General features: G+C 53.3%; 11 protein-coding genes across 15 annotated transcripts in view; 9 read left to right on the plus strand and 2 right to left on the minus strand.

Moving 5' to 3' along the window:
• The window catches only part of LAG3 (lymphocyte activating 3), a 6,185-nt gene extending 1,177 nt beyond the window's left edge, over positions 1-5,008 (plus strand). Inside the window, exons 4-8 of the mRNA XM_055566085.1 lie at positions 584-847; positions 1,261-1,536; positions 3,844-4,086; positions 4,385-4,512; positions 4,796-5,008. Of these exons, the coding sequence (XP_055422060.1) occupies positions 584-847; positions 1,261-1,536; positions 3,844-4,086; positions 4,385-4,512; positions 4,796-4,966 (1,082 nt within the window). The 3' untranslated portion in view covers positions 4,967-5,008. The remainder of the gene's footprint in view (positions 1-583; positions 848-1,260; positions 1,537-3,843; positions 4,087-4,384; positions 4,513-4,795) is intronic.
• Positions 5,009-19,240: 14,232 nt separating this feature from the next.
• Positions 19,241-37,863, plus strand: CD4 (CD4 molecule). Its single transcript, XM_055566086.1, has 10 exons — positions 19,241-19,349; positions 23,398-23,503; positions 23,627-23,791; positions 31,420-31,578; positions 32,221-32,454; positions 33,450-33,788; positions 36,095-36,295; positions 37,021-37,142; positions 37,480-37,547; positions 37,833-37,863. The coding sequence occupies exons 2-10, from the start codon at positions 23,455-23,457 to the stop codon at positions 37,861-37,863; spliced, it is 1,368 nt and encodes a 455-aa protein (XP_055422061.1). The 5' UTR covers positions 19,241-19,349; positions 23,398-23,454.
• Positions 37,864-42,676: 4,813 nt separating this feature from the next.
• GPR162 (G protein-coupled receptor 162) lies at positions 42,677-46,370 on the plus strand. The gene is made up of 4 exons (XM_055566087.1): positions 42,677-43,543; positions 44,502-44,691; positions 45,275-45,432; positions 45,739-46,370. Exons 1-4 carry the CDS (start codon positions 42,677-42,679, stop codon positions 46,288-46,290), a joined length of 1,767 nt encoding a protein of 588 aa, XP_055422062.1. The 3' UTR covers positions 46,291-46,370.
• Positions 46,371-47,448: 1,078 nt separating this feature from the next.
• P3H3 (prolyl 3-hydroxylase 3) lies at positions 47,449-61,722 on the plus strand. 2 transcript variants are annotated; one of them, XM_055569291.1, is made up of 15 exons: positions 47,449-47,970; positions 48,810-48,962; positions 49,317-49,518; positions 49,593-49,724; positions 50,188-50,324; positions 52,083-52,172; positions 53,340-53,392; positions 53,543-53,610; positions 53,705-53,829; positions 57,915-58,016; positions 58,292-58,442; positions 58,629-58,746; positions 58,825-58,900; positions 59,969-60,109; positions 60,239-61,722. In XM_055569291.1, the coding sequence occupies exons 1-15, from the start codon at positions 47,497-47,499 to the stop codon at positions 60,392-60,394; spliced, it is 2,178 nt and encodes a 725-aa protein (XP_055425266.1). In that variant the 5' UTR covers positions 47,449-47,496; the 3' UTR covers positions 60,395-61,722. The 2 variants fall into 2 exon arrangements, with proteins under 2 accessions (XP_055425266.1, XP_055425269.1); XM_055569294.1 differs by lacking the exons at positions 59,969-60,109; positions 60,239-61,722 and adding an exon at positions 59,170-59,684.
• A 156-nt stretch (positions 61,723-61,878) lies between these two features.
• Positions 61,879-68,302, plus strand: GNB3 (G protein subunit beta 3). Its single transcript, XM_055569342.1, has 10 exons — positions 61,879-61,988; positions 62,222-62,311; positions 62,573-62,611; positions 64,381-64,487; positions 64,590-64,653; positions 64,769-64,931; positions 65,013-65,079; positions 65,175-65,376; positions 66,704-66,920; positions 67,705-68,302. Exons 2-10 carry the CDS (start codon positions 62,255-62,257, stop codon positions 67,809-67,811), a joined length of 1,023 nt encoding a protein of 340 aa, XP_055425317.1. The 5' UTR covers positions 61,879-61,988; positions 62,222-62,254; the 3' UTR covers positions 67,812-68,302.
• A 1,590-nt stretch (positions 68,303-69,892) lies between these two features.
• On the minus strand, positions 69,893-72,228 carry CDCA3 (cell division cycle associated 3). Of its 2 annotated transcripts, none has more exons than XM_055569349.1 (6): positions 72,086-72,228; positions 71,697-71,871; positions 71,311-71,437; positions 70,813-71,106; positions 70,371-70,474; positions 69,893-70,242 (listed from the first exon to the last, which is right to left on the minus strand). In XM_055569349.1, the coding sequence occupies exons 2-6, from the start codon at positions 71,814-71,816 to the stop codon at positions 70,090-70,092; spliced, it is 798 nt and encodes a 265-aa protein (XP_055425324.1). In that variant the 5' UTR covers positions 71,817-71,871; positions 72,086-72,228; the 3' UTR covers positions 69,893-70,089. The 2 variants fall into 2 exon arrangements, with proteins under 2 accessions (XP_055425324.1, XP_055425325.1); XM_055569350.1 differs by having other exon boundaries at positions 72,102-72,224.
• A 348-nt stretch (positions 72,229-72,576) lies between these two features.
• Positions 72,577-86,435, plus strand: USP5 (ubiquitin specific peptidase 5). Of its 3 annotated transcripts, none has more exons than XM_055569305.1 (20): positions 72,577-73,139; positions 75,882-76,007; positions 76,264-76,330; positions 76,557-76,690; positions 76,838-76,983; positions 77,254-77,438; positions 77,905-77,999; positions 78,793-78,986; positions 79,703-79,774; positions 80,040-80,127; positions 80,260-80,385; positions 81,243-81,396; positions 81,708-81,882; positions 82,516-82,604; positions 83,375-83,566; positions 84,067-84,210; positions 84,300-84,445; positions 84,660-84,813; positions 85,067-85,151; positions 85,773-86,435. In XM_055569305.1, exons 1-20 carry the CDS (start codon positions 73,029-73,031, stop codon positions 85,864-85,866), a joined length of 2,577 nt encoding a protein of 858 aa, XP_055425280.1. In that variant the 5' UTR covers positions 72,577-73,028; the 3' UTR covers positions 85,867-86,435. The 3 variants fall into 3 exon arrangements, with proteins under 3 accessions (XP_055425280.1, XP_055425303.1, XP_055425291.1); XM_055569328.1 differs by having other exon boundaries at positions 83,375-83,497; XM_055569316.1 differs by having other exon boundaries at positions 80,040-80,112.
• A 900-nt stretch (positions 86,436-87,335) lies between these two features.
• TPI1 (triosephosphate isomerase 1) lies at positions 87,336-90,775 on the plus strand. The gene is made up of 7 exons (XM_055569362.1): positions 87,336-87,561; positions 88,688-88,811; positions 88,927-89,011; positions 89,090-89,222; positions 89,496-89,581; positions 89,966-90,053; positions 90,186-90,775. Exons 1-7 carry the CDS (start codon positions 87,336-87,338, stop codon positions 90,302-90,304), a joined length of 861 nt encoding a protein of 286 aa, XP_055425337.1. The 3' UTR covers positions 90,305-90,775.
• Positions 90,776-90,879: 104 nt separating this feature from the next.
• On the minus strand, positions 90,880-93,335 carry SPSB2 (splA/ryanodine receptor domain and SOCS box containing 2). The gene is made up of 3 exons (XM_055569375.1): positions 93,137-93,335; positions 92,223-92,970; positions 90,880-91,259 (listed from the first exon to the last, which is right to left on the minus strand). Exons 2-3 carry the CDS (start codon positions 92,884-92,886, stop codon positions 91,132-91,134), a joined length of 792 nt encoding a protein of 263 aa, XP_055425350.1. The 5' UTR covers positions 92,887-92,970; positions 93,137-93,335; the 3' UTR covers positions 90,880-91,131.
• A 21,448-nt stretch (positions 93,336-114,783) lies between these two features.
• LRRC23 (leucine rich repeat containing 23) lies at positions 114,784-121,481 on the plus strand. Its single transcript, XM_055566088.1, has 7 exons — positions 114,784-114,951; positions 115,036-115,145; positions 115,596-115,849; positions 116,668-116,798; positions 118,352-118,488; positions 120,439-120,736; positions 121,279-121,481. Exons 1-6 carry the CDS (start codon positions 114,829-114,831, stop codon positions 120,710-120,712), a joined length of 1,029 nt encoding a protein of 342 aa, XP_055422063.1. The 5' UTR covers positions 114,784-114,828; the 3' UTR covers positions 120,713-120,736; positions 121,279-121,481.
• Positions 121,482-123,196: 1,715 nt separating this feature from the next.
• ENO2 (enolase 2) lies at positions 123,197-129,316 on the plus strand. Its single transcript, XM_055566089.1, has 11 exons — positions 123,197-123,281; positions 123,819-123,914; positions 124,043-124,101; positions 124,397-124,466; positions 124,926-125,059; positions 125,284-125,506; positions 126,370-126,567; positions 128,158-128,359; positions 128,613-128,721; positions 128,883-128,941; positions 129,247-129,316. Exons 1-11 carry the CDS (start codon positions 123,197-123,199, stop codon positions 129,314-129,316), a joined length of 1,305 nt encoding a protein of 434 aa, XP_055422064.1.
• The last annotated feature ends 5,644 nt before the right edge of the window (positions 129,317-134,960 follow it).

Consider the following 134,960-nt stretch of genomic DNA (forward strand, 5'->3'; position numbering starts at 1 on the left):
GCAGCCCAGGAGGCAGGAAGGGCAGGGCAGAGGCTGCTTGTGCTTCTAAGGATGCGCCCCTGGCCCTGCCGGAGAGCTTCCAGCCCAGGGGCGGAAGGGGGTGGTGAGCCTGTCTGCAGGATGGGAGGTGCCCCCAGAGAAGCACGTTGGGGGGTGGGGAGGGCACGGTGGAGAGATCGTATCACCCCTTGAGCTCTCCTTCCCCCACCCACAGCTGGAGTGCCAGGGTGGAGGAGGGGAGGCACCCCTTGGAGGGGAGACTGAGGGGCTGGAGTGACTCAATTTAGATACCTGTAACTCAGAGAGTGGGCTTAAAGAGATCCTCAAGGAAGATCTGGAGAAAGGGAGGGTAGGCCAAGCCAAGTGAACTGGAGGCAGGGGGTGGGGGAAGTAGGCACCTGACTCTTGGGCTTGTATTTGAAGCACCTCCAGGGGCCAGGCTCTGGGCTGAGTAGGTGGTCTGGAGGAGGGTTGGGAGGGAGAAGACAAGGTCTACAACCAGGTGCCTGTTTCCAGGAGCTTCCAGCTTAGCTGACCTGATGTGTTGGGCAAGCAGGCTGATCAACCTTCTCTGTCTGTCCAGTGACCGCCAGCCCCCCAGGGCCTCTGTGGACCTCCAGTTGGGTCGTCTTGAACTGCTCCTTCAGCCGCCCTGACCTCCCAGCCTCCGTGCACTGGTTCCGAGGCCCAGGCAGAGTCCCTGTTCAGGAGTCCCCACATCACCACTTAGTTGGAAACTTCCTCTTTCTGCCCCAAGTCAGCTCCTTGGACTCTGGGACCTGGGGCTGCAGTCTCACCTACAGAGATGGCTTCAATGTCTCCATCACGTACAACCTGGCTGTTCTGGGTAACTCCTCCAGTCTGCCTTCACACTTGACCACAACCCCTTCCTGCCCCCCCCCGACACCTTCTGCTGACTTCTGAGCCCCCAGATCAAGTCTCCGGCAGTGGATGAAACCTGTGATTACTCTGGGCCTCGCTGTCCCACCCCTTTCTTTTTCCCTTTATGGCCTTTCCTTAGCTTTTCCCCTTCGAGCTTTTCTCTGGGCCATCCAGCCTCCCTTGCCAGCCTTTGGTCTTCCGCTTGCCAGCCCGCCTTGGGCATTCTTGGCATCCTTTGTTCATCCACCTTGTTCTGCTCCTTAGCACCCTTTAAACCGGACCACTTCCTTCATGTTTCTGCCCGCCTCCCCCGCAGACCTAGTGCTCCAGCCCCTCTGTACTCCTCAGCTTTAACTCGGGGTTCCCTTTTCTCCGCAGGCCTGGAGCCCCGAGCCCCTCTGACAGTGTACGCTGGAGCCGGTTCCAAGGTGGAGCTGCCCTGCCGCCTGCCTCCCGGTGTGGGGATCCAGTCTTCTCTCACTGCCCTGTGGACCCCGCCCGGGGGAGGCCCTGATCTCCTGGTGGCTGGAGACCGGGACAACTTTACCCTTCGACTGGAGGCTGTGGGTCAGGCTCAGGCCGGGACCTACACCTGCCGCATCCACTTGCAAGGGCGGCAGCTCAGTGCCACTGTCACTTTGGCAGTCATCACAGGTTAGCAGGTGGGACAAGACAGGAAGAGCAGGTTGGTTGGGCAAAGACTGGGCAAGTCCACCTCATGATGCCAGCCCCCTGGGCACACTTGTGCGGGCTGCCCCCTTGGCCTCTTCTTTTCTCGCCCCCATATAATGAACAGAAACTGAAAATCTCCCCTGAGTCACTGGATGAATGTTCCACTCTTCTGTAAGGGACTCCCCGGCTCTGAATTGGGGGGAGGGTCAGAGAAGTTAGAAGGAGAGGTCACAGAAGTTTGAATGGTTCCAAAGAGGTGGAATATTTATTTTCAGAATCCTTGCCCACTTTGGAGCCAGGGATTGAGTTAAAGTTGCAGGAGGCAGTCTGGACTGGGGGGGAGTTGATAAATCAGTCCCATAGTCAGTAAATAGGGCTTCCCTGATAGCTCAGTTGATAAAGAATCCACCTGCAATGGAGGAGACCCAGTTCGATTCCTGGGTCTGGAAGATCCGCTGGAGAAGGGATAGGCTACCAATTCCAGTATTCTTGGGCTTCCCTGTGGCTCAGCTGGTAAAGAATCTGCCTGTAAGGCAAGAGACGTGGGTTTGATCCCTGGGTTGGAAAGATCCCCTGGAGAAGGGAAAAGCTACCCACTTCAGTATTCTGGCCTGGAGAATTTTCCATGGACTGTATGGTCCATGGGTTTGCAAAGAGTCAGACACGGCTAAACGACTTTCACAGTCAGCAAATATTTACTGAATGAGGGCTTTTCAAGACAGTGTAAAAGAAACATAGGAGAAAACACCAGACTCAGAAAGTATGTGTTGATTGATCGGTAACTATCACAGCTTGTCTGTGTCTGCAGTGCTCATCTGTGGCCACTAAATAGTAGTGCCACATAGGTGGTGCTAGTAGTAAAGAAGCCACCTGCCACCGCAGGAGACATAAGAGATGCTGGTTCGATCCCTGGATCAGGAAGATCCCTTGGAGGAGGACATAGAAACCCAGTATTCTTGCCTGGAGAATCCCATGGACAAAGGAGCCTGGCAGACTATCATCCGTAGGGTTGCAAAGAGTCAGACATGACTGAAGCAACTTAGCATGTATGTGTGCACATAGTAGGTGCTTAATAATGTATATTGGTTGAATGAATAAATGAATCTACTAGTAAATAACCCATATCTCAAAGACCAGGGCTGAATTTCCACTTGTTTCCCACGTATCTCTACCTAGATATGGTACCCACACTTAGCCTCACTCTGAACCCCATCTTTTCCTCATATCCAGTCCTCTTGCTAAGTCACTTCTGCATCAGTAACTCCAATCATGTTCTACTCATCCTGAAACCTGGCCTCCTTCCTCCTAATCAGTTGCCACAGTCTACCAGTTCTTTCTGTCCAAGGTCATCTTCTTTTTTATTATCATGAATTTTAAAAATATCTACTCACGTCATTGTGGGTTGTGGGGTCTTCATTGTGGCATGCCAGCTTCTCTCTAGTTGTAGCATCAGAGCTCAGTAGTTGTGGTGCAAAGGCTTAGTTGCCATGTGGGATCTTAGTTCCCTGACCAGGGATCGAAACTGTGTCCCCTGCATTAGAAGGATGATTCTTAACCACCGGACCACCAGGGAGAAATACTGTTGTCTGTGTTTTACAGAGAAGGAACTTTCTCAAAGTCACATAGCTGGAAAGAGCCAGGTTGGGGCTAAACTCGGGTATCTATGCCATCAAGTCTTCAGGGGCCTGTACACCACGGTCAGCTCAAGGTCCTTCATCGGTTGTCTCCTCCTACCCCCATCCCTCACCACATGGCTTCCAGTGCTCTGTCTCTAGACCTAGGGATCGAACCCAGGTCTCCTGCATTGCAGGTGGATTCTTTCCCATCTGAGCCACCAGGGAAGTCCCATCTCTAGATCAGTTGGTCTGCTTTCTAGACATTCAGAAATGGGAACAGGGTTCATTTAGGGGACACAGATGTAAGCCATAGCATGGAGGCAGAAAAAGTGCAAAGTCTTCTGGGGACCAACTCACGTGACTGATATTGGGGGTGCTGAGTCTTTGAATAAAAGTCACAAAAAAGAATCTGAAAAGATACCTGTTTATGTGATCCCTCCGGGCCAGTTTGAGTTTGAACATTCCCCCCAAGGCAGTAGGGAGCCTGGAAAGTTTGGGGGTAGCAGAGTGACCTGATCAGAACTTTGTCTTGAGATTAATTTGGCCTTGACCCTGATCTCCTCTCCTCAAGTTCACCCAGTCAGAGCCCAGGTGAATAAAGACTTGGGCAGAACCTATGCTTTCAAGGAAGGGGATCAGGTCCCCCAAAGATCTCTTCCCTCTATTTTTTCAGTCACTCCCAAGCCCTATGGATCATCTGGCAGCCTGAGAAAACCCTTCTGTGCGGTGACTCCAGCATCTGGACAAGAGCGCTTTGTGTGGAGCCCCCTGGACAAGCAGTCTCAGAGGAGTTCCCCAGGCCCCTGGCTGCTGACACCGGACGCCAGACCCCTCTCTCAGCCCTGGCAGTGCCGTCTGTACCAGGGGCAGAGGCTTCTCGGGACCGCGGTATATCTCACTGAGCTGTCTCATCCAGGTCCGAGACCCACAGCGCCACAACCCCAGCTCCAGACCAGCCCCCTCCATCCCACTTCCAGACCGAATCCCACCCCCACTCTTCCCTTTCCAACCAGGGAGCTGACTATGAGCTCTTGTCAAGGCCCGACCCACTTCCACCACGAATTAGCTGAGTGACCCTGGACAAGTCCCTTAAACTCTCCGGGTTTCATTGTCTGTAAAATATGGGAGTGTGGCTAGATGTCCTTCCAGCCGAGACCCTGTGTGTGGTGTGTGTGTGTGTGTGTCTCTGTTCCAATCCTGTCCTCTCTCAGTAGGTGCCCAGCGCTCTGGGAGAGCCCTGGGGGCGGGGAGAACAGCTCACCTCCCTCTCCTCATCCTTGGTCTCCTGTTCCTGCTTCTGTTGGTGACTGGAGCCTTTAGCTTTCACCTTTGGAGAAGACAGGTAAGCCGGGAACCTCCCTCCCCAGTCCTCAGCATGCTGTCTGGCACCCCTTTCTGAGGAAGATGAGCAAAGTGGACCCTGAACTTGCTTCAGAGTCCCTCTTCATGAGCCTCTGCACTCCAGGGATGCCTTGTGTCCAAAGGACCCAGGGAAGGCTCACAGGGTGGGGTGGGGTAGGGGTGCTGAATGGCCTGGGATCAGATAGGCAGGGAGGGAGCTGGGAAGAATAGCTTCTTCCCTTTCCCCTCTTCCTCCTCCTACCCTCCATGTCTTCTTCCCGCAGTGGCGACCCAGAAGATTCTCTGCCTTAGAGCATGGGACTCACCCCTCTCAGGCTTCGAGCAAGACAGGGGAGCTGGAGCCAGAGCTGGAGCCAGAACCAGATCCGGAGGTAGAACCGGAACCGGAACCTGAGCTGGAGTCTCAGCCACAGCTGCAGCCAGAGCATCCCTGACCTGCAGCAGGAAGCCACCCTCATCTCCGCAGCTCAATCCAAATAAACTCCCCGTCAGCAGCAAGCCTGAGTCTGGCCCCTTCTTGCATAGGGGATGTTCTGTCTCTGCCCAACCTCTGGGGCTCCCTTCTCACACTGGCCTTCTGACCTACTTTCCCCAGCCAGGCTCACCTCTTCCCCTTTTCTGTTCCTGGTTTCTTGGAAAGTGTGTCATCCTGGTCTCTCTCTCTCTGTCTTGCTCTTTCTCTCTCCTGGGTAGTCCTTTTCCTGAACGTCTGAGAAGCCCTCACTCCTCTAGCCCGTTCCTCCATCCTTCAGCTCACATTGTGCTGGCTGCCCTGGTCCCCTTTATTTTTGCTGTTTTGGCCCCCCTATGCACGCCTGACCCTCAGCACTGTCCTTGGCCCTTTGGCTGCAACACACACACACACACACACACACACACACACACTCTTGGAGCAGCCCTGCCGGTCGAGTCCTCTCCGAGAGGGGGGCGTCGCTTAACCTTTCTGAGTGGCAGCCTCCACCCCACCCCCATGTTCCGCAGCCATGGGTGACCTGTCTGTTCCCAGGCACGAGAACACACTGCCACCCAGCGGTCACTGTGTGTCACACACCACCGGAGGTCACAGAGCTGGGGCAGATTGGCAGTGCAGGGACCTGGGACCAGGGGGCTCAGCAGCTGGTGGGCTGGCTCTGTCTCTGTGGCTGCACTGTCCACGGTCTGCACATGAGCGTGACCCGGCAGCGGTCTCCTGCCTTGTGCACCCTCAGGACACGTCACCGGGTCCCCAGGGGAGTCCTGGGAACAAGTCCCCAAGTGGGGAACAAAAGCAGACACTGGCTGCCGCTAAAGCTTCAGAGGTCAGGAGACCTGGCTTCTGATCCTGGATGAGCTGATGTGACCAGAGCTAGTCTCTGAGTCTCAGTTTCTTCACCTGTTAAATGGGATGATGATGCACCCAAAGGGGTTGTTGCAAACATCAGATGATAAAAGGGCCAAGCATCCATTTGTGAAGGAGGAAAGCAGCAAGCCCACCTGTCCCCCTCCCTCTGTCTGTGTTTGTCTGTCTAAGAGGGGAATGTTCCTCTGGGGCTTGAGAGACAGTGCTTTAGCAGAGCACACGCGCGCACACACACACACACACACACACACACACACACACAGCGGGACTCAGCCCAACCGCACCCAGAGGGACCCAACCCTCTGCCTACAGTGTGTGGGCACCCAGCCTGGACTCAGGCTGAAGGGTCTGTCACCCTGGCTGAAGGAGAAACACAGGGCAAGTGGGCAGGAGTGGTTGTGCACCGGTGCACAGATGTGGGTTGTTGCAAAGGGACAGCCTGCTGCTGTCCCCTGCCCCCACCCCCTGCCACTTCCCGACCTGGTGTGCCCTGCTCAGCAACACAGACACAAACCACGCAGCTGAAGACCTGCCCTGTGGAGGCACAATGGTCAGAGACTTGGGGACAGAACCGGGAGAGGGGCCTCTTCATGGCTGCAGAGCCCTGGTGGGGAGGGGCATCGGTTTGAGGGCACCTGAGGTCCCCAACCTTAGGATGGTGGTGACCCTTGTCTTGTCACAGGCAGAAGTGCACAAAAGAGGCTCTGGGCTGGCCAGGGATGGTGGCACTGTAAGGAGAGGCCCAAGGACTCTTTGAGCATCCTGTTAAACACCATCCCCACCCCTTGCTGGGGGGCTGCCAGAAGACCCAATACCCGCTCTTTGGGCAGGTTTTAAAGGGGCAGGGGTTTCCTGGAAAGTTCTGTGGGTGGCATTTTCCTCTCTACGGGGTGACACCCTCTTGCCCTTTGGGCTTCTGAGAGGAGTCACTGAGGATTCATGGGCTTCGTGCAGGGACTTCCCCGAGTTCCTGCACAAAGGGGACAGGGAGGGGACAAGAGGCCACCTGCTCCTCCACCCACTGAGGAAGAGAAGAGCAGAGGGAGGGAGGAAGAGCAGGCAGGGGGTGGGGGCAGGGAACAGCAGCTCTCCTTTGATTAATTCTCCCCTCCCACTGTCTCTGTGGGGTCTCTCCTAGGGGGGGTCTCACATTCCTCCTCCTGCCCCTCTGGCCCCCAGCCCCACTCCCCATCCAGCAAGATAAGCTTGGACCCTTTTTGTGTCCTCTTGGGGCCTTCCAGGGAGCCAGGCAAATCCACCCTGTATTAGCAAGTTTATCTCCAAACCGATGTTCCAGGCTGGAGGGAGGGGAAGGGGCGACCAGGAGGCAGGGAGCCCATGGGGGCTGTGAGAGGAATCAGCTTCAGTTCAGTTCAGTTTAGTCGCTCAGTCATGTCGGACTCTTTGCAACCCCATGAATCGCAGCACGCCAGGCCTCCCTGTCCATCACCAACTCCCGGAGTTCACTCAGACTCACGTCCATCAAGTCAGTGATGCCATCCAGCCATCTCATCCTCTGTCGTCCCCTTCTCCTCCTGCCCCTAATCCCTCCCAGCATCAGAGTCTTTTCCGTTGAGTCAACTCTTCGCGTGAGGTGGCCAAAGTATTGGAGTTTCAGCTTTAGAATCATTCCCTCCAAAGAAATCCCAGGGCTGATCTCCTTCAGAATGGACTGTTTGGATCTCCTTGCAGTCCAAGGGACTCTCAGCTTAGGTTCTTGTTAAAAAGGAAGGGAGAGGAATTCCCTGGTGACCTAGTGGTTAGGATTCCAGGGTTTCACTGCTGGGGCCGGAGTTCAAGCCCTGGTCTGGGAACTGAGATCCCACAAGCTGCGTGACACAGCCAAAAAACAGAAGGAAGGGAGTGTATTAGTTGTCTACTGCCGTGTCACAGGGGTTTCAGAGGTAAAGAATCCACCTGCAATGCAGGAGTCGCAGGAGATGCAGTTTCCATTCCTCGGTCGGGAAGATTCCCTGGAGGAGGGCATGGCAACCCATTCCAGTATTCTTGCCTGGAGACTCCCATGGACAGAGGAGCCCGGTGGGATACAGTCCATAGCATTGCAACAAAGAGTCGGACACAACTGAAGCAACTTAGCACGCGCACCCTAGAGTCCGTGCTCTGCAATAAGAGAAGCTATTGCCGTGAGAAGCCTGTGCTCTGTGACTAGAGAGTAGCCCTGGCTCTCCGAAACTAGAGAAAAGCCATGCAGCAATGAAGACCCAGCACAGCCATAAATAAATAAAAAAAAAAAATGTTTTTTTAATGGTCCACATAAAAAAAAATCTTAAAAACAAAAAGGAGGCAGGAATTGTAGGGGCTTTCTTGCACCCTGCCATCCTGGTGGGGAACAGTGCCTGAAGGAGAAATAGGCCAAGACGGGGAAGAGGCCTCTCTGAGTTCCCCATCCCCAGTGCTGCAGGGACCTGTCGGCCCCCTCCAGGTTTGCCATCCAGAGTTCTGCCAAACAAGGTTCAGGGCTTGGCCGAGTGAAGTGTGTCAGCCGAGAGGCCACCCGGTGCTCCTTCGGGTCTGCCAGAGTGTCCCCCACCCTGACCTGGTCTTCTTATCTCCTCCGGACAGGACAGTTCCAGAAAGTTCTCTGCCCCATCTATCTCACCCGCCAGAGGTATTGGGGTTCAGGCGCACACAAAGGAGGTGACTTAGGTTTCCCTGGGAGGCCCCACCCCATGACAGGGCTCGGCCTTTGAAGGGAGGGAGGTTGGGGTGGGGGCTGGGCTCTGCCTGCTCCACTCTGCGACTGACAGTTTCTTCAGGGCCTGCAGCTGCCAGCTGGCTGGGCCCAGGCTGGGCTCAGAAATGTGCCTGTTCACACTGCCTGTGGGGCGGGAGGCCTGGGAGCCACCCTCCCAGAGTTGCATAAAGTCGGGAGGAATGTGGCCTGGGCGGAGGAGGCTCAGCCTTGCCAGACTCTGCCTCCCTAGGAACAGCTTCGGTGGTGACCCCTCCCCATCTCCCCCCAGCCCCCAGCCCTGCCCCACCGCCTTGCAGATGTTGTGAGTGCAGCTGCAGAGTAACTGGTGAGGAGGTCACCGCAGGGCCCCACCTGGGACTTCCGACCTCTGGGCTCTGAGAGCAGCCCAGCACTCTGTCAGCGGCTTGGCCTCCATGTCTTGTTCCCCCACCCCGACTTGGCCTTCCCTACCACCTGGAGGGACACAAAACACACGCAGTAAAAATAGCTTCGTATCAAGAACTGTATCAGGAGATTTCTGGAAATCCCCATGCTCCATTCCTACAGTTATGTGAGGGGGCAGAGAGCTTAACTGTGGCTTCTTCTTCTGTAGAGTGAGGATAGTCGCATTTGCTAACAAATGTGAAAGAGCTGTGAAAACGGAAAATCTCTCTCTAGGTGTGAGGGATCCTGGTGAGGCTGCCTCAGAAGCCCCACATGACCTGGTGGCCTCACACCCCCTCCACTCCCCTGGCCTCGTCCTGGCCTTTTTTCTTTCTTTCTTTTTAAATATTTATTTGTTTATTTATTTGGCTGCACTGGGTCTTTAGTTGTGCACTTGGGATCTTCAATCATCATTGTGGCAACCAGAATCTTAAGTTTAGCATAGGGGGTCTAGTTCCCTGACCAGGGATCGAACCTGGGCGCCCTGCACTGGGAGCAAGGAGTCTTAGCTACTGGACCACCTTTCTTTTTTCATTTGAAGTACTGTTGATTTACAATATTATATTCATCTCAACAACATTGTGATGCAATATTTTTATAGATTATACTTCATTTAAAGTTATTACAACCTACTGTATAGCTCAGGGGAGAAGGCACTGGCACCCCACTCCAGTACTGTTGCCTGGAAAATCCCATGGATGGAGGAGCCTGGTAGGCTGCAGTCCATGGGGTCGCTAAGAGTTGGACACAACCGAGCGACTTCACTTTCACTTTCCACTTTCATGCATTGGAGAAGGAAATGGCAACCCACTCCAGTGTTCTTGCCTGGAGAATCCCTTGGACGGAGAAGCCTGGTAGGCTGCAGTCCACTGAAGCGACTTAGCAGTATAGCTCAGGGCACCCCACTCAGTACCCTGTGATGACCTAAATAGGAAGGAAATTCAAAAAAGAGGGAATACATATATATGTATGGGTTCGATCCCTAATCAGGAAGATCCTCTGGAGGAGAGCATGGCAATCCACTCCAGCATTCTTTCCTGGAGAATCCCATGGCCAGAGGTGCCTGGTGGGCTACAATCCATGGGGTCGCATAGAGTCACACAGAGTCGGACACAACTAAAGTGACTTAGCATGCGTGCACGCATGTATAGGTACAGCTGATGCACTTTGCTGTGCAGTAGAAACTAACAACATTGTAAAGCAACCATATTCCAATAAAAAATAATTTAAAAAATAGTTATTACAAAATGTTGGCTATATTCCCTGTGCTGTATGATATGTTCTTGCTCCTTATTTATTTTATACATAGTAGTTTGTGTCTTTTAACCCCACATCCGTATCTTGGAGGCCTCCCCAACTCTGCACTTTCTTACTGCAGAGGAGAGCCAGTAGAGTGAGGCGGGGACCATCCAGGGAGGTAAGTTCAAATCCATCAGCTGTGATTATTAGCTTTGTGACTGCTAGTTCCCTGGTGGCTCAGCAGTAAAGAATCTACCTGCAATGCAGGAGACACTGGAGATCTGGGTTTGATACTTGAGTCAGGAAGATCCCTTGGAGGAGGAAGTGGCAACCCATTCCAGTATTCTTGCCAGGAAAATCCCAAGGACAGAGGAGCCTGGCAGGCTACAGTCCATGGGGTCGCAAAGAATCAAACATGACTGAGCAACTGGGTATGAGCAAGTCTCTTAAAATTTTCAAGCCTCAGTTTCCTTATCTGTATGGTCTGGAAAATAATACTTATGCCCGACCACTGATATAACAGTTAAATAAAATACACAACTATGGAAATGTTCTAAATGTTCAATACATTTAGAAAAAACTTGCTGTCTCTTCCCCTTTTCTTTTCCCGTTTGAAAACCCCAAGGACCAATGCCTCAAGAGCCAGGTTCTTTGGGCATCGCTTCCTGGGAATGCATCTTCACAGGCAGTCACGGGCCACAGACCAAGAGCTGGGTGGCATCACACAATCTGTCTGGTCCGTCGGTTGCAAACTGGTGGGCCTTGAGCTCCATCCAGCCCTTAGAAGGCTTTGGGTGATTTATTCAGTGTTAGAACAAAACATAAAATTAGTTGCCAACATCAAAATGAGGAGATATTACATAAATGTCTGGTTTTCCACCTTCTCTTGAAATTTTGGCAGAGGCTGGAGACTCTGGGATCACATTCCGGCACAACCTCCACTGTCAGCTCAGCTGGAGCTGTGCGGTTGGTGGCTGCCCTCCTTAGCTGAGGCAGGGCCTCTGTTTACCTCGGTCCTCACCCCTCTCTGCTGTTACTACCAGCCTGTTTTTCTCAGCTATAATACCAGTAGGCTCCTACAGACCTTTAAGTCTGTGACCCTTATTTCAGCCCCTCCACATTCATTCAGAAAGTATTTAACAGCCCAGGGCTGGGGGAGGGGGAAGCAGAGAGTTAGGTTTAAGGGGGACAGAGTTTCAGTAGGGGGAGATAAAAAAGTTTTGGAGATGGATGCCAGTGATGGTTGTATAACAGCATGAAGGTACTTAATGTCCACAGAAGTTAACATGTAAAAATGGTAAATTTAATGGGATGTGTATTTACCCTCATAAATTTAATATTGATCAATATCAATAAAATTTAATATCTAAGAAAGTATTCAAATGGTGGTCCAGTGGTTAGGACTCCGTGCAGGGGATATGGGTTTGATTCCTGGTCAGGGAACTAAGACTCTACATGATGTGTGGAGTGGCAAATATATATATATATATTCGACAAGAATTAACAGTCTACCAGGCCCAAGACACTCTACTGGGTGCTAAGACAGACAAGGTCCTCCTGCAGCCCCTGAAGTGAACTGAAATGAAGTGAAGTGAGTCGCTCAGTCGTGTGTCTGACTCTTTGCAACCCAATGGGCTGTAGCCCTCCAGGCTCCTCTGTCCATAGAATTCTACAGGCAAGAATACTGGAGTGGGTCGCCATGTCCTTCTCCAGGGGATCTTCCCCACCCAGGGATCGAAGCTGGGTCTCCTGCATTGCAGGCGTCTTTACCGTCTGAGCCACCAGGGAGGAAGCCGGTGCAACAGATACTAAACAAGAATTTCATAATTATTTCACTTGGACAATTGCTTTCATGGGAGTAGCTACACAGTGTTCTGGGAGATCTTACCATAAAGGGACCTTCATTCAACTGGGGCGCCTTGGCATCCTTCTCAGACTATGAGGAGGGGTCATGTGGAGGATGAGGGTGTGAAGCAAGATACAAACAGCTGATCCTGCTGCTGGGGTCGGTTTGCTGCTCCCCACCCTTACCCTTCACCTGTGGATCACCCACCTCCAGGCTTCTTTCAGAGGAGAAATTAATTTCAGTCTCATTTCGGCCTCTGTCGTATTGAATTTTCTTTCACTTTTCAGTTCAGTTCAGTTCAGTCACTCAGTCGTGTCCGACTCTTTGCAACCCAGGCCTCCCTGTCCATCACCAACTCCTGGAGTTCACTCAAACTCATGTCCATCGAGTCGGTGATGCCATCCAGCTATCTCATCCTCTGTCGTCCCCTTCTCCTCCTGCCCCCAATCCCTCTCAGTATCAGAGTCTTTTCCAATGAGTCAACTCTTCGCATGAGGTGGCCAAAGTATTGGAGTTTCAGCTTTAGCATCAGTCTTTCTAAAGTACACCCAGTACTGATCTCCTTTAGAATGATTACAAGGATATGCCTTCTGGAAGCTTTTCTCAACGCCCCGGTTGAAATAAAGCTCCCTGGGACTTCTCTGGTGGTCCAGTGGTTAAGAATCTGCCTTCCAATGCAGGAGTTCTGGGGAACTAGGACCCCGCATACGTACGGCAACTCCTGAGCCTGCGGGCTCTGGAGCCCCCGTGCCGAAAGAGCCCACACACTGCATCTAAGACCCAACACAGTCGAATAAAGATTTTTTTAAAAAAGAAAGAAAGGTTCCCTATGATAAGCTGCCCTAGCACCCTGTGTGTCTCCCTTTGTAGCCCTTCTCCAGTTGTGATGGAATTATTAAATACGTAGGGTCCATGCCACAGGCTTGAGAGTAATCATGTTTGGTTTATTTAGCATAACATCCCGGGGTTCCTTGGACTTCCCCTGTGGCTCAGTGGTAAAGAATCTGCCTGCAATGCAAGAGAGGGAGGAGACGTAGAAGACACGAGTTTGATCCCTGGGTGGAGAAGATCCCCTGGAGGAGGGCGTGGCAACTCACTCCAGTATTCTTGCCTGGAGAATTCCATGGACAGAGGACCTGGTGAGCTGCAGTACAAGGGGTCACAAAGAGTCTGATAGGACTGAAGTGACTAAGCACAACAGCATACCCTGGGTTCCAGCAGATGCCTTGGGCTGGTAAACATGGCATGCTTATTGAATACACAAATGAATGGAGAGAATTGGGCCGGGTCAGGGGTCACAATCTTGAATGCTTACTGGAGCCTGCGAGGCCACATAAATGAGAAAAGCAGACAGGTGGTGTGTAAGATGGATGTTTACATTCTTGCCCAAAGGAGGACACCCACACTCCCTTGAGGGACACTCCCTAGAGCTTGCACCTAACACCTGCACTTACAAACTTATATCCATTAACCAAAACGGAGTCATCCAGGGACTTCCCTGGTGGTCCAGTGGCTAAGACTCCTCGCTCTCAATGTAGCGGACCCAGATTCCACCCCTGGTCAGGGAACTAGATCCCACGTGAAGCAACTAAGAGTTCGCACGCCTCAACTGAAGACCTTGAGTATTGCAACAAAGACTGGCCCAGGCAAATAAAAAAATATTAAAAAAAAAAAAAAAAGCCCTGAGTCATTTAGCCATACCTAGCTGCAAAGGAGGTTGGGAAATATAACTTAAATATTACGTAAATCTAGGCAACCATGAGCTCAGCTAAAAATTGAGGCTTGTATTATCAGGAAGAAGGATAAAATAGGTTTGGGGGATAACTAAAGGTCTGTGCAGAGAGATAACTAAGACCTGAAGAGTGGATACAAAATTTCCAGATTAGTGGGGTTCTCACTGTATGATCCATGGGGACCCTGAGACCCTTTCAGGGAGTCTGCCAGATCAAGCCATTTTCATAAAAATAATAGGACATTATTTGTCCTTGTCACTACGTTGACATTGCAGAGATGTTGCAAAAACAATCTAGGTTAGACTGCTGCCTTAGCACAAACCAAGGCGGTGGTGCCAAACCGTGCTAAGATCATTGTACTTTCCACTGTCAGGCACTTGTAGCAAAAAAAAAAAAAAAGAAAAAAAAAGTTAATGCCAGTTTCGATTTAGAATGCTGGTGATGAAGCAGTATATATACTAATGTTATTAACGCTCAACCTTTGGGTGTACTGTGTTATGAAAGGAGAAGTAGCAGAAAGCGCTTCAGCTGCAACAAAGCACAATGGTTGTCTCAACAGAAACACTTGTATTAGTTGTTGGAGTTGAAAACTAAACTAGCCACTTTTGTTGTCAGTAGGGGAATGCCATGATGACAGGTGCGTACTGGGATGATCACTCAGGCTGTTGAGCAGATGATGGTCTGCAGGAAGGCAGGAGGGAGACACCAGGAGACCAGGGGAAGGCAGGAGCTGTTGACCAAGTGAAGGGTGAAGATGGCACCTTGCACTCGAACGGTGGCGGTGGGACAGAGTGACTCCGACAGACTTCAGAGCTACTTAGAAGGTGATGTCCCAGGGAACTGGGAAGCAAATACTCGGGAGGTGCTGGCTGAGGAACGAGTCAGAGATTACACACAGGGACTTCCCTAGGGGTCTAGGGGTGAAGAATCTGCCTTGCAATGCAGGGGACATGGGTTCAATCCCTAGTTGGGGAATTTAGATTCCACATGTTGCCTGGAGAAGACCCTTGAGAGTCCCTTGGATAGCAAGGAGATCAAACCAGTCAATCTAAAGGAAATCCACCCTGAACAGTCATTGGAAGGACTGATGTTGAAGCTAAAGATCCAATCCTCTGGCCACCTGATGCAAAGAACTGACTCACTGAAAGAGACCCTGATGCTGGGAAAGATCGAACACAAAAGAAGAAGAGGGCAGCAGAGGATGAGATGGTTGGATGGATCACTAACTCAATGGACACGAGTCTGAGCAAACTCCGGAGATAGTTAAGGACCAGGAAGCCTAGCGTACTTAATCCATGGGGTCGCAGAGTTGGACATGACTTAGCGACTGAACACCAATGTCATGTGGTATGGTAAAAAAAACAACAAGAACAACAACACAAAAACTCAACCAAACAAACAAAAAAAATCAAATTAAAAAAAGAGAGAGGGGGCGGGGCTTTCCTGGTGGTCCTGTGGTTAAGAATCTGCCTTGCCATGCAGGGGCAGCGGGTTTGATCCCTGGTTGGGGAACTAGGATCCCACAGGCCATGAGGAAACTAGGCCCTCAGGCTACAACTACTGAGCCCGAGGACCATATGAAAGATCCTGCATACCCCAACTAAGACCTGATGCAGCCAAATAAATAAATATTTAAAAAGAGATTCCACCCAATTCCTTGGGTTTGAGCAGCTGAGTGGATGGTGGGTCCCTCACTGAGTGGGGAAGTTGAACAAGGAGTAGGTTTGGAGGGTAGTAGCGTGGAGGTGATGGGTTTGGTTTGGGAAGCTATTTGTTGGGTTTGAGTTTGCTATGTCTGCTGAACATCCAAACGGAGAGACCCCCATCTGGTGCTCTTGAGAGATCTGAACCAGAGAGAAACATTTGCGGACTGGCCAGAAATGAAGGCTCACAGGAAAGAAGCCCGGTCCATGGTCACTCTGATTGTCTCAGGTGCCCCTTCTTAGCCCCGGCCCTTTCTGCCACGCAGGCCCAACTATGATGCCTTTGGTGAGGGAGCCCTGGAAGCACTTGCTGAACAGATATCCTCTGGCCCTGGAGTTCGATGCTGCGTGCGGCTGACCACAGCAGTTATTGTGGTTCCTCCATCTGCCTCCCACTTCTTGTTTCCCTGAAGCCCTGGCCAGACTGTAGTATCACTGGTCCATCAATGTTTTTCTTGCTAGCCACCAAAAGCACATTGACGCTTTTTCTTGCCATCCACCGAGAAGTGGGACCACATTCTGGGCTCTGGCCGGGTTCTGTGGAATTTTTTCCCTTGACTTTGCCATTTTCATTCTGACATCTTCCCCAAAAGGCAGGGGGTGGGGACCCCAGTCCTAGGTGGTGACGTTGGGGGCTGGCCCAGGCCTGGGGAGTGGAGGAGACTCGCTACCAGGCTTCCTGTCTCTCCGTCTAAGCGTATCTCTGTCTGCAGAAGTAACAGGCGCCCTCCCCAGTGGGCTTCTGCTCCCAACCCTCACAGAGACACACCTGCGCTAGAAGCAGAAGGGAAGAGGGACCCAGGCTGGGAGGTAAGAGGCACAGACCAGGCTTCGTTCCTTTCTGAGGGTTGGGGACGGGAGGGGAGCAAGGCAAGAGATGTGTTGGAGTCACAGGTCTTGCCCAGAGCTCCGTCCACCTACTCTGGCATTTCCCGAGCCACACTCTCCCCCTGGAAATGTGAGCTTGCAGAAGCCAAGGGACTCTGCCATGCTTCTCTTCACAGCCCCACTGCACACAGCTCAGCTCCCGGGGCGGAAGGGTGTTGACTCGGACTTGGAGATCAGAGAAGAAATGGGCGTTTGAGGGCCCCGGGCTGAAAAAGGCCACTGGTCATGGGGAGTAGAGGAGATAAAGACAGGGAGAGGGGAAAAGAGGGGGAAAAAAGAGGAAAGAAGAAATGGGAGAGACATAGAAAGAACCCACAAATATTAAAGAGGGAGGAGGTCTAGGAAAAAGAAAGGAAAAGAGAAAACAATATAAAAGCAAGAGAAAGAGAAGTAGAACCTGGTCTAGAGACATTTCTCCCATCAAATTAATTTTCCCAATGACTTACTCACCAAAACTCACACCAGAAATCATATTTGCCGCATTTCATAGGCCATATGACTGATGTAGCCTCCTTCGACTCAGTTTATGTTCCTACACTTTTGTTTGTTTTCGTGCCTTTTTAGTATTTTTGAACAGTATTATCTAAAGACACTTCCACTTTAGCTTAAAAATGATTAATGAGATGATTGAAAGCTAAAATTCTGAGAAAGGGGTGAAGCCGAGCTCCTGGGTATGACATGTGGTAAAAGGGAGAGATACGTATTTTTAGGCCACTACATCATTAGAAAAATTGGTTCTAAGAAATCAGTGTTAGGGTCTCAGCTGCTCTAGAAAAGGAGGCTGGTGGGGGGGGGGGGTGGTTAGAGAAGGACTTGCAGACCCTCCCTGGGCTTGGTGGGGGGTGTGTGGGGGACACAGAGGAGGTGACGCCTCTCAAGCAGAACGCTCGGAAGGACCCCAGCCTCCCACCTCCACGTCCTCAGTCCTCCCCTCTCTCCTGAGGCCTCCTTGGCCTCCAGCCCTGTTCCCCAGGGTGTCCACTGTCCTCCCATCCTGGCCGGATTCTGTGTATGTGTGGATGGGGGCCTCCTCCCTACAGTCAGATCCCTCAGAATAGAAAGGCCCCATTGTCACTCACTCAAAGACACTGCGCTCTGGGTGGGACAGCTCTTCCTGAATGTCCTGCCCTTTCGGGGTGGGCTTTTCGGGGTGCAGGGCTGAGGGTAGAGCCTGATGCCGGGGAGGTCCGCGCACTGCGTGTTTGACAGTTTCTTGCGCTGTGTAGAGTCTGGGCTGGAACAAAATGGCCGCCCTCCTCACCTCAGAAGAAGGGGTTCCCAGAGGACCGTGGGATGTCTCCCTCCTTCAGTGTGGGGTCCCTCAGGCAGAAGAGGTCCACCTCAGATAAGACTCCCTCCCATCAGCCGGTTCTGGGCAGAAGCCCCATCGCCCTTGGACCCTGATCCTGGCCCTGGCATGGCATCAAGGAGTTGGGTAAACAAGGGCCTGGCCGCTTTAGAGCTTCAGTGAGTCTTGGTTGAGTGAAATGCCTTTGATGAGGGTGGGTGTGCGGAGGGGCCAGGCAAGGGGCTGGGGTTTGTGGGCTCCTTGGCTGAGGTCGGCTCTGCACCTCTCTGGGGATCGTGGAAGGAGAGGGGGCGCTCCGTTCCCCTCCATGTGGGCGGCGGAGGCAAAGGAGAGGATGGTGGAGGTTTGCAGCCACCGAACCACAAGGGTCCCTTCGAGGGACCATGTCTCTAGGAAGTTACATTCGCACAAAGCTGGAGCGCAGCAGAGGGGGCGCGTGCAGTAGGGGGCACATCCGCGGCGGGCTGATGGGGGCCATGCGGAGGAGATAAAAGTGCCTGCGGGACCACAGACTGTTATTGCGGTGGGGCTGTGCCCTCTTCCCCCCAGCCTCGAGCCTCGCTTCTCAGCCCTGCCCGGGGTAGGGGGCGCTGGGGCCCCGAGGGCGAGCAGTGCGTTGCCTTCTTGGCTTCTCCTTGCCTCTCAGTGTCCTGCTCCAGGCCTGTGTCTTGTGTCTCAGAATCTCCTTCTTTCCCTCTGCCCTACCTCGTTTGTGCTACCCTGGGCCTTGTGTGTGAGGATTGTGTAAATGTAGCTGCTGCTTTAATGAGTTAATCTGGGTCCCTCCCCGCCTTTCTCTTTCCCTCCCATCCTCCCGTCATCCTCCCTTGGGACTTCTGTGTGTTCCTCCGAGGAATCTGTCCTTTTTCCTTTGTCCACCCCACAGCCATCTCCCGGGCATCTATCCTGGGTCCCAGGCTGTAGTCTGCAGGCTCCCTTCACACAGAAGCTTGTGGAGACTGCAACCCTCCACCCAGAGGCCAGGATGCTGGTTTCCAGGCCAGAAGGGACTTGGGCTTAGTGGCTGCTGGAGAGAGAAGGGATTCTGAGGGAGAAGAAGCAAGGGGCCCCGCAGGCAAGCCAGGAGAGCTAGAACTGCCTCCTAGCAGAGGAGGAGAGACAGACACAGGGAGCTGAAGGTAGAGGTGAGGGGAAGCACAGATGCGAGCAGAGAAACAGGGAGAGAGAGAGGAGTCAAGGCCCGGGGAACAGTGGGCCCTCCCGACAGCCTCAGGAGCCTGCGGTGTACACTGTACAGGATGCTACTGTACCGGGGCAGAGCGCTTCTGGGGAGGCTGAGGATGTGGGGATCAAAGGCCAGCTCTCTGGGGCGGCAGCGGAAGCCCCAGGCATCAAAGCAAACAGCAGCTGGAAACCCAGAACCTCCTCCACCGACAAAGTTGAGCCCTGGGGTGGTGGGTTGGGGCAACACAGGGAACTTGGGGGTGGGAAGTGGGCCTTGCACTGAGGCCAGGATCACGGAGTGGGGAGGAAAAATTGACCACACCTGGGAAAGAACAAGAACGTCCCTAGTCTTGCTCAGGCGTCAAAGCTGACTCTGAACCTCAGGGAAGGGCATCTCACATGGACACTCCCTCACTCTCTGCTCACCCAGGACACGGTGAGTCTAGGATGGGCGGACAGTGGGACCTCCTTTCAGATGTAAGAGTGCTCCGCCCTACTCTCTCACCCCAGCCTCCTCCTGTGTGCCTTGTGGTCCCAGGCCAACTAGTAAACAACTTCACCCGTGACCTAGCCTCCCTCTTCCTTTCCTGGAAACCTCCTCCTCCTCCTTCTTTTTTTTTTTTTTTTAGATTTATTTATTTATTTTTTGGCTGTGGTGGGTCTTTGTTGCCACATGCAGGCTTTCTCTAGCTGGGATGAGCGGGGACTACTCTCGAGTTGCGGTGCGTGGGTTTCTTACTGCGGAGGCTTCTCTTGTTGCAGAGCTTGGGCTCTAGACGTAGGCTCAGAAGTTGTTGCGCACAGGCTTAGTTGCTCTGCGGCACATGCAATCTTTCCGCACCAGGGACCAAACTGTGTCCTTTGCATTGCAAGGCAGATTTTTAACCACTGGACCACCAGGGAAACCCCCCAAACCTCCTTCTTGACCACTTATCTTCCTAGTTATCTTGTTTAAAAAAAAAATTCGAGCAAGTTCCTACCAGGCGTTAGGCCCTGAGTAGTTCCTCTTTCAGGCAGATGAAGCAACATCAAGTTGGCCCTTTCCCCTTCAGGAGTCTGCCTGCTGCTTTGCCGTCTGGTGCCTCAACACCTCTTGAAGAGAAGGCTTCCCCTGCTCAAACCTCACTAGGAGGGTCAAGCCCTTAGCACGCATTCAAGTGCTGCCTCCTTATCATGGATCAGTGGACAGCAGAAAACAGAATCCATCTCAGACGGTTCAAGACCACCCCAGAAAGAGCGGTTCCTAACTGAAACCCAGTTAGGGCTTGAGTTGCTATTAGGGGGCCACCTGGCAGGAGCTGTTGTCACCATGGGAAGGAAAGGGCAAGGGAGGGAATACAGCTGATGCCGGAAAATATGCCCTGAGCCAGGAGAGAACAAGGATAGAACACCCTAACCTCTCTTCTCTCCCCGGCCTGCTCATCTCTTGTGGGTGCTTCTCATTGGCCAACCCCAACCAGGAGCTGAAGGGCGAAGGAGCCTGGGTGACACAGCGTATAAGGTGTGCAGTGGTCAGCCTCCATGTGGAGAGCAGGGCAGAGAGCATGGAGAATGCCTGGGAGTCGGGGGTGTGGGCTTCCCTTGCTGGTCAAGTGATTAAGACTCTGTGCTTCCAATGCAGGGGGCGCAGGTTTGATCCTTGACGGGAACTAAGGTCCTACATGCTTTGTGATGTGGTCAAAAAATTAAAAAAATGAAAGAAGGTGGAGGAAGTGGGTGGGAGGTTCAAGAGGGAGGGGACATATGTATACCTATGGCTGATTCATGTTGATGTATGGTAGAAACCAACACAACATTGTAAAGCTATATCCTCCAATTAAAAATAATTTTAAAAGAAAAGAGAATACTTTAGAGGACCGGCACAAGAGTAGGCTGTGTGGATGGGGATGACTTGGCTTCATCCAGGCCAGGTTTGGGTGTGTACAGACACTTTTTAGTAACAGAATTACCATGTTGAGTCCAGAAAAAAGTAATCAGTAATTTCCCCTCTCTGTTCAATTCAATTTGGTTTAAGTTAACCAAATACATCCCAAGACCCTTCTCTGTGCTCCAGATGGGGCCAGCGGTGGCCTTGCTGGCTGGACCATCATTTCCAGCCTAGAGATCAAGTTGGTGGGGGAGAGTTGTTATTGTTCAGTTGCCCAGTTGTGTCTAACTCTTTGCAACCCCTTGGACTGCAGCACGCCAGGTTTCCCTGTCTCTCACCATCTCCTGGAGTTTGCCCAAGTTCATGTCCATTGGATCAGTGATGCCATCCAGCCATCTCATCCTCTGACACCCTCTTCTCCTCCTGCCCTCAATCTTTCCCAGCATCAGGGTCTTTTCCAATGCGTTGGCTGTTCGCATCAGGTGGCCAAAGTATTGGAGCTTCAGCTTCAACATCAGTCCTTCCAATGAATATTCAGGGTTGATTTCCCTTAAGATTGACTGTTGGTGGAGGAAGGGCAGGAACTGAAACTATGGTAGAAGGTGGGATGTGCCCATAAAGGGATCAGAGTTGGAGACTCTGGGAGTTCAGAACAAACAGCTCACTGAAAGGTGGGCCCCAGCAGAAAGACCAGGCTGGGGGTGGAGCTGAGGGGAGAAAAGTAGGTCTGGATACACAAGCTGCGTGCCAGGTGTGTGCTGACAGCCCCCAAGGCTGTCACTGCTCTGAGGCCCGCCCTCAATCTGGGGCCAAATTCAGACACTTAAAAAAAAAAATTGAAGTACAGTTGATTTACAATGTTGTGTTAGTTCCTGGTGTACAGCAAAGTGATTCAGTTATATATACTATACTCTTTTTCATATTCTTTTCCATTACGATTTATTGCAGGATATTGAATATAGTTCCCTGTGCTATACAGTGGGACCTTGTTGTTTATCCAGCCTCTATGTAATAGTTTGCCTCTGCTAGTCTCCCAGACTTCTAGTCCAACCCTCCACCACCACCTCAAAGACACTTGAGCCTGGTCCCGCCTGCCTGCGAGGCACTGTCTGGTGGCCTTCCTTTTGGCTCTACTTCCTCCGTGTCATCTGGTCCCCTTACCATCTGATTGAGCTTCCTAAAGCTTTCAAAGACCTTGTCACATCTCTGCTCCAAAACGAGCAGCGGCTCCCAGCGGCCTGCAGAGCCCAGCCTTAACTCTCTGGCCTGCCCAGCAAGATGCGAGATCAGGCTCCACTCCCCAAGACTTCACTCCACAGCCACATGCCCCGCCCCATCGCCCCTGATTCCGCAGACTGTGGTGGGGTGCCCTCCCCTTTCTTTTCCAGCTGACTCAGGGTTGTCAGACTTGAGCGTGCACCAGTCCCCCAGAGGGCTGTGAACACAGACAGCCGCACCCAACCCCAGCTCCTGATCCCGGAGGTCTAGGGTGGGCCCCAGAGGTTGCCTGTCTCACAAGTTCTCGGGTGATCACACATGGGGAGTCACTGCTCCAACCCAGTGCCGCCCATTCCTCCAGGTCCATGAAGAGCCCTTCTGCGACCCCTTCTCCCACGGCCCTGTCTGTCTTCCAAGCCCACAGAAACTCCGGAGTATCACCTTTTTGCTTGTCCCACTCAGAGGCCTTCTAGGGAATCACCCTCTGCCCTTTCCCTGACCGCATCCCTCATGCTGAATCAGACCGCAGGTCCTGGGGGTTTTCTTTCAGAACTCCTCCCTTAAGTCTGTCTCTCTGAGTTCAGGCCTCATCTTTTCCCACCAGGATTCTTACAATCCTGCCTCCCATGCTTGACCTCCTCCAGGTCCTCTTCTGCTCAGCAGCTGGAGGGAGCCATCCTGTAAGTCTACTCCTGTCCTTCTCTAAGTAAAGCTCCCTCGAGCGCCCAGGGTCACGGCGTTCCGGGACCTTCATGACCTGGCCTGACTCCTTAGTCCCAGTTCCTACCAATTTGCTACCTTCTCTGAGAATTCTTTTCTTATTTTTTAAAAACTTTAGTTCACACCAAAGTCCATTCACTCATTTTATTTTGTAATTCATTGATTGAGTAATTAATTTTTGGCTGTGCTGGGTCTTTGTTGTTGGGCACAGACTTTCTCTAGTTGCACCGAGTGGGGGCTACTCTCTAGCTGCGTTGTGAGGGCTTCTCATTCTGGTGGCTTCTCTTGTTGTGGGGCACAGGCTGTAGGACACGTGGGCTTCAGTTGCTGTAGCATGGGGGCTCACTGGTTGCAGCTCCCAGGCTCAATAATTGTGGCGCAAGGGCTTAGCTGCTCCATGGCATGTGGAATCTTCCTGGACCAGGGATTGAAACCATGTCTCTTGCCTTGGCAGGTGGATTTTTAACCATTGGACCATGAGGGAAGTCTTTTGAGAATCCTTTTCTGATTCCCCCTGGCAAAGAACCCATCCCTGGCCCAGGCATAGCATGCGTGGCATGTAACCCATGGGTATCTTGTTCAGGGGCCTGCACGTCTAGGTTCCCACCTGGCTGTCTGGGTCATGAAGGGGACCCAGCCAGATGAACGCCTGCTAACTGCTGACTGGTGTCTCCCCCAGGCTCTGCCCTTTCTTCGGGGGAAGGCTCAGGTCCTTGTCTGCCTCAGCAAAGCCACAATGGGCCTGGGGACCTCTCTTAGGCACCTGTTCTTGGTGCTGCAACTGGGTGAGTGCTCAGACTTGGGGTCCGGGTGCAGGTGGCTTGGGAGGAGGGGCTGGTTGGGGAATGCCAGGTGGGGGATGGGGCAACCACAGCCTCAAGGCCTGACCCCCCTGTTTTTCCACCTAGCGATGCTCCCGGCTGGCACTCAGGGAAAAACAGTGGTGCTGGGTGAGGCAGGAGACCAGGCAGAGCTACCCTGCCAGGCTTCCCAGAAGAGGAGCATGGTCTTCAGCTGGAAAGATTTTTCCCAGTCCAATATTCTGGGGAGTCATGGCTTCTTCTTGCACAAAGGTAGGTGGGTCCTGCTCCCTGTTTACAGAAGAGAGCCCTGGGGAATGAACACCCCTGTGGCAGGGCCTAGCTCCTAGTAAACTCTGGGGTTCTGGAGGGTTCTGCCATCAGCCAGAGTCTCAGGGACTCCCCAAGTCCGGAACCTCCCTCTGCCAGCTATTGGTGGGCTGGGGAATGGCTTCTGGTGGTCTATTATAATTTCATTATTTTAATATTGATGACCTTATTTTAATGGATATTAGAAAAATAGCTGTCATATGAAACCCATGATTTCATGAATATTGTTGTTACAGACCAATGATGATACTTTGTTTACTTCCATTAAGAGCAACAGAATGTTTTCCCCTAGCTTTTTAAAAATATAATTTATTTATTTTTGGCTATACTGGGTCTTCATTGCTGCTTGGGCTTTTCTCTAGTTGTGGCGAGCGGGGGGCTACTCTCTAGTTTATGTGTGTGGGCTTCTCATTTCACAGGCTTCTCTTGTTGTGGAGCACAGTCTCTAGGCAAGGGCTTCATTAGTTGAGGCATGTGGGCTCCAGAGCTCAGGCTCAGTGGTTGAGGCACATGGGCTTAGTTGCTTCTCGGCATGTGGGATCTTTCCCCACCAGGAATTGAGCCCATGTCCCCCGCACTGGCAGGCAGATTCTTATCCACTGTGCCACCAGGGAAGTCTTTTTCTAGCTTTCAAAGTGGAAAGAATTAAGATTTCAAAACTTCTTAGGAACATTATTTTGCAATCTTATTTTTTCACGTAAATTTTACCCTCATGCTCCTGTTTAAGTAACGCTTCTTTCTTCTGGGTATGGCTTCTAATATTCAATACATTATTGAATGGGAGAAAGTCATAGAGTCAAAAGTAGAAAAATGCCACCAGTGTGAAATGTATTTATTCTTTATAAGTTTATTTGATTTATTATTGTTTGCATTTTTTTAACATTTTCTCTTAATTCAAATGTATATAGAAGTTGAATAAGTATATAATGAACCCCTGTGTATCTCGCTCAGCTTTAACAATGATCACTTCATGACCAATGTTTGTTCATATAACTGAATCACTTTGCTGTACACCTGAAACATTGTAAATCAACTATATTTTGATTTAAAAACACATCTATAATATCATCATCAAGGCTTTAAAATTAATTCTTTTATGACCAAAATTATCCAGTGTTCAAATTTTCCCAAATGCCTCATAATATTATTTTTACATCTGGTCTATTTGATTCAGAATTCAAATAAAAAATCATGCATGGTATTTGCTTGATATGGCCCTTGAATCTCTTTGAATTTATACATTTACTTTTCTTTTTCTGCCCCCTATTGCAACTGATATTTGAAGAAACCAGGCAATTGCCCTCTAAGTTTTACATTGTGGTAGCATTTAACATGTTCCTCTGTCCCTTAAATCTCCTAGAAATGGTGATTAGATCTAGAGACATGATCAAGTTTACATTCATTTTTTTCTCTCAGTGACTTATTTAATAACTGTACTCCATATTACAAAGCATTATAGCCCCATCTTTTTTTAAAATTGAAGTATAGCTTCAATTGCGGTGTTGTGTTAGTTGCTGGTGTATAGCAAAGTGATTCAGTTATATCTATACACTATTCCTCCCCCTTTGGCAACCATAAGTTTGTTTTCTTTGCCTGTGAATCTGTTTCAGTTTTGTAAATAGGTTTATTTGTATCATATTTTAGATTTCACATGTATGTGATATATGATAGTTGTCTCTCTCTTTCTGACTTACTTAGTATGACAATCTCTAAGTCCATCCATGTCGCTGCAAATAGCATTAGTTCATTCTTTTTCATGGCTGAGTAGTATTCCATTATATATACCTTCTTTATCCATTCCTCTGTTGATGGACATTTAGGTTGCTTCCATGTGTTGGTCATTGCAAATAGTGCTGCTATGGACACTGAGGTACACACGTTTAATCTTTTGACAAGACCATTTTATAGATGGTGTTTTTATATTACCATTTCATCACATTAGGAGGCATGCAATATTTATTGCTTCTTTTGTACTATTAATACAAAACAATCAGTGGCTCAAGTTTAGTTTATTTATTTGTGCTTCCTAGGTGGCGCTAGTGGTAAAGAATCCACCTGCTAATGCAGGAGACTTGGGTTCAATTCCTGGGTTGGGAAGACCCCCTGAAGTAAGAAATGCCAACCCACTCCAGTATTCTTGCCTAGAGAATCCCATGAACAGAGGAGCCTGGCGGGTTACAGTCTATGGGGTTGCAAAGGATTGGACACAACTGAGCAACCAAGTCATTAAGAGATATTAATAAACTGAAAGATTAAGAAGCATATCCAACAAAGACTAGTATCTAGAATATGAACACCACTCTCAAAATTCAATACCAAAAAACCCAAACAATCCAATTAGAAAATAAGCAAAAGACATGAAGAGATATTTCACCAAAGAGGACATTGAGACGGCAAACAAACACATGAAAATGTGTTCATCATCATTAGTTATCAGGGAAATGCCAATTAAAAGCACAAGGAGATATCACCACACACGTATCAGAATGGCCAAAATTAAAAAAAAAAAAAGTAACATCCAGTGCTGGTGAGGGTGCAGACACCAGTTACTCTTACATTGCTGGTGGGAGTATAAAATGGTACAGCTGCTCTAGAGAACAGTTCAGCAATTAAAAAAAAAATTATTTACTTATTTTTGACTGTGCTGGGTCTTCATTCCTGCTCAGGCTTTTCTTTAGTTTCAGGGAGCGGGGGCTGCTCTCTAGCTGCAGTGCCTAGGCTTCTCATGGTGGTGGCCTCTCCTGTTGGGTAGCAAGGGTTCTAGGCCTTGAGGACTTCAGTAGTTGCGGTTCCTGGGCTCTAGAGCACAGGCTCAGTAGTGGTGGCACACGAGCTTAGTTGCTCCATGGACTGTGGGATCTTCCCGGACCAGGGATCAGACCTGTGTCTCTTGTATTGGCAGGCATATTCTTTACCACTGAGCTACCAGGGAAGCCCTGGAAATTTCTTTAGAAAGCTAAACTTGCAACAACCTAGCAATTGTACTCCTAGACATTTACCCCTTAGAGAAATAAAGACTTATGATCACACAGAAATCTGTGTAAAATTGTTGACAGCAGCTTTATCAGTAGTAGCCAACAACTAGAAATAACCTGCTGCTGCTACTGCTACTAAGTCGCATCAGTCGTGTCCGACTCTGTGCAACCCCATACACGGCAGCCCAACAGGCTCCCCCATCCCTGGGATTCTCCAGGCAAGAACACTGGAGTGGGTTGCCATTTCCTTCTCCAGTGCATGAAAGTGAAAAGTGAAAGTGAAGTCGCTCAGTCGTGTCCAACTCTTAGCAACCCCATGGACTGTAGCCCACCAGGCTCCTCCATCCATGGGATTTTCCAGGCAAGAGTACCGGAGTGGGGTGCCATTGCCTTCTTCAAGAAATAACCTAGATGTCCTTTAATGGGTGAATGGTTGTATGCATGCTATGGATTATTTTTCAGCAGCAAAAAGAATGAACTATAGTTTCAGACCACAACCTAGATGACTCTCCAGAGGAATATGCTATATGGGAAAAAAAGCCAATCCCACAGAGTAACATACTATATAATTTCATTTATATAACATTCTCAGAATGACAAATTATAGAAATGGAGAACAGATTAGTGTTTGCCAGAAGTCAGGGCAAAGGGGTCTGGGAGGGAAGAGGATTTGGCTAGAAAAGGGTAACATCTTTATAGTGCTAGAAATGTTCTGCATCTTGAATTGTGTCAATGCCAATATTCTGGCAACAATACTGTGCTTTATAGTTTTGCAAGCTGTTACTTTTGGGGTGAGCTGGGTCAAGGGTATTCCAGATATTTCTGCGCTATTTCTTATGGTTGCATGATTTTCTCAGAAGAAAACGTTTAAAGAATCACCAGAGTAAAATGATTAGCTTTCATAATGTCAAAACAAAACAAACAGAATGAAGAAGCTCCACACACACACACACTTAGAAGGATGTCAAGCACATTTTGTTAAGTGGAAAGTAAGCTATGTATGTATCAATAGTAGAGTCCCATTTTAATTTAAAAATTCAATGTGGGGGCTTCCCTGATGGTCCAATGGCTAAGACTCAGTGTTCCCAATGCAAGGGCGCTGGGTTTGATCTCTGGTCAGGGAACTAGATCCCCCATGTGGCAACTAAGACCCAGTGTAGCCAAATTAATATTAAATAAAAATAGATACTAAAAAAAAAAAAGGAAAATTCAATGTGTGTAAATATATAGCTACACAAACAGAAAAAAGCATGAAGAAATCCACAGTAAGTTGTTTGCAGTAGTATTGAGGGTGGGCAAGGAAGGAGAGAAATGTTGAGTCTGTGAGTCTGTATAATTTTTGTGGTTCAAATAACTAACTGAAAAAGATGATCTTAACACAACTTTAAAAATGTATATTATGAATGTTTTCCATTTCATTGAAAATTATTTATAAATGTCATTTTTAGTGCTCACCTAATAGTCCATCAAGTTAGTATGCTCTAACATGCAGCCATTATCTTTTCATCTAATCTTGCACCCTATTAAGAACACTGTAATTATTATTTTTGTACCTACATTTTGGCTTGAATTTTAAACTTATTAAGGATAAAGTTCTAGAAATGAAATTAAGGATATGAGCTTAAAAAAAAAAAAAAAGTTGGTGTATACAGCCAGATTGCTTCCAGAAAGGTTCTATCCATTTACAGTAAGTCTAGATAATACTGTCACTGTATGTGTCTCTCTCTCAGTGGAGCCCTTGCTGGCACTGAATACTAATATTTAAAACCTTCTCTCTTTTATTTTTTTGCTAATTTTGATAGTTGAAAAACATATCATCATTGTTTTAATTTGCATTTCTATGATCGCCTGTGAGCTTGAAACACTGTGCTCCTTTCTAAAAATTCTCACCTCTTTTGTGTTGATGTTTTTGTTCTGTTCCTAAGATCTGAACTTCTTCCAGAATGGCTTCCCTTCCCAAACTTCCTGATCTCTGACAACAGCAGGATCACTCTCCTGACTGCTCCGTTTCTGAACCAGAGTCGATTTTTTTGCCCTACTTCAATCCCTGATTTCCCCTCAGTCCCTGCCTAGGGCCGTTCCTTCCTGTGGAAGTGTTCTTCCGTTTCACCTTCTTTGTTCTCATGGGAACATCTCATTAGCCAAGGCCACCTACCCCTCCCCTGGGTTACAGTAGGAGCTTCCTGGCAATTCCCTTTGCTACTGGTCTCTCCTACTTTGCTTCTCTTCTTCCTACTGCAGCGCTGACTCCCAACACAGTACCAGCCACTCCCTATTCCACTAGGCTAAGCCTGGAAGAGCCTCTGCCAGACGTTCATTCCCTCAGTATGGGTTCCCGCAGCTCCTCAGCCGGACACCTCACACCCAGATATTGTCCTGACTGCTTTGAGGTGGCTGCCTGTATGACTTTCCTGGAACTTTATCCCCTTCCTAGACATTCTTGCTGCAACAGTTTCCTCTAGCTTACTTCTTTTTTTTTTAAAGAAAAATATTTATTTATTTGGCTGTACCAGGTCTTAGTTGCAGCATGCAGGATCTTCAGTCTTTGGCCTGCGGGATCTTGAGTTGAGGCAGGCAGAATCTTACTTTAGTTGAGGCAGGGTCTTTAGTTGAGTCATGTGAACTCATAGCTCTGTCATGTGGGACCTAGTCCCCCCACCAGGGATCTAACCCAGGCCCCAGCACTAGGAGTGTGGAGTCTTAGCCACCAGATCACCAGGGAAGTCCCCTGCCTACCCTTCTTTTAAGGCTTTGTTCTGTACTGGTCTCCTCCAAGAATTGATCCCAGACTCTCTCACACTCTTAGAACTTTCACAAAGTAAAATCGCTTTTACAAAGTATAGAACAGTCTGGACAAGGGGGTCTTGATGAGACCCAGAAGAGCTTTTAACAGGGAAGCAAGGAGGACAAGTTATTTTAGGGAAAGGGTGTTAGATTTCATTTGTAACCAGCTGAGTTTTAGGGTGATGGCAGAACATCCAGATGAAGTCATTCCTTGGGCCATTGGAAACGTGGGCCCAGGAGGAAGGCGAGAGGTTGGGGCTGGGAGTTATCTGCTGAGCGGACATGGGATGCAGTGGAAGTTTTTTTTTTTAATATTCATTTTTATTTATTTGTCTGTGCCAGGTCTTAACTGTGGCATGTTGGATCTAGTTCCCTGACCAGGGATTGAACTTCCTGCGTTGGGAGCTCAGAGTCTTAGCCACTGGACCACCAGGGAAGTCCCGCAACAGACTGAATTTTAATCCTGGCTCCACCACATACTGGAGTTAAAATTCAATCAGTAGCAAAAGGCATAAACGGAGAAGCTCTCTCACACCTTTCTCATAGGATTCACTTCCTCTCCCCAGTGACCACAAAGGCGACCATTTCCTTGTGTTCACCTCTACAAATATTTGTTCGTTTATAAGATAGATAGACAGATAGAAATATAGGTAGATAGATGATAAATAACTTTCCCCCTCCTTTTCAAACAGTGGTAGCCTTGAAAATATCTTGCTTTATTCAGTTAACAGTGTTTTTTAGATATTATTCCATCTCAGAATATAAACAGCCTCCTCATTTTTCTTTATAGCATTCCACTGAAAGGGTGAAGTCTAACTTATTTAACCTCTTCTTTCATGGTGGACATTTCGTTCTGTATGTACATTCGTAATTCTGGGAGTATTATAAATTACCTTCCAGGGGAATGGATAAATTGGGAGATTGGGATTGACATATACACACTACTATATAGAAAACAGATAACTAAGAAGGACCTACTGCATAGCACAGGGAACTCTACCCAATACTCTGTAATGACCTGTATGGAAAAAGAATTTTTAAAAAGAGTGGCTATATGTATACGTATAACTGAATCACTTTGCTGTACAGCAGAAATTAACATAGCATTTTTAAATCAACTATACTTCAATAAAAACTTAAAAAATAAGAACAAAACAAATTATTTTCCAAAGAAATTGCACTGGTTTATGTTCCTGCCAATAATGTGTAAGCAAGAGTTTGGACAACTACTTAATTTCTCTGAACCTCTGTTTCCTTATCTGCAAGATAAGCAAAACGGTACCTATTTCTCAGACTTATGACTGTTAACTGAGATGATGTGTGTAAAGTGTTGGCCTGTAGGAGCTGGTGGAGCTTCCCAGGTGGCTCAGTGGTAAAGAATCCACCTGCCAATGCAGGAGACTCAGGAGACATGGGTTAGATCCCTGGGTAGGAAAGATCTCCGGGAGGAGGTCATGGCAACCCACTGCAGTATTCTTGCCTGGAGAATCCCATGGACAGAAGAGCCTGGTGGGCTACAGTCCATGGAGTCACAGAGTCAAACATGACTGAAGTGACTTAGCATGCACACATGTAGAGGCTGGTGCTCTCTAAGGGAGGTTATGATTTTATTTGGGGTTAGTGAGATGCTGTCCTGGCCAGGTAAAGGAATGTGTTTGGACCTCCTCACCAGTCTGGGGTCCTCAGATTAGGACCAGGGCAGATTCTACTGGACATCAGCAACTCAGATCAGAAGAGTCGTGGGTACCACCCTTGCCAGGGATGCACTGTTTCCAGGGTACCCAACCTCCTCCATATGGGATCTGCTCCCAGGTAACACTGAACTGAGCCATCGAGTGGAATCCAAAAAAAACCTGTGGGACCAAGGATCCTTTCCTCTGATCATCAAGAATCTCCAAGTAACTGACTCGGGAACTTATACCTGTGAAGTGGAGACCAAGAAGCTCGAGGTGGAACTGCAGGTGTTCAGACGTGAGTGGGGCAGCCTGGGACCTCCAGCCAATTTCCCTTCCTCCTTGACTCGCATCCCTGCACCCAAACCAGGGCCTGAGCTGCTGGCATTGCAACAGTCTGAAGACAGATCAGACAGTCCGCTGTGTCTCCTCAGTGCCTCCTCAGGCCTTGGGTCAGGCAAGCAGAGACAGAGACCTGGGGGTGAGCGGGAGGTGCAGGGGCGGAAAGGCAGGAGACAGAGGGAGGAGAGAGAGAGAGACAAGGAAGAGAGGAGAGCGGGAGGGGAGAGGAAACTCTGCCTTGGGCTGGAGGTGGACAGAAGGGAGATGTTGGAACAAGGGTAACTGCAGATTCTCAGATGGCTCAGTGGTAAAGAATCCGCCTGTCAATGCAGGAGACGCAGGTTTGATCCCTGGATCGGGAAGATCCCCTGGAGAAGGAAATGGCAACCCACTCCAGTGTTCTTGCCTGGGAAATCCATGGACAGAGAAGCTTGGCGGGCTACAGTCCATGGGGTCCCAAAGAGTCAGACACAACTTAGCGACTGAAACAACAAACGGATGACAGAGCGATACCCTAGGCTTCCTAGCTTCTTCTCTTCTTCTTGGAGAGACGGTGTGTGTGTGTGTTTGTGACACAGTTCACCTGCTCCCCTCACAGTGACTGCCAGCTCGGACACCCACGTGCTGCTGGGACAGAGCCTGACCTTGACTTTGGAGAGTCCCTCTGGGAGCAACCCTTCTGTGCAATGGAAGGGTCCAGGGAATAATAATAAGAGAGACGTCAAGAGCCTGTCACTGGCCCAGGTGGGGCTGCAGGACAGTGGTACCTGGACATGCACTATCTCCCAGAGCCAGCAGACACTGGAGATCAAAATACCCATCGTGGTGCTGGGTAAGAGGGGCTCCCCCTTCCCCGCAGGCACCCCCTGCCTGCCAGACCTTCCTCTGCCCTCACTGCTCTGCTCCGGGGGGTCTGGTTTAGGGGGACGGGGAGGCTGAAGCCAGGATCCCCTGGAGCAGAAGTCTGCCCTAAGAGACACGCTGGCCCTCTCTTCTTCACAAGCCATCCTTGGGGGAGTGGACATGGAAGAAAGAAGGGACGGGGGTGTAAGGATGTCAGGGACCCCAGAGACCCAGGAGGAAGCCCCAGAGGAGGGCTGTCAAGGGCATCTGTCTTCTTGGTTGCCTCAGCTTCCCCCTCCCACCAAGTTGCAAGTCCACTAACTCAGAGATGCTCACAGCAACAAGCAAGCCCTGATGAAACTCGATGTTGCAGGTTCACAGTCCTGAGTAGGCACTGGGAAGGAAAAAAAAAAAGCCCAGAGGGCAGGTGCTACCCCAGACCCTGTCCCCCGGGTGACTCTTGTGACACGCAGGAGGGTAGCACGGTGATGAAGTTCATGGGCTCTGTCTGAAATCCTGGCTCTGACTTGACTGTGTGGCCCTGGGCAGGTCACTGGAACTCTCTGTGCCTTGGACTCTGCATCTGCAAAATGGGGATGATCTAACCTACCTTGTCCTGTCATGAGGACAAGTAACGTATGAAGTGCCCTTAGAACAGCGCCTGGCACATAGTCAGCCAGCGTCTGCACTTACCTTGAGAAGGGTGATGAATGTTGTACCCACGTGGTACAGGCCAGATGCCCTCTGTGCTCTGGGATCCTGAGGAGGGAGAGGACCCCTGTGGCTGGGCTGTTCTCGGAGGACTTCTCCAGGGAGGGGGTGCTGCTGTGGTACCTCCCTGGGGTGCAGAGCAGAGAGAGGAGAGGAGATGTAGAAGGAAATTGAAGGGCTCGAGTGGCAGCCCAAGTATTTGGACTCACCTGGCCCCCTTTCCTGCGCCTGCCTCGCCCTGTATGGACCCAGGTTCTCTCCCTCCCCCTCCAGCCTTCCAGAAGGCCTCAGAAACAGTCTATGTGAAGGAGGGGGAGCAGGCAGAGTTTTCCTTCCCACTCACCTTCGAGGATGAAAATCTGAGCGGGGAGCTGACTTGGCAGCAGGCGAATGGGAATTCTTCCTCCCAATCCTGGGTCACCTTCACCTTGAAGAACAGAGAGGTGAGGGTGAACAAGACTCACAAGGACCTCAGGCTCCTTGTTGCGGAGAAGCTACCGCTGCATCTCACTCTGCCTCGGACTTTGCCTCAGCACGCGGGTTCTGGAACCCTGACCCTGGATCTCACCAAGGGGAAGTTGCAACAGAACGTGAGCCTCGTGGTGATGAAAGGTGAGGAGCTAGGCTGAGATGGCGAGGGTGGGGTCAAGGGCCAAGGGACCTGGCTCAGGGTCCCTCCAAGTCACGACAGACCCTTCAAGAGAGTGCCTAGGCCCTGGATGCCTGGTGGAGTCCATCAAGGGCCCTCTGGTTTGGGGAATTTTTAAAAAAGGATGTGGGTGTGCTGGGTTCATTGTGGCAAGCAGGGTTTCTCTAACTGAGGCACAAGGACTTCTCTTGTGGAGCATGGACTCTAGAGCATTGCAGGTCAGTCGTTGCAGCTCAAAGGGTTTAGTTGCCCTGCTGCATGTGGGATCTTAGTTCCCTGACCAGGGATCCAACCTGAGTCCCTTGCATTGGGAGGCAGACTCTGAAGTCCCTGGGGGTAAGTCCCTGGGGGTTGGTTCTGAACTGAGGTTGGAATCCTCATCAAAAAAGCAAGAGAGTTCCAGAAAAACATCTATTTCTGCTTTATTGACTATGCCAAAGCCTTTGACTGTGTGGATCACAATAAACTGTGGAAAATTCTGAAAGAAATGGGCATACCAGACCACCTGACCTGCCTCCTGAGAAATCTGTATGCAGGTCAGGAAGCAACAGTTTAATCTGGACATGGAACAACAGACTGGTTCCAAATAGGAAAAGGAGTACGTCAAGGCTGTATATTGTCACTCTGCTTATTTAACTTATATGCAGAGTACATCATGAGAAATGCTGGGCTGCATGAAGCACAAGCTGGAATCAAGATTGCCGGGAGAAATATCGATAACCTCTGATATGCAGATGACACCACCCTTATGGCAGAAAGTGAAGAGGACCTAAAAAGCCTCTTGATGAAGGTGAAAGAGGAGAGTGAAAAAGTTGGCTTAAAACTCAACATTCAGAAAACTAAGATCATGGCATCTGGTCCCATCACTTCATGGGAAATAGATGGGGAAACAGTGGAAACAGTGTTAGACTTTATTTTTTGGGGCTCCAAAATCATGGCAGATGGTGACTGCAACCATGAAATTAAAAGACGCTTACTCCTTGGAAGGAAAGTTATGACCAACCTAGATAGCATATTCAAAAGCAGAGACATTACTTTGCCAACAAAGGTCCATCTAGTCAAGGCTATGGTTTTTCCAGTGGTCATGTATGGATGTGAGAGTTGGACTGTGAAGAAAGCTGAGTGCTGAAGAATTGATGCTTTTGAACTGTGGTGTTGGAGAAGACTCTTGAGAGTCCATTGGACTGCAAGGAGATCCAACCAGTCCATTCAGAAGGAGATCAGCCCTGGGATTTCTTTGGAAGGAATGATGCTAAAGCTGAAACTCCAGTACTTTGGCCACCTCATGCGAAGAGTTGACTCATTGGAAAAGACTCTGATGCTGGGAGGGATTGGGGGCAGGAGGAGAAGGGGACGACAGAGGATGAGATGGCTGGATGGCATCACTGACTCGATGGACATGAGTCTGAGTGAACTCCGGGAGTTGGTGATGGACAAGGAGGCCTGGTGTGCTGCGATTCATGGGGTTGCAAAGAGTTGGACACGACTGAGCGACTGAACTGAACTGAACTGGAATCCTCTGTCCCTCCCTGACATCCTAGAGCAGGCCTAGGGTGAGCTCCACTGGAATTCCCGAGGGCCTCTAGTTCTACCTCTGCCGGGACCCTTTCAGATCCCGACTAAGGCCCTCCCCTCTGTGGGTCATTTTTGTCCTAAGGAGGATAACAATATGACAGTGATGGTGGCAGTGTCAGGTGTCATATCGAGTTCCTCCCCTCCTTATCTCCTTAATTACCATAGCAACATCACCAACAATAATGGCTTAGATTGGGTGTTTCATACAAGCCAGGCCCCATTCAAGAGCTCTACGTGTATCTTTCCATTTAACAATTGTGTGGGGCTCTCCCTGGTGGCCCAGGTGTAAAGAATCTGCATTCAATGCAGGAGACCTGGGTTCAATCTTGGGTGGGGAAGATCTGCTGGAGAAGGGAATGGCAACCCACTCCAGTACTCTTGCCTGGAGAATCCCATGGACAGAGAAGCCTAGTGGGCTACAGTCCATGGGTCACAAAAAGTCGGTCACCACTGAGTGACTAACACTTCAGGTTGGTAAGTAAGTTGTTCAGGGACTCACAGATCATAAGCAGCAGGGCTAGGGTTCAAATCTAAGACTGTTGGACCTCAGAAGCTGTGCTTCCTCCATTTTAACTGTATGAGAATGTGCTCTGAGAGGCTAGCAGAGTGGTGCTGATGTAAAGCATCATCGTCATTGTTCTACGGAATTCCTGGAGGTCCAGGGTCCCTGTCTCAGGCTTTTGTCCCTCTGCAGTGACTAAGTCCCCAAACAGTCTGACCTGTGAGGTGCTGGGGCCCAGCCCGCCAAAGCTGACCCTGAACTTGAAGATGGGGAATCAGAATATGAAAGGCTCAAATCAGCTGAAGTTGGTGACACAGCCGGAGCCCAAGGCTGGGATGTGGCAGTGTCTGCTGAGTGACAATGGCAAAGTCCTGCTGGAAGCCAAGATCGAGGGTGAGTCAGGGCCCATGTTCCATGGTCTAACCCCGAGCCCCTGTCTCCTCAGCTGGGGGACCCTCCCAGGGCTGGTGGAGACCACCCAGCCTCCCAATTGCTCTGAGATGGGTAGGGTGGTAGGTGAGGTGCCTAGGGCACAGGGATGATGAGGTGAAGTCGAGTGTGGCCCTGGGCTCCTGTAACCCTGCAAGTTCCCACTTCCCTAAGGTCTACCACCCAGGAGTGGGGCTCACCTGACCAAGAGCCCCCCTCCCTGGCTCCTCTTCAGACCCAGACATACATGCACACCCGAACATACAGACATTCGTGTGCATAGCAAGGGTGGGGACTGTTGGTCTAGCTCCCCAGAAAGCAGAGTGGTGTGTAACCTTAAAACCCCTTCCCCAAGGGAGCTTTGGGATAGAATGGATACATGTATATCTATAGCTGAGTTCCTTGCTGTTCACCTGAAACTGTCACAACAATGTCTTTTTTAAATTTTATTTTTAAACACCAAACAATAAAATGGTAAAAAAAAAAAACCCCAACAAAAAATCCTTCCCCAGCCTTTCCTTTCCAGTCCTGGTGGCCCCTAAGGGGCCCATGTATCTTGCCTGGCTCTCTCAGCGCAAGGACCAGACCCAAGTGTGGCTGGGCAGTGAGACCCTCTCTCCTGGGCCCCCTTGTGTGCCCTTGCCCTGACGGTGGGCAGGGAGCTGAGCATGCCTCTCTCTGTCTTTCAGTCTTGCCTTCAGAGCTCACCCAGGCCTGGCCAAAGCTCCTGCCCATGGTGTTGGGGGGAATCGCAGGTCTAGTGCTTTTCACTGTTTCCTGCACCTTCTGTGTTAAATGCTGGCACCGCAGGGTGAGTGAGCCCTCCCCGACGTCCTCATGCCCCCATGGGACACTCGACCCTGAGGCCGGTCCGGCCACGAGGCTGTCCTGTGTCTGTGACCTGCTTCTCCTCTGGCTCCCTCTGCCCACCGCTCCCTCCCTCACTGCCGGCTGGGCCCCGTCCCAGATCCCATGAGGAGGGAGAGAAGGGAAGGTGCAGAGTCAATTCTGGGACAGATGGCCTCCTCAGCCACAGCCCTGGCCTCTCCCCTCCCAGCTTTCCCCTCCCCCCTGTGCCTCCCCTCCAAGGGACAGCTCCCTTTCAGAGGCCCAGGGCCCTCACGACTAGCCTCCTTCTCCCTGAACAGCGCCGGGCAGAACGGATGTCTCAAATCAAGAGGCTCCTTAGTGAGAAGAAGACCTGCCAGTGCCCCCAGTAAGGAACTGGGAGAGGGGAGCGGAGGGGAGGGTGGAGGAGCGGGAGGGAAGGAGACAAAGGCTAGAGGGAGGTGGTGCAGAGGAGAGAAGTGGGTGGGGATGGCCCAGGAGGTGGGAAGCAGGCAGGGGGATGGAGGACCAGGTGAGGGGCAGGGGGCCCGGGGTATGGCTGGAAGCCAGCCCTGCGCTGGAAGAGAAAAGCAGGCTCTGGGAACCACAGAGGGCCTGGAAAGCAAAGGGCTGGGAGGCACAGACTTGTTCCTCTTATTCTTCGTCCCTCCAGCCGGCTCCAGAAGACCTATAGTCTCACCTGAGGCCCTGACCAGGAGGAGTTTCTCACCTGCAACCTCCCCACCAGGCTCCGCTGCCCCCCCCCACCCCACCCCCGCCACATCTCCTATCGGGCCCCTGGGCCTGGGGACCAGATGAATGTAGCCGGGGCCTGTGGCCGCCTCCTGCCCTCCTGGTCGAGGGGGCCTTGGGTCTGCTCCTCCAGATGCTCTCCTCCTCGTCCCCATTTTCTACTCCAACCCTAACCCTTCTCTGATGACTTCTTCTCTCTCGACTCTCTCCATCACCACTGGCTCGGATCCTGGGCAGCACGAGGGACCAGCCCAGCCTGGCCTGGAGGGTGAGGTTGGGTGTCCGCAGCATGAAGCTCAAGACTGTCTTTGTACGGGGAGAGGACCCTGGGACCAGAGAGGGCAGGGACTAGCCCAGGATCACACAGCTAGTCAAGGACAGATTCAGATCCAAAGTTCCTCCTGACTGCCAGCCAGCAGCATTTCATTCTGCCTGCATCTCACTCTGCCTTGGCAGAACCACAGACGCACATCCTGACCTGGGCACAAACAGGCACCCTGGGCACACTCGTGCACAGACATGATTCCTTATCACCTCAGCATCACGGCTCTGTTTACAAACCAGTTCCTTTGGGCTTGTTTGTCTATGGGCTTCCCTGGTGGCTCAGACGCTAGAGAATCTGCTTGCAGTGCAGGAGACCGGGGTTTGATCCCTGGGTTGGGAAGATCCCCTGGAGAAGAAAATGGCAACCCACTCCAGTACTCTTGCCTGGAGAATCCCACGGACAGAGGAGCCTGGTGGGCTACTGTCCAAGGGGTCTCAAAAAGTCGGACACGACTAACAATGTCTATTTCAGCCTCATGAAAATCCTGCAAGGCTGGGTAGTGACAAGACCAAGACTAGCATCTCCAGTGGATAGACCAGAAACAGAAGGCAGAGAGGTACATGCTTGCTTAGCTTCACACAGCTAGTATGTGGACTAGCCCAGGTCTCTTGACTGCTAGTTCCACTGCTATCTCTTGAATAGAGGGACAAATACCCTGCAGGTCTCTGCTGCTGGCTGGTCACAGATGCCTGGTATGTCCCTTGTCCCTCCATGGGAGCCCTTCTGGCAGGGAGTTTGCCTCAGAGAGTTCAGGATCAGGCAGGAGGGCCTCCCTGCCTAGAATCCCTCCTTGGTCCCCTGCTGGCTGCAGAATCCTGTTACCAGGGAACAAAACCTGCAGTTCTCTTAATCAGGGCACAGGCCCTGTGGGAGAGAGTGTCCAGTGACCGCCACTCACCCTCTCAGAACCTTCTGGAAGGTGAGTTTTGCCCGGGGCGGGGGAGAGGTGGGGAGCTGGCTGGAAACTGAACCCTCTGAGGGCACCTCCTGTGAAGGGTGATACCCATGGGCCTCAGTCTCCCCACCCTGCACCCCCTTCTTTCTTCTCCCAAATGACTCAGGATACAGAAGATCTCGGGGTTACAAGTTTTCTTCTTCTTCCTCTTCTTGATCCATTTCTCCCAGGATCCCCAGCCTTCTCTGCCCCACTCTCCTCCCTTCCTTTCACCTACCGCAATCCCTACCCTTTTCCCTTCTTTTCTTTCCAATTTGCCTCTTTCAGGAAGAACACCCAGCTGTCGCCAGGGGTCCCCATGGCTTGCTTGTATTCCTGACCTATCCCCACCCTGCCTCCCTGAGCTGACAGAAAAATACAACAGACTTAACTTTAAGGAAGATGCTCTTCATTTGTGCGTATGTGTGTGTGTGTGAGAGAGAGAGAGAGAAGGGTGGGGGAGACATTGTGTGTCAAGTCTCTTCAGTCGTGTCCGACTCTTTGCGACCCCATGGACTGTAGCCCACCAGGCTCCTCTGTCCATGGGATTCTCCAGGCAAGAATACTGGAGTGGGTTGCTATGCCCTCCTCCAGGGGATCTTCCCGACCCAGGGATGGAATCTTTGAGGGGGAGGCAGAGATGGAATCTTTCCTGGGGATCTGGAATCTTCTGATTTGTGGGGTCAGACCCAGAGGACAGGTTGCCAGGTTTGCCCCCAAGAAGCAGATCAAGTTTCCCTGGGGAGGGAAAAATCCTCTGGAGGTGGTTAGCCACCTCCCCACCCCAAAGGGCCCTGAGTGTGCGCGTGTATGTGTTCTACTGAAGGGGAGAGACTGCAGGGACCGTGTGTGCGCGTGCCACGTGAGAAACTGCGATGTGTGCGTGAGAACTGTGTGTGTCCTCACACAAGTGTGAGTTTGTGTTCCAGGAGGAGGCAGCAGTGTATTGGGGGGAGGTGCATCCTTCTAGCCCCTTGTATCCCACAAGCAGCCCCAGCATGGCCACCGCCCCTCACTCCTGCAGCCTCCAGCACACGCTCGCGTGAGCCTTCATCCTGGGAGCAGCCCTTACAGATACACTGGGGAACACACACGTCCTCCTCCGGGGGCCATACCAGCCCGTCCTCCTCCCCGGGCCATACCTCTTGGAGCCTGAGTTCGCGGGGAAAACCGGGTGGGGTGGGGGCAGGACTCGAGCCAGGTCACCAATGAAGCCGGTTCCCTCCCGGCACCTGCCTAGCCCCTTCCCCGCCAGGTCCCCAACGTCCGGTCCCCCCGGGCTGGCCTCCATCCCGACTCCGGGCTGCGGGCAGTGGCGGGACCCCAGAAGAGAGGGGCCGGCGGGCATGTAGGGGGCCGGGCCGAGAGGCTGGGACGGGCGGGAGGAGGGAGGCCCCGGGGGGAGGAGGGAGGAGGGCCGAGGGCGGCGAGCTGGAGCCGGCAGGCGGCGGGAGCCCGGGCGAGCCGCGTCGCTCGGGTGCGCGGTCTCCATGGCAGTCCTGGGCGCAGTCCGAGGTAAGGCGACCCCGGCCCGCTCTCCCGCGGGCCTCTCCCCTCTCTCCCCGCAGCGCCCCCCGCCTCCGCTCCCACCGGCTCCTTTCCCCTCCGGGCGGCCCCTCCTCCCCGGCCACCTGCTGTCTCTGCCCTGGAGACCGCGGTGGGTGGCAGGCAGGAGGGAGGAGCCGTCCGACCTTACCCCTTCACCCCGAAGGGCAAGGGACCCCTGTCCGCCCCGGTGTCCCTTCGCACGCCCTCCCACCTTCCTCTGATTTCTCTCCGTCCTTCACCTCCTCTCTCTGTCCTTCACATCCTTCCTGCCTGGCTCCCTCTCTGAGTCCCCGCTGTTTCTTCCCGAGCCCACCCTCTGGGCCTGGGTGGGGGTGGGTGGGAAGGGGTCCAAAGCTGTAGCGGAGGGTGGGGGGGGGTGCTCTCCTGACCAATTCCCTCTATCTTCCTCTGGCTGGCCATTGCCATGGCAACTAGGGTGTACTGGGCTCCCAGGGAAGACAAAGGTGGGGGATGGACGAAGGACCTCTGGGGGAGGGGGCAAGGGTCTAAGGGTCTACAGGAAACAGACCTTCCACTGCTGCAGCCCATTTTTATTCGGTTTACCCTAAAGCCGCTATGCCCATCTTTCCTGCCTCCACTCTTTCCAGGGTTTCCTCTTAGTCTCCTCGCCGGGGCTCAGTAAGCTCAGAGTCAACACATCCAGAACACCTTCCTTACCATTAGAGTTAAACGGAGGCTCCGGGCAGGGGAGGAATGAGTGGGGGCCCACGGGGTGCGGGGAGTCCGAACCTTTTTGAACACCGGGCTTTTCTTCTCAGCCTCCCTCCCCCCTGCTCCCTCCCTCCACCCACCCCCGCCTCTCCAGGGGTCTCTCGTTTTCTTCTATTTTCAGATACTATCACTTTGCCCCCTCTTTTTCTCTCTTCTGCTTAAACTCTCCTCCTTCCCCCTGGTTCCCCCCTTTCCATTTCTGGATGCTTCTGATGTCAGCGGTTTCCCTGCCTTTGGGTTCCCTAACCACCCCCCCCCCCTTAGTCCCTGCCTCCTTTCTCCCGTCTTCCTAGATCCCTGGTGAGTGGGAGGGTGATCGTGCAGGCTTGGGGAGATGGGGCTGAGCATCAGGACCCCTGGATCCAGGAGTCTGGAAAGCGGGGGAGGGGCCGTACACCCTATCCCAGTTTCCCGTGAGCCCTCGGGAAGAAACAAGTCGTGCTTGCCACGGCCGACGTGGCTCTGGGGAGAGTCTCGGGGATGTGAAGATAGCGGTTGAGTAGTATTGAGCAGAGGACAGAAAGAGGGACCTGACGGAGGAAAAATGGCTGACGGTGGATGGGAGATGGGAAGTCAGAATACCTTCTTTCCTGGAGGTCTGGAAGGCAGGGCTCTTATCCGTGTGGAGTGTTGGAGCTCTTATCCGTGGAGGGGGTTAGGGCAGGAGAGTGTTCTGAACGACCTGTGACCCAGAGTAACCAGTCGTTTCTATAATTTCAAGAGAAGGGGGGATTCAGAGCCACTTGGAGACCAGCCCAGGCTCTGCCCCTTCCACACCTCATCTCTCCCTTGCAGTGAGTCCAGGAGGCTGAGCACCACCCCCAGGATCCTTGGGGGCATCCAGAAGACCTCAAGTGGTCAAGAACCAGAGGAAGAAGGGAGCTGGAAGTCCTGGTATGAGGACCGGGGCTCCCCAGCCAGTTTCCTAGTGGGGGAGCTATCAGCTTGTCTCTCCGTTAACGACAAGGATACTTCTGGAAGGGCCCCACCCAAAATGGAGGCTGAGGACCACCTCTGCTGACCCTCAGTCTCCTCCCCCGCCCTCCCGCCGGACCTCAGCTGGGTCAGTCATGCAATGCTGAGCAAGAGGGGTGGCCTAGGGGCGGCCCACTTCACTCTGGGGCAAGGATTGTGGGCATCATGGGGGTGCGTGTGAGCGGGGCTCCTGGGTGAGACCCAGCCCCCACCCCCAGGAGTTCAAGGGGGGTGGGGGGACTGAGGAAGGATGGCTCGGGGCGGGGTGGGGGCAGAGGAGGCCTCCCTCCGCTCGAACGCGCTGTCCTGGCTGGCCTGCGGGCTGCTGGCGCTGCTGGCCAACGCCTGGATCATCCTTAGCATCTCGGCCAAGCAGCAGAAGCACAAGCCACTGGAACTGCTGCTTTGCTTCCTGGCGGGCACGCACATCCTCATGGCGGCCGTGCCCCTCACCACCTTCGCTGTGGTGCAGCTGCGGCGCCAGGCCTCCTCCGACTATGACTGGAACGAGAGCATCTGCAAGGTCTTCGTGTCCACCTACTACACGCTGGCCCTGGCCACCTGCTTTACCGTGGCCTCCCTCTCCTACCACCGCATGTGGATGGTGCGTTGGCCCGTCAACTACCGCCTCAGCAACGCCAAGAAGCAGGCACTGCACGCCGTCATGGGCATCTGGATGGTCAGCTTCATCCTCTCCACCCTGCCCTCCATCGGCTGGCACAACAATGGCGAGCGCTACTACGCCCGCGGCTGCCAGTTCATTGTCTCCAAGATCGGCCTGGGCTTTGGCGTCTGCTTCAGCCTCCTGCTGCTTGGGGGCATCGTCATGGGGCTGGTCTGTGTGGCCATCACCTTCTACCAGACGCTGTGGGCCCGGCCCCGGAGGGCTCGGCAGGCCCGGAGAGCGGGGGGTGGGGGTGGAGCCAGGGGGGGTGGGCCAGGGGGCTTGGGTACCCGTCCAGCCTTCGAGGTGCCAGCCATCGTGGTGGAGGATGCCCGGGGGAAGCGGCGGTCCTCGCTGGACGGCTCTGAGTCGGCCAAGACATCTCTGCAGGTCACCAACTTGGTCAGCGCCATCGTCTTTCTCTATGACTCCCTCACAGGGGTACCCATCTTGGTGAGACTGGGGCTCCCTCAAATCCACTCTCTCTCTGATATCCAGACCCCAGCATGATCACCTGACCTCTGACTCCATCAGCCACACAAGCAGCTCCATCATCCATCTTCTCATCTACTCAGCCCCGCTGTGAGCCCCCGTCTCCATTGTCCATCTCATCTCCTAGTTCCCACTATCCCCAGCTCCATAGCGTGTTCTCCAGTGACCAGTACTCAACTCCATCACCTGTGCTCTGTCCATCACCCTGTCCTCTGGCTTCATCATCTATCTTGCAGGGCCACTATTCAGCCCTCCAGAACTATCAACCCAGCTGTTAGGCTCCTTGCTCCACCCCCGAATTCCCTCTGGATGCAATAGGGTCCTGAGCACTCCTGGGTGGCAACCCCACAGAGCTCACCCCACCCAACCCTCAGCTTTCTGCACCCCTGGGTGTGTGTGCTCAGTTGCTCAGTTGTGTCCTACTCTTTGCGACCCCATGGACTTCAGCCTGCCAGGCTTCTCTGTCCATGGGATTCTCCAGGCAAGAGTACTGGAGTGGGTTGCCATGCCCTCCTCCACGGGATCTTCCACACCCAGGGTTCGAACTCATGTCTTTTACATCTCCTGCATTGGCAGGCGAGTTCTTTACCACTAATACCACCTGGGAAGCCCTGTGCATCCCCCATCTAGTCCTTATTCCTGAATTTCAACTTGTCTTCAAGTTTCCTACACACCTCTGCTCCTCCTCTCTAGACCCCTGGGCTTTCTCTCTGGAACACTCTCCGTGTCTTCCTCCCACTCGGTTCATCCATCTTCACTCCACCTTTGCTCTGTGCTCATCCTATGTGATCTGGGCCATCCCTTCCTGACTTCTTACCTCTCCCCTCCCCCAGCTGCACTAGGATGTGGGACTGGGGTCGAGGAGGAGCCACCTCGGCTCTGGGCCCTCACCCGGCGCCCTTCCCCCTCCTCCTGCCAGGTGGTGAGTTTCTTCTCCCTGAAGTCGGACTCGGCTCCCCCCTGGATGGTGCTCGCTGTGCTGTGGTGCTCCATGGCACAGACGCTGCTGCTGCCGTCCTTCATCTGGTCCTGCGAGCGCTACCGCGCCGACGTGCGCACGGTGTGGGAGCAGTGCGTGGCTATCATGTCCGAGGAAGACGGCGAAGACGGTCAGAGGAGGGGCTGGGCTTTCGCTTTGCCTAGGCATCGGCTCTCTTTCCTGCCCTTTTCTACCAGCTCATCTCGGGGGTGGGGAGGGGCTGCTCTGGAGTGCCCCCTGCTGGACAGAACCTGCGGTTTCCCCTGGATGGACTGATTCCCTCTCCCCAAGCATCTCCCCATGCCCACCCGCTGATTCCTCCACTCTACTCCCCCTGGAAGCCCACACTACCCAGCTCTGCCTCCGCCAGGCAGAGAGACTGAGAAACAGTCCAGAGTCCTAACACAGCCATAAAGGAAGGCTATGGAACCAAGAGGAAGCTAAGCCTCCCTCCTGAGACTTCCAACTACAGGGAGAGCGCCTGGGGGGTGGGTGGGTAACTATTTCAAGTAAGCGTGTCTGTGTGTATGAATCACTAGAGATTCAGCACTGAACGCAACAGACACTAGCCACTCTTGCTTCTTCTTGGAGCTCACAGACTAATGGAAACAGGAGGATTCTCTGAGGAGCTTCTCAGGGAGTGGGAGCTCTTAAAGGGGGTGGGGAGGTGGGCATTCCCTGCCTCGAACCACTCTGCCCCTTTTCTCTTCTAGATGGGGGCTGTGATGACTATGTAGATGGCCGAGTGTGCAAAGTTCGCTTTGATGCCAACGGGGCCACAGGGCCAGGGGGCAGGGACCCCACCCAAGTAAAGTTGCTACCTGGACGGCACATGCTCTTTCCCCCTCTCGAGAGGGTCCACTACTTACAGGTACGGGACCCAGCAGTACATGTCCCGTTCTGGGCATCCCCTCACTACTTTTCTCCAGTCTGTTATCCCTCACACCCCTCCCTCATCCCCTAGCCCTGGCCTGCAATGCATGGACGAGGAGGTGGGAGGAGGTGGAAGGAAGGCCTGGTTAGGGTGGTTCCCCATCAGTCAGACCACTCTGAACCAGGCTGCCCCTCAGAGGATGTTTTGCAAAAGTTTAGGGAGTAGAGCCACCTTGCAGGGTCCCCACTTTGGTCCCCTCTTTGTCCCTGCAGCGCCTCAGGGTCTATTTGCTCCTCTCCCCAGGTCCCTCTGTCCCGCCGTCTCTCCCACGATGAGACCAACATCTTCTCTACTCCTCGGGCACCAGGCTCCTTCCTGCACAAGTGGTCCTCCTCTGATGACATCCGGGTCCTTCCAGCCCAGAGCCGGGCCCTCGGGGGCCCCCCTGAACACCTGGGACCAAGGCAGAGGTTGGAGGACGAGGAGGATGAGGAGGAGGCTGGAGGCGGGGGGCTGGCCACCCTCCGCCAGTTCCTGGAGGGTGGGGTTCTGGGCTCAGGTGGGGGACCCCCACGGGGTCCAGGCTTCTTCCGAGAGGAGATCACCACCTTCATCGACGAGACACCTCTGCCTTCTCCAGCCGCCTCGCCGGGGCCCTCTCCTCGCCGGCCCAGGCCTCTGGGGGTCTCACCCCGCCGACTCTCCCTGGGGTCCCCTGATAGCCGAGCCATTGGACTTCCTTTGGGGCTCAGTGCTGGGCGACGCTGCTCCCTGACAGGAGGCGAAGGGAGCACAAAAGCTTGGGGAGGATCCTGGGGCCCAGGGAACCCCATCTTCCCCCAGCTGACCCTGTGAGCCCAAGTGGGCCTGCTGAACTCAGAGAAGGGGGCCTGGGTGGGGAACACCTCTTTCCATTCCTGAGCCTTCAGACTCTGGGGAGATGGGCGGGAACCGGGGCCCAGGAACGCCGGCTGGCTCCCATCCCAGTCACCAGATACCTGCCTCACCTGCCATCCTCCCTAGCAAAATGTATTAAAGTCGAAGTGTTACCATGGAAACCTGTGTGTCCAGTGTGCTGTGGTGGCAGAGGGGATGGTCAGAGGCTTTGGTGGGTGTCCTTGTCATAAAGGACAAAATAGAGCAGGGGTAATGGACGGAGGCCCAGAAATACACCCGGAGAGAGACAAGTATGCAGACAGTCACAGAGATGGGCTTCTGGGAGCATCTTGGGCTGGGGTGGAGGGGCATGGGGATACACTTCAGTTTGCTGGTGTGAGGTGTGAAGGATCTTTGTTGAGATCTGTGAAGGTGGTTTTAGAGGTTGTCTCTTTCTTCCATGGGCTTTCCTTGTGGCTCAGAACATAAAGAATCTGCCTGCAATGCAGAAGACAGAGTTTGATCCCTGGGTCGGGAAGATACCCTGGAGAAGGAAATGGCAACCCACTCCAGTATTCTGGCCTGGAGAATCCCATGGACAAAGGAGCCTGGCGGGCCATATTGCATGCCTCAGCTCTCCTCCTTTTCCCAAATGTGTATGCGCCCACTTTCTGGGCAGGAAAACGTTTGAGCAGACTTGGTGTCAGGCCTGGAGTTTAGCATTCTAAAGCTCTTTTTCTTCTACAAGTGCGGGTGGGTGTGCGGGAGGCTTCCACCCTCCTTTTCCTTGGGCCCAGAGTGGAGGGGAGCCCAGTCCATCATAGCGATTCCTGTAGGATGGGCCCCCGAGGTTGGAGTCAGGGGTCCTAAGCTCCAGGGCCGGCTTCTGTCCTGTTCTCTCCACCGTCTGTTTCTGACGCCACCCAGCTTGACCTAAAGCCCACGTTCTCCACGTTCTGCCGCCGCCGCGGGCGTCCTCTGACTCCAGTCTCTCTCTCACCCCGGCCTCTCCGGCCTCTCCGGGCTGGGGCTCGGACGCAGCAGCTCCCGGCGGCGCTCCTCCCTCCTTCCCTCCCTCCTCCCCATCCCTCCTTCCTTTCCCCTCCCTCTTCCTTTCCCCTTTTCCTCCCTCTCGCTCTCGGCTCCCGCAGTTCCCTTCTGCAGCCGGCCGGCGGCTCTGGCACGATGCTTCGGCCCCTCCGGTGGCTGCTGCTCCTGTTGCTCCTGCCTCCCCCGGGGTCCCCCGAGCCCCCCGGCCTGGCCCCGCCGTCCCCAGGGGCGCCTCTCCAGGCCCCCGACTTGCTCTACGCGGACGGTCTGCGCGCCTACGCGGCGGGGGCCTGGGCGCCGGCGGTGGCGCTGCTGCGGGAAGCGCTGCGGAGCCGGGCGGCGCTGGGCCGCGCGCGGCGGGATTGCGGGGCGCACTGCGCGGCCGAGCCGGGGGTCTCGCTCCCCGCCGCCCCGGGGCCCGACTCCGGGCCGGGGGCCTGGGAGCCGCTGCTCCTCCGCGCGGCGCTGCGGCGCGCCGAGTGCCTGACCCAGTGCGGGGCGCGGAGGCTGGGCCCCGGGGGCGCGGCGCGGCTCCGCGTGGGGAGCGCGGTCCGGGACGCCTTCCGCCGGCGGGAGCCCTACAACTACCTGCAGAGGGCTTACTACCAGGTGCGTGGCCCGGCCCAGGCCCGGGGGTCCTCCTCCAGCTCCCAGGAAGGGGCGGCGAGCAAACGCCGGGACTCGGGTGCGGCTGTGTGGTCAAGACCTCGCCTTTGGAGTCGGTCCTGGCAAACCGGGACCAGTACCTACAGAGTGGGGCACGGCCTCGGGAGGGTGGGAGCAAAGTTGGAAGGGGGTGGAAGCCGACCGAAGATGGAGAGCAGGGGCCTGGAGTTCTAGGAAGTCTTACTGAGACCTACGTGGAGTGACAGCGCCTCTTCCCAGGAATGAAGAGGGGCGGAGACAGGGGCGAGAGACGCAGCTGGAGAGAGGGAACTGGGGGGCGGGTAGCGGGTGAGCGTGAGCCTTCGCTTGGGGCAGGAGGGAGCTTCGGGAAAGAAAGAGCAGGTGGGCAAGGCTGAGGGCTCTGGTGTCCGGTCGTGGGACCCTGCCCAGCTACCGGTGTGGTAGCTGTTGCCTACTAACGCCTACGTGGCCGGGGAAGGGGGGCGCCGGTCACACACACCTCAGCTCAGGGTCCTAGAGACCTGCGGCTTTTGCTGGCGGCTAGGGTCACCCCTACATCCCCACCTTGCGTGGCCATCACTTCCGCCTTGTCTCTCCATTGAGGTCCCTCTGCCCACACCCCACCCACTCCAGTCTTTGAGACCCCCTTTCGGTGTCTACCAGACTCCTGAGAGTCCCCACTTACTGGGGGTCTGGAGGTTGCGTGGTGGGCAGCTTTCACCTACCAGTCTTCCAGAAGGCTAGGGTGGGGATGTTGGGGAGGGGCAGACTCTGACACCCCTACCCTGGGGGCTGACTCCCCCATCCCTCCCGTGCCTCAGCTGAAGAAGCTGGACTTGGCAGCAGCCGCTGCGCACACCTTCTTTGTGGCAAACCCAGCACACCTGCAGATGCGGGAGGACATGGCTAAGTACAGACGGATGTCAGGGGTTCGGCCCCAGAGCTTCCGGGACCTCGAGACGCCCCCATATTGGGTGAGACCCTCAGCTTGACCCCAGCCCACCCCCCAGCCTTTGACTGATGGGATGCATAGGCCTCGCCCGGCTGTACACTGTACTGGGCATCAGGAAATCCGGGTATGTCCTCTGTGACCCTGATGGGAGGGTCCCTCTCTGGGACCTAGTTTTCTTCCTGAGATTTGCAGTCTCATGTGCTAACATTCGGATTCTCAGGCCTTTCCTGTATTCCCCAAGGTGACCTGAGACCTGGAGTCCAGGCCCCCAGTGAGGCCAACGCCCCTACCCTTCTTTCTGTCTCCCAATCTATCTTGGCACCCTCCACCCCCGCCCCCAGGATCTCGGGTGACTGACCTCTCCCCTCCCCAACAGGCAGCCTTTGACACCGGCCTGGAACATCTTGGGCGCCAGGAGGCAGGCCTAGCACTGCCCTGGCTGGAGGAGGCCCTGCAGGAGAGCCTGGCCCAGGTGGAGAGCTGCCGGGCTGGCTGTGAGGGGCCCGAGGAACAGGAGAGGGAGGCAGAGGAGGAGGAGGGGACCGGGAGCCAGGGGGGCCTGTATGAGGCCATCGCAGGTAAGGGGCTGGAGTGTGGGGGGGCGGGGGGAGGCATATCACTAGCTGAGTGAGACCCCTTGTGTCCCCCACAGGGCACTGGACCCGTGTCCTGCAATGCCGGCAGCGCTGTGTGGGGGATGTGGCCACGCGTCCTGGTCGCAGCCTCCCTGTTCCGGACTTCCTTCCCACCCAGCTGAGGCGGCTGCACGAGGCCCACGCTCAGGGTCAGTTGGGGGGAAGGGTGAGCCCCAGGTGGGTGGACTGGGGCTGGGACCCGGAGAGTGAAGGCCTGTCTCTGATGATACCCGGAGCTCCACCTCTCCATCCTTCCATCTATCTCTGCATCTGAGTAGGTTGGGGCTCCCTGGGGACCATCACCTCAGAGGACTCTGGCTCTCCATTGTGGGAAGCTTGGGAGCTGGGTCACAGGGCTCCTTCTGTCCTCGCTGCTTCTCACTTTCCTTTCTTCTCTCCTCTCTTCCCTCTGAACTCTGCCCGTACAGCCCAGGTAAGTTCCAGGAAGCTTTGGAAAGAAGCAATGGATGAGCCTGTCTGCTGGGTGGGATGGGTCACTGGGAGACCACCTTTTTCTGCTCTGCCTCTGTCCCCTGGCTCTTGGCCATGCCCAGGGATGACTGGGGTGCTTGGTTTCTGGGCCGCACCCCCAAGCTGTTGCTCTGTCCCCAGTGGGGAATCTGTCCCAGGCTATGGAGAATGTCCTGAGCTTCCTGCTCTTCTACCCAGAGGATGAGGCTGCCAAGACAGCTCTGGACCGGTACCAGGCCAAGCTGGGGGAGCCAAGACCTGGCCTCGGGCCCAGAGAGGTACCCCTATTCACTTACCCTGTGGATGTGTGCTAAGTTGCTCAGTCGTGTCCGACTCTTTGGGACCCCATGGACTGTAGCCCACCAGGCTCCTCTGTCCATGGGATTTCCAGGGCAATAACACTGGAGTAGGTGGCCATTCCCTTCTCCAGCTCACCCTGTGAGGTCGTCCTAAATCAGACAAATACAGTGGAAAAGTCACTTGGACCCGCCCCCCATTCTGGCCAAAGGCGTCCCCAAGTCCAGCATCTGGCCTTGTCTCCACTCCCTGCTCCCCACTTCAGGCTATCTTTCTTTTTTTCTTAACTTATTTCGGCTGCACTGGGTCTTCATGTGGCCCACAGGCTCATCTCCTTGGCATGTGGGTTTTCTCTAGTTGGTGCACGCCTTCTCTTGTTGCAGTGTGTGGGCTTAGTTGCCCTGCGGCTTGGGGGATCTTAGTTCCCTGACCAGGGATCAAACCCATGTCCTCTGCATTGGAAGCTGGTTTCTTTTTTTAGCAGAAACATTACTGACAATGGTTCGCATAGTCAAAGTGAAGTGAAAGTGAGTCACTTAGTCGTGTCCCACTCTTTGCGACCCCACTGACTGTACAGTCCATGGAATTCTCCAGGCCAGAATACTGGAGTGGTAGCCTTTCCCTTATCCAGGGGATCTTCCCAACCCAGGGATCGAAACCAGGTCTCCTGCATTGCAGGTGGATTCTTTACAAACTGAGCTATCAGGGAAGCCCTACCGTATAGTCAAAGCTATGGTTTTTCCAGTAGTCATGTATGGTTTTGAGAGTTGGACCATGAACAAAGCTGAACACCGAAGAATTGATGCTTTTGAGCTGTGGTGCTGGAGAAGACTCCTGAGAGTCCCTTGGACTGCAAGGAGATCCAACCAGTCAATCCTAAAAGAAGTTAGTCCTGGATATTCATTGGAAGGACTGATGCTGAAGCTAAAGCTCCAATACCTTGGCCACCTGATTCAAAGAACTGACTCACTGGAAAAGACCCTGATGCTGGGAAGGATTGAAGGCAGGAGGAGAAGGGGATGACAGAGGACAAGATGGTTAGATGGCATCACTGACTCAGTGGACATAAGTCTGAGCAGGGTCTGGGGGTTGGTGACGGACAAGGAAGCCTGGCGTGCTGCAGTCCATGGGATCACAAAGAGTTGGACATGACTGAGCAACTGAACTGAACTGGGTTGTTTATTTGTTTATTTATTTATTTTGGCTGTGCTGATTGCTGCATGGGCTTTGGATGGAACCTGTGTCTCCTCATTGGCAGGCAGATTTTTGTTGTTGTTGTTAAGATTTTTTTTTTAATGTGGACAATTTTTTTTAAAGCCTTTATTGAATTTGTTACAGTCTTGTTTCTATTTTATGTTTTTTGCATTTTGGCTGCAAGGCATGTGAGATCTTAGTTTCCCAACTAGGAACTGAATCCTCACTCCCTGTATCAGAAGGCAAAGTCTTAACTACTGGACCACCAGGGAAGTCCCCTGGCTCTACTTCTGAGTCCAAGCCAGCCTTCTTCCCTTAAACTCACCCCTGCTTGCCCCAACCTGTGCACAAGTGGGCACGTGTGTGTACACACACACACACATACACACACACACACAACCCCCAGTCTGAGCTTGGAGACCCTAACTGCCAAGGGAGGAGGGTTGTACAGAGCGGAAGGACCAGGGTTAGGGAGCCCATGGGCTGCCCTGCTCTCTTCCAGCCTTAACTCTCCCCCTCCCGCTGTCCACTCCTGCTGTCCCCAGGACATCCAGCGCTTCGTCCTTCGATCTCTGGGGGAGAAGAGACAGCTGTACTATGCCGTGGAGCACCTGGGGGCCAGCTTCAAGGATCCCGTGAGTGACCCCGCTTCTCCCCCTGGCCGCCTGCAGGAGGGGGACAGCAGCAGTGCCCTACGGGAGGTGCCACGTCCCTCCTCAACAGCACGTCTCATTTCTCCACAACCCCATGAGGCTTGGAGAGGACTCTGTGCCCCAGGGTCACAGGCAGCTTTGGGATCACACAGGCCTAGGTGTTGGTTTCTCTGCCGCAGACAAGCTCTGGACCTTTGCTTGCTCGGCCTCAACTTCCCTGTAAAATGGGAGCACCATACTTATAGCTCTGTTGAAGCCGTGTCACTTGCTACAAAGTACAGGAAAGTCTGCTGCTGGTTTTCGTACTCTTCTTTCTGTGGTAGTTTTGAGGGGAAACTGAAAGGCAGAGGTTATTCTTGCTAGTGCTCCAGCGTCAGGCAGGCTCCCCCAGCCTTCTTGGCTATCTTGCTGTGTTTGAAGCCAGTATTTCCTAACTGGGAGAAAAGGGGCTGTCCCTACTCTGCCCAGTAGGTGTCGCTAGCATCCCTGAGTCATGGCCATCAGAGATGTTTGCAGACATCGCCCTGTCCCCTATCGGACAAGTCTGGGCACCATCGCTTAAATCCCAACCCTGTCTTTATGGGCTGTGTGACCTTGGGCATGTTACTTTATGTCTTTGTGTCTCAGAGCCCTCAACTGCAAAATGGGCACATTAATACAACCTGTTTGATAAGACTATTGTAAACTTTAAATGATAAACTCCACATCCGTATAGAAAGCTCTTCCCCGGTGGCTCAGATGGTAAAGCATTTGTCTGCAACGCAAGAGACTCGGGTTCCTCTGGGTGGGGAAGATCCCCTGGAGAAGGGAGTGGCAACCCACTCCAATATTCTTGCCTGGAGAATCCCATGGACAGAGGAATCTGGCAGGCTACAGTCCATGGGGTCGCAGAGTCAGACACGACTGAGCGACTAACACACATATAAAGCTCTTAAAAAAGCACCTGACAAACAGTGCTTTGTAAGTTGTTGTTATTATTATTGCGGTGTTTGGCCCAGTGCCCAGGGCTCCTGACAATGAGTCCAGGGCTTCCCCATCTCCACCTTCCCCTCTGGAAGCAGGACGACTTTAGTATGGTAGCCCATGGTCTACCGCCAAGGACTCAGAGGTGGACTTGGCAGGTGATGGTTCTTTTCCTGACCATCCCAGGACTCCTGGACCCCAGCTGCCTTCATCCCTGAGACCCTCAGAGAAAAGCTCAGGTAGGAGGTGCCTTGCGGTAGGAGGGGCGTGGTCTGGGTGGGAGGGGCGTGGCCTGGGTGGAAGGTAAGGGGAGGAGTCCTGGGAGGCGGGGTCTGAGAAGATGGGTCTGGACTGGCCTGTGTTCACTGAGCATGTTTCTCACCCCTGAGAGAGGATCAGGAGAAGAGGCCGTGGGACGATGAGCCTCCACAACCGAAGCCCCTGACTCACTGGAAGGGTGAGTTCCTGGGACAGCAGGAGGCAGGAGCCTGGAAGGGGCTGGGTCTGCCCTCGGGGGACCATCAACCCCCTGCCCTGTCCCTCCCCCGCAGATGTCCTCCTCATGGAGGGAGTAACCCTGACCCAGGACGCAAGGCAGCTGAACGGGTCGGAGCGAGCCGTGCTGGACGGGCTGCTCACCCCGGCCGAGTGTGGGGTGCTGCTGCAGCTGGCCAAGGTGAGAGGACCTGTAAGGAGGTGGCACAGTGCTACTGGGGGACCCTCAGGCACAGCTGCCTGCCCCCTTGCTCTTGGCCTGTCCCCCCCTCGCCACCCTCCCCACTCCCCTGCCCTCTCAGACCCTGGGGACTGCTGAGGTTTTCTCCCTCCAGAGGACAAGTTCCTTTTCCTCTCAACTTAACGGACATGGGGCTTCCCCAATGACAGCTCAGCCGGTAAAGAATCCACCTGCAATGCAGGAGACACGGGAGGTGCAGGGTCAATCCCTGGAAAAAGCCCCTGGAGGAGGAAGTGGCACCCCACTCCAGTATTCTTGCGTGGAGAATCCCATGGACAGAGGAGCCTGGTGGATTACAGTCCAAAAGGTAGCAAAGAGGTGGACATGACTGAGCGACTAAGCTGACATGGCATAGCTGTCATGGGCTGGACATTTTACAGAAGTTTGCTAGAAACTGATAGGAAGAACAAAACAAAAAACGTAAATGCATCACAAAGGGTGGGTGTGCAGGTGAAGATGCCTTGGTTGGCTGAGAGCTTAGTTATTGGCTCTGCAGACACACAGGCTGCTTCTCCATCATCACATCTCTCCTAGATGGGGCTAAATGATCTGTATTCACCAGGTTGAGTCTGCCAATATATGAAACTTCAGTCTCACTCTGGGTTTGTTCCTCTCTGAGTCCCTGGTGTGTACTGGAAGTACCCAGGTTCCAGGGAGAGGCAGATAAACACAGACTGTGCATTTGGGGACTCAGTGTACAGAGAAGGCATCAGGCATGGAGGCATAATCACAGCAGGTGGTGAGTTTGATAAAAGATGTACTCATCCAATTAGAAGCACCAAGATGAAAGTCACAGAAGAATTCCTGGAAGGGGTAGCATTTGAGCTTCATCTTAAGCATGAGTTAACCAGACAGCATGAGTTGCCAACATCTGTTGGATCATAGAAAAAGCAAGAGAATTCCAGAAAAACATCTACTTCTGCTTCGTTGGCTATGCTAAAGCCTTTGACTGTGGAGAAATAACAGCACACTGTGGAAAATTCTTAAAGAGATGAGAACACCGAACACCAGACCACCTCACCTGCCTCCTGAGAAACCTGTATGCAGGTCAAGAAGCAAAATTTAGAACCAGACGTGGAACAATGGACTGGTTCAAAATTGGAAAGGAGTACATCAAGGGTGTATATTGTCACCCTGCTTATTTAACTTCTTTGCAGAGTACATCATGTGAAATGGCGGGATGGATGAAGCACAAGCCAGAATCAAGATTGTCGGGAGAAATATCAATAACCTCAGATATGCCAGTGACACAACCCTTACGGCAAAAAGCAAAGAGTAACTAAAGAGCCTCTTATGGGGACTTCCCTGGTGGTCCAATGGCTAAGACTCCGTGCTCCCAGTGCAGGGGGACCGGTTCTATCCCTGCTGCAAATAAGAGTTCACGTGCGGCAATGAAAGATCCTGAGTGTTGCAACTAAGACCCGGCTCAGTAAAATAAATAAGTAAATAAAATATTAAAAAAATAAAGAGCCTCTTATGAAGATGAAAGAGTAGAGTGAAAAAGCTGGCTTAAAACTCAACATTCGAAAATGAAGATCATGGCATCTGGTCCCATCACCTCATGGCAAATAGATGGGGAAACAATGGACACAGTGACAGACTTTATTTTCTTGGGCTCCAAAATCACTGCAGATGGTGACTGCAGCCATGAAATTAAAAGATGCTCCTTGTAGGAAAAGCTATGACAAATCTAGGTGGTATATTAAAAAGCAGAGACATTACTTTGCCAGCAAAGGTCGGTCTAGTCAAAGCTATGGTTTTTCCAGTAGTCATGTATGGATGTGAGAGTTGGACCATAAAGAAGGCTGAGATCTGAAGTATTGATGCTTTTGAACTGTGGTGCTGGAGAAGACTCCTGAGAGTCCCTTGGACTGCAAGCTGAAAGAGTAGAGTGAAAGTATAGAGTTGATCCAACCAGTCAATCCTAAAAGAAGTTAGTCCTGGATATTCATTGGAAGGACTGTTGCTGAAGCTAAAGCTCCAATACTTTGGCCACCTGATTTGAAGAACTGACTCACTGGAAAAGACCCTGATGCTGGAAAAGATTGAAGGCAGGAGGAGAAGGGGACAACAGAGGACAAGATGGTTGGATGGCATCACCGACTCAATGAACATGACTTTGAGCAAACTCTGGGAGATAGTGAAGGACAGGGAAGCCTGGCGTGCTGCAGTCCATGGGGTAGCAAAGAGTCAGACTGGACTGAGTGACTGAACAACAGCAACAACAACTGGATAGAGAAGGGAGGAAAATCAGGTTGCCGGAAAGAAAAATGAGGGGGCGGGGTTTGGGAACTGGAGTGGAGCACAGGAGTTCAAAGCATGGGCATGCCCAGCAGGAATTACCTGTGTGGCCTTGGGCCATGTATTTCAACATCTGTGAGCCTCGTTTCCTCCTCTACAAGACAGGGCTAAACACAGTGGTTTTGTTGTAGGGCTGTTATGAGGATTAAATGAGTCAGTACATGGTAAAGCTCTTGGAAGAATGTGCAAATACTCAGTATGATCTGTTGCTATTATCATCAGGCTGTGTATTATGCAGGGGCAGGAATGAGGAGGAGGCGCGGGTTGAGAGATGGGTGAGGACCTCTGTACCCTGCCAAGGAGTTTGGGCTCTCTTTAGCTGGTGGACAGTTTACTGAAGGATTTAAGGAGGGGTGGATTGTTGTCTTCTGCAGAACTCCAAAGTGCAGGGTCTGGAGACTTCGTCCTATAGGACCGGGAGCGCCCTCTAGTGGCAGCACAGAGAATGCAATGGAACAGGGAAGTGAGGAGGAGCTTAGAGGTGACAGCCCTAGGATAGGTCTCATTTCAAGGCAATGAAGACAAGGACAGATGAGAAATATTTAGAAACTCAAAGATAGAGAATTTAAGGACTAAATCAATGTGTGTATGTGGGGGTGCTCAGTCTTGTCCAACCTTTTGGGACCCCATGGAGCCACCAGGCTCCTTTGTCCATGGGGTTGTCCAGGCAAGAAGACTGGAGTGGGTTGCCATTTCCTCCTCCAGGGGATCTTCCTGACCCAGGGACTGAACCTACATCTTTTATGTCTCCTGCATTGGCAGGCGAGTTCTTTATCACTAGTGCCTCGGAGGAAATCTATGTGAGTGATGAAGAATGAACTCAAGGGTAACTCCCCAGTATCAGCTATCCCCTAACCTCTGCCAGGGCGCTTGCAAGGTTGTAACTCTGCTTTAATTTTCTGTGTGATACATCACTGTCTGAATTGACCTGGTTTGTTTATCTCAAAATATGAAGCCCATAGTAGCAGGGACTTTTCGTGTTCACAGTTGAGTCCCCAGTGCCCAGAACAGTGCCTGGCACAGGGGGCTCAATGCCTACTGAATGGATGGATGAATGAATGAAAGCTTGAGTGACTAAATGGCCTCTCAGAGATGAGGCTTATGTATGGGGTAACTACACAGTGGTACTTTGAGCTTCAAAAAGCAGACTGAATAGAAAAAAGAAAGAAAAAGCAGACTGAAGAGGTGTCAGTAAAGGGTGATGCGAGTTGTGGAGGCAGCTGGGGAATTTGGAGTCAGCATCAAGGGTTCCCACATTCTCCAAGAGTGTGTCAGGTGAGAAGGGATGGGAGAGAGATGTGTTGGCTGGTGCCACGTCCCCACTTCAGGTCCGCGAGGACCCGGCCCAAATGTCGAACCTCTGGCCAGGGTCTTGCTCCAGAAAGACTCCTCTGTTCTCAGCCTGTCAGAACGAGTGATCGAGCCCTTCCTGCCCCTTTCCCTGCTGTCCTGACCTCCCGGAGGCCCTTCCCCACTGTAGGAAGCCCTCCAGAGTCCTATGCACCGTCCCCTCGGCCAGTGGGGTTCCAGATGTTTACCAGGAGTGACCACACAGATGTGGAGTTAGTCATTCTCTGGAAAGGGCAGCAGCTCAGAGAACCGCAGGAGCTTCCAGCCTCTTCCAGGGACTGGCTGGTTGGAGGGAAGGCTGTGTAGCCCTGTGAGGTGGGCAGTAGCCCAGGTCTGGGCAGGGTGACCCCACAGCCAACTCCCTCTCTGCTTAGGATGCAGCTGAGGCTGGAGCCAGGTCTGGCTATCGGGGTCGCCGCTCCCCACACACCCCCCATGAACGCTTTGAGGGGCTCACGGTGCTCAAGGCCGCACAGGTAAGAGGAGACACGGAACTGGAGAAGAGGACTGGTCTCTGCCTGTGGAGGGCTCTCCTGGGACTCAGAGGAGTTCTTGGCCCAGGACTGATGGAGGGGGCTCCCCACTGAGGGACCCAGGTTGCTGTCACAGGGACAATGGAAAGAGCGGTCTGGGCTGGGTTGATGGGCAGCTGCAAGCCCCAAACCATGGGTGGAGGGCAGTGGAGGTGGGGTAGGGGCTGGGACCAGCCTTACCACACCTCCCCTTCCCCATCCTTTATTCTCTGCCGCAGCTGGCCCGGGCTGGGGCGGTGGGCAGTCAGGGTGCCCAGCTGCTCCTGGAGGTGAGCGAGCGGGTGCGGAGCCTAACCCAGGCCTACTTCTCTCCCGACCGGCCCCTGCATCTCTCCTTCACCCACCTGGTGTGCCGGAGCGCCATAGAAGGTAACCGCCAGGGCCCCCCCCATCTCAGGGCCCCTCAGGGCCCTGCACACCCTCAGTACCCCTGCTGTGTGGGTTTCCATCTTCACTGTAGGAGGACTGACTCCCCTGCCCAGCGGGGGCTCTGCTGTGACCCTGGAGTTATAGGGTGGGTGTGGGTGGGCGCCCACCAGGCCCTTGGCTTCCCAGGGGAGCAGGCGCAGCGCATGGACCTGAGCCACCCGGTGCACGCCGACAACTGTGTCCTGGATCCTGACACCGGGGAGTGCTGGCGGGAGCCCCCAGCCTACACCTACAGAGACTACAGGTGGGCGGCCCTCCAGGGGTTGGGCGGGGCGCCTGGCTGGGGTCTCACTGCCTGCCTCCTGTCTTCCTCTCTCCCCAGTGGACTCCTCTACCTCAACGATGACTTCCAGGGCGGGGACCTGTTCTTCACAGAGCCCAACGCCCTCACAGTCACGGTAACTGATGGGAAGCGGGGCAGGGTGGGGCGGGGAGGGGAGCAGGGAGCCCAACCATAGGCTGGGGATTCAAAACAGAGGGTGCCCAGAGGCAAATGCTGGGAAACGGCAGGGGCCACCTTTGTTGTTGTTGTTTAGTCGCCAAGTTGTGTCCGACTCTGTGACGCCATGGACTGCAGCAGGCCAGGCTTCCCCGTCCTTCACTATCTCCCGGAGTTTGCTTAAACTTATGTTCATTGAGTCAACCCTCTCCTTTCCGGCTTCTGCAGCATCTCCCCACTCTTGTCTGTTCAGGGGCTCTCCTAGCCCCTCCCGGGAGACCTCCAAGGGGCCCCTCCAGGCCCTGCCTTCAGTGATCACCTCAGTTCCTATAGGAGGGCAGGTGAGGGACTTCCCTGGTTGGTCCTGTGGCTGAGACTGTGCCCCCAATGCAGGAGGCCCAGCTTCGATCCCTGGTCGGGGAACTAGATTCTGCATGCTGCAACTGAAAAATCCCGTGTGTTGTAACTAAAACCCGGTACAGCCAAATAAATAAATAATAAAAAACTCAAAAATAAATAAATAAAGGAGGGCGGCTGAAGCACAGGACTCTAAGCCTCTACTCCAGGTAGAAGCTCAGGTCTAGGACCAGCAGAAGGACTGGAGCAGTGATTTTTCATTGTGCATTGCTCTGCCTTATCCATTTAGCTCCTTCTCTGCTCACCACCACCAGCTCCCCGTCATGCAATCCCTCTCTGGGGTGAAAAATGTCCCCAAGACCCTGATGCCCAGAACCCAGAGTCTGGTTGGGCAGAGGGTGGGCAGGAGAAGCAGGGCACAGGGGCAGACAGAGTCCCTTCTCCTTTTGCCTCCAACTCCTCCAGCCTCCAGTCTGGCATTTGGTGCTCCCAAGTGGAGGCCTGGTTGCCACTTGCCCCAGGATAGTCCCTGAACTAAGGAGGGGATGTGGTGAGCAAGAGAGCTTCCGCTGTCTGAGCCCCAACCCCGTCCTGCTCCAGGGAGTCAGGGTCAAGGTCTCTGAAGACCTCTCCCTTGAGCTGAATCTGCCATCCACCCCCGCAACAACAGGCACAGGTTCGTCCTCGCTGCGGCCGCCTCGTGGCCTTCAGCTCAGGCGTGGAGAATCCCCACGGCGTGTGGGCCGTGACACGGGGGCGGCGCTGTGCCCTGGCTCTGTGGCACACCTGGGCCCCTGAGCACAGGGAGCAGGTAAGCAGGTGGTGGGGCTTGGCACCCTGGCGGGCGAGGGGCAGGGCTGAGATGACCCAGGGAGAGTCCCGGGACAGGGCAGATGCTGGTGGGGGGAAATCAGCCTCGACCCTCCTCCTCACTCCCCAGGAGTGGATGGAAGCCAAAGAGCTGCTGCGGGGGCCAGAGAAGGATGAAGGAGAAGATGTGGCCAGCAGGGACCCCGGCCCGGAACCCCCCAGCCGCAGGCTTCCACGGCTCCAGGACAAGGCTGGGAAGCCGCCTCGCATTCGAGAGGAGTTGTGAGGGGGCCAGCCCAGCTCCTCGGGGATATGGCCACTTGACTTGTGGAGGGTCTGCCTTAATGCCGGGGACCCCCAGGAAGCCCCCGTGTGATCACCGCAGTACAGCGAGCCCTCCATCCCTGTACCCTGCCATCTTGGGGATCACCAGGGCCGTGAAACCCTGAACTCAGAGGACCCTGCACAGACTTAGCCTGGGGACCGGCCTGGGGACTGGCCTGGGCCCAGCCAGGATGGACCTCCAGGCCTAGGACAGACAGAAGATGGGCAAGGCCGAAGTGGAAAGAACTGGCAGGGGGTAGGGCCCGAGCGGGTGCTGTAAATGAGGAAGATGAGAGAGAGGGTCGCCCCCGCCTGCCCTCCCCAGCCTGTCAATAAAGATCCTGACCATCCCTCTGCTGGGGCCAGTCAAGTGTATCATGGTTTCCATGGTGGCTGGAGGTGGGAGACGCTGTGGCTGGCCTGGCAGGAGACAGGTATCCTGGGCCTCCCAGAGATGGGCCCCTCCAGCCTGTGATTTGTCAGGGAAATCTCAACCACCTGCCTCCCTTATGCAAATGAACCCTGACCCCTGACAGCTGCTCCCTGGGCCTCTTACTCTAAGCCAGCGTCTTTCCTCTCTGAGCTTGGCTGAGACCTAGGGCAGCCCGATCCCTCTGCTTCTTGCCTTCATGGCCCCAGCAGAGTCCCGCGAGTCGTGAGGGCCCAACACCAGATGCGAGCAGCGCATCGGCTTGCTCTCCACTGCCATCCTCTGCAGCCAAGGCTGGGCCAGGCCCATCCGTCCTCCTCTTTGGGTCTCCTGGACCTCCTCCCAACCCCCCAGGATCAGCCCCCGGGGGCAGCTGGTTGGGGTTTGTCCTGAAGAAGGATTATCCAGATCAGTGCCTTCTAATCTCAGCTCCTGCCTGTATCTCCCCACGGCCACCACAGCCCTTTCCCCCACCACCCTGAGCTCGGGAGCACTACTTGGGGTGTTGACAATGGGCCATCTCGCTCACTCGCTCTCTGGCTCCTGGGCTGGTTGCTAGGTAGGCCCTGATGGCGAAGATCATCACCATGCGATGGGGGGCAAGGCCTGTGGGGGGACCCTGGAGCATGGTCGGGCTGCTCCTTTGCCCCCTCCCAGACCCAACCCTTAATCCTCACAGCTTTGCTCTAATCCCGTGGGGCCTGATGCTCTGCTCTCTGCCTGGAGAGGGACTGGCCAGGGAAGCATCCCACCCCTCCTCCCTCCAGGGCTTGTTGCAGGGTGCGGGGGGGTGGCGCTGTGCCCCGCTGTAGCCCCACACTCCTGCTCCCACCCTCCCTGGGCTGGGCCTAGGCCCTTCTACAAGCCACACACCTCCCTCCCCATCCTCTGCCCACCCCCCCCACCACCCGCTGCCACCCGCCAGCTGATTTCATTTGCCTGACAGTCGTCATTGGCCCTACCCTTCCCTGTCTGTACCCCCCCGCACCTCCCCCCCCGCCAAGCGGGGCCAGGCCAGGCCAGCTCCTCTGGCAGCAGAGCCTGGGCAGGTGACGGGCGGGTGTCGCAGCTGAGGGAGCCAGAGGCGCCTGGGGACCAGAGCTGGAAGCTTAAAGTCAGAGCCCAAGTAAGAGGGGCTGGCCTGGCTCTGCCTTCTGGGGCTGGGGGCTGCGGGGGGTGCGGGGGAGGCCCGGGACTCCAGATGTGGAGGGGCTGGCAGGGGAGGCGGTGCAGACCACCCAGTCCTGGCCCGATGTGGGGAGGGGGCTCCAGCCCCCCATGAGGAGTCTGGTGTGGACACAAGGAACACAAATGTGGCCTGGTGCGGGTCCCCCTACACACACCCCGTGTCCCCGGCAGGAGACTAAGGAGCCACCCCTCAAGCTGTCCGCCATGGGGGAGATGGAACAGTTGCGGCAGGAAGCGGAGCAGCTCAAGAAGCAGATCGCAGTAACCCCAGAACCCTCCATCCCACCAGGGGACATGGGAAAACCAGGAACCGAGTGTGGCTCCCGGGGGAAGGGCTGGCTTCACCCTGACCAACATCTCAGAGATCCCTGACCTGGAAGTGGCCAGAGACTTCCTGAACTTGGAGCTCAGATTTGAGATGTGCCCCCCACCCCTCAAAACCCTAGAGCCCCAAACCCACCCACCTAGACACCCGCGCACACACCCTGCCCCTACCCACGCCCATGTCTGCTTCCCCCCCAGGATGCCAGGAAAGCCTGTGCCGACACTACCCTGGCAGAGGTGAGCCCCCGCCACCGCCCGACAGGGCCAGAAGGGAGGGATGGAAGGGAGGGGATGGCGTGGGAGCCCCCTGACCAGCCACAGCTTGGCGTCCAAGCTCCAGTACAGTGCGTCCTTGGAACAAGGAATGACATGAATTAATTCATTCAACATTTTGTGAGGTCTGCTATGGGCCAGGCACCGAGTCGGAGACCAGGGAGGCAGACGCTGTCCTCATCCACAAAACAAGAGCGCCAACCCCTCCTGGCTGGCTGGCCAGGATGAAGAGGACTAGGGCTCTTAAACCAGAAGCCCTTGGAGACTAGTTGTTGTTGTTTAGTCGCTCAGTCCTGTCTGACTTTTTTGAGACCCTGTGGATTGTAGCCAGCAAGGCTCCTCTGTCCATGGCACTCTTCAGGCAAGAATACTGCCATTTCCTTCTCCAGGGGAATCTTCCCAATCCAGGGATTGAACCTGCATCTCCTGTGTGTGCAGGTGGATTCTTTACCACTGAGAAAAGCCCAGACAAGACTCTTAATTACGAGCTGACTGATAGTGCACTTTTTCAGTCCTGGATGCATTTTCCCCCCACATTTTGACATCCTGGAAATTGAGATGCACCCAACAATGATCCTTACAGTTATAATTGGTAGCACTTTTTCTTTCTTAGTGATCCATAAAAGAATGGTGCTTCTTGGAGCTGGTGCCATCTTAGATTGAATTAAATGTTAACAATAAGGGTAAACATTTACTGAACATGAGCCAGGCACTGGGCTAAGTTGCTTAAATACATAATTTCATTTAATTTTCCTGATAACTCTATAAGTCTGGTGCTAAAAACTTGCTTCATTTTACAGATGGAAAAGGGGGCTCAGAGAGGTTAAGTAACTTGCCTGAGATAACAAAGCAAATAAATGGCAAGTCAGGTCTTTTGACTCTGGAGCCCCAGTCTAACGTCTAGAAGGTCAAAGGAGCCTCAGGGGCATAGGACCCCAAGTTTCAGGAGGGTGCAGTTCAGTGCCATGGTGCTGCTCTGGATACCACTTAGCGCTGGCCGAGCAGCAGCCGTGGGTGAGGGCAGGCTCCTAGCGGCTGGGTTTGACCAAACGTGTGCATATCATCCCAAGTCCATATATGGTGGACTCACATTGGCAGCGTGAATTGGTCAAGGTGGGGGTGTTTACATGATGGACCCCCCCTTCCCCTTCACCTCCACCCAGGAGAGGTGGTGGTTAAACCCTTAGCCACACACCCTGGCCTTGCCCATGTCTGTCTCTACACCCGTCTAAGCCATGCCTACGCAGGGCTGACTTCTCAGCCCTCAGTCGGGCTGGAGGCCCAACTTCGAGCTGGGCATGGAACAGAAGCTCACACACAATCCTGGCTCAGATGCTGATGTGTAAGCATGCACCCTGCTCACCCTGATTTCTTTATTTTTATCTGTGCTGTGTGGCGTGTAGGATCCTAGTTCCCCAACCAGGGATTGAACCCATGGTGCCTGCATTTGGAGCACAGAGTCCTAACCACGCACAGGGAGGTCCACTCCCCCTGACTTCTGACACCCCCTTTCAGCTTCCCTGGTGGCTCAGATGGTAAAGAATCTACCTGCAATGCAGGAGATGTGGATTCAGTTCCTGTGTGGGGAAGATCCCCCGGAGAAGGGAATGGCAACCCACTCCAGTATTCTTGCCTGGAGAATTCCATGGACAGAGGAGCATGGCGGGCTACAGTCCATGGGGTCACAAACAGTTGGACACAACTGAGCAACTGAGCTAACTAACTTCCTGCAGCTGGTGTCTGGCCTCGAAGTCGTGGGACGCGTGCAGATGCGGACACGGCGGACCTTAAGGGGACACCTGGCCAAGATCTACGCCATGCACTGGGCCACCGACTCTAAGTGAGGCTTAAGAGGCCTGGGCCGGGGGGTGGGGCGGTGCAGTTAGGGGGAGACAGGCAGGAAAGGAGGGTTGGGAGACACGTGTGTCTCTCCTCTGCCCAGGCTGTTAGTAAGCGCTTCGCAAGATGGGAAGCTGATTGTGTGGGACACATACACCACCAACAAGGTACCAGGCCAGCCCACGGCCCCGCTGTCACCCGCCTTCCTGGGGGCATCCCACGCCCTTCCTGTGCCCCCCACCTGGGAGCTCAGCCCAGGCCCCTGCCACCCCACCCCTGCAGGTCCACGCCATCCCGCTGCGCTCCTCCTGGGTCATGACCTGTGCCTACGCCCCGTCAGGGAACTTCGTGGCCTGTGGGGGGCTGGACAACATGTGTTCCATCTACAGCCTCAAATCCCGGGAGGGCAACGTCAAGGTCAGCCGGGAGCTGTCGGCTCACACAGGTGAGTGAGAGGCCAAGGGTATCTGCAGGTTGTACCCGGCAGCCAGGGCCCTGTCGTAACCGCCTCCACCCCCCGAACCAGGTTATCTCTCCTGCTGCCGTTTCCTGGACGACAACAACATCGTGACCAGCTCCGGGGACACCACGTGGTGAGGCACCCGTGGGTGCGTCCGTGGGTGCAATGGCTGGGGAGGCACCTCTGTGCCGGCCTCGCTGGGTGACAGCGTGTCCCCCCACCCTGCAGTGCCCTGTGGGACATCGAGACTGGGCAGCAGAAGACTGTGTTTGTGGGGCACACGGGGGACTGCATGAGCCTGGCCGTGTCCCCTGACTTCAGACTCTTCATCTCGGGGGCCTGCGATGCCAGCGCCAAGCTCTGGGACGTGCGGGAGGGGACCTGCCGGCAGACTTTCACCGGCCACGAATCGGACATCAATGCTATCTGCGTGAGCCCCCCCTGTGCTTCAGTGCCCTGCGGGGACCACCTCCCCACCCCACCCCCAACTCAGCCTTCATCCCCTCCCACGGCCCCCTGCCCCTTTCGTTCTGACTTTTCACTTTAAAATAATTTCACCCACAGAAAAGTTGCAAGAATAACAGAAACAGTTCCCGTCTGCCCTTCACCCATAGTCACTGTCACCTTTTTGCCACATATGCTTTTTGGTTCCCTCTCTGTAGAGGGAGGGAGGGAGGGATGGACAGACACACAGACACACACCCATCTTAATGTAGGTATAGATACTCTTGGTTATTAATTTTTTCCCTGGGTTCTTTGACAATAAGTTGCAGACCTCACGCTCCTTTAGCCCTTGAATACTTCAGTGTATTGGAGAAGGAAGTGGCAACCCACTCCAGTATTCTTGCCTGGAGAATCCCATGGACAGAGGAGCCTGGTGGGCTATGGTCCCTTGGGTCGCAAAGTTGGACACTACTGAAGTGACTTAGCACATACACACTTCAATATATACTTCCTAAAATCAAGGCCATTCTCTTCCATAGTCATAGTCTAATTCTTTTTTTTTTTAATTTTTATAAATTTCTATTATTATGTTGTGATTTTTATTTTTATTTTATTGCTGCATGACTTGCAGGATCTTAGTTCCCCCATGCCCCCTGCAGTGGAAGACCAGAGTCCTAACGCCCAGACCACTAGGGAATTCCTGGCAGTCTAATTCTCAAAATCAGGAAGTTTAAATTGATGCAATACTAGTCTACAGTCTGTATTCCAATTTCACCAGTTATCTCCAAAATAGCAATGTTTTCTCTGTCCACGAACATGCATCGCGTTTCCTTGCCTTGTCTTTTCAGTTTCTTTTAAACTGGAAACCTTTTTTGCCCTTTTCCTGTCTTTGGTGACATTGACACTTTGGACGAGTACAGGCCAGTTTTCTGTAGACTTTCCCTCCGTCGGGTTATGGGACGTTTCCTGAGCATGAGATTCAGGATATGCTTGTGTACTTGGCCCTGTGCTGACACTGATCCAGGGCCTGGAGATGCTGGCGTCTGGGACAGCCTCCACCCTTCTGACCATGTGACTGTGGGCACGCTGCCCACCCACCCTCAGCCCCGTGCTGTTCCCTGCCGTGTGGAGCCAGCGAGGGTGTAGGGAGCCCGGCTGCAGCTGGCAGGCCACAGAAGGGATGGTGCAGGAGCCAGAGAGGCTGAGGGAACTGGCCTGGAGCAGGGAGAGGGCAGGAGAGGTCGAGTGCTGCCCAGGTCTGAGTCCTGACCCTCACCAACCCCCACCCCGACCCCGGCCACCTGTATCTGCAGTTCTTCCCCAACGGAGAGGCCATCTGCACGGGCTCAGATGATGCCTCCTGCCGCCTGTTTGACTTGCGGGCCGACCAGGAGCTGACCACCTATGCCCACGAGAGCATCATCTGCGGCATCACGTCTGTGGCCTTCTCGCTCAGCGGCCGCCTGCTCTTCGCAGGCTACGACGACTTCAACTGCAACGTGTGGGACTCCATGAAGTGCGAGCGCGTGGGTAAGAGCCTGCCCGCCATGGCCACCTGGGCTCCCCTGTGGGCACCCTCTCACTGCTGCTCCCTCATTACTGGCTGACTCTGAGCTCTGCCTCTAGAGCCAGTCCCTTTGGTTCCCAGTCCGGAACCATCTCCTCTCAAAGCGAAGTTGCTCTAAGCGGCCTTTTGCCATGGCTCACTGCTGCAGCTGCTCCCCGCCAGAGGAGCTCCTTCCGGTCACCCCCAGACCTGTAGACCTGGACCGTCCAGTCAGGGCTGGGTTTCAGGGGCCTCCACGGAAGGGAAGGGCCACCTTGGGGATTTTGCAGTGACAAGAATCCAGGGGATGGGATGTGACTTGAGGGCCCTGACCCCAACCTGGGTGCTTCTTTGGGACTGGCCTGGTCTGAAGTTGAATCAGATAGTGTGGCTTCCTCTCATGGGAGAGGCTGGGTGCCCAGGGAAGAGAACACTGGCCAGAGTCAGGATCCAGACCTTAATTCCACTGCTTACTGTCCAAGTGCCCTTGGCCGAGTCACTTGTCTCAGGGCCTCAGTCTCCATTTGGAAGCCCTCCTCCCCCGTTTTCCGGGTCAAGGTGCCCTTGCTTTTCTCTTAGCAGCTGACACATGTCTAACCCTCCTGTCCCTCACCCACCCCAGATCCTGGAGGGGAGATTGGCCTCCAGGGAAATCCCACCCCTTAGGACTAATCCGCTTTCCTCATTTAGTCAGATGCCCCGCCCCCCTAACCTCTAACCCCGGCTCCGTAACACCCGCCAGGCTGACTCCTCTCCCTTTTTCTTAAGGCATCCTTTCTGGCCACGACAACAGGGTCAGCTGCCTGGGGGTCACAGCTGATGGGATGGCTGTGGCCACCGGTTCCTGGGACAGCTTCCTCAAAATCTGGAACTGAGGAGGCTGGACGAGGGGATGTAAAAGGCCACGAAGACACTCACTCAGCTGCCCCTCTCCTGCCCAGTTTAAGGTTTCTTTGAGCTTTTCTCTTCTACACCCCAGCTTTCCCCCTTTGAGGGCAGTGGGGAGTATGGGGAGCATGCCTTTGGGAGGCAGCATCAGGGACTCATTATGGGCGGGGAACTGCCCCATCTCCTCCCAGGCCTCCCCTCTCCATGGTTCTGACAGCTTCTCCCTTCGTGAGCAAGGACAATGGACCCCCACCCCTCCCTAACCCTAACTTGGCAGGCCTAGCAGGCTTCGTGTCTGAGGCCACAGGCCCTAGGATTCCTCCCCCAGAGCTACCACCTTCGTCTAGACCTGGTTGGCACAGGGTGCTCGGCCCCGTGACTGGCTCTGACACAACTAGGGTCCTGGCCCCCATGCTTTCTCCTTTGTCTGCCTTCTTGCCTCTCCTCAAGCACCTGCAATAAAGTGTAGCGCCTTGTATGTGTGTGATGTTTGTCTCCCACCCTCTCCTCTTCCGGAAAGACACAGGTCCCACTTAAGTAATGCAGTATTACAAGTGTGGTGATAGAGGTTGGGTACCAGATAGCTGCAGGCAGAAGGGAGAGTGGAGGCAGAAATTCAGGCCTCAGGGCCAAGGCCTGAGATGGGTCAGGAGGAGAAGGTGGCTGGGGTAGAGTGGGATCTGCAGTGGGATCTGCACGACAGCTCAACACCGCCTTTGGTGGGTACAAGTGTGTTTGCACAGAAAGGTTATGTTGAGAAGGAATCAGATTACCAAAGGTCTATAGAGAGCTATAGGCAATGGGGAACAACTCAAGAGTTTCGAGCAGAGTAGTAATAATCAGTGATGCTTCTTGGGAACATCGCCCTCATAGCAGTGCAGGGGGGATGAAATGGGGGCAGGGGGAGCCCCGAGGGAATGGAGGTAAACAAGGTAGGAGGCAGGTGGCAAGACATGCAGGAGTGGCGGGACAGAGTGGGGAGGGAAGGGACGGGAAAGAGAGGAAGATATGGAATGACCAGGAGGAAGTGACCCAGGGCTAGGATATGGGATATTCGGAGGGGAAGATTTGAGATGATGGCCAAGGTTAGGGCTTGACAACTGGGTGGAGAGTGCTGTCATTCACCCGGTGAGGGGAGGAGGAGTAACTCTGGGGGAAGAGCACACATTCAGCTTCAGACAAGTTGACTCTGAAGTGCCTCTGGGGCAGCCGGATGAAGGTGAGGGTTAGGTACAGAGGCCTGGGTGTTACCAGAAATTGGATGACGGACAGTTGAAGCCCCAGAAGTGGGGGGAAGGGGTGGTGGTGGGATGAATTGGGAGATTGGGATTGACATATATACACTACTGTGTATAGGATCAAACCAGTCAATCCTAAAGGAAATCAACCCTGAATATTCGTTGAAAGGACTGATGCTGAAGTTGAAGCTCCAATACTTTGGCCACCTGATGTGAAGAGCTGACTTACTTTCCCTGATGCTGGGAAAGATTGAAGGTAGGAGGAAAAGGGAACGACAGAGGATGAGATGGTAGAATGGCATCACCGACTCAATGGACATGAGTTTGAGCAAACTCCAGTAAACAGTAAAGGACAGGGAAGCCTGGAGTGCTGCAGTCCATGGGATCACAAAGAGTCAGACTTGAGTTAGCGACTGAACAACAGCAACAACAGCAGTGTTAAAATGGATAACTAATGAGAACCTACTGTATAGCACAGGGAACTCCACTCAGTGCTCTGTGGTGACTTAAATTGTAAGAAAATCCAAGGAAGAAGGGATATATGTATATGTATGGCTGATTCACTTTGTTGTACAGCAGAAACTGACACAGCAGTGTAAAGCAACTACACTCCAATTTTAAAAAAAGGGCCCCAGAAGTAAACATCCAGGGACAGCCAGAGGAAAGGGCCAAGGTCAGCACCCTGGGGAACTCTGGGATTTAGGGGAGGTGTGTAGATGAGGCTTGGAGGTGCCAGCATGGGGACAGTTAGGCCAGGGAACACAAGCCCCCTCCAGGCTTTCTGCAGACAGGAGACCCAGTGCACAGTTTAGGTATAACACTTAAAAATATAACTTAAAATCACTTGCTTTAATACACAGAAATACATCAGACACAAAGAAAACCAACGAAGCTCTGAGTCCCAGGCTTGGCAGTTTAGGGGGAGTTAAGAGAACGAACCTTTCCAGTCTCCCAGGGCAAGAAGGGGTGGGAGGACCCAGAACACGGCCAGGCCCTTGGGGAGTCTGGTGCTGGAGCCAGGCACGGTCTAGTTCTCCACCAAAGGGAAGTGCCGGTTTTCCTTGTCATGACCCTGGCCTTGCTCCCATGCTCGTCCTCCAGTTTTCAGAAGTTGTCCAGTTCCCAGAACGGCCCCTTCCTTTAGTTCCCTAAAGTTTTCACTCAGGGAAGGCTGCTTACCCTGCAAAAGGCATAGGGCAAGGTGAGGGAGGGCAGGAGGCTGTTCATGGAGAGAAGACTGGGTGGGGAAAAGGCCCCCATCATTACTCTGGATTTCCTAGTAACAGCTTTCACCCGCTCACCCTTTACCTGTCGTGGGCTCAGAGCCCTGGGGGAGTTGTCATCCTGCAGGACGGTGAGAGGAGACCTCCCTGGCACTTTGCTGTTTGCTTTCCGCCTGCTGCGCTTAGAACCTGTGCAGGAGACATAAGAGACACGGGTTTGGTCCCTGGGTCGGGACGATCCCTTGGAGGAGGGCATGACAACCCACTCCAGTATCTTGCCTGGAGAATCCCATGGACAGAGGAGCCTAGCAGGCTACAGTCCACAGGGTTGAAAAGAGTCAGACACAACATAAGTGAATTAACACACACACACATACACACACAGGCACACACACATAGAACCTCAAGTGAGTAAGGAATTAAAACAAGCAGCCAAGGTTAGGGGCTTTCAGGTTATTCCTCCTCCGTCCATCTGTGGATGTTATCCCAGAGTGCTCTTCCCCATCCTGTGCCCTTAGATTCTGTACCTGAAGATAGAGGAGTCTCGGGGTCTCGCAAGGGCTTGTCTGAGACCTGGCTGGTCACAGGCGTTTCTGAGGCATGTCCTGTTTTCTCCTTGGCAAACACCTGCTCGGCAGGGAGCTCAGTCTGGCTCCCAGGAGGCACCTGGTCTTCAACGGAAACCTGGGTGCCCAGAGGCAAGTCCAGTCGAGGAGATGAAGTTGTCTCTAGGGGCAGAATAGCTTCGGGGGGAAGGCTTAATTTGGGGTCTTCGGTCTCAAATACATCATTCAGTTGTTTCACCAGTGGACTTGGGGGATCTGGGGAGGGGAGAAGTGACATGAGATAGTGACCATCTGTCACAAGTCATTCAGCAAGGAGGAAGGGATACATGGGCCTTAGGATTCGCGCCCTGGTCAGTGAGGGATTGGGAGAAGAGAAGTCATTGAGAGACAGCAAAGTGTTGAGAAAAGAAAGACATGGGTTCAAAGCAGGAGGATGACAGCATTGGGCCCAACACTTACCTCCGCTCGTCTTCATAGGTGTCCGTGCAATGCCAAGGGTAGGGGAGCGGGGATCTGAGTCCTGGACCAGCTTAGGTCCCTCCACCTGCTCCCCTGCTGGCAGGCTTGGCTGTGGGGAGCTCTCTACCTGTCAGGACCAAAGGCTAGAACGAGTCTGGGCCCTCAAATCTCCCCTCCCAGGTCTGTAGCCTTAGATCCATACTGCAGACGGGAATTGCAAAGGCCCTCAGATATTCAGCCTACTTTACCGGGATTGAGAATATGGAAAATAAGGCCTCAAAGGCGAGGGGTACTGGGGAAAGGGAGAGTTCTCTTAGATTAGGACTCTCTTAGGGACTCCGAAACTGAGACAGATTCGCTGCCTCCTCCATGCCACCCCTGTGTACCTGGATGGGAGTGCGCAGGATGCCGGCGCTGGGTGAACGGGGGTCCGCCACTCGAGCCAGAAGCTTGTTGTGCGGCGGAGGCCGCGCTGGAGTGACTGGGACGCTCTTAGCTGAGCCCATTGTAACCAGCAGAAATAGGATGGGGCAGGGCCCGGCCCAGGAGAGGAGGGTATGCCTGCAAGAAATGACTCAGGTCTCAGCCCTTACGGCGACCACGTTCGACCTTTGACTCCAGACCACCCCATCTCCCCCCGTTCCCCACTGAGAAACGGCCTGGCCGCCGGGCCAGAGGTCTCTGCGGGGATGATGACTAATACAGTAGACAAGGCAACTCCTTCAGGGCCTGCTGGGCCCTCTAAATTATTCACTAATTTATTCAAATCCCTTACCGGGCCCCAATTTCACCTCTGGGTTCCAAGTGGCTCAATCCTTAACTCCCGAAGCTGAGTTTCAAACTTCCCGCCACGCCCCTGCCCGGACCCTATTGGCTGAATCGATGCCGGCTCCTATAGGCCGTCCCTGTGAGTCCCGCCTCCAGTGAAGGAAGCCATTGGGCTGCCTGAACGTCTATCATGGGTCCGTGGGGCCAATAGGCAGCGGCTTGACTCGCCGGGGTGACGCCTCCTTGCTAAGGGGACTTTTGTTCCGTACCCGGTTGCCGGTTGTGAGATTTTGCGGGATGCTAATCTTCGCGTAAGAGACCTTCGGTTTCAAAATGAAGTGATTTTATTAAAAAATAGAATCATGAGTTAGTACGCTATTATTTACATATCCTGCTGGAGACGGAATTACGAACATTTTTTTTCTAAGGCCAGAAAGATAGTAATCCTCATTGGTCGACGTAGTTAGCAATCACTCAACACTAGCCCTCTCGAACCCCGCCTCATTGGATAGCCCCTTTTCAAATACCAAGACTACAGCTGCCCTTTAATTTTCCCATTGGACAGGTGTCCCAGGAAAGTTTCCGGGATTGACTGGTTTAAACAACCATCAGTTTCTGCTCTTCAATAGAAGATACGCGAATGCATTGTAGGGTCCCAGAGTCTCGGCAGCAAAACTCCTGGGCCCACCTCGCTGCTCTACGTGCGCTTTGCCCTGGAGGAGTGGGATTGGCTCTTTCGACCATCGATTGCATTAGAAGCGCTTTTCATTGGCGATGGTCAAGAGGCGGGCAGAGGGCGGAGCACTAGCGGGCAGGCTCGGTCCAACTGCCAGTCTCGCGTGTCTTCCCTTCGGCGCATGCCCCTAACGAGTGGTGCTCATTGGACGGAAGGGTAGGGGGGACTAGAAGCGGTGAGAACCGCTGTGTGTGGAGGAGCTGGTGCCGGTGTCATGGCGGAGCTGAGTGAGGAGGCGCTGCTGTCAGTATTACCGACGATCCGGGTCCCCAAGGCTGGAGACCGGGTCCACAAAGACGAGTGCGCCTTCTCCTTCGACACACCGGTAAGCCCATTCCCCACGCCCGCAGCGAGCACGACTTCCATCTCCCTGGTCATTCTGCCGGGGCCTGCAAGGCTTGGGCCACCGCCTCCCTGCGGTGCACCATGGGACTTGTAGTCTTCCACGCTACTCCTGCCTTTGCTTTGAATTCGTGCGAGCTGTCGTCTGACTACCACTCCCGAAAGCCACCGCGCCCGCCCCACCCGCTCCTCGTCTCGTGGAGTACTGTGGGGATTGTAGTCGCTCACTCCCCTCATTGACGTTCTAAGCTAGAGGCTCCACCCAGTTGCCGGACTACATCTCCCACGTGGACCCCTGCGAAAGCCTGGGAGTTGGCCTTGCCTGTCGCGCATGGCTCTCCGGGTTTTGTAGTCTCGTGTGGGAGGGATGGGGCGACCCCCACCCCCCACTACCACCCCGCTGTTCTGAGCCCGGGTTGGGGGTAGTAGGGTGGGGACTGCAGTTCCCAGGTGCCTAGTAGCCTGGAAGTGGCCTTGAAGAAGGCTGGTTCTGAGAAAGGCTGAGTTATAGAGCCTCCACCCATGGTTAATATGGTCAGGGGGCGGGGAGGTGGGTCATTGGGTGGGGGGTTGAGGGGGCGGGGGAAGAGGAGAGGAAAGCTCTAGTCGTTTCTCCTTTGAGGTAAATCATGGCCTCAGCCCCCTTTCTTTCTCCCGTCCATCAGAGAGAGCAGAGGGAAACCTTTGAAAAGTATTCCCAGAGAGATGGTTTCTTTCGTGGGGGACACTAAGGCTTCTTTCCCATCCCACTCCCACTCCTGACTAGTTAGACAAAGCCACCACCCACACCGTGCTTCACGTTTGGCAGGCTCCACCCGGTACCTCCCTTCCTGCAGTTCTGCCTTCCTGTGACACCGTCAGGCAGACACAAGCCTCCAGCCAGGCCAGAGCCTGAACTGAGGGCAGCAGCTTGGCTGGGATCCGCCCCCCCCCACCCCCACCCCTCCCTCAAGCCGCTGTGGGCCCTGCCCAGGGTGTTCAGCCAGACCAACTCATGGCTGGGAAAACTGCAAGTCAGAGTGGAAAGGCTTCATTAATGCATCGCCAGTACTGAGTATAGCAGGGTGATCTAAGGCCCATTTCAGGGTCATCACTGTGATTTGTGGGTTGCTTGGTTTGCTAGGCTTTGATCTGGGCCTCAGACAACCATGCTGCTTCTCTGAAGTCTAGCTTTGGCAGAATGTAAAGAGGACAGCTGCTCAGAGCAGAACTTTGGGGTTCCCAGTCCTTGGTGGAATCAGCATCTTTTATTGGCAACAGAGGAGTTTAATCACTGCAGAGCTCCCACAGGCCTCCCAGTTTATCAAGTGCATGGATGGTGAAGCTCTGTCTTTCTCAGGAAGAAAAGATTTTTTTCCTTAATTATCAACAGATGGTAGAAGTCTCCCTTTCTATACTCCTGTCTCCTTAGTAATGGTTTGAATAATCCAAAAGGGGTTTTGATCTCATTATACTTTTCTTCTCTCTTCCCTGTCAAGAGGTCTCCATTGGTTGGCTTTGGTAACCAACTTCCGGCATATTTGATTATCTTTAAATTGGGTTCATGGTAGAAAGAGTTTATGTGACATCCCTGATGAGAAACGCTCTATTTGTTCATAAATTTTGTAACCCGCACAGTTCTCAGGAGTGGTACAGAGCGATCTATGGGATGGAGAACTGCCCTATTTTTAATTCCCAGCAGAGAATTTTTCAAGGCCACTGAGGCTTTAATTCCAGAAAGAACATGCCTTGTTGTTGCTTGGATCTGAGAGAAGACTCTGTAGTCTCCAGTTTCCTCCTCCCCCTTCTCCAGCACCCTTTTCACAAGAGCACTGGTAGACTTGCTCAGGTTGGGGAAAGCCCATGTCCCCTCCTCTGCTGTGATTTACAGTGGACACTTGTCTTTTCCCTGTTTTTTTCCTGGGCAGTGTGTATTCTGGCTGTCTCAGAAAGTGTTGCTAGATTGTTCCAGAAGGGGAATGGCTTTGAAATTGGAGGTTGATGGGACTTCTTGGAGATTTGGTTATTGGTGGTGGTGGGGGTGGGGGACGGGGTGGGAGAGGCATCCAGGTGGTGGCTGGAGAAGGCTGGGCTTCTTATCCTTGCCAGACGGGGTCCTGGTTCAGCTGTGAGCCCCAAGCAGCACATGGGTCCCTTGGAGCCAGCCTTTAGCAGGAAAGAGGAGATGAAACCAGTGTGGGCCAGGGTTTGATCACCTGGTAGAGTGAGGTGAAGGAAAGGTGTGATCTTGCTGGCAAGCCCAGGGGTTAGATGTCATTTTCAGATGCTAGTATCTCTTCTCCTCCAGTCTGGAAGGTTTGCTGAATCTTGATGGTCAGGTGGGGTTGGTCATGGTGTTCCTGGTTTAGGTTCAGTGTCTGACATGGAGTTCTTCCCAGGTCTGTAGTAGTTGATCCCAACTCACTCTGCATCTCAAGGCTCCAGGAAGATCAAGGGAGTTCTTTGCGTTGACTGGAGGGCTTCAAAGAAGGAAGAGGAGTGGTGACTGACAGGCATTGCTCAGCCCTGGTGTCCTTGTTGGCCGTTGCCAAAGTCACAGGAGGATGGGGAGACTCTTAGCCATGTACCAGGTCCTGAAAGGCTAATAGGTGACTTGTCAGAAGCCACACAGTGTTTGAGGACAGACCTTGCTTCCGGAAGCCACCCATTTCTAACCCCAGGTCTTGCCTTCCCCTGGCCAATCTTCATCCCGCCCATGTTTCTGCCCCTGCCTGTTGTCCTGCAGGAGTCTGAGGGTGGCCTCTACATCTGCATGAACACATTCCTGGGCTTTGGAAAACAGTATGTGGAGAGACATTTTAACAAGACTGGCCAGCGCGTCTACCTGCACCTCCGGCGGACCCGGCGCCCGGTAAGCAAGACCTGCTGCCCTCAGGCTCATCCTGCTGGGCCACCAGGTTGAATCTGTCTGTCCCGTCCTGACCTCCCAGGGGCCTCATTTCCGCCCCCCCACCTGCTTTTGCTGGGGCCATTAAAACTCAGCACGTGTGATTTTTTTTTAGCTCCCTTCTCATCTGAGATTAACCCACTCCATCCCCGTCCATCCATTGTCCGTTTATCCCTTCCCTGGTGCTGGGGCTGATCGTGCCCTTCCTGCCTCACTGTAGAAAGAGGAAGATGCGACCGCAGGCACTGGAGACCCTCCCCGCAAGAAACCCACCCGACTGGCCATCGGTGAGCGTCAGTGACATCCTGTTCTCTTCCCTGAGCTGGTCTTTCCTGCTCTCAGAGGTGCTAGGAAAGCCCTCAAAGGAGGGGCCTGGTCAGTGGCCCTGGGACCCTGGAGGGGGCAAGGTGAAGCACTGTATCAGAGGAGGGGAGTCCCCTTGTGGTCATCCTACTCGCACTCCCTCCCCCATTACCCCACCCCACCGCCCCAGCTCCTTTCTTGTCTTACCAGGTGTCGAAGGCGGGTTTGACCTCAACGAGGAGAAGTTTGAATACGATGAGGATGTAAAGATCGTCATTCTGCCGGATTACCTGGAAATAGCCCGGGATGGGCTAGGGGGACTGCCCGACATTGTCAGAGATCGGGTACAAATACCTTCCCACCCTACTGAAGATTCTCGGGCAGGCGGGGTCAGAGCAGCAGTGTGGTGGGCAAGCTCCAGGAAAGCTGAAGACTGAGGGGCGGGTGGGGCTGAGAACTGGGTCCCGCCTCTGACCCTCTGCTTCCCCCAGGTGACCAGCGCGGTGGAGGCCCTCCTATCAGCCGACTCAGCCTCCCGCAAGCAGGAGGTGCAGGCCTGGGATGGGGAAGTGCGACAGGTGTCTAAGCATGCCTTCAACCTCAAGCAGCTGGACAACCCTGCTCGGATCCCTCCCTGGTGAGGCCTGTCCCCGCCCCCCCAACCTTGGGGCGTGACCTGCAGAGCAGGGGCGAGTGGTCACCCTCCTGGGAGTCTGGAGGGAGAGAGGCTCAGGAGCAGAATAAGGAGGGAGACTCATGAGGAGCTGGACGCGGGGAGGGGATGTCCCAAGGAGAGGAGAGGAGAGAGGCCTTGGACCAGGGGAGAAGCTGCAGAGCCCCGTCTGCCCATCAACCACTCCCGTAAACCGCTGACCTGTACTCGGCTCGTTTTCTTCCCCGGGGTCAGTGGCTGGAAGTGCTCCAAGTGCGACATGCGGGAGAACCTGTGGCTCAACCTCACGGATGGCTCCATCCTGTGTGGCCGGCGCTACTTCGACGGCAGCGGGGGCAACAACCACGCTGTGGAGCACTTCCGGGAGACGGGCTACCCCCTGGCCGTCAAGCTGGGCACCATCACTCCCGACGGAGCTGGTACACCCCGCCCCCTCCACGTGGACATCACTGGGTCTGAACCACTACTCATTTCACATGACATGAACAAGGCATGAGTGCAGTCTCCTGATAAACAATGAAAATATTGCAGATAAAACAGAACTTTCAGATAGCCCCCCAAAACCCCAGTCCCCTTCCTAGTGGTGACCGTCATTCTCTTGTAAGTAAGAGAGTAAGTCTTCTTCCAAACTCACTTCACTCTTGAACCTCCTCCTGCTGCGTGGAGACACAACCAGTTCCAGCCCTCGCCCTGTTGATTGCATCTTCTCTGACAGCCAATCCAAGAAGGGCTCAAGGCCTCACTGACGCTTGAGGGAGCCAGGAGCGTTGCCCTCTGGGCTCGTCCAGCTGTCCCACCAAGCCTCTCAGGGCAGGGGGTGGGCTCGGTGGTTGGGTGGGGCCTGAACTGCCCTCCCCCTGACTCTGCTCCTGCCTCCCACACTAGATGTGTACTCATACGACGAGGACGACATGGTCCTGGATCCCAATCTGGCCGAGCACCTGTCCCACTTTGGTATCGACATGCTGAAGATGCAGAAGGTGAGACCGCCCTCCGCTCAGATTCTCTCATCCCTGCCTGTCAGGCCCGCCCTCCTTGCCCAAGGCTGAGGGTGAGGCGACAAGGTGGGGAGAGATGCCACAGTAACCCCAGTTCCCAGGATTCGTGGGCTGCCTGTGAAAAGCCTTGTAGAATCATTTCATCATTCAGCAACTATTACTGAGCACCTGCTGTGTGCTGGTCACTCTGAATGAGGCAGGGGTGGTCCTTGGCTTGTAGGCTTCTACCAGATGAGACGCAGGCGTCCATTGTCTGCTTGTGCGGGTCAGGGAATGACCATGACTGTGCGCAGTTTCTAGCAGGGGTCGCCGGGCCCAGGGGACGGAGGAAGCGATGCTGGGGTGGGGATCTGAGTGAGAAGGGGTGGCTTCAGGGTGGAGGAACATTTCAGCTAGGGGATGTCATGTTCATTTCATCCCCTCATGTGGGCGGAGGCCTGCTGCCTGATGGGCCCCTGGACGGTTGGTTGCCTGTGGCCTTCCGGAACTTGCACTGGGGGATGCCCAATGGGCCTTCCATGTCTGGGTCCATAATTCAGCACGTTCCAGGCTCTCTCCAGCTGGCTCTCATCCTAGACTATGTTTTAGAACATAAAAGACACAGGTCTGGGGCTTCCCTGGTGGTCTAGTGGCTAAAAGCCTGTGCTTCCAGTGCAGAGGGCCTGGGTTCAATCCCAGGTCAGGAAAGTAGATTCCACATGCCCCAACTAAGACCTGGCGCAGCCAAATTAAAAAGAAAAAAAGACGCAGGTCTGAAGTGCCTCCTCCCGCGCAGACGGACAAGACGATGACGGAGCTGGAGATAGACATGAACCAGCGCATCGGTGAGTGGGAGCTGATCCAGGAGTCAGCGGTGCCGCTCAAGCCGCTGTCCGGGCCCGGCTACACTGGCATCCGCAACCTGGGCAACAGCTGCTACCTCAACTCGGTGGTCCAGGTGCTCTTCAGCATCCCCGACTTCCAGAGGAAGTGAGTCCTCCTTACCCCCGCCGCCAGCCCCCGCCCCCAGGCCCTCTCTCCGCAGCCAGCCCCCTGGCTCTGTGCCCTGACCCCCAGCTCTCTCCTAGCGGCCAGTCTCTGGGCGCCCACCTCTGGTGCCCTCAGGACCTCTGTTCTAGCTCAGTCTTGGTTCTTGGTACATGCCGGGGAGCAGGTTGTGAAGTTGCTTATACACGAGCCCACTGGTGGGGCCAGATGCTCAGTCCCAGGGCTCTTCCAGGCCTCCTGATGGGCTCAAGGGCCAACAGGTGCTCTTTATTTTGGGCCAGTGACATCAGATGAGCATCTCATGGGGGAGAGGGGAGGGCTGGGACATGGAGACAGAAGAAAGGCAAGTTAGGGTTGGGGAAGTGAGCATCCTGTCTAAATAGAAGGCCTGAGACACACGTGAAAATTTAGAACATACTGACACGTTCTATTCAAAGAATATGAACTGTATTTATCCTTCTGAGTGTCTTCTCCCATCCCGTAGCTCCGTCTCGGGGCAGAGGCTTGTGTACCCTGCATGCTGACCAGTTTGGAAAGGGGAGGGAAGACGGGTTGCTGGAAAGACATGGACTCCAAGTGTCAAACACATGTCTCCCCACTCTGGAGGGACCTGTTCCCTGAACTGGTAGATGACCGCTCCTTTCCCTTTTCCTCTGGGCCTGGCCACAGCCCCTTCAGTGATCCTTCCCTTGGCTCAGGTACGTGGATAAGCTGGAAAAGATCTTCCAGAATGCCCCAACGGACCCCACCCAGGACTTCAGCACCCAGGTGTACGTAGTCGGGCCTGTGTGCCCTCTTTCCTCTCCATGACCCCCTGAAGGGAGCAACAGTGTAGCCTCTGGCCAGCTAGACACTTTCCGATGGCTGTCTTGCAAGCGTGCTGTCTGCCTTGAGTTGGGTTCCCATGGAATCTAAGGTGGTTCACATTTAAGAGAGTTGCCTAAGGGGGTTTGAGCAGGGGTTCAGTTGGGGAGGTAAGGGGTAGATTGGTGGTGTCAGACGGAAGCTAAATGGTTCTCTTGGGTGATGCCACAGGGCCAAGCTGGGCCACGGGCTGCTCTCGGGGGAGTATTCCAAGCCAGCACCAGAGTCGGGCGATGGGGAGCAGGTAACAGAGCAGAAGGTGGGTCTGGACCTCCGTCCCTCTCAGGCTCTGGAATGGTGGGGAAACTGAGATCCATCTGGGAGGCGTCTAAAGAAGGCCTCTTGGTGGCCTCTCAGGCCCCGGCTGAATGGCTGCCCCAACTCTGCCTAGGAAGTCCAAGATGGCATTGCCCCTCGGATGTTCAAGGCCCTCATTGGCAAGGGTCACCCCGAGTTCTCCACCAACCGGCAGCAGGATGCCCAAGAGTTCTTCCTGCACCTTATCAACATGGTGGAGGTGAGGACAGGGAAGATGGGGCGATCTTCACTCTCCTCCTGTCTACCTGCACTTTAGTTCACTCCCTCCCTTCTTCCTGCTGCTCACTCGTTCCTCCTCCTCTGTCAGCCCTAGCCCAGCCCCACCCCAGTGACCCCGAGCACTGAGCCTTTCCTGAAAGTGGTGTTTGCACCTGAGGACACTTGTTATGCTCGCAGCCTGATGAAGGGTGCTCCCAAAGAAAATGATAGGCGAGCATTTGGTGCTTAGAAAGAAAGCACAGGGGACTTCCCTGGTGGTCCAGTGGTTAAGACTTTGCCTTCCAGCACAGGGGGGTGCAGGATCAATCCCTGGTCGGGAACCCAGGATCCTCCAGGCCAAGAAACCCAAAACAACCGATATTATAACAAATTCAATAAGTAATTTTTTTTTTTAATATTTATTGACTTGGCTGTGCTGGTCTTAGTTTTGGCACACGGGATCTTTGATCTTTCATTGTGGCATGTGAACTCTTATTAGTTTCCACAAGTGGCATCCAGTTCCCCGACCAGGGATCGAACCTGGGCCCCCTGCATTGGGAGGGTGGAGTCTTAGCCACTGGACCACCAGGGAAGTCCCCAGTAAAGACTTTTTAAAAAAGGAGGTCCACATTAAAAAAAGAAAGTACAGGCACTTTCCCACGCAGTCCTGCAGTGCCAGGATGGGCCGGAACTGACAGGTTGATGAGGGAAGATTTCTGCTCTGCTCTTCTGTCCCTGCACCTCTTTGTGCTCCTCTCCCTTCCACTCCCCTCTCTCCGTGACCCCCCAGTGACTCTTGTAGGCCCCCACCCCAGTGCTTGGTTGTCCAGACCTCCCCACCCTGACTCTTCCCCATAGAGGAATTGCCGGAGCTCCGAAAATCCTAATGAAGTGTTCCGCTTCCTGGTGGAGGAAAAGATCAAGTGCCTGGCCACAGAGAAGGTGAAGTACACCCAGCGAGTGGACTACATCATGCAGCTGCCTGTGCCCATGGACGCGGCCCTGAACAAAGGTGGGTGCCCTGCTACCCGCCCAGGGCCTGGGGTCTGAAGCCTGGCAGTGATGGGGCTTGGGTGCCTTTCAGGAGCAGAGCCCGCAGTATCCCTGCTTGCCGACCAGGCGGGGGTGTGGGATTGACCTTGCGTGCAGCTGGTCAGCTGAGCTGTGCTGAGAAAGAGGCCAGGTCACAGGCAGACGTGTGTCTGGTGGGTTTGGGGAGGCAGAGGAGCTGAGATAGCCGTGGACTCAGAGGGAGTAGGCCAAGGCTGAGGGGGGATGTGGCTCGGCTCCTCTGAAGGGTCCACCCACTGCTTCTGTCACCAGAGGAGCTTCTGGAGTATGAGGAGAAGAAGCGGCAAGCTGAAGAGGAGAAGCTGCCTCTGCCTGAGCTGGTTCGGGCCCAGGTGCCCTTTAGCTCCTGCCTGGAGGCCTACGGCGCCCCCGAGCAGGTGGACGACTTCTGGAGCACGGCCCTGCAGGCCAAGTCAGTCGCCGTCAAGTAAGTCCTATGGGTCCCGGCCTCCGTGAGGGTCATCCCCGAGATGCTGTCAGCCTGTTTTGTATTCTCTCATCCCTTTGTGGTCAGAACTCAGGCTTCCATGATTTGGAAGGTAACATGAGGCAGGTAACCTGGGGCCTGAGGGGAACTGAGAGGCCCTGGCAGGAGTGGACTTGGATAACTGCTAAATGTTACCTTGACCTGCCCCTGCCAGTCTTTGTCTCTCTTGGGATGGATGGGGTCACTTTTCAGGAAGCCTCTGTCTGCTCACTTCCCCAGTGCTGGCAGAGCATGGGCACTTAGGAACAGTTGTGGACAGAACTGAGATTTTTAGCACATAGTCTTACTTTTTGCTCACCCGTCACTGGCATGAACTTGAGATCTGAGAGAGTGCTTTGGTCTCCGAGATTTCAGCCACCTGCCCCTTTGCTGTTCCTGCCCCTAAGACCCGCCCCATTCCCCTACTTCCTACCTTCTGCTGCCATTCATCTGCAGACACTCTGATGCCTGTTCAGGGCAGGAAAGAAACATGAAATTATCTTCAGGGTGGTTAGTTCTATGTATGAGAGGCTGGACACAGGTGGGGCTTTTAGGACAGCGTCTCTGGGTACCAGGCCATTCTCTCTTCTCTAGGACCACACGATTTGCCTCATTCCCCGACTACCTGGTCATCCAGATCAAGAAGTTCACCTTCGGCTTGGACTGGGTGCCCAAGAAACTGGGTATGGTGGCCGGGACGAGCAAGGGAGGTTAAGCAGAAAATGGTAGAAAAAGAAGGGGCCTTGACATGTAAACTAGTGCTTCTTCAGCTTTCCTCTGAAAGGGGAAACATTATTAAGACTTCTTTGATTTAAAAAAAAATTTTAACTACCTTTTTTAATTGAAGTATCATTGACTTACAACATGGTGTTACTGCTGTAGAGCAAAGCTGTTCAGTTATATTAAATACATATACTTTTTTAATTTTTTGGTTGATTTATCATAGGATATTGAGTACAGCGTGCTGTGCTATACATAGGACGCTGTTGTTTAAGACTTCTTTGATTTTATAGCTATGGCTTACACAAGGAAAAGTGGTTTTCATAGTTTTACTTTTATACAGTTGGTAAGATGTTTTCATTTTGATAATCTTGAAACAGTTTGTTTTTACGGGTCTCATAGGCCCCTGATGACTGCCAATCCCAGATCTAGCTTCATTTCCTAGAGAAGTTGAGCCCCACGGAAGTACAGAATCGTTCTGTGGCACAGTCAGAGACCCCTCTCTGGCTCGTGGCTCATTGGTGGTAGATCTAAGACTGGAATCCTGTTCACTTACCCCCACACCCCCACCCAGCCTGTGGTTATTTTTATCACACAGCAGTGGGTCCTGCTCTGCACATCATCTTATTACAGAGCAAGATGGGGGTAGGGGCCTGAGATTCCTAGAGTGCTCTTCCCAGGAGGGCTTCGGGGATCTGCCGAGGTGACCTTTGTCCTACCGTACGCTTTCTAGATGTGTCCATCGAGATGCCCGAGGAGCTAGACATCTCCCAGCTGAGGGGCACAGGGCTGCAGCCTGGAGAGGAGGAGCTGCCCGACATTGCCCCACCCCTGGTCACTCCGGATGAGCCCAAAGGTAGCCTTGGTTTCTATGGCAACGAAGACGAAGACTCCTTCTGCTCCCCTCACTTCTCCTCTCCGACATGTTAGTGACTCTTTTTCCTGCCTGTCTCTTTCCCTTGCTGATGGGGGTCTTCTCTGCCTGCCACCCCTTGACCCTGTCCTTCGTGCTCCTCCTGTCCTCCCTTTCAAATTGTCTCTGCCCCCTTGATGGACGTGAGGATTGAGAGAGCACCCCAGCCACTGTTCTCTGTGTGGGTGGAGCAGCGCTGGCTAATTGCCTCTGCCCGTGTAACCTCGTGATCTGGGGGCCGGGGCGGGGGCTCCAGCTCATACTCCAGAAACAGCCTGTTGTGGGAGAATGAACAGGGAAGGGGCTCCCTGGGGCGCCTCTGGCCTCAGTTCTGTAGACCTTGAGGATAGTGCTGGCCCCACAGGAGGCTGTGTTGCCATTTTAGTTCTGGAATAAGGTGCCAGGCCGTGGAGGAAAAAACGCATGGAACGTGTGGTTGGGAGAGGGCTGGGGGGAGGGGCAGGGAGTGGCCCAAGGAGTCAGGCCCCTGTGCCCATGCTTCTCCCCCGCAGCGCCCATGTTGGATGAGTCGGTCATCATCCAGCTAGTGGAGATGGGCTTCCCCATGGACGCCTGCCGCAAAGCCGTCTACTACACCGGCAACAGCGGGGCCGAGGCCGCCATGAACTGGGTCATGTCACACATGGACGACCCGGGTAGGCAGGGCTGGGGAGCTGGAGCCGGGGAGGGGGTGGCGGGCAGGGCCAGCATCTCCCCCAAACACTTGAACCGCTTCCATCCCCAGATTTTGCAAACCCCCTCATCCTGCCTGGCTCCAGCGGGCCTGGCTCCACGAGTGCAGCCGCTGACCCCCCGCCGGAGGACTGTGTGACCACCATCGTCTCCATGGGCTTCTCCCGGGACCAGGCCCTGAAAGCCCTGCGGGCCACGGTATGGGTGCCCCCCAGCTGAGGACGGGTCCGCTGGGAAGATGGGGGCGGGGGTGAGGTTCCACCCCTCAGGAGCAAGTGAGGACTACCCCTGTGGTTTGGCCAGTCTGGGGCTCCACCCTTGAATGGCTGTGATGAAGGAGCAGAGGCCTTTGCTGGGGTTTCTCAACCCTGACCTTACTTTTTAAAAAAGTAACACTTCCCTCCTCCCCAAGAACAACGGTTTAGAACGGGCTGTGGACTGGATCTTCAGTCACATCGATGACCTGGACGCAGAAGCTGCCATGGACATCTCAGAGGGCCGCTCGGCTGCCGACTCCATCTCCGAGTCCATACCAGTGGGACCTAAAGTCCGGGATGGTCCTGGAAGTGAGTGTCGCGGGGAGAATCTAGCCAATCTGCTCCCCTAGGTCTTCACTGCCAGGCGGCTCTGCTTCCCTCAAGAGGGTGCAGCGTTAGAAGTTTCTTTCCATGGACGTGACTCCTGAAGCTGGGGTCCTGGGAGGCTGAGATAGACTTGGGCCCAGCCTGTCTGCCGTCCCTGAAATCCCACCCTGGTCATGAGCTGCTGGACACATCCCCCTCCCTCACTGTCTGCTCTGCTCTCTCTCCCCTTCCCCAGAGTATCAGCTCTTTGCCTTCATTAGTCACATGGGCACCTCGACCATGTGTGGTCACTACGTCTGCCATATCAAGAAGGAAGGCAGGTGAGGAGCCAGCACGTGCCTTCTGAATGGGGGAGGGGGTGGAGGGAATGGGTAGGGGCATCCTGGAAGACCCTAGAATATTTGTGGGGTGTGGGTAGGAACATAAGGGACTGCCTGGTGCAGGCCACAATTCACCAGAAATTGATGGAAAGCCTGAGGGCAGAGATGGGCAAATTAGGGCTCCAGGGCTGAATTGGGCCACTCACTTTTATAAATAGTTTTAACGACCACGGCCACATTCATTTATGTATCATCTTTGGCTATTTTCACACTGCTGCAGGCAAATTGCATAGCTGCATAGACCAGGTGGCCTGCAAACCTGAAATATTTCCTGTCTGGCCTTGACAAAGCTTGCTGACCTCTACCGTAAAGGAATAGGTGGGGGTGGGCTGTAAAGACAGCACAGGGGTCTGAAGACAGAGTAGAAACGACCCTGTGAGATGGGACACTCCCTTCAGACAGGAGGCAGCTGGGCTGAGACTGGGGGCCCAGGCAGAGAAGGTTGCGAGGCTTTGCCCCCGAAGGCAAAGGACACACGAGGGTCGAGTCCAGGGACCACATCAGAGAGACACACTAGAGGATGCCTGGGTCGTTCACCCTTCTCCCCACCCCCTTCCTCAGGTGGGTGATCTACAACGACCAGAAAGTGTGTGCCTCTGAGAAGCCGCCCAAGGACCTAGGCTACATCTACTTCTACCAGAGAGTGGCCAGCTAAGAGCCTGCCCTGAGGGCACCCGGGGGACGGACCGCCCAGCATGAGGAATGGGGCTGAGGGATGGACACCTCCCTGCTCGGTACCCCTTTTCTTTTCGTCCCCAGCAGCAGGGAAGAAGCTAGAGGCCAGGAGAGAATGGCCAGGCAAAGCGTGGGGTGGGGGGGGCTCTGGGGAGACCTTGGGAATGGAGTCGGAGGGGGCGGGAGGGGCCTGCCGCCTGTCTGTGAGGAGACTGTTGCTTCCCTGCCCTTAACCCCACAGCGCTCTGCTTCTGTGATCCCGCCTGCCCGGTGTGGAGCGGGCTTGTTCGTGTGTGTGCGTGGGTGTGGGTGGGCGTGTGTGTGTGGCGTGGGTGTAGCTTTGTGCCGCCTCCTCCACCGAGGGGGCTTCTGTGCCTCCCCTCCCCCTTTGTGTGTGCTCCCTGTGTGGCAGGGCCAGGAGGGATGTGAGGCAAATGGGGAGCCAGGCCCCCCCTTGCCCTCCTGCCTCAGTCTTTGCCCCACTTTGTCTCTCCCTGTCCTCTGGAAAATGCCAAAATACAGGATGTGAATAAAAGTTACGTGGCTCAAGCGTGTCCTGTTTAATATCTGCGGGGAGACTGTCTTTCCTGGGTTAGCAGAAGGGTCAGGTTTTGAGAACCGCGGGCCCTGCTCCTCTGTGCTGCTCTGCGCCCCCTCCCCACCCCACTGCCAGGCAATTCTATACTTTTTACTGCTCTTGGGAAATTGGGGGCTGAGTGAGGTGCTCACGGGGGCAGGAGAGGGAGGCTGAGGGGTGGGGGCTGTCATGCAGGGAAGTAGAGGAAGGTCATGTGAGAGGGGGCGCAAATGGGTTCTTCTTGAGTGTCCCCAGGCGCCCAGTGGAGAGCCCTGGGCACCAGGCCTTGCAGTCCCTTGTCAGGCCCTGGCCGCTGGAGTAAAAAGTGAGGTACTCCTGGGGGCAGGGCAGACCTCTGAACTGCCTCTTTAGTAGCTGCACGGTGTCCAGCCCACGTGGGTCGTCCCTCCGCCTGTGAACCCTGTTACTTGCCCAGTTAACTGTGGGGCTGGGCTGGCCCTGGGTAGGTCAAAGGTGCCTGCTCAGCAGTCAGGGATGTGGCCGCTCCGATGCGGGCAGGGGGGGTTCCTTTTCCCAGAGTTGGAAAGATGCCCCTCACGGCTCTGAGGCCAAGCCTGGGAGTGGAGTGGAGTGTCCAGGCCTTGGGGATCCTTCAAGTCCTCTGCGGGGCGGGGGACTGCAGCCGTGAAGCGGAGGTTCCCCGGAGCGCGGGGCGCACAGTTCGCGCCTTCTCCCCAGTCAGGCATTTCAAGCTGAAAGCGACCCAAGCGAGCCCGCGACGGCCGTGGAACGTTGCTACAAGGGGGTAACGTCAGATCCTCGCAACGCGGGTGGCGGGCGGGATCGGGGGGCAGGGCTGCGGCGGGCGGCGGGCGGGGCCGGGGGCAGGGCTCCCGTGGGCCAGGCCAGCCATGGATGAGGACGTAGAGGGGGCGGGTTTCTGCATCTCCGCGCTCTATATAAGCGGCCAGTGGAAGCGGGGGCGCGCTGCTCCTGACCTTCAGCGTGCCTGCTCCTCGGCCATGGCGCCCTCCAGGAAGTTCTTCGTTGGGGGGAACTGGAAGATGAACGGGAGGAAGAACAATCTGGGGGAACTCATCAACACTCTGAACGCGGCCAAGGTGCCGGCCGACACCGGTGAGCCCTGGCCAGGGAGGGCCAGGGTGGGCGGTCGGGCGTGGTCGCCCTCTCCGGAACTCTCAGCCTGGGTCCGCGTGGCCCTGCGTGCAGGGCTGGGGTCCAGGGCTGTCGGGATCTGGGCCTGAGCTCCGTGGCCGCTGAACCGGGGGTGTTTCGGCGGGGAAAGGCGGGGCCGCATCTCACGGTACCCCCTGGCTGTGGGTCGTGGGGAGGATGGTGGCCCCGGGGCGCAGACGGGGCCTGCACCGGCCGGGACTGAAAGGTGAGCCCAGCCCCTGCGGGCGATCGGGAGAAGCGGGCGGCTGCCCGGTGCGTTGGGGGTGGAGGCTGCCTGCCGGCTCCGGCTGCCCCCTGGGCGCCGGCTCCGTGCGCCGCCGCACGTAGCCCGCCGGAGACTCCTCCCCGCGCCTCGCCGGGGCCGCAGAGCTCCCCTACCGAGCCGGGTCGGCCTCCTGAGCTATCGCTCCGATCCAGACCGCTCGGCGGCCTGTAGGACTCCGGCCTTCCGCGGAAAGGGGCAGAGCCATTTGGAAATGAGGCGCGCTCCTACCGTTTTCTCCAGCCTAAAAACGGGAAAGCGCAAGGCCTCTAGGAACTGGTCGACTCGCTGCCACCCACGGCCTGCGTCCTTGTCCCCTTACCCACCTAAGTCACAGAACCTCGGAGCTGATCAAGAGGCATCCCCTTGTGGTTTATTCTCCCAAAGACCCTAGTACAAATCCCAGGAGTTGGCTCCTTCTGCTTTTGCTGAAAATCCTGGCCTGGCCTAGGGGAGGTGGGGATGGGCTATTTTAGAAGGGAGGCGGGGTTGGCCCCCAGAGAATGCTGAGTCTAAGAGGTGCCCAGGCCCAGAATAGCCTGGGGAAATCAGAGCCACAGCTGCTAAAGAGCAGAGGGCAGGGCAAGGGCCATGGCCTCTTAGGGGTACCTGGGAGGCTCAAAGACTTGGGTACAGGCCCAGTTGGGCTGCAAAGTGGACAGAGATGATCGTGCTGGGGTGAAAAAGGGCAAAAGCAGAACTAAGAAAGTGGTGAAGGCGAGGGGACTCTGGAGCACGGGATGGGGTCTGGGGAATGAAGATTTCCCTGTGATCTCATCCCGTCTGTCACCATCTCATCCTCAGAGGTGGTTTGCGCACCCCCCACCGCCTACATTGACTTCGCCCGGCAGAAGCTAGATCCCAAGATTGCCGTGGCTGCGCAGAACTGTTACAAAGTGGCCAATGGGGCCTTTACGGGGGAGATCAGGTAAGATGCTAGTGGCAGAGGGGTGGGAGGGGGACCCCCAGCCCTCACTGTCCTCATGGAGGGGACAGCGACAGGGTGGGCTCCCTGCTGAACCACGGCTTTTCTCTTCCTTTAGCCCTGGCATGATCAAAGATCTTGGAGCCACGTGGGTAGTCCTGGGGCACTCCGAGAGAAGGCATGTCTTTGGGGAGTCAGATGAGGTTAGTAACGGGGCGGGGGGAGGAGATGAGGGCTGGCTTGTTCCTAGACGGGTGCTCACCAAGTCCGTTCCTCAACAGCTGATTGGGCAGAAAGTGGCCCATGCCCTGGCAGAGGGACTTGGAGTGATTGCCTGCATTGGGGAGAAGTTAGATGAGAGGGAAGCTGGCATCACTGAGAAGGTCGTTTTCGAGCAAACCAAGGTCATCGCAGGTATCTCTGGAAAAGGGGCCTTTGAGCCCAGGGCTATGAGACACAGAGGGTGGGGTCGGACGCCCTGCAGCCTGAGCCTATCTGGTGCTGATGCAGGAAAGGGGAGGGTGGGAATCCTGTATCCTTCCTATTACTTCTACTCCTGCCTCTAATGTCACTTTCCTATAATAGCCACCAGGGGGCAGTAGGCCACCAGCACTCTCATTCTCTGGGAAACAACTGGTTATGTTCTTCCTTGTTTTCACCCTGCCACCTGTGATCTCTGTCCCATAGATAACGTGAAGGATTGGAGCAAGGTTGTCTTGGCCTATGAGCCTGTGTGGGCCATTGGTACTGGCAAGACGGCAACACCCCAACAGGTAACCAAGCCCAGGAGCCCTGTCCTCATCCTCCCCTGTCTTGGTAGAAATGGATGACCACAGAGACCACCTGGGCCAACCCCTCATTTAAAAGACAGGAGAGGGACTTCCCTGGAGGTTAAGCCTCCACCGCAGGGGGCACTGGTTTGACCCTAGTCAGGGAACTAAGATCTTGAATGCTACATGTCAATCCTGCATGCTACACGTCAAGACTAAATAAATAGTAAGAGAAAAGAGAGTTACTTGTCCCGGGATACCCATTCCAGGGCCTGGGTGGGATCGAAGCCCCAGGGTTCTTGCCCGCAAACCACATTGCCTGTCTCCACTGGAGCCCAGGGTTTTTTCCCCAGTGAGTGAAGGTCTTAGTCTGGCTTCTTGTTCTAGGCCCAGGAAGTACACGAAAAGCTCCGGGGATGGCTTAAGTCCAACGTCTCTGATGCAGTGGCTCAGAGCGCCCGCATCATTTATGGGGGTAAGTGGGTTTGGCTCCAGCCTGAGGTGGGGTGGGCTGAGAACCAGACCGAGCCCTCCTTCAACCTGGAGGTCGGTGTGGAGTACCCCCATCTCATCGCTGACCACTCCCTGCTCTTGTCTCCCTTCCCAGGTTCTGTGACGGGGGCAACCTGCAAGGAGCTGGCAAGCCAGCCTGATGTGGATGGCTTCCTTGTGGGCGGTGCTTCCCTCAAGCCTGAGTTCGTTGACATCATCAATGCCAAACAATAAGCCCTGTCTATCTCCACTACCCTTCCTGCCGAGCCAGGGACTAGGTAGCTCAGAAGGCCCAGTAACTGTACTGCCCCCTGACCTCCACACACGCTTCTCGTGGTGTCGCCTGACCCCTCTCATGGCCGAATCCAAAGTACCTCTTCCTTTACCGTTTACACCCTACCTTGTCATGGTTGGGACCAGAACAATCCCGCCTCCACTTACTGTACCCGTTGGAACTAAACCTGTCACCAAGGTGGCTGCTTCTTGGCTGAGAGGTGGGAGGGTGGTTTGCTCGTGGGTCCCCTCAGTCCCCAGTGAAGACAGGAGAGAACTGGTCCTGTCCCGTCTCCCGCCATGAGGCCAAGGGCTGAGAGAAAGCCCTGTCCTCAGCTGAGGCCAGGGCGCTGCTCCCTCCCACGGTGCCAACGCCTGTGTGTGTTGCGTCTGCACAGTCCCGCGTGTGGGGGAATAAACACCTGGCACTGAGCCCTGTGGTTGTTCTTCACTGAACTTGCCCCCATCATCTCTTTGCCTTTCTTGAGGCAGCTGGGGGACCCTTGTGCCCCAAAATACCACAGACCAGTTTCTACAGCAGCACATCTCTTATAATTTTTACTTGCAAAAATGTCTTGCGTACCAGGCTGCCACAGCCTTGACTAACAGCTCTGTCCCTTCCACCCTCTGGGTGGTGGCTCTGGAGCGGTGGCACTCAGACCTGAGGTGGGGGTGGGGGTGGGACACAGCCTTGCCTGCCCGCAGCCTCCCTGGTGGTAGGTAGCCAGCAGTGCCTCCTGCCCCTGAGGGGCGAGTCAAGGCCCCAGGGCCACGTGTGGTTCCCCCAGTCACTGGTAGAGCAGGTAGCGCTTCAGGGCAGGGGGCAGGGGCAGGGCGGAAACGAGGCCTAGCCGGGTGTCCCCCAGGGCGTGGCGCAGGCTCAGGCGGCTCAGGTGCAGAAGGGAGTGTGGTTCCGCTGGGGAAGAGAAGGAGGGAAGGTGAGTATGGGTGCAACCTCCAGCCAGAAGTCCTCAAACCACGGGGTCCTGCCCAGCTTCCCTCTGTTCTCTGGCTGCAAGTCCACTCCCACCATGGTTGAGCGGGAGGCCTAAGGTGCCCTGAAGTTCTGCATCTGCTCTGGGGGAGGCATCTCAGATCTCACACATCCCCAGTCAGAGCTGGGGTGAAGCCCTAAGGCCCTCTAAACAAGGGGCCAAGGGGGCTCTGACAGTGGGGCTGGCCCAGGCTTTGAATCCAGAGAGGCCTTGGCACTGGGGCTGGTGAAAAAGACAGGCCGCCTTTACTCTACAATGGTTCCCATGGGCTACAGTGGGGAGAGGCAGCCACCCTCCGCTGAAGACTTTGCAACTGCAGAAAGACCTGGCTCCCTGGTTCCCCAAGGAGGCCTCTGCCCGCAGCCCCACCTCGAGGCCTGCCTCCTTCACTGCTCTCCTTCCAGGTGCCCCAGCCTCAATGGCTCCTTCCTGGGGTTTGGTGGAAGAAGGAAGTAGGTATGTGTCACAGAGTCAGAGCCCAGAGAGCCGGGTACACGCCCTGGGCGCCTGGCACCGCAGGTCCTCTTCCTCCTGGAGTTGGACTCCTAGCTCAGGGCAGATTTAACCCTTTGCACCTCTTGTTCCAGGGGCTGAGCTCTCCTGGGAAGCCCTAATCCCTGGGGTGTGTCCCTCTGTTCTGAGGACTCACCACCTACTAGCAAGTTGCTTTCCCAACTTTTACTTACTTTTACCTCTAGGACTGTTAGGAAGATGAACTTAGGTAACAGCTGTTAAGTCCCTTACCCAATCCTGGCACTGAACTGAGTAGGAGAACAAGTCAGATGATGGCCCATTCCCTCTGTGGTTGTAAGGCGCTGAGCATCCATCCCAAACCACAGCCACCAGGGACCGAACACTCGCCCTACACCCGTCCCAGGCCTCACCTCTCCTTTCGCCCAGATAGTTGATGCGGACCTGGCACTGGCCCCAGACCGCGCTTACTGCTGGATAGAGGGTCCTGCCCTTCAGTCCGCGGAAGGCCGGCCCCAGGTAGGTGCCCCCGACAGCGTAGCCCAGAGTTCCCTCCTCCATGTCCAGTACCACCAGCAGCCTCTCTGGCACCTCCAGCGGCTCACCCTGAGGTCCAGGTGGATACTGGGGGGCCCCAGGCCCCTTGCTCTGATGGTACAGTTTCCCCCGCCCAATGTCCCAGCCCCACGACTCGCTGTTGCTACCCAGCAGCGCCGCATAGTGGTCAGCCTGCAGCGGGGCGCGGGCTGTGGCCACGCCCACCACGGCGTGGGTGCCCCTCTGTTCCCGGGGCCAGCTGATCTCCCAGGCGTGCAGGCCCCTCGAGTAGCCCCTCTTCCCCCGGGCCCCATCAGTGCTCTGGGCCACGGGCCGCCGCTCAAAGCACAAGCCCCCTTCCTTGACCTCGATGTTCTCCGAGCAGTCCTTGGGGTTCCAGCCGTGGCGCCTCTGGGCCCCCAGGTCAGGAGGGGGAGCAGACAGCAGCTCCTCCAAGCCCTCGGGACGAGACCTGTCAGGGTACAGCGCCTGTGGGGTGGAGGGGTCGCTGCTGCCCCCTGCCAAGGCCGTCTGGCCCATGGAGATGAGGAGCTGGGCGATTCCCCGATAGAGGTTTGCTGCGGCGTCTCTCTTCTGAAAGTTGAGCTCCGGGTCGGGATCGACCTAGCGAGGATTTGGGAGAGAAGAGGGTGTGAACCGAGGGATCCTGGCGGGGACTCGTCACTCAGGTTTGCATCCATCCTTGTCCCCAAGTTTGCTCACCGCTCCTCTCCTCCCTTTTCGCTCCCCTCAAAGCTCCTAGGCCCATCATTACCCTGCCCTCACCCACCTGTCCGGGCCTCTCGAGACTCGCGAGTTCGCCGCCTTTGAACCTACCCAGGGACCGTCCCCTTCACCCGCTCCGTGCCCCTGTCACCGCCCCCGAACCTCGCCCGTCTTCGCGTGCCCGGAGGTCGCCGGCCCTCCGGAGGAGCTGAGCCGAAAGTTACCGAAGCGCGCAGGGGGCAGAACCCCGGCCGCTTCCGCCTCCGGCCCCGCCCCCAGGCCGCGCCCCCAGGCCCCGCCCATAAAGCCCTCTGGGGCGGTTAACCCTCTCGCTGCTGCGCCAGGTCGAGTCGCGCCCCGAGGCCACGACCCCGGTGGGGGCCCTAGAGGGTAGTTAACACTTGGCTGAGGCGGGGGCCGTCGGGGCCTCGTGGTGCGTAAAGGCCACTCACGGGCAGTTAACCTCTGGGCAATGTGCAGGTCGCCCCCGAGGCGATCTGCCCGGCGCTTAACCCATTCTTGGCCACTAGGGAGTCCGCCTCCAGCCGCCCAAGCTCAGAATTAACCCTTTCATGGTATCGTCGCTTTGAGGTCCCTGGAGGTCTGTTCTTCAAAAACTTTGAGTCGCCTGGGCAACCAGCTCATGAGCCCCACAGGATACGGGACACGAGGTCAAGGAAGGACCTCCATTGTGGTGCCGTCTATTTCCGAGTGCTGCTGATTCTAGGTCATGTTACTGGGCTGATCTTTTTCTGACCTGGGGTGTGAGTCAGCCGGCTGTAAGCCTGGGGCTCTGAAATCTGAGTTTCTGGCTCTGCGCGGCAGGTGTCCGAGGTCTGCATGCATCACCCTACACATGAATCCATTGCTGAGCTAGTGGCCTCATCTGGTAGTGCAGTGGTTAAGACCTTGCTTGTGCGTGAAGCTACTGCACTAATTAGCTCTGTGACCTTGGAGAGGCTGCCAAACTTCTCCAGAGCTGTTTTCTCTTATGTGATATGGGAATAATGATGGTGCTTACTTCACAGGGTTGAGATAATCCAGGCAAAGTCTGCTAGTAGTATGCACTCAACTAAGCATAGCTATTTCTGTTTCCATAACATTTACTAAAGGCCCATTTTATCTTTTTAAAAGTATTTATTTGACTGCATCAGGCCTTAGATGCATTATGAGAAATCTTTCACTGCAGAGCACAGATTCTCTAGTTGCATCGCATGGGCTTAGTTGCTCTGAGACATGTGGGATATTAGTTCCCTAACTAGGGATCGGACTTGCGTCCCTTGCATTGCAAGGCGGATTCTTAACCACTGGGCAACCAGGGAAGTCCCAAGTGCCCATTTTATAGAGATGCAATATCCGTGGCTCAGCAGTAAATAATTTCTCAATGAGGGAAATGCCGATCTGATCCCTGAATTGGGAAGATTCCCTGCAGGAGGAAATGACAACCCACTCCAGTATTCTTGCCAGGAAAATCCCCATGGACAGAGGCATCTGGAGGGCTACAGTCCATGGGATCATAAAGAGTTGGAGACAGCTGAGCGACTTAGCACAATATAAGATAGTGGCAATACCTTCTGTGGAGCCAGGCTGACTGGATGTGAATGCCTGAAGGCTTTTAGGCAGGGGACCTTGGGCCAACACTAACTTCCTCATGCCTGTTTCTCTGTCTGTAAAATGGAGATACTATTGGTTTATCTACTGCATAAGCTCTAGTGAGGATCCGGTGAGATTATTCAGTAAAGCACTTAGAACAATTTCTGGTTCAAATTTAATCATGTGTGCTGAGCACTAAGGACTAAGCAGTGAATCCTCAAGGAAGTTACAAGAACATTTATAAAACAGTTTATCATGTGTTAGATAAAATTCTGGGTATCTAGAAGGTACTAGGGGAGTAACAAGGATAGGACTGCTAACCAGGGATCAAGCAGTTTAGAAAGGAAAGTGTCCTGGAGGAGATGACAGTGGACTGAATCTTTAAGAATGACAGGAGGAGATTTCCCTGGGTGTCCAGTGGTTAAGACTTCATGCTTCCACTGCAGGGGGCATAGATTCAATCCCCAGTCAGGGAACTAAGATCCCTCATGCCACCCAGTGCGGCCAAAAAAGAAAAAAAAGACAAGGAATTTATCTGACAAGTGGTTCTGCATGAAGAAGACATTCAGACTGAGTGGTCAACATAAAAACAACAACAAGAAAAACCAGGACTTCCCTGGTGGTACAGTACATAAGACTCTCCCTGCCAGTGCAGGGGATATGGCTTCCATCCCAGGTCCTGGAAGATTTCACATGCCATGGAGCACTTAGCCCGTGTGTCGCAACCACGGAGGCCCACGTGCCTAGAGCCTGTGCTCCACAACGAGAGCAGTCACTGTACTGAGGAACCCGTGCACTGTAATGAAGACCCAGTGCAACCAACAAACAAAAAACAGAAGCAGTAGCGCTTGGAAGACTTCAGGGTTTCTGTAGCAAGAACGGAAGCTTGAGACACAAGCCTAGGGAAGTGGGTGTGAGATCAGGAGGCCTAAGAATGCAAACATTACCTAGTAGGACAGATGGGTAACAGGGAGCCACATAAGAAAGAAACTGGGGAGGAACATGGCGGAAAACTCCTTTTAGAAAGATCACCCTGGCAGCAATGGAAAGCAGGCTTCAAGGGAAATAGATGGGAGCAAGAAGATTGGTTCCAGTGGCCCAGTTGACAAAGTGTTGAGAGCCTGGAATAGGGCAGTTGAAATAAGGATGAAAAGAATTCAAGAAACACTGATGAAACGGCAAGATCTGGTGACTGATTAGATGCTATGACCAGGAGGAGGAAAGAGAGAAAGGGAGGTTTCCTTTTTTATTTTGACTGCACGGGTGGGGCGTCTCTTGTTGTGGAGCATCAGCTCTAGAGCTTGTGGGCTCAGTGTTAGGGTCCACAAGGGGCTTATAGGGTATAATTTAAAAATGACCCATTGTGGTGACCTGACAACAAGGGATGAAGTCACAGTGGCCACATTGTCCTGGCGGCATCCTATTTTTCCCTTAAGGCGATATCCTGTTTTTCCCTGCTGGTGCCAGTTTCTCAAGACTACATGACCAGCCAGCTGTGAGACCCCTCAGACTACGTGATCACAAGACCCCAGGTGTTCAGTTCAGTTCAGTTCAGTTGCTCAGTCGTGTCCGACTCTTTGCGACCCCATGAATTGCAGCATGCCAGGCCTCCCTGTCTATCACCAACTCCCAGAGTTCACTCAGACTCACGTCCATCAAGTCGGTGATGCCGTCCAGCCATCTCATCCTCTGTCGTCCCCTTCTCCTCCTGCCCCCAATCCCTCCCAGCATCAGGGTCTTTTCCAATGAGTCAACTCTTTGCATGAGGTGGCCAAAGTACTGGAGTTTCAGCTTTAGCATCATTCCTTCCAAAGAACACCCAGGGCTGATCTCCTTTAGAATGGACTGGTTGTTTGAGCTCTATAGATTAGCTTTACTTTGGCCACCCGCTGTGAACAGCTGACTCATCTGAAAAGACCCTGATGCTGGGAAGGATTGAAGGCAAGAGAAGGGGACGACAGAGGATGAGATGGTTGGATGGCATCACCTACTCAATGGACATGAGTTTGAGTAAGCTCTGGGAGTTGGTGATGGACAGGGAGACCTGGTGTGGTGCAGTCCATGGGGTGGCAAAGAGTCGAACATGACTGAGTGACTGAACTGACGGACTGACTGACTTCATCGATTTCTTGCAAATGAAACAATACAGTATGTATTCTTTGTATTCTTTTGTGTCTGACCTGTTTTTTCCTCAACATTATGTCTTTGAGAGTCATTCATGTTGTTGCATGAAATGATAGTTGTTTGAGTATCCCATTGTATGAGTGGGCTTCCCTGATGGTTCAGCAAGTAAAGAGTCCACCTGAAATACAGGAGACACAGGAGACTTGGGTCGGGAAGATCCCCTGGAGGAGGAAATGGTAACCTACTCCTAATCTTGCCTGGAATATTCCATGGACAGAGGAGCCTGGCGGCCTACAGTCCAGGGGATCACAAAGAGTCAGACACAACTGAGCACACAGCATGTGCACGTTGTATGGATATACCACAACTGTTTCCATTTTTAGCTACTATGGAGAAAGCTACTGTGTACAGATATCAGGAGTCTTTTGATGGACCTAGGCAACTCATTTTTGTCGGGGGCATACTTACACGCAGAATTGTTGGGTTACAAGGAATTACAATGTATAGATTTAACCACATGTACTTTTCAGGTTTCTCTACACAGAGGGATTTTGTTCAGAAATGAAATTGTTCAGTTATTTTACAGCATGGAACACTTTAACAAGTTTATGAAAATTTGAGCTGTTCGGTTCTTCCTCTTTATGAGTTCCTCAGTTTTTTATTACTGTTTTTCTGTTCTTCATGTTTTTCAGTTTCTTCCACAGAGCCACCATGATCCACTTGCTAGGCCGCTCAGTGAGTTTCACTTCTTTGTCAACAGAAAACCCTTAAAGTTCTAAACACATTCTTCCCAACATGCAAGAACTGTTTGAGGCTTGTTTCCATGCCTGCTTAATATAAAGGATGCAACTGGAAATACTGGAGCATCTTCAACTCATGACCACATTAAGCCCAGGATCAGCTCTCCCTGGCTCTCAAGGAGGAATCTTAGCCTCATGCATGTGACTTTGAAACAGAACTTCATGCTTACAGCAGAGCGAAGGATAGGGGTGATGTTGGGGGGAGGAAGACTTCAATGCCTTTATGAGCACATTCATAAAGTGTGTGGGACTGCAGAGTGGTACTGCCACCTGTGAGCAGCAATGACAAAGCCAAGGCCTTTCTCTCTGATGTCCAACTTTGCTTCTAGGATGTAAACTGTAAAAGCAAATCAGGAAAAATACTGCAACTACCCAGGACTTTGCATTTGAAATGTTGGCGTACAGAAGAAAAAAAAAATTTTTTTTTTTAAGGACACTGGGATTTGTATCTTTGTAGAACTCTCTGGCTTTATTAAACACACTGCTGCACTGCCTCCAGGAAAGGAGGTGGAAGAAGTGGTCACGAGCTCATTTTATTGTTGTTCAGTCGTGTCTGACTCTTTGAGACCCCGTGGATGATAGCCTTCTTTATCCATGGGATTCCCCAGGCAAGAATACTGGAGCAGGTTGCCATTTCCTCCTCCGGGGAATCTTCCTGACCCAGGGATTGAACCCAACTCTCCTGTGTTGCAGGTGAATTCTTTACCGCTGAGGCGCCAGGAAGCCCCCACAAAGTCTTTCCTTACTTTTACACCAGGGTCTTGGGCTTCTAGTTTGGAAACATAAAAGCAGTCGGGCAAGTCCCCCTCAGAAGATACCAACCTTGCTATATTCTGGAGGACAGAGCTTTGGCCAATACTTCTTAGTAGATCTGGGTAGGTTCCACCACAGATACAACCTCATAAACGGCTGGAACATATCTGGTTTCTAAACCTGTTATGCCATCCTTGGCTAGTTGTGAAATCCTTCCATCCCAACGCCCTCTTGTCTGGCCCAAGTGTGAACTGTGACAAGACTGTTTTTCTTTTTCCTTTTCTGCCATGTATGGCCAGTGTGAGGCACCTATTTCTGCTTCATTTCTTCCAGGAATAAGTTTAGTGTGTTCTCATTCCTCATTAAAGATTTATCACATGTACTTTGCTGTCCCTGTAACAGTTACAGGAGAACCTGATGACCTGGCTTCACACATCTATTAAATCTCAATTGCCTGTGTGATTTCTTAAGGTCATACTCCTGTGCCACGTTGGAGATGGCCCTCGGTAAGTAAGCCCGTTTTCCTCCCGGCGCGGGAAGGGACTGTTGCTTCTTTGGGTGGGCGCCAGATGAAACTGTTAGACTGCCTTCAGAAGGTGGGTCGTGTTATACGGAAAAGAGGCAGCTTAAAACACTAGTTTGAAAAGCAAAACACTAGAACCGCAGTCAGGCTCAGGCCTAGGGCCAAGGGCAGAGTCCAGTCCCACCGTTGGTGGGGAGCAGTACCTGGAGACCTGCCACCCTATTTAATCTGAGAATTGGTGTGTTTGTGTGCACACTCCCGTGCTCAGTCGTGTTCAAGTCTTTGCGACCCCCAGGACTGTTGCCCACCAGTCTCCTCTGTCCATGGAATTCTCCACGCAAGAGTACTGCGGTCAGTTGCCGCAGGAAGCTTCCAGGGGAAGCTTCCCCACCCAAGGATGGAAACTATCTCCTACATTGGCAGAAGGATTCTTTAACGCTGCGCCCCCAGGGAAGCCCTAATTGTTGAGCTCACTGTAAGTGTGCCTTATGCAACCCCATCACCTCTCATTTAATCCACACAACTAAGATGGCCCAGTGTTTACAGGTTCATACACTGGGGCTCGGAAAGGCTAACCGACTTGTCTGTGACTAGAGCTGGTAAACGGCAGCGTCGGGATTCAAAAAATGAAAAGCCACTGCGCCAAACCCAAGGGTGGTGGCCAAATGGCGATTGCTGGTAACGCTCCCAGCTCTCAGAGCCAGAAGCGCCACCACCGCCGCCGCCAGGGCACGGGTTATGTAACACGCGGGGGCGAGGACTCGTGGGGGCGCGGACTCCCGGGGGTGGCGGTCACGTGCGCAGCTATCTGCGCAGGCGCGGGGGCCGGGCGGCTGCAAGGGCTCGCGCGCCTCCTAGCGGCCTCAGCGGTGACGAGGTCTCTGCTGCGCCCGCCCCCGGTTTGCTGCTTTGCAGCTCCCGCCCCCGCCCACATCCCTCAGGCGTTTGACTCTGGAACAGTAAGCGCCGGAACAAAGGCCCCAGGGCGGAACCGAGGGCCTTTAAGCCGCGGCTGTTCCTTTGGACTTCAGAGGGGAGTAGAAGGAGCCGGTGCTTCCGCAGATCCGCTTGTCGAGGCTAACACCCGGAGTTTCCGTACCTATAAAGGGCTCCTTTCCTCTGTCCCTCAAAAAACTGTCCTTACCTCGCCATCTCTCTCTTCTTCCTGTGGTCAGTGTCGCTCTGTCTAGGGATCCTCACCGCAAGAGAGTCTGTGACCTCCACCTGGGAGGTGCGAGGTCACAAGTCGCAGCCAGCCAGCTTATGCTAAAAACTGCAGCCTAAAGGAGCTTGCCTGTTATAAAAACCACTCTCTCAAACTCTGCCAGCCTACATCAGCCTGTCATTAAAAGTCTTGCTTGCCAAGTCAATGCCCGTTTGTTTATCATTGGTAATTTTTAAAAGACTGGCTCAAGTTTGTCTAGTTTTTCTTCACCTTTATGTCCTTTAAGGCCTCCACTTTCCAGTGACGCGGAAGTGGGGATACCCGCTGGCTGGTCCTTCCCTTATGCCTCGTCAGGGATTCTCAAAGTGGAGGGAGGAACAGAGGGGATTTTATCTGTAAGGTAAATCCAAACTGAGGGCAAGGTGTCCTTAATTATTTTTGAAAAGCACATTTACTATTAGTTCTGGGGACATCCCTGGCGGTCCAGTGGTTGGGGCTCTGTGGTCCCAATGCGGGGTACACAGGTTCAATTTCCTGGTCAGGGAATTAGGATCCTGCGTGCTATGCCCAAACCTGGCTTAAGACAGCAAATAAAGAAAGATTTAAAAGTTTCTTTAAAAAACTTATTTAGGAAAATAAAATGGTGGACTTCTCTGGTGGTCCAGTGGTTAGGACTCTGAGATTCCACTGCAGGGAGCCAGGGTTTGACTCCTAGTCCAGGAACCAAGAACCCTCACGCTGTGCCGTGTGGTCACACATAAAAATTGTGCAAGCATAATTTAAAGAAAAATTTTTAAAAGTACTGAAAACTCATCACAGTCTAATTATTGTACTACCTTTTGTAGTTTGCTAGGACTGCCATAACAAAAGGCTTAAGTAGTTCAAGTGACAGAAATTTATTTTCTCACAGTTCTGGGGGCAATGCAAGAGCAAGGTGTCAACAGGTTTGGTTTCCTGGGAGGCCTCTGTCCTTAGCTTGTAGCTGGCTGCGTGTTTCTATGTCCTCACACTGTCCTTTTCTCTGTGTGCCTGCCTCCCGTGTTCAAATATCCTCTTCTTAGGTTGATACCAGTCAGATTGGATTGGGGCCCACCCCAGTGGTCTCATTTTAACTTAATCATCTCTTTTAAGGCCCGATCCCCAATAGAGTCACATGCTGAGGTACTGGGGGCAGGGTTTCAACCTATGAATTTGGTGATACACAATTCAGCCCTTAACTGTTTTACTGTTATTTATGCTCTGAAATTATTTATCTCGATTATATCTGTATGGAGGAAACACCACATTGCGAGTTGCTAGCTTAAAACCAGTATTTATAGGAGAAAAATCAGTACATGCTAAAAAGTAGGGCATTTTGTTCTCCCTGGAGAGCCTGTTGTTAAAGATTTAACTGAACATCACAGCTGTAGATGTTATTTTGTTATTAGAATATAATTTGAATGTGAAAAATGGGAAACACACATACAAAAGATAGACCTTTTAGTTATTAGAACTAATAAGATAGGATCAATTATATATAGAGAAAAATCAATAGTTATGGCGGTGTGGCATTAGAGTAGAAATAGCTATATATTGAATATATTATATATGGATCAATGGAAAATAATCATCCAGGATTTTAATGGCATTTCAAAACAGTAGTTAAGGGTGGGATTAATTATTTCTTTAAGGTGACATGCTGTATAAACAAAGTGGAAAGGAAAACATTTTCAGTATTTATAAAGAACAAAAAGTTAATGTATCTGCATATTGGTTTTAATAGATGCCCACCAATTCTTTGATATTCTTCACTTTCTGGAGTGGAGCCTATTTCCTCTCTACTTGAGTGTGGCCTAGACTTAGTGACTAGATGCTGAAAATAGAATAAAGTGGAAGTGATGTGTGTGTTTTGGTATAGGGGCTTCCATCTTAGTCTCTTTCTCTCTTGGGAGAAGCCAGTTGCCTAACTGTGAGGACATTCAGGCAGTCCTATGGAGAAGTCCATGTGGTAAGGAACAGTCCCTTCAACAGCCATGTCACTGAACCATCTCCAGCCTCAGTCCATCCACTGGATAACTGTAGCCTCAGCTAAGATAGTTTTAGATTCTGGATTCACAGAAACTGATATAATAAATTCCCTGGTATGAAAAATAAATGACCCAATCAAAAAATGGGGCCAAAGAACTAAACAGACATTTCTCCAAAGAAGACATACAGATGGCTAATAAACACATGAAAAGATGCTCAACATCACTCATTATCAGAGAAATGCAAATCAAAACCACAATGAGGTACCATCTCACGCGAGTCAGAATGGCTGCTATCCAAAAGTCTATAAACAATACATGCTGGAGAGAGTATGGAGAAAAGGGAACCCTCTTACGCTGTTGGTGGGAATGCAAACTACTACAGCCATTATGGAGAACAGTGTGGAGATTCCTTAAAAAACTGGAAATAGAACTGCCATACGACCCAGCAATCCCACTGCTGGGCATACACACTGAGGAAACCAGAATTGAAAGAGACACGTGTACCCCAGTGTTCATCACAGCACTGTTTATAATAGCCAGGACATGGAAGCAACCTAGATGTCCGTCAGCAGATGAATGGATAAGAAAGCTGTGGTACATATACTCAATGGAGTATTAGCCATTAAAAATGCATTGGAATCAGTTCTAATGAGGTGGATGAAACTGGAGCCTATTATACAGAGTGAAGTAAGTCAGAAAGAAAAACACCAATACAGTATACTAATGCATATATATGGAATTTAGAAAGATGGTAATGATGACCCTATATGCGAGACAGCAAAAGAGACACAGATGCAAAGAACAGTCTTTTGGACTCTGTGGAAGAAGGCGAGGGTGGGATGATTTGAGAGAATAGCATCGAAACATGTATATTATCATATGTGAAACAGATTGCCAGTCCAGGTTTGATGCATGAGACAGGGTGCTCGGGGCTGGTGCACTGGGATGACCCTGAGGGATGGGATAGGGAGAGAGGTGGGAGGGCGGTTCAGGATAGGGAACACATGTACACCCGTGGTGGATTCATGTCAATGTATGGCAAAACCAATACAATATTGTAAAGTAGCCAAGGTAAGGAGCAGTGGCTGCGCTTTCCTGGAGCAGCCATGAAGAGATACCCCACGTCCAAGGTAAGAGAAACCCAAGTAAGATGGTAGGTGTTGCAAGAGGGCATCAGAGGGCAGACAGACTGAAACCACAATCACAGACAACTGGACAATCTGCTCACATGGATGACAGTTTGTCTAACTCAGTGAAACTAAGCCATGCCATGTGGGGCCATCCGAGATGGATGGGTCATGGTGGAGAGGTCTGACAGAATGTGGTCCACTGCAGAAGGGAATGGCAAACCACTTCAGTATTCTTGCTATGAGAACCCCATGAACAGGATGAAAAGGCAAAAAGATAGGACACTGAAAGATGAACTTCCCAGGTCAGTAGGTGCCCAACATGCTACTGGAAATCAGTGAAGAAATAACTCCAGAAAGAATGAATGGATGGAGCCAAAGCAAAAACAACACCCAGTTGTGGATGGAACTGGTGATAGAAGCAAGGTCTAATGCTGTAAAGAGCAATATTGCATAGGAACCTGGAATGTTAGGTCCATGCTGCTGCTGCTGCTGCTGCGTCGCTTCAGTCGTGTCCGACTCTGTACGACCCCAGAGATGGCAGCCCACCAGGCTCCCCCATCCCTGGGATTCTCCAGGCAAGAACACTGGAGTGGGGGTGTCTTTGCCTTCTCCAAGGCATAAAAGTCAAAAGTGAAAGGGAAGTCGCTCAGTCGTGTCTGACTCATAGCGACCCCGTGGACTGCAGCCTACCAGGCTCCTCCATCCATGGGATTTTCCAGGCAAGAGTACTGGAGTGGGGGTGCCATTGTCTTCTCATAAATCAGGGCAAGTTGGAAGTGGTCAAACAGGAGATGGCAAGAGTGAATGTTGACATTCTAGGAATCAGCGAACTAAGCTGGACTGTAATGGGTGAATTTAACTCAGATGACCATTATATCTACTACTTTGGGCAGGAATACCTTAGAAGAAATGAGTAGCCATCATAGTCAACAAGAGTCCAAAATGCAGTTCTTCGATGCAATCTCAAAAACGACAGAATGATCTCTGTTCGTTTCCAAGGCAAACCATTCAATATTACGGTAATCCAAGTCTATGCCCTGACCAGTAACTCTGAAGAAGCTGAAGTTGAACGGTTCTATGAAGACCTACAAGACCTTTTAGGACTAACACCCCAAAAAGATGTCCTTTTCATTATAGGGGACTGGAATGCAAAAGTAGGAAGTCAAGAAACACCTGGAGTAACAGGCAAATTTGGCCTTGGAGTACCGAATGAAGCAGGGTGAAGGGTAATAGAGTTTTGCCAAAAGAATGCACTGGTCATAGCAAACACCCTCTTCCAACAACATGACAGAAGACTCTACACATGGACATCACCATATGGTGAACACCGAAATCAGATTGATTATATTCTTTGCAGCCAAAGATGGAGAAGCTCTATACAGTCAGCAAAAACAAGACCGGGACCTGACTGTGGCTCAGATCATGAACTCCTTATTGCCAAATTCAGACTTAAATTGAAGAAAGTGGGGAAAACCACTAGACCATTCAGGTATGACCTAAATCAAATCCCTATGATTATACAGTGGAAGTGACAAATAGATTTAAGGGACTAGATCTGATAGACAGAGTGCCTGATGAACTATGGATGGAGGTTTGTGACATTGTACAGGAGATAGGGATCAAGACCATCCCATGGAAAAGAAATGCAAAAAAGCAAAATGGCTGTCTGAGGAGGCCTTACAAATAGCTGTGAAAAGAAGAGAAGCGAAAAGCAAAGGAGAAAAGGAAAGATATACCCATGTGAATGCAGAGTTCCAAAGAATAGCAAGGAGAGTTAAGAAAGCCTTCCTCAGTGATCAATGAAATGAAATAGAGGAAAACAGCAGGATGCGAAAGGCTAGAGATCTCTTCAAGAAAATTAGAGATACTAAGGGAATATTTCATGTGAAGATGGGCTCAATAAAGGACAGAAATGGTATGGACCTAACAGAAGCAGAAGGTATTAGAAGAGGTGGCAAGAATACACAGAAGAACTATTTAAAAAAGGTCTTCACGACCCAGATATTCACAATGGTGTGATCACTCACCTAGAGTCAGAGATCCTGGAATGTGAAGTCAAGTGGGCCTTAGGAAGCATCACTATGAACAAAGCTAGTGGAGGTGATGAAATTCCAGTTCAGCTATTTCAAATCCTAAAAGATGATGCTGTGAAAGTGCTGCACTCAATATGTCAGCAAATCTGGAAAACTCAGCAGTGGCCACAGGACTGGAAAAAGTCAGTTTTCCTTCCAATCCCAAAGAAAGGCAATGCCAAAGAATTCTCAAATTACCACACAATTGCACTCATCTCACACGCTAGTAAAGTAATATTCAAAATTCTCCAAGCCAGGCTTCAGCAATTCGTGAACCGTGAACTTCCTGATGTTCAAGCTGGTTTTAGAAAAGGCAGAGGAACCAGAGATCAAATTGCCAACACCCGCTGGATCATGGAAAAACCAAGAGAGTTCCAGAAAAACATCTATTTCTGCTTTATTGACTATGCCAAAGCCTTTGACTGTGTGGATCACAATAAACTGTGGAAAATTCTGAAAGAGATGGGAATACCAGACCACCTGACCTGCCTCTTGAGAAACCTGTATGCAGGTCAGGAAGCAACAGTTAGAACTGGACATGGAAAAAAAAAAGAACTGGACATGGAACAACAGCCTGGTTCCAAATCAGGAAAGGAGTACATCAAGGCTGTATATTGTCCCCTGCTTATTTAACTTATATGCAGAGTACATCATGAGAAACCCTGGGCTGGAAGAAGCACAAGCTGGAATCAAGATTGCCAGGAGAAATATCAATAACCTCAGATATGTAGATGACACCACCCTTATGGCAGAAAATGAAGAAGAACTAAAGAGCTTCTTGATGAAAATGAAAGAGAAGAGTGAAAAAGTTGGCTTAAAGCTCAACATTCAGAAAACTAAGATCATGGCATCTGGTCCCATCACTTCATGGCAAATAGATGGGGAAACAGTATAAACAGTGTCAGACTTTATTTTTCTGGGCTCCAAAATCACTGCAGATGGTGAGTGCAGCCATGAAATTAAAAGACGCTTACTCCTTGGAAGGAAAGGTATGACCGACCTAGACAGCATATTAAAAAGCAGAGACATTACTTTGTCCACAAAAGTCCATCTAGTCAAGGCTATGGTTTTTCCAGTAGTCAAGTATGGATGTGAGAGATGGACTGTAAAGAAAGCTGAGTGCCGAAGAATTGATACTTTTGAACTGTGGTGTTGGAGAAGACTCTTGAGAGTCCCTTGGACTCCAAGGAGATACAGCCATTCCATCCTAAATGAGATTAGTCCTGGGTGTTCATTGGAAGGACTGATGTTGAAGCTGAAACTCCAATACTTTGGCCATCTGATGCAAAGAACTGACTCATTTGAAAAGATCCTGATGCTGGGAAAGATTGAGGGCAGGAGGAGAAGGGGATGACAGAGGATGAGATGGTTGGATAGCATCACCAACTCAATGGATGTGAGTTTGGGTGGACTCCGGGAGTTGGTGATGGACAGGGAGGGCTGGTGTGCTGTGGTTCATGGGGTTGTAAAGAATTGGACATGACTGAGTGACTGAACTGAACTGATTGTGAAGTACTCAGCCTCCAATTAAAATAAATAAATTGATTTTAAAAAATAAAATCAAATAAATTCTCTGGTAGCTCAGATGGTAAAGAATCCACCATCTGATTGTAGGACTGGGTTTGATCCCTGGGTTGGGACAATTCCCCGGAGAAGAAAATGGGAACCCACTCCAGTATTCTTGCCTGGAGAATCCCAGACAGAGGAGCCTTTGCGGGCTACAGTTCATTGGGTTGCAGAGTCAGACACAACTGAGTGTCTCAGCACAAGCTACTAAAGTCCTGCAAGCCATGTGGTCAGCCAAAGGAGAAAAAAAAAAAAAAAAGAATTGCACCATAGATCCTCCAAATCCAGTGGCTTACCATTTTTTCTCTCATATAAAAAATAAGTCTGGGGACTTCCATGGTGATCTTGTTACTAAAACTCTGTGCTCCCAATGCAGGGGGCCCAAATTTAATTCCTGGCCAAGAAACCCGATTCCACTTGCTGCAACTAAGAGTTTGCATGCCACAAGTAAAGATCTTGCATCCCACAATGAAGATGGACGATCCTGCCTACCACCACCAAGACCTGGCTCATCCAAATAAATAAATATAAATAAATATTAAAAAAATAAGTCTGGAGATACACAGTTCAGAGCTGGTATGATAGCTTCATAATATTTCAGTATTCTAGTCTGCTTTCCACTTTTGTGGAAGATGCTTAACATCTTTAGTCATCAGGGAAATGCAAATCAAAACCACAATGAAATACCACTTCACATCCACTAGGATAGCTACAATCAAAAACAGTAACAAATGTTGGCCAGGATATGGAGAAATTAGAACCCTTAAAAACTGCTGGTGGAAGTGCAATGTAGGGCAGCTACTTTGGAAAAAGCTTGGCAAGTTCCTCAAAAGGTTAAATATAGAGTTAACATACGATCCACTTACAATTCCACTTATAGGGAAAAAGCTGCCAACAAACTAAGCTAAAATATCTGAGGTCCAGTTCTATTTGTAATAGATTTTTCAGATTAAAATAGTTTCTTCCTGGGGATTTTCATGTAATATTTTATTTAAGGCTCCTAGCAAAATGCCTGATACATAGTAAGCATTCAATATAGATAGTTGAATAAATGAAGGAATATATTGAAACTATAAATATTAAAAAAAAATTTTAAACTATTTATTATTGGCCTCACTAGGTCCTTCTTGTTGCACTCAGGCTTTCTCTAGTTGTGGCAAGTGGGGCTGTTCTCTTGCCATGGCTCTCCAGTTCTAGATCACGGGCTCAGTAGTTGTGGTGCATGGGCTTAGTTGCCCAGGAGCATGAGGAATCTTCCTGGACCAGGGATTGAACCCATGTCCCTTGCATTGGCAGGCAGATTCTTAACCAGTGGACCACCAGGGAAGTCCAAAACTGTAAATATTTAATGAATGAATGAATGAATATTTAATGTGGCAAAGAATCATGTCCTCCTTTTGAATCCATTAATTTCAGCATCAATTCAGTTCAGTCGCTCAGTCGTGTCCAACTCTTTGCGACCCTATGGACTGCAGCACACCAGGCCTCTCTGTCCATCACCAACTCCCGGAATTTACTCAAACTCATGTCCATTGTGTCGGTGATGCCATACAACCATCTCATCCTCTGTCGTCCCCTTCTCTTCCCACCTTCAATCTTTCCCAGCATCAGGGTCTTTTCAAATGAGTCAGTTCTTTGAATCAGGTGGCCAAAGTATTGGAGTTTCAGCTTCAGCATCAGTCCTTCCAAAGAATATTCAGGACTGATTTCCTTTAGGATAGACTGGTTGCATTTCCTTACAGTCCAAGGGACTCTCAAGAGTCTTCTCCAACACCACAGTTCAAAAGCATCAATTCTTTGATCTTCAGCTTTCTTTATAGTCCAATTCTCACATCCATGCTGCTAAGTCACTTCAGTCGTGTCCAACTCTGTGCGACCTCATAGACGGCAGACCACCCTGGGATTCTCCAGGCAAGAACACTGGAGTGGGTTGCCATTTCCTTCTCCAATGCATGAAAGTGAAAAGTGAAAGTGAAGTCGCTCAGTCGTGTACGACTCTTCGAGACCCCATGGACTGCAGCGCACCAGGCTCCTCCATCCATGGGGTTTTCCAGGCAAGAGTACTGGAGTGGGGTGCCATTGCCATAGAGTTCAATATTTTGATACTCAGTATTATTTTTGTATTGATATTATTTCGGTATATAACTAAGAAAAATGAAAATATACAGCTACACCAAAATTTCTACATGAATGTTCCTAGTAGCATTATTCATAATAGCCAAAAAATTGAAAGAACATGTCTATCAACTGATGAATGAAGAAATACAATAAAATCTGGTATAAACCAGATATACAATAGAATATTGTTCAGCAATTAAGAGGGCTGAAGTACTGATATGAGCTATAATACAGATGAACCTTGAAAACATGAATGAAAGAAGCCAAACACAAAGAACTGCATGTTGTAAAACTTCATTTATATAAACTATTTCAGAACAGTTCTTTTTTTTTAATATTGCTATGATGTTTTATTAGTGGCAGTAAATTGTAACTTATTTCAGCAAGATTTATCATTAATGACAACCATATTACCTAAATATTCTGGATTGAAACAATATTTAAATAATTAAGTTATGTGCTTCATATCTGCACACATTAAAAAACATTTTATATGATTAAACACAAAAAGACTAAAACAATTTTTCTAATCGATTTTAAGTAAAACAGACACCACAGAGCTGAAGAATTACACATTTTGACACAGGTAAGGCTATTTTTCAATGGCCAAGTATTGTTTATAAGTTAGGTGTGTGTGCTTAGTCACTAAGTTGTATCTGACTCTTTGCGACCCCATGGATGGTAGTGGGTTGCCCTTTCCTTCTCCAATAAGAACAGTTCTGTTAGTAAGAAAGAAGCAAAGAAAGCATATCAGATAAGCAACTGGCAGTTTCCACCACAATTATTATTCAAATCATAAAGAGCTCCTACAAAGCAATTTTAAAAATTAGTGAATGACTCAGGAGCATGAGAAAGGACATGAAAAGGAATTTTGTAAAATAAATACAAACAAATACATAGACATATATTAATAAAAAGAAACCTCACTGACAATCAAAAATACAAATTAAAATAATAATTTTGTGGCTATTTGATAATGGCTATTATCATAAAGGGTCTTCCCTGGTGACTCAGCGGTAAAGAATCTACCTGCCAATGCAGGAGACATGGGTTTCATCCCTGGGTCCGGAAGATCACCTGAAGAAGGAAATGGCAACCCACTCCAGTATTCTTCCCTGGGAAATCCCATGGACAGAGTAACCTGGAGGGCTCCAGTCCATGGGATCGTAAAGAGTCTGACATGATTGAGCAACTAAACAGCAGCACTCCTTGGGGGTGGACATGTTTATCCTTATTTCATAAATGTGAAAATGAAATCTCAGTAAAATGATATAATGTGCTGAGGCACCCAGCTATTGAGTGGTAGAGTAAGTTTGGAACCTGGTGACTTTGACTTTAAAACCTTGCTAGTACCATGATCATGACAAATTGTGGAAAGCTCTTAGAGAGGTGGAATACCAGACCATCTTACCTGTCTCTTGAGAAACCTGTATGTGGCTCAAGAAGCAACAGTTAGAACCCTATATGGAGCAACTGATTGGTTCACGATTGAGAAAGGAGTACGACAGGGCTGTCTGCTGTCACCCTGTTTGTTTAACCTATATGCTGAGCACATCATGGGAATTGCCAGGCTGGATGAGTTACAAGCTGGAATCAAGATAGGTGGGAGAAACATCAACAACCTCAGATATGCGGATGATACAACTCTGATGCTAGAAAGTGAAGAGAAACTAAAGAGCCTCTTGATGAGGGCGAAAGAGGAGCGTGAAAGAGCTGGCTTAAGATTAAATATTAAAAAAAACTAAGATCATGGCATCCGGCCCCATTGCTGCTAAGTCACTTCAGTCATGTCCGACTCTGTGTGACCCCATAGAGAGCAGCCCACCAGGCTCCCCCATCCCTGGGATTCTCCAGGCAAGAACACTGGAGTGAGTTGCCATTTCCTTCTCCAATGCATGAAAGTGAAAAGTGAAAGGGAAGTTGCTCAGTCGTGTCCGACCCTTAGCGACCCCATGGACTGCAGCCTACCAGGCTCCTCCATCCATGGGATTTTCCAGGCAAGAGTACTAGAGTGGGGTGCCATTGCCTTCTCCGCCGGCCCCATTACTTCATGGCAAATAGAAGGGGAAAAGGTGGAAGTAGTGACAGATTTCCTCTTCTTGGGCTCCAAAATCACTGCGGTTGGTGACTGCAGCCATGAAATCAGATGATTGCTTCTTGGCAGGAAAGCAATGACAAACCTAGACAGTATGTTGAAAAGCAGACACATTACTCTGCCAACAAAGGTCCAAGTAGTCAAGGCTATGGTCTTCCCAGTGGGCACGTACAGTTTTAAGAGCTGGACTGTAAAGAAGGAAGAATGCCAAAGAATTGATGCCTTCAAACTGTGGTGCTGGAGAAGACTCTTGAAAGTCCCTTGGACAGCAGGGAGATCAACCAGTCAATCTTAAGGGAGATCAACCCTGAATACTCACTGGGAGGACTGATGCTGAAGCTGAAGCTCCAGTATTTTGGTCATAGGATGTGCACAGATGACTCATTGGAAAAGTCCCTGATGCTGGGAACGATGGAGGGTGGGAGAAGAGGGAATCAGAGGATGAAATGACTGGATGGCATCACTGATGCCATGAACATGAACACGAGCAAACTCTGGGAGATGGTGAGGGACAGGGAGGCCTGGCATGCTGCAGTACACAGGGTCACAAAGAGTTGTACAACAACAACAAGGAGTACCATGATACTAAGTGAACAGGACAGGGCAGGAGGTGATATTTCCTGATTTTCAACTCACCACAATCTCCATCAGACTGCTTTTCCTGTTCTATAGTCTGTAAGTTAACAATCACATGGTATCTTGTGTAGATACCTTGCCGTATCTACATCAGATTCTACAGGATTGATAACAACCTCCCGCCCCCTAGGTAGGAATTGTGTCATAAATATTAATCTCCCTGAGCCTTAGTTTCCTCTTCTCCCAAGTAGCTATCTCACAGGACTGAGGTGGAGATTCAGTAGCACTTGCAAAGGCATCTCATGTGATGTATGGCACAAGCGCTCCAGAAATATTTGTTGCATCTCAACCTCTCTTTGCAATCTCCTTCAACAAGTCACACAGGCTTGAGTGCCTGGGTGTGGCTGTATTGGTTCTTGTCAATGACTACGATGATGTTAATGATCTTAGTTTCCGAACCAGGGATCACACCTGTGTCCCTTGCTGTGGAAGTGCAGAGTCTTAACCACTGAACCACCAGGGAAATCTCTCGATTATTATTTATATGACTGTGTTGGATGAGGATTATTATCCTAGGCTCCTGTTGGATTTTCTCCCTTCATATCACACAAAAGGTTTGCATCAAATGAGGAGGACAGAATGGCCCCACGCTGGATTCAGCAATCCATAGAGGGCTTCAGCATAAGTCATACTCTTACTCCCTCTCTATCAGTTGGTACCTGTAAGCCTATTTTACAAATGGGAAAGTGGAGTCTTAGGTAAATTGCTAGTAAATTGCAGATCTGTCAAGACTCCAACACAGAGCTTAAGATAACATTGGGCCTGGGCTCCTTCCATTCCATGAAGCCACCTGCCAAAAGTCTACTTGAAAATAATCAATGGGTGGGATCTATGAGAAGGTGGGGGAACCAGACCTTGGTATTTGTCAGTCAGTTCAGTTCAGTAGCTCAGTCGTGTCCGACTCTTCGAGACCCCATGAATTGCAGCAGGCCAGGCCTCCCTGTCCATCACCAACTCCCAGAGTTCACCCAGACTCACGTCCATCGAGTCGGTGATGCCGTCCAGCCATCTCATCCTCTGTCGTCCCCTTCTCCTCCTGCCCCCAATCCCTCCCAGCATCAGAGTCTTTTCCAACAAGTCAACTCTTCGCATGAGGTGGCCAAAGTACTGGAGTTTCAGCTTTAGCATCATTCCCTCCAAAGAAATCCCAGGGCTGATCTCCTTCAGAATGGACTGGTTGGATCTGCTTGCAGTCCAAGGGACTCTCAAGAGTCTTCTCCAACACCACAGTTCAAAAGCATCAATTCTTTGGTGCTCAGCCTTCTTCACAGTCCAACTCTCACATCCATACATGACCACAGGAAAAACCATAGCCTTGACTAGATGGACCTTTGTGGGCAAAGTAATGTCTCTGCTTTTGAATATGCTATCTAGGTTGGTCATAACTTTCCTTCCAAGGAATAAGCATCTTTTAATTTCATGGTTGCAGTCAACATCTGCAGTGATTTGGGAGCCCCAAAAAATAAAGTCTGACACTGTTTCCACTGTTTCCCCATCTATTTTCCATGAAGTGATGGGACTGGATGCCATGATCTTCGTTTTCTGAATGTTGAGCTTTAAGCCAACTTTTACACTCTCCACTTTCACTTTCATCAAGAGGCTTTTTAGTTCCTCTTCACTTTCTGCCATAAGGGTGGTGTTATCTGCATATCTGAGGTTATTGACATTTCTCCCGGCAATCTTGATTCCAGCTTGTGTTTCTTCCAGTCCAGCGTTTCTCATGATGTACTCTGCATATAAGTTAAATAAGCAGGGTGATAATATACAAACTTGACGTACTCCTTTTCCTATTTGGAACCAGTCTGTTGTTCCATGTCCAGCTCTAAATGTTGCTTCCTGACCTGCATACAGGTTTCTCAAGAGGCAGGTCAGGTGGTCTGGTATTCCCATCTCTTTCAGAATTTTCCACAGTTTATTGTGATCCACACAGTCAAAGGCTTTGGCATAGTCAATAAAGCAGAAATAGATGTTTTTCTGGAACTCTCTTGCTTTTTCCATTATCCAGAGGATGTTGGCAATTTGATCTCTGGTTCCTCTGTCTTTTCTAAAACCAGCTGGAACATCAGGAAGTTCACGGTTCACGTATTGCCGAAGCCTTGCTTGGAGAATTTGAGCATTAATTTACTAGCATGTGAGATGAGTACAATTGTGCGGTAGTTTGAGCATTCTTTGGCATTGGGTATTTCTAGCTCTTGGTATTTGTCCACCTTTTGCTTCAGGGAATGAGTTGCTTTTGAATTCACAATACTCCTGCATTGAGGTAGTCTAGTTCCTTAAGGTCTCAGGTGACTTACTGGCTAGCCCTGCCCTCTGCCCCTCCCCTCAGTGTACTAAGTAAGTCACGCCCACTGGCTTTTCAGCCCTGGGCCAATTACCGCGCCCCATCCGGGTTCCTAGGACTGGGAACCGGGGCTCGTTACCAGGCAACTACTGGCCCCCAGGCTTCGCGGCGGATTTTCAGTTCGGTTATTCGCAGGTCCTCTTAACGGCTGCCAGCTGCGGGAGCCTAGTGCCCGGTCCCCCGTTGCCATAACAGCAGTATACAACGCCTCCTTCTCCCTTGTCCTCTACCAGACAGCTCTTCTCTCTCGGGGCCAGACCTCTCCACGACAGCTTCTGGTTGAGCAGAACCAGGGTCTGTGTCCCTTCTGCCAAAGAAGATTGAGTGGGAGGGTTGGAGCCTGCATGACCGGCTGGTGTCCAGGAGGGGACAGGGAAACGTGGGATGGAAGAGTTAGAAGAAAGAACTGGAGCAGGGGTCAGGGATGGAAAGGGAGGGGAGGTGAGATGTCGGTAGGGGATTTTGGAGAAGAAGGTGGCTTCAGGCAGAAGTGGGAAGAACTGGCGAACGGGGAGCCCAAGAAGCTGGACAACTAGCTGCTGGAGGAGTTGGAGCCACTGAGAGGGGCAGGGTCGTGGGGGTCTGGGAAAGCATCCAAGGGGAAGGGATCCTTGGTGGGAAGTATGAAGTGGAGGTTGGGAGTCAAAATGCTTTGTTCACAGGGATGAGGAAAGAAGCATGGCTGGCAAGAGATCCGGGGGGTGATAGGGTGATGGAAGGGGTACCCATTAATGGAGGTGAAGGAGGGAGCATTGGCTAACACCGAGATCATCTCTCTCAGGGCGAGGACCCAGCCTGATCTGACTCCAGAGCTTTCAGCAGGGAAGACAAATGTCAGATGAAGATGACCTGGAAGACTTTGAGACAGACCAGGATGATCTGGAAAGAGAAGATGATGAGAAGGAGACAGAGGAGTGGGAGGACTACAGGAAGGAGGGAGAGGAGTCTGAGGATGTGAGAACTTGGAAGCGGAGGGGTCTGGGGTTAGGGGCTGGGGTTGGGCTGGAAAGGCATGCCTGAGTCCACTTCCTCCTGCAGTGGATATCCACGCCCCTCACAGAGGACATGATGAAAGAAGGGCTTTCTCTGCTCTGCAAGACGGGTAATGGACTGGCTCATGCTTACGTCAAGCTGGAGATTAAGGACAGGTGTGTTTATGGGGGACCAGAAGCAGGCCAACGTTGTGGGACCTAGTCTCCTTTCTCACCCTTCATCCTGGGTGTTTTGACTGAGTTTGGATCTCTGTCATCCTGAGCCAGCTAGGAGGGAAGGATAGAGTCTACCTCTCAGGATGCTGTGACCCCCTGCGTCAGAGCTGGCCTGCGGCATTGGAGGCTGTAAGGGGATAGGGTGGGGTGGAGATTCCAGCTGGACTCCCTTACTTGTCCTCCAGAGTGCCGGTTCTCAGCCCTTCACAGACACGAGGTGCCTGCTTACGGCTGAGAACCCACCTACCTTCTCCTTCCCCTCCCCAACTCGCCCATCTGTCAGTTGCTCTTCTCTCCACTCTAAGCCATCTTCACGCTGCCTTCTGCTTTAGCACCTCTGACAGCCCTTGCTGGATTCTTAACCCTGAGCCAGCCTCTACTACCTCCTAGGGATCTGACAGACATCCACCTGTTGCGTTCCTACATCCATCTGCGCTACGTGGATGTTTCTGAAAACCACTTGACAGACTTGTCCCCACTCAATCACCTCACCCACCTGCTCTGGCTCAAGGCCGATGGCAACCAGCTTCGGAGTGCCCGGCTGAACGAACTGCCCTACCTGCAGATTGCCAGCTTTGCCTACAACCAGATCACCGACACAGAGGGCATCTCTCATCCTCGTCTGGCCAGCCTGGATCTCAAAGGTGGGGCCTTAGGATGGGCCTCCCACAATTCCTTCCTCGCCTGGGGCCAATAGCAGTGGGGAGCATGGCCCTTGGCTGTGCAACATAGCAACCTACATTATTCACTCACTAATTCAGACACCCGTGGTGGTTCACAATGACAGTTCTATGTGCTGGAGATATAGGAGTGAACAAAACAAAGAAATTCTCTATTCTTGCATAGCTTACCTTCTAGTCAGGGAAGGCAGGCAATCATCGATGATCACAATATTTAATTTTATTTATTTTTTGGCCACACCATGCAGCATTCAGGATCATAGTTCCCCAAGTAGGGATTGAACCAGTGCCCCTGAGTGGAAGTGTGGAGTGTTAACCACTGAACCACCAGGGAAGTCCCAACGATCACAATAAATAAGTAAACTTTTATAAAGCGTGTTAAAAGGAGATAAGCGTTAAAAAAGAACAACAAAAAAAAAGGGAAAAGTACAATGGAAAAAATAGATCAGGGTAAAGGAAATGGGTGGGGGGAGGTGGCGATTTCAAACAAGTTGGCTAGGACAAATGTCATTGGGAAGTTGACACCTGAGTGAAGACTTGAAGGAGGAGAGGGAGTTAGCTGTATGGATTGTGGGGCACCCCTCATTCATGCCTCAACGACTTAGGTGGGCACATCCCTTGTGCCCTTGGACCACCAGACCATCGCCCCAAGGCCCTGTGGGTGTTAAATCTGGAGCTGGCCCTCCTTGTATCCACCTGGCATTACAGAAGATGATGCAGAGGCTCTATTGCTGAACACTTGGGGTGGCCCTCTGAACCCTTCACACCCTCCTTCTCCTCAGGGAACCGCATCCACATGGTGACAGGTTTGGATCCCCAAAAACTGATCAGCCTGCACACGCTGGAGCTTCGGGGGAACCAGCTGAATAGCACCCTGGGAATCAACCTCCCTAAGCTGAAGAACCTCTTCCTGGTAGCGCCCTGGGTCACAGGGTGGTGGGTGCTGGAAAGGGGGCACTGTGCTGGGGGCCAGGATACCAGCTTCTAGAAGGTGGTGGTTTAGTCCCCAAGTTGTGTCTGACTCTTGCAGTTCTATAGACAGAGGAGTCCGCCAGGCTCCTCTGTCCATGGGATTTTCCAGGTACGAATACTGGAGTGGGTTGCCATATCCTCCTCCAGGAGATATATCCTCCTTCCCGACCCAGGGATCAAACCCTCTTCTGCACTGCAGGTGGATTCTTGACCACTGAGTCACCAGGGAAGTCTGGCTTCTAGTGGACTCACCTACTAACTTCATCATCCTTATGATAATTGGCATTATTTCCAAACGCCGAGTGTTTGCTTGGTGCCCAATGCTGTGAGGATGCAAAATCCAAATAGACAAGGTGTTCACCAATTAACAGGGCTAATAGTACACAACGTGTGAATGACATAGAGACAGTTTGCTTTGATATAGGTTGGAACACCATGTGCATAACTGAGGTACAGGCATCAGGCTAAGGAGGCCACTTAGGTGTCTAGTCTTTTAAGTTTTTTTTCGGTGGGGGGCTGGGCCACACGGCATGTGGATCTTAATTCCCCAAACTGGGCTCGAACCCATGTTTCCTGCGCTGGAAGTCTTAACCACTGGACCACCAGGGAAGGTCCTGTGTCTAGTCTTTTAAGCCCTTGAGCTTCTTCATTCCAAAATGCTGCTGAAGCCATGTCTCCTTGGTGGAGCAGTGAGGCTCTTGGGCTGGGGGGTAGTGGGGGTGGGTTGAAGCATTTTCTTCATCAGAGGTGGCTGTGGTGGGCTGGATAGTAGGGTTTACTGCCAACCTTTCTGTTGATTGAAAGCTTCTCCTGGATTCTTTACTATCAACATGGAACTCTACTCACCTCCACTCCCCTTTCTCACCCTCTCTACCTCTTAGATTTGCTGTTTTGCAAATCTAAGTAAAGAATCTGCCTGCAATGCGGGAAACCTGGGTTTGATCCCTGGGTGGGAAGATCCCCTGGAGAAGGGCATGGCAACCCACTCCAGTATTCTTGCCTGGAGGATCCCATGAACAGAGGAGCCAGGTGGGCTACAGTCTATGGGGTCTCAAAGAGTTAGACACAACGGAGTGACTGGCACGCGCGCGTGCGCGCGCACACACACACACACACATACACACATATAATTAATTATTGGCTGTGCTGGGTCTTCATTGCTTTATTCCAGTTGCAGTGAGCAGGGGCTACTCTCTAGTTGTGGTGCAAGGGCTTCTCATTGTGGTGGCTTCTCTTGTCGTGGAGCACAGTCTTTAGGGTGCCTGGGCTCAGTCGTTGTGGTTCCCAGGCTCTAGAGCACAGGCTCAGTAGCTGTGGCAGGTGGGCTTAGTTGTTCTGCAGCATGTGGGGTCTTCTCTGATCTATGTCTCTTGCACTGGCAGGCAGATTCTTTACCACTGAGCTACCAGGGAAGCCCTGCCACGTCTCTCTGATTTCTCTTCCTTTTCCCCCCTGCCCCCCTTTCCCAATCTATCTACTGTATCCTGGGTCTAGGCCCAGAACATGTTGAAGAAGGTGGAAGGCTTGGAGAACCTAAGCAATCTCACTACCTTGCATCTTCGAGACAACCAGATTGAGACTCTGAGTGGTTTCTCCAAGGAAATGAAATCATTGCAGTACCTCAACCTAAGGTATGCATCCCTCCAGGCCCACTTCGCCCCTACCCTTGGAGTCCTCTGGTCCCAGTCCCCCAGTTCCAGCCCTCTCACAGATTCTTCCCTCATCCTCCGTCCTCATCCCTCCTTTCCTGACTGTCTTCTGCATCAGTCTTAATTGCATGCAGCACTGGAACCTTTGTAGCCCGAGACTCCTGAATCCTATTCATTCCACTCACATACTGAGAAGGTGCTATGTGCCAGGCCTTGTGCTGTGCTGAGAACCGGCTGAAGGAATCAGAGATGGTTCCTGTTCTCAAGGGACTCACAGTCTAGCTCCATCCCATATAAGTTTCTACTGCTCTTCTCCATCTTCTGGGTCCCAATTCCCCTTCCGATTTCCAGCCTCTCATTTCTTGAGTCTCCCCTGTAAGGGATGGCCCCATACTGATTTCAAACACAAGGTATGCTCAGATTTGAGGCAAGGGGAGTCATTAAAAGAATAGATGGAAAGGCACTGAGGATCAGGCGAGACTTTACTGCAGCAGCTCCTGTCTGATGGGGGATTTTATGTGTGTAATCTTTAAGCAAAGATGTAAGGAAATTGCCTGCTTAGTTACCAAGGCCAAATCCTCTTCGAGGACAGCAGTGGAAAGAGAGTCTCCGAGTAAGGAGTGGTGGACGTACCTTGAAGCCCAGAGTCCTGCCCTGACTCCTGGAATTAGCTCTGCCATCTTGGTCTGTGCCACCTGTGCCATCTTGGTACAGTGGAGGGCTTATTGTTTGCCTGTCAATGGTATGAATGCTAAGCTGGTTTAGCTGAGACCCCATGGACTATGGTTTGCCAGGCTCCTCCATCCATGGGATTTCCCAGGCAAGAATACTGAAGTGGGTTGCCATTTCCTTCTGCAGTTAATGGTATAGATAGGGATAAGGGACCTTCCTCAGTGGCTATTAACCAGGGATATTTGGAAGTAAGTGTAGGACGGAGGGTTTGTCTCAGTGACTGGGAGGTGCCTCTGGGGCCAGAGACCTGAAAACAAGGACAGTCCAGCACACAGGGCATGTTACACTCCACACACGAGAAGCACCGTGCGTGGTTCAGCCCCTCCCTTGAGATAGGGCTGAAACATTTAAGCCTGATCTCACAAAGCTGTAAGCCAAGAGCATGAACATAAACACAGAGTACCATACAATGGGGGCTTCCCCAGTGGCTCAGTGGTAAAGAATCTGCACAGGTTCGATACCTGGGTCAGGAAGATCCCCTGGAGAAGGGCACGGCAATCCACTCCAGTATTCTTGCCTGGGAAATCCCATGGATAGAGGAGACTGGTGGACTACAGTTCATGGGGTTGCAAAGAGTCAGACACGACTGAGTGACTAACAAACACTTGAGTTTCCTATAAAATGAAGCTGAGGTTAAGACCTATCCCTCAGGGTGATCGTGAAAATGTCAGTAGCTGAAACAGGGATGGTGGACCACTGAGGGATGAATAGCTGAAGCAACTGAGCATGCATGCATGCGCGGTACAATGAGGCGCTTTGGGGGGAAGCTTATTCTTTGGGCTCCTTCCTGTGGGAGCACCCAGACAGCACCGTCTCCATGAGCTTAGAGCCCAGTTTCTTCTCTGCTGGTTCTGGTCCCACCGTCTAACCTCTCTGATTAGACGGAAGCCTATCCTTGCAAGGGAGATTCCTCCCTCGTCCCCAGCTACAAGACAGGGTTGAGACCTAGCTTTGCTGATCCAGAAGGAGACACACGAGACATTACAGAATAGACCGTGGCACTGAGGGTTCCCCAGGGCAGAACAGACTGGAGCAGGGTTGCCCAGCACCTCTGTCTGCGGCAAATCCAGCCAGTCCACGGAGGCCATGTTTCTAGAGGAACTAGAGTCCCGTGGGAGATTCCCCCGCGAGGCCCCAGGCCTGGCAGCTGGCCTCTGACACCCACGTTCCCTGGTGAATCCTTCCTGCCTGCACCGGCAGGGGCAACATGGTGGCCGACCTGGGGGAGCTTGCCAAGCTGCGGGACCTACCCAGGCTGCGAGCTTTGGTGCTTCTGGACAACCCATGCACCGACGAGAACGACTACCGCCAGGAAGCCCTGGTGCAGATTGCTCATCTGGAGCGCCTGGACAAGGAATTCTATGAGGAGGAGGAGCGGGCTGAGGCCGAGGAGATCCGGCAGAGGATGAAAGAGGAGCAGGAGCAGGAGGCTGAGGTCGAGCCTGAGTCGGAACTGGACCAGTCATCCACCTAGCAGTTCCCCTGGCCTCCAAAGACAGTAAGGAAGGGGGTGGGGAGGCAGGAAGACCGGCTGTTGTAGGGAGGAGGTGGATGGGGAAGGCAGAGGCAAGAAGACTTGGGGAGACCTGGGTTAGGAGTCATGGGTGTCTCACGGGGAGGAGAAAGAGCCAGAAGGGCCTGGGAGGAGCTGAGAGAGGCAGAGGTGATATATCAGAAAGCCTGAGGAGTAAGTCCCGAGAAAGGGGCAGCAGGCAGAGATGAGGGTGTGGCTGGGCAACCACACCTGACGGAAAGACTGGGTCAGGGGCTTTGGTGGGGTGGGTTGGAGGCAGCATCTGAGGACTGGGCCTAGGGAAGAAGGCGGGAGAGGAAAATCCTGCACTAAAGAGCGGAGGCTAAAAATGACAGGACAGGGGCAGAAGGCGGATAGGAGGGCAGAAGGAGGTGGAAAGAGACAGAGGCTGTGAGCCCAGGGAAGGGTGGCAGCTGGCACTTCAGTGGGGCAGAGGCGGGGTGTGTGGGTGGGGGAGTGTGGGGGTGCGGGTGGCCAGAGGCTTGGCTTCTACTTTCTTCCTCCAGGCGATCGGGGGACGCTGGCCCCCAAAACTGAGAAGACCCCAGTCAGGGGGAGCCCCACACTTAGACCCACCCTCATCCGGAGACAGAAGATGCCCACTTTTGTCCCAGACCTGGGAATTCATCACAGCGTGCCGCCCAGGCTCCTCACAGGCATCTGGGCAGCGGTGACTAGGCGGCAAGCAGCTCCGGGGGGCAGGTCTGGAGGGAGCCAGGCCTCGATGGGCCCCGGGTGCTGCGTGAAGAATCTGCGGAGGAGCTGTGGAGGCGGCAGCCTGGGTGTGAGGAACAGTTTGCTTTTCCAATAAAGAGACATTGGGATACTTTGGTGTCTGATTCGGTTTTTGAGACACTTGAGTCCTTTGTGGGCTTTCCTGGCTGATCACTGGCGTGAAGCTGACTGTTACTTTACAGGGGGTACTGGGTGTGGGTCTGAGCGCGCGTGGGCGGTGGGGGGCCAGGTCCTGGCTGGTCCCCAGCCCCTCCCACGTCGCTCTCCTCTAGCACTCCCCGCCCCATCCCATCGGCGCCCCATCCCATCGGCCCCCCATCCGCGCTCCTGCGTGCGCCTCCGCCGGCGGCTCCTGACTCATCGGGGGCTCCGGGTCACATGCGCCCGCCCGGCCCTATCGGCGCCTCCCCCAGCCCGCCCGCCGCCCGCCGCCCGGGAGCCGCAGCCGTCGCCGCCACTCCCGCTCTCTCTGCGCCGCCGCCGCCACCACTGCCAGCCCCGCCGCCACCGCCACCGGCTGGGTCCGCAGCCCCGAGGTGAAGCCCCTCCGGCCCCCTCCCCTCGCCGCCGCGCCCCCGCCTCTCTCCTCGGGCCTCGCGCATCCCTTGCCCCGCCGCTCTGCGCACCTGCTCCGCCACCCGCGCCTCCCCGGCGCCTCCTGTCCCGTCCTCCCCGGGCCGCTCCTCTCGGTTTCAGGCCGTCACCCCCTCGTCATGCGGGCGCCAGGCCTCTCCGCACTTGCGTGTGTCTGACTGCGCCTTTCTCCACCCTCGCAGACCCCTCCCTGTGTCCCTCTGCCCCTCCGGTTCCGTGGAAGATAAGCGTTCGGGGTCTCCCGGGACTGTGCATTTCTCCCCTGGCACATCCCTAGAAGCGCATCGGAGAGATGTCTTCCCTCACCCTTTCTCAGCATCCCCAGACTTCCTCGAGACCCCCACGGCCCCTCCTCCCCTGCATCGCCCTCTCATCGCCCGTTACAGCGCCGCTCTCCTCTGCACGGGGAAGGGGGGTTGGAGCGGAGAGTCTGTCCAGGGCCCGAGGGAGGACCAGCCCAGCTTTGCCCCTCCCCATGGTCTCCCCTCCTTCTCCCTGCCCACGGCAACCCCAGAGACGGAGGACCCTCGCCCCGGACTCGTCTACATCTCTCGGGAAGAGGCGGGACACACGTTTGGAGGGAGATTGGGACCTCGGAGTGGGGGCTGGGGTGTTAGCTTGGGTGGGATGGGGGCTCTGGAGGAGAGGCTCCCCCCACGCTGCCCAGACGACCCGTGCTTTTCTTGACGCCAAAGGAGAAGTGCAAGCCTGGCGGCCGTACCGCCCGGAGGAGAGCTGGGGGCACCCCTCCAGCCGGCGGCCGAACTGCTGAGGGGGCGAGGGAGCCACTGCCGCGGCTCTCCCCTCCTTCCTGCGGTGTCCTCCCATCTTGTCGTTTGATTGTACCCCGCCCCCCACTGCAGTGACCTCCCCTTCCTCACTGCATTGACCTTCTCTCCCTACGGGCGGGGGGATCCCTTCTACCGCCGGCGACTGCACCCAACTCCTCCCCACCCCCAACCCACTGCAGTAACCTCTTTCCTGTCGCTCCCAGCCTCCCAGCCTCTGGCCCCTCCCACTGATCTCAGGCTCCACCCCTCTAAGCCTCTTATCTTTCTCCTTCCTTCCTTGCTACCCAAGGAGATCCTAGCCATCATGTCCATAGAGAAGATCTGGGCCCGGGAAATCCTGGACTCCCGTGGGAATCCCACGGTGGAGGTGGATCTCCACACTGCCAAAGGTAATGGGCACCTTCCCACAGCCCCGGAGCTGGGTGTACCGGCCTGGGATGGGAGGATTCCCAGTGGGGGTGCCCTGCTGGGCCAGGCTCAGGAGCCTAGAGTCTGGGAGCAGACCTTCCTTGTCCAGGGGAGCCGAGATAAGCCAGTCTCTGTGTGCTGGTTTATTGTGTGTGCTCTGTGTGTGTGTGCACCATATGTGTATGCACTGTGTGTGTGTATGTGCTCTGTGGGTGCATACCATGTGTGCTGCGTGTGTGCACCGTGTGTGTATGCTCTTTGTGTGTACACCATGTGTGCTGCCTGCAAAGCTCCATTTCTCTGGTATCCTCCTTGTGTGTGTGGGACCTCAATTGGGTGGATGAGGAGGCCACCGCTTGTGTATCTGCCTCCGTGTGTGTGTATGTGTGTGTGTTAAGGAGCAGTGTTGGGAGCAAGCTGGATGTACCACAGGAGTGCAGAGCTGCAAGGCTGAAGGAATCCCGGGTCCCTGTGCTGTCCTCTCTCTCCATTCTCTTTCTGCGGCATTCCCCTCCCAGGTCTTTTCCGGGCTGCCGTGCCCAGTGGAGCCTCCACTGGTATCTACGAGGCCCTGGAGCTAAGGGATGGGGACAAACAGCGTTACTTGGGCAAAGGTGAGTCCCTTTGTCTTTTCTGGGCTCCCTGTCTCTCTGCTGGGGGCCTCATGCCCATCCCCAGCCCTCTTCCTGCATGCCTTCCTCTACGTGGTCCCTCCTGGCCTGACCTCTCCACCTCTCCCTAGGTGTCCTGAAGGCCGTGGACCACATCAACACCACCATTGCCCCAGTCCTCATCAGCTCAGTGAGGCCTGCTCTTTGCTGGGGGTGGGGACTGGATCCTGGAGGGAGCCCTGGATTAGGGGAAGGGGATGAAGAGGGAGAAAGGGCCACCTCTGGGGAGTTATGGTTACCGAGGGAAGGGGGCCCCGCTCCCATGGGGGCTTGAGTCCCCTAATCCAGACAGGTCGCTATCACAGGAACCTGGGGGAACCCTGGTGGATGTGAGCCTGTGTGTGGATGGGGGAGGGGTGCCTATATTAGGTGTCTTAGGGTCCAGCCTCCATCCTGGCTCCTGGTGATGGGGCCTCTGCTCACAGGGTCTGTCTGTGGTAGAACAAGAGAAGCTGGACAACCTGATGTTGGACTTGGATGGGACTGAGAACAAGTGTAAGCAGGGGCTGGGAGAGAGTGGGTTTGGGGGGGCGGGGGGGGGGGCGTGGAACAGACTGAGAAGTGAAGGAAGGAAGGAGAGCCTGAGGACTAGCCCTTCTCGTAGCCTCCTCCAATGGGAGGGAGTGACATGAGACAGAAGGGAGAACTCTGCAGCATAAGGAGGGGGGGAGTTGGTGGCAGAGAGTCTGTGGTCTCAGGGATGGTTACAAGAAGTGCAGCTCGCTGCCCTTTCTGATCACACCCCGCCCCCTGCTGCTTGCAGGATAGGATGGGTGAGGTTACTGGACTGGGGGGTCTCCTTTATGGCTCCTTTGGGGAGTATATGAGATCACACGTGTAAAGTGCTTAGGTGACATAGTTAGCCTTCAATAAATGCTAGCTATTAAAAAAAAATTGAGGGTTGGAAGGGGAAGGGGACATGTTTGATCAGTGCCTTCCTCTATAATCTCCCAGCCAAGTTTGGGGCCAATGCCATCCTGGGTGTGTCCCTGGCTGTGTGTAAGGCAGGGGCTGCCGAGCGGGAACTGCCCCTCTACCGACACATTGCCCAGCTGGCCGGGAACTCAGACCTCATCCTGCCTGTGCCGGTGAGCACTGTGCCTCTCCCAGGGGTGGGTGGGGAGGAAGCATGAAACCTTGGGAGGACTGATGGGAGGAGAGTGATTGGGGCAGCTGTAGGGAGAGGACAGGGACCACGGGATGGAGGGTTCTGAGTCCGGAAGCTGGGGGAAGTTTGGGCTCTTGGGTTTACACTCCTGGGGGTGGAGAGGGAAGAGCTCTGTGACTTTTTCTGTCCTCCTGTGGCTCCCAGGCCTTCAACGTGATCAATGGTGGCTCTCATGCTGGGAACAAGCTGGCCATGCAGGAGTTCATGATCCTCCCGGTGGGGGCCGAGAGCTTCCGGGATGCCATGCGACTTGGGGCGGAGGTCTACCACACACTCAAGGGCGTCATCAAGGACAAGTATGGCAAGGACGCCACCAACGTGGGGGATGAAGGTGGCTTTGCCCCCAACATCCTGGAGAACAGTGAGGGTGAGACCAAGACCCTACTCCCAGTTCCGTCTTGCTCCATTCCAGGACATCAGGAAGGGCCACATGCTTCACTGGGTCCCCAGGAGGCTGCGTGAGGGTCCTTGAGCTACAAGGTCCCAGTCCTTGGAGTGGGTAACAGAGGGCCTAACAAATTCATGTGCAGGCCTAAGAGGATCTCCTTTACCTGCCCAGCCAGATGTGTCAGTATCTGCAAGTTCCCATGGGAGCCCTAGAGGATTTTGGGAGGTGGTCCAGGTGACCCATGGGATCCATTCTCACCATGGATTCTAGTTTGATGAGATACCCCGAACTCCAAATCTATCCCATCTCCACCCCAACCTCTTAGGCCTCTAGGATCCCTAATTTTTTTCCCTGCCCTGGCAGAAACCTTAGAGTGAAGAGAAACTATACAGGCAGGTAGTGGCTGAGAGTTAACTTTTAGGGGCCAAATTGCCTGGATGTGAACCTTGACTTGAAGAGTTACTTCCTGGTGATCTTGCTCTTTGAACAGTCTCTGTGCTTGTCTTTCTTATCTGCAAAACAAGAATAGCAACAGCATCTACCTCTTAGCATCATCGTGAGGATTAAGTTAGATCATAGGTGTAAAGCGCTGAGGTGATAAAGTTAGCCCTCAATAAATGGTAGCTATTAAAAAAGAAAACAAACTGTTATTAACAGAATTCCATTCCCCTGCCTTCCTAGAAGGTGGCCTGCTCATCGCAATCCTGGGAATAACCCCAAAACAACCTTAAGCAGAACTCTCCCCAGCAACAGCCCTCCACCTCTGCTCTGAATTTCTTTCTTCCTCTCATTCCTCCTTGGCCACCCTTCCTGCTGATGACCTTGCTGTGTTCCATCCCCAGCCTTGGAACTGGTGAAGGAAGCCATTGACAAGGCTGGCTACACAGAAAAGATCGTCATTGGCATGGATGTTGCCGCCTCGGAGTTTTACCGCGATGGCAAATATGACTTGGATTTTAAGTCTCCCGCTGATCCTTCCCGATACATCACCGGGGACCAGCTGGGGGCCCTCTACCAGGACTTTGTCAGGGACTATCCTGGTGAGAGCAAGGGCTGTGGCCGGGGGAGGGCAGGGGGCAGGCAGGGGTGTGTTGGGGGCAACTCTGGACCTGATGAGTGCTGACCCAGGTGCTTGGTAGAGATGTCCTGAGAAGAGCCTGAGAACCAGGGATGGCGTGAAGGGGTCTCCTGCAGAGGCTGGGCTTTGGGTGTCCTGTGATTGGGCAGGAACCCATGATGAATCTGTTCCATCTGCTTTGAATCCTGATTAAAGTCACAATCTCTGAAGCTGCTGGGGTCATGGGGTGGTTTGGAAGAACCTGGGCACAGTAAGTCTTCCCTGGTGGCTCAGTTGGGAAAGAATCTGCCTGCAATGCCGGAGACCTGGGTCCGATTCCTGGGTTGGGAAGATCCCCTGGAGGAGAACATGGCAACCCACCCTAGTATTCTTGCATGGAGAATTCCAGGGATGGAGGAACGTGGGGGCTGCAGTCCATGGGGTCACAAAGAGTCAGATACTACTGAGCAACTAAGCACAGCACAGCACAGGCGTGGTGAGAGGGTGACTGGAACGAGCACAGTTCAGGATGTTCAGTTGATAAAACCGGATGCTGGGGAATTCCCTGGTGGTTCAGTGGTTAGGGCTCTGTGCTTTCACTACCGAGGGCACAGGTTCAACCCCTGGTTTAGGAACTAAGATCCCACAAGTCACCAGCTCAGCAAAAAAAAGAAAAGAAAACAAAACTGATGCTGAACGGGGCTGGACTGTTGTATGGGTGAGGAGGAGCTGAAGCACCCTCCCCAGGTCTGCCAGTGACTCTTATCCCTGGAATGGAAGCAGTTGGTTTCCATTTCCTGAGACACAGCAAGAGAAAGTAGGCATAAACTGCAGAATGAAAGGTTTCGAACAGCCATGAAGAGGGGCTCCTGGTAGAAAACAGGAAAATGCAAAGAAAGGTTGTGAGAAAGTTTCTGAACCCTTGTTTTTTTTGAAAGATTTTGTGAAAAAATCAAGATAAGAATGAGTCAGGGGGAACTTCCCTAGTGATCCAGTGGCTAAGACGAGGTGCTCCCAATGCAGGGGCCCAACCAAGACCCGGCGCAGCCAAATAAATAAAAAATAAATATAAATAAAATACTAGGGGTGGGATGGGGAGGAAGGTGGGAGAGAGGTTCACGAGGGAGGGGACATAGGTATACCTATGGCTGATTCATGTTGATGTTTGGCAGAAACCAACCCAATATTGTAGAGCAGTGTGTATTAGTCCTTCAGTCGTGTCGAACTCTTTGTGACCCCATGAACTGCAGCCCGCCAGGCTCCTCTGTCCATGGAATTCTCCAGGCAAGAATACTGGAGTGGGTGCCATTTCCTTCTCCAGGGGATCTTTCCGACCCAGGGATGGAGGCCAGGTCTCCTGCACTGCAGGCGGATTCTTCACTGCTTGAGCTATCCTTCAATTAAAAATAAATAAATTTAATTGTAAAAAATATTAAAGAAAAAGAATGGGTCAGGGGAGGCTTATTTCAGAGGGGAGGAGGCTGAGTTGGCCAGGGAATCTGATCTGTCCATGCAGGGACTCTAAGCGGGGGCGTTCCCACCTGATGCAGAGCCCCCTCTGTTCTCCCAACAGTGGTCTCCATTGAGGACCCCTTTGACCAGGACGATTGGGCGGCCTGGTCCAAGTTCACAGCCAATGTGGGGATCCAGATTGTGGGTGATGACCTGACAGTGACCAACCCCAAGCGAATCGAGCGGGCGGTGGAGGAGAAGGCCTGCAACTGTCTGCTGCTGAAGGTCAACCAGATCGGTTCAGTCACCGAAGCCATCCAAGCGTGAGTGCCTCTGGGCGCTCCCCCACTCAACCCGTTTCTGCAGGATGCGTCCTGCCAGCACCCCACCCCAGCCTTGCCCACAAGTGCAGAAGGAGGCAGGGAGCCCCGAGGCTCTCCTGGTTCTCCTCCCTCCATGCCCCCCGATTCTCTCTACCCCCCACCCCGGACAGCTTCCCTCCAGATGTTTCTTGACCAATGTCAGGGCTGGGGAGAGCCTGTGGGCTGGGCTTCACTGCTGCTGCACCGAATGCAGGTGCAGGCTGGCCCAGGAGAACGGCTGGGGGGTCATGGTGAGTCACCGCTCCGGAGAGACTGAGGACACATTCATCGCTGACCTGGTGGTGGGGCTGTGCACAGGCCAGGTGAGCGCCAGGGAGCCCTTTGTGCAATTGGGGGGTTCTAGGCTCAGGTTGCTCTCCTTCCAGGTGTTTGTGGGCATCATGGCAATTTCGAAGGAGTGTGAGCTCTCCTTCATGGGGTGAAGGGGTGGCCGCTGAGCTGTTTATCTTTTGGGATATTTCAGATCAAGACTGGTGCCCCATGCCGTTCTGAGCGTCTGGCTAAGTACAACCAGCTCATGAGGTAAGGGAGCCCAGGGAATGGAAACCCAGGGCTCAGAGAGTCACAGGCTGTTTGGCCACCGTTTTGTCTCCAGTGCCCAGGGCCTGGAGGACAGTAGACATCCAGAAAGTATTTGGTTTTGAATGATGGGTCTACAGATGGCCTGATTGACGGCCCATGGAAAGCCAGGGAATGCCATCACTCAGGCCAGGCCCCAGGAGCAGGTAGTGCGAGGGGCTTGGAGGATGTGGCGGGGGAACTCCTGGAAAGAGAAGCAGGGTCCTTCTGCTTCGCTGACTGTTTCCTTTCTGACTCGCCTCTCTCAGAATTGAAGAAGAACTAGGGGATGAAGCTCGCTTTGCGGGACATAACTTCCGCAACCCCAGTGTGCTGTGAGCCCCCTCCCTGCCTGGAGATCTGGAACCCCTTCACTCCGTCCTCTTCCTGGATCCTCTTCTTTCCAGTCCTGCTCGGCTGACCCTCTGTGCTGCGCCTTGGCTGGTCTAGCCTTGCTGTCTCCGCGCTCCCACCCTCTGGGTTCCGCACTCTCCGCCTCTCCCTCCTTCCTCTTCTCTCTCCTTGAAAACTTGCCATGGACTGAGGACCGTAAGGGGATTCACAGAAGACCCATTGGGGTCTGTGTGGAACGTCTGGGTTGGTTGTCGAGGTGTGTGGAGGGGCCGTGTGTTGTGTGTGCTTTGCGCCGAGTCCACACGTTTCCAGGCTGCTTATGAAGCAGGAACTGGGCAGTGCTGAGTGTGAGTGCTGGGGTGGGCTGGCTGCCTGCTCAGGCCTGGTCTAAGGCTCTACTGTATTATTTATTCGTTTATTTATTTTTCATTCATCTTGTTAATGAATCACTTCACCATAACTCTGGTGCCAGAAAACTGGCCTGACTGGAGGGGGAACCACGTGTCTGTATTTCACGTGACTGTAGGTTCTGAGATGGCCTGGAGTGGGGGTCCTGCTGGAACTGGAAGGGTAGCAGAAAGGGGCCTCAGTGATGGCTCCTGGGCCAGAGGTGGGGCTGTGCACCTGGGGACTTGCCCCCTGTCCCTCTCCCCCCAGCCCTAGCTTCCCCGTTCTTCCTCCAGCTGCCCCCGTGCCATGTTTCACAGCTGCCAGCACCTCTGTGGCGCTGAAATGAACACTTCCATTAAAGTCTGAGTCACCGTGCATTCCTGTGTCTGAGGAGTCTTACTCTAGTAAGAGAGAAAGAGGGAGAGAACATGGAGCTCCTAGAAGTGGTAAAACTGGATAGCAAAGCTGAGAGCTGGCTTCCCTGGTGGCTCAGTGGTAAAGAATCCACCTGCCAATGAAGGAGACACGGGTTTGATCCTTGATCCAGGAAGATGCCACATGCCACAGAGCAACTAAGCCCAGTGCACCACAACTACTGAGACTGTGCTCTAGAGCCCGGGAACCACAACTCCTTAAGCTCACACGCCTACCTAGAGCCTGTGCTCCGCAACAAGGGAAGCCCACACACCGCAAGTAGAGAGTAGCCCCCCCAAAAGCCCGAGCAGCAATGAAGACTCAGCACAGCCAAAAAGAAAAAAAAAGCTGGGAAGGGCACAGAAAGATGAAGCAATTCAGCAAATAAGGTCAGGAGGCTGGCACTGCCTATACTTCCCTGGCCAGGTGGGAGCTCGTTGGCCTGCCTTCCCCCTCTCCCCTCCCCAGGGGGGAATTAGGATTTTTAGCCTGGGGTCCAAGAATTCCTAAAAATATCAAACATTGTGTGTGTGCACATTTTTGGAGAATGGGATCCAAAGTGTCTGCAGATTCACCAAGCCCTTTGACCAGAGAGGTGATGGAGCTGGGGATGGGAGCTCCTCCAGTGTACGAGGCCTCTCCCAGATTGAGTCCTGGAGCTCCTGGGATGGGTCAGCACTGTCTGGGCAGCACCCCCTGCAAGCTGCAGAGGCCTGAGGACAGGTAACTTCCAGTAAACTGGAAATTCAGGACCTGGGGTGATCAACAGGCCCCTGGCTGGGTGAGCCTGCAAGCAGGGGGCCAGTGTGTGACTGGAGACCCACTATCACACTCTGGCTCCAGCAGAGCCCGAGCTCTGAGACAGGAACGCAGGAACTACCTGGGGGCAGGGGGAGGATGAGCCCCTCTTTGTTGTTATTTGGTGCCTAAGTGGTGTCTGATTCAGTAACCCCATGGACTGTAGCCTGCCAGGCTCCTCTGTCCATGGGATTTTGCAGGCAAGAATACTGGAATGAGTTGCCATGCCCTCCTGCAGGGGATCTGCCCAGCCCAGGGATTGAACCCACATCTCCTGCATTGGCAGGCGGATTTTTTTTTTTTTTTTTTTACCACTGAGCCACAGTCTAAGGCTCGGCTACCTGGCCTGAGTGGCGGGGAGCTGCGGCCACTAGAGGGAGCCAGGGCTCTGCAGGAGGCCGACAGCACCGGCGCCAAAGCGAGGGTGGGAGGAACTGCAAGGCTGCTCCCTCTGTGGGCCTCCCACTCGGTTTCTACTCTGAGTTCTGGTCCTGGGCCCCCTCTGCCATTCTGCCCAGCTCCGGGACTGGAAGAGGATTCCACCTCTGTATGGGCAAGACCTTTTTCTCTGTTTTCTTTCCCGTATCGCTGACAACTCAGCTCTTTTCAGCCAAAGGGTTTCTTGCCCCAACCTCTGTGCCTCTTTGTTCCAGAGGGGGCATCTCAGCTTTCCCTGCTCCCATGTCCCCTTGCGCCCCTTTCTGTTTCCCTTGGGGCACCCCACACTTTACTCTGGGGCCCATTGTATGCACCTTTCTTCAGTAACTCCTAGGCTGACTCCTGGCTGGAGCCATGTTTGCCAAGCTCTGCCCTCTTACCTTGATCTGTCACCTTCTCAGCGCCAACACCCCCCCCCCCCTTCCCCGGCAAAACCCCTCAGGTACTGACTGAGGTGGATTGGGTTACATCTCCCCCTCCCTGGGCCTCCCAGGCCCCTCTCTCCACTTTCCTTATGTGCCGTTGCCTGGAAACGGGTGGATTGTGGGGAGATGGGGCCAGAGAGGGGGAGCTGGGGTGACCAATGATGGTGGGGTGTGTGTGATGCTCCCTGAAGCTGAACTGAATCCAGTCCTCAGGTCGGGGAGGATCTGGAGGGGAGAGGCCCTGGCTTCTCTTTTCACTCTCCTTTTCTTTTAGGCTCAGATATATCACCATCCAGGTCAGTGGTAAAGAATCTGTCTGCAATGCAGGAGGAGACACAAGTTCCATCCCTGGGTTGGGAATACCCCCTGGAGAAGGAAATGGCAACCCACTCCAGTATTCTTGCCTGGAGAATCCCACGGACAGAGGAACATGGAGGGCTACAGTCCATGGTGTAGCAGAGTCAGACACGACTTAGGGACGCAACAACAACATGTCACCATCCTAGCCAATCCCTTAGTGGTTAAAAAAGAAGGCAGAGCGGCTTAGCCTGGAAGGGAGTTGGGAAGAGCCTGGGCCAGGGCCCAGTGGGGGACTGAGCTGGGCAGCGCAGAGAGAGAGGAAATGCAATGGGGAGGGGGGACCTGGGGAGAGGAGGAGTCTTCGAGCAAAGTTGGGGGTGGGGAGAAGGAGCTGGGGTCCTCCTAGGATGCAGTGGGCAGTGGGTGGGCGGGGTGGAGTTGTCTGGAAAACCCTGAGGGATAAGGTGGGCCTGGGGTAATAGAGTGAGTGCCAGCTGATTCAATAGTCTGAAGAGTGGGAATTCATTCCTAGGCCAGGGAAGGCTTCCTGCTCAGGCTCCCGGCGCACAGACTCTATTTAGCACTTCTGGGTATTCCTAGAGCTTGGCTGAGCTGGGCCTGGGGAAATAGGAGGCAAAATCTACCAGTTGCTTCATAACCAGTCTCCTTCTTTCTCTGGAGGCTGGGTGGTGGTGGGAATCCCACCTTCAGGGCCCACCCTCAGCCTCAAGCCAGCCCGCTGGCACAACTACCCCATCCCCGCCCCAAATCTGGAGTGCTAGCGAGGGCTCCCAATCCCGACTCCAGCTCCAGCTCTTCCTGGTTCCCAGGCTGCCTCCCTCCCATTCTCTGGCCTTCCCAATCTCTGCTGCCAAAAATCACCCAGCGTCTTGGTGTCCTTTGTCCTGAGAGATGTTGCTGCTTGGCCTGGGGCAGGGAGAGAGCCCAGGAGACCCTGGGAGGGTGTGTGGACTGGGGGTGCTAGCCTCCTGGCTGAAGACTGGGAGTGGCTGGGGACTGTCAGGGGCAGAGGCTCCCTGGAGAGAGTCTGTGTTGGAATGGTCTCCACATTAGAATAATCGGGCACTTGAGGTTGTCTCCACATGGAGCCTAGTCCCCACCCGACCCCCCTCCCCCCCAAGTACCATGAGTGATGACTTCGGACAGATTTGAGATGGAAAATGGAGCTACCGCCAGCCAGCGGGCCTGGGGAGGGTGTCCCACTTCCATAAATGAACGTCTTCCCTCTGCCAGCTTGTCCTACTCATTCCTACGTTGCCTTCTGCTTTCCCTTCCCATTTCCACCAGCTTGTCCTCCTCACGGACTTTCCCTCTTAGGGCCACCAAAGGCCTAGACTGCTCTTTTAAATTTCCTCCTAATCGTCTTTACTTCCTCCCCACCCCCCCTTCTATCGCCCTTGTCTTGCCCAAGAAACTCTCCCCAGCTCTTTCAGAACCCGCTCCGCACCCCCGAATCCGGCCATCCCAGTCTCCCACCTTCCTCTCCCACCCAGAACCCAGTGCCCCTTGGAATCTGCATCTAGCCCCACCTCCTTTATCCTTTCTTAAGGCTGTAGTTTTCTTTCTTTCTCCACAGGACATTTCTAGACTTGTCACTCCCCCAAATTCTTATGTTCTCTGTTCTTTCCCCAACACCCATCACCCACAGACTCTTCACTCTTTCAGAAACCCATCCTCTCGTATATGTCTCCATCTTGTCGATTTCTTCCCCTCCTTAGGACCCCTAACTTCATCCCATTCTCTCACAACTGCCCCCACCCCCCACCACCAAACCTCTTCCGCTATGTGTCCGCCACAGATGCTGTCACCCCAAGCTTCTTTCCCCTGGTCACATCTCATTGCCCCCAAGAAGCTCCATCCCTCCAACCTCACCCCATCCCCGCGGCTTTGCCACACACCCACAGCCTCCCCCTCACCTCCGCCACACACCCCTAGGCCCCCCAAACTTCTCCAGCCTCCCCCATAACGGCCCGCGCCCCCCTCCCCACCTAGCCCTCTTCCGCGCCAGGATCGCGGGCTCCCCGCATTCCGCCTCGGCGCACCCCTCCCCGCGCCCCGGGCCCCTCGGCCTCGGTCTCGGCCAGCTCGCGCGGCGCCTCCCCCTCTCCGGATCCCCTCCCCCCTCGCCGCTCGCCTCGCGCTCCCTCCCTCGCGGCTCCCTCCCGGCCCCTCTCTCCTCCGTTCCTCCGCGCTCCCTCCTTCTCCCTCTTCCTCCCTTCTCCCATCCCCCTCTCCCAAGCTCCCTCCCTTCGCCGTCCGCTTTCCTGTGCGAGTCGCCGGACGCACCGCCCAGCCCGCCCGCCCGCAGCCCCGCATCGGGCAGGGGCCTGGGGCCGGGACCCGTTTCGGGGGTACCGGCGGCCTCGGGGAGGGGCCAGGAAGGGGCGAGGGAGACGACCGCCGGGCAGGGGCGGAGGCCGCGGGCGGAGGCCGCCTGAGGGGACCGGGGATCGCGGCGGTGAGGGCTGCGCCGGGCGGGCGCGGGCGGTGGGCGGGAGGCGGCGGGTCGCAGCCGCGCGGAGAGCCGGCCGGGCCGCGGGGGCGGACGGCGGCGCGGCGGGGGCGGGTGGCGCGGCCCGGGCGTTCCGGGTGGCCTGGGGAGGCGGCTGGCCTGGGGAGGGGCCGAGCGAGAGCAGGGATCGGGATTTGCTCCAGAGGCCGGCGGGCGACCGGGGCCAGGTGGGGTAAGAGGGGGGATGGGGGCCGCTCTCCGGGGGGGTCGGGGCCGCCGCCGCCGCCGTCGCGGCGGCGACTGAAGCCGGGAAGAGGAGAGGGGGGCGGGGGAGCGGCCGCCGCCGCCCCCCGGAGGCGCCGGAGCCCCGAATCCGCTCGGAGCCAGCCAG

The sequence above is a fragment of the Bubalus kerabau genome, chromosome 1, assembly GCF_029407905.1.
Source record: "Bubalus kerabau isolate K-KA32 ecotype Philippines breed swamp buffalo chromosome 1, PCC_UOA_SB_1v2, whole genome shotgun sequence".
Classification (NCBI taxonomy): domain Eukaryota; kingdom Metazoa; phylum Chordata; class Mammalia; order Artiodactyla; family Bovidae; genus Bubalus; species Bubalus kerabau.

Coding starts and splice junctions, on each gene's coding strand:
- CD4 (XM_055566086.1), top strand. CDS start 23,455: ATGGGCCTGGGGACCTCTCTTAGGCACCTGTTCTTGGTGCTGCAACTG. Junction 23,792..31,419: donor TGGCTTCTTCTTGCACAAAG/GTAGGTGGGTCC, acceptor ATCTGCTCCCAG/GTAACACTGAACTGAGCCAT. Junction 36,296..37,020: donor GCTGGAAGCCAAGATCGAGG/GTGAGTCAGGGC, acceptor TCTGTCTTTCAG/TCTTGCCTTCAGAGCTCACC.
- ENO2 (XM_055566089.1), top strand. CDS start 123,197: ATGTCCATAGAGAAGATCTGGGCCCGGGAAATCCTGGACTCCCGTGGG. Junction 125,060..125,283: donor ACCTCATCCTGCCTGTGCCG/GTGAGCACTGTG, acceptor TGTGGCTCCCAG/GCCTTCAACGTGATCAATGG. Junction 128,722..128,882: donor TGGGGCTGTGCACAGGCCAG/GTGAGCGCCAGG, acceptor GGGATATTTCAG/ATCAAGACTGGTGCCCCATG.
- LRRC23 (XM_055566088.1), top strand. CDS start 114,829: ATGTCAGATGAAGATGACCTGGAAGACTTTGAGACAGACCAGGATGAT. Junction 116,799..118,351: donor AGCTGAAGAACCTCTTCCTG/GTAGCGCCCTGG, acceptor TCCTGGGTCTAG/GCCCAGAACATGTTGAAGAA. Junction 118,489..120,438: donor TTGCAGTACCTCAACCTAAG/GTATGCATCCCT, acceptor CTGCACCGGCAG/GGGCAACATGGTGGCCGACC.
- CDCA3 (XM_055569349.1), bottom strand. CDS start 71,816: ATGGGCTCAGCTAAGAGCGTCCCAGTCACTCCAGCGCGGCCTCCGCCG. Junction 71,438..71,696: donor TCCTGCGCACTCCCATCCAG/GTACACAGGGGT, acceptor TGGTCCTGACAG/GTAGAGAGCTCCCCACAGCC. Junction 70,475..70,812: donor CGAGACTCCTCTATCTTCAG/GTACAGAATCTA, acceptor TCTCCTGCACAG/GTTCTAAGCGCAGCAGGCGG.
- USP5 (XM_055569305.1), top strand. CDS start 73,029: ATGGCGGAGCTGAGTGAGGAGGCGCTGCTGTCAGTATTACCGACGATC. Junction 76,691..76,837: donor CCGACATTGTCAGAGATCGG/GTACAAATACCT, acceptor TGCTTCCCCCAG/GTGACCAGCGCGGTGGAGGC. Junction 80,386..81,242: donor ACCTTATCAACATGGTGGAG/GTGAGGACAGGG, acceptor TCTTCCCCATAG/AGGAATTGCCGGAGCTCCGA.
- GPR162 (XM_055566087.1), top strand. CDS start 42,677: ATGGCTCGGGGCGGGGTGGGGGCAGAGGAGGCCTCCCTCCGCTCGAAC. Junction 43,544..44,501: donor TCACAGGGGTACCCATCTTG/GTGAGACTGGGG, acceptor TCCTCCTGCCAG/GTGGTGAGTTTCTTCTCCCT. Junction 44,692..45,274: donor CGAGGAAGACGGCGAAGACG/GTCAGAGGAGGG, acceptor TTTCTCTTCTAG/ATGGGGGCTGTGATGACTAT.
- TPI1 (XM_055569362.1), top strand. CDS start 87,336: ATGGATGAGGACGTAGAGGGGGCGGGTTTCTGCATCTCCGCGCTCTAT. Junction 87,562..88,687: donor CAAGGTGCCGGCCGACACCG/GTGAGCCCTGGC, acceptor TCTCATCCTCAG/AGGTGGTTTGCGCACCCCCC. Junction 89,582..89,965: donor AGACGGCAACACCCCAACAG/GTAACCAAGCCC, acceptor TTCTTGTTCTAG/GCCCAGGAAGTACACGAAAA.
- P3H3 (XM_055569291.1), top strand. CDS start 47,497: ATGCTTCGGCCCCTCCGGTGGCTGCTGCTCCTGTTGCTCCTGCCTCCC. Junction 52,173..53,339: donor GGGCCAGCTTCAAGGATCCC/GTGAGTGACCCC, acceptor TGACCATCCCAG/GACTCCTGGACCCCAGCTGC. Junction 58,017..58,291: donor CGGTGCTCAAGGCCGCACAG/GTAAGAGGAGAC, acceptor TCTCTGCCGCAG/CTGGCCCGGGCTGGGGCGGT.
- SPSB2 (XM_055569375.1), bottom strand. CDS start 92,886: ATGGGCCAGACGGCCTTGGCAGGGGGCAGCAGCGACCCCTCCACCCCA. Junction 91,260..92,222: donor CTATCTGGGCGAAAGGAGAG/GTGAGGCCTGGG, acceptor TCTCTTCCCCAG/CGGAACCACACTCCCTTCTG.
- GNB3 (XM_055569342.1), top strand. CDS start 62,255: ATGGGGGAGATGGAACAGTTGCGGCAGGAAGCGGAGCAGCTCAAGAAG. Junction 62,612..64,380: donor CCGACACTACCCTGGCAGAG/GTGAGCCCCCGC, acceptor AACTTCCTGCAG/CTGGTGTCTGGCCTCGAAGT. Junction 64,654..64,768: donor ACACATACACCACCAACAAG/GTACCAGGCCAG, acceptor CCACCCCTGCAG/GTCCACGCCATCCCGCTGCG.